Source organism: Salvelinus alpinus, chromosome 25 (genome assembly GCF_045679555.1).
Source record: "Salvelinus alpinus chromosome 25, SLU_Salpinus.1, whole genome shotgun sequence".
Lineage (NCBI taxonomy): Eukaryota > Metazoa > Chordata > Actinopteri > Salmoniformes > Salmonidae > Salvelinus > Salvelinus alpinus.
This window is the reverse complement of record NC_092110.1, coordinates 23,778,495-23,922,673: the sequence shown is the minus strand read 5'-3', so window position 1 is coordinate 23,922,673 and position 144,179 is coordinate 23,778,495. Positions and strand designations below refer to the sequence as shown.

General features: G+C 44.2%; 2 protein-coding genes across 8 annotated transcripts in view; one reads left to right on the top strand and one right to left on the bottom strand.

The window, feature by feature from the left end:
- Positions 1-49,570, top strand: part of LOC139553673 (low density lipoprotein receptor adapter protein 1-B-like) — a 91,827-nt gene extending 42,257 nt beyond the window's left edge. For 2 of the 4 annotated variants that reach the window (XM_071366245.1, XM_071366248.1), the window contains exons 2-9: positions 14,730-14,872; positions 16,385-16,497; positions 17,953-18,067; positions 18,421-18,493; positions 38,168-38,263; positions 42,799-42,932; positions 43,484-43,518; positions 48,143-49,570. In XM_071366245.1, the coding sequence (XP_071222346.1) occupies positions 14,730-14,872; positions 16,385-16,497; positions 17,953-18,067; positions 18,421-18,493; positions 38,168-38,263; positions 42,799-42,932; positions 43,484-43,518; positions 48,143-48,287 (854 nt within the window). In that variant the 3' untranslated portion in view covers positions 48,288-49,570. Of the gene's footprint in view, positions 1-14,729; positions 14,873-16,384; positions 16,498-17,952; positions 18,068-18,420; positions 18,494-38,167; positions 38,264-42,798; positions 43,079-43,483; positions 43,519-47,199; positions 47,232-48,142 lie in introns of all 4 variants that reach the window. The other 2 variants (XR_011670700.1, XM_071366247.1) reach the window with 2 other exon arrangements.
- Positions 49,571-63,283: 13,713 nt separating this feature from the next.
- LOC139553674 (fibronectin type III domain-containing protein 5b-like) lies at positions 63,284-118,615 on the bottom strand. 4 transcript variants are annotated; one of them, XM_071366252.1, is made up of 6 exons: positions 118,472-118,615; positions 82,290-82,405; positions 80,512-80,713; positions 69,868-69,951; positions 69,328-69,461; positions 63,284-68,752 (listed from the first exon to the last, which is right to left on the bottom strand). In XM_071366252.1, the coding sequence occupies exons 3-6, from the start codon at positions 80,696-80,698 to the stop codon at positions 68,693-68,695; spliced, it is 465 nt and encodes a 154-aa protein (XP_071222353.1). In that variant the 5' UTR covers positions 80,699-80,713; positions 82,290-82,405; positions 118,472-118,615; the 3' UTR covers positions 63,284-68,692. The 4 variants fall into 4 exon arrangements, with proteins under 4 accessions (XP_071222353.1, XP_071222351.1, XP_071222350.1 ...); XM_071366250.1 differs by lacking the exon at positions 118,472-118,615 and adding an exon at positions 116,757-117,254 and having other exon boundaries at positions 69,278-69,461; XM_071366249.1 differs by lacking the exon at positions 118,472-118,615 and adding an exon at positions 116,757-117,252.
- Between the last annotated feature and the right edge of the window lie 25,564 nt (positions 118,616-144,179).

Sequence of the window (144,179 nt, the reverse complement as noted above, 5' to 3'; positions counted from 1 at the left end):
AGGCCTCTGATGGCAGGTTGTTGTGTAACTGACTGACTTAGTAACTGATTTCTTAATAGTTTTCGTTTCTCATGTCCATGTGGCTTTACAGTGACTTGATTTGGGCTGCCGTTGCGATGATACTAGAGAGGGAGTACTTGAGAGACAGTAAGTGCCTTGTATCTGCCCATGTGTAAGGTGAGTGGGTTAGCCTACGTCAGCTAGCACTTTGCTCCACTCACTGAAGACCTGGCAACCTGATCTGCCTTGTCACCACATAGCCTACATGGTGTTGTGTAAAATAGATGGATCTCTGAGAGGGACGGGTTTGTTTGTGTCTTTCCTTTTGTTGATGCTATTAAGGGACCATCAGCATTCCCTTGTCAACTAGTGAATAGCCTGTCTTGAGATTCTTAACGCCATGGCTAGAAACCATAAACCATAAACACCCTAGGCTGTCACATTGTGGAAATGCACAGCCATGATTTGTGTTTTCTTAGGCAATCATTGAATGCCTATCTCCTTCAGTCGCTCTGAGCCTCACTATCGCTGTCTGCTCGGGCTGCATTCTCTGAGAGTTGCTGCCTGTTTCCACAGTGATTAAAGACTGTTGCATGTCCCACATATCTGAATAACGTGTAATGGCCTGTCAGACTGGCTGTGTGATGTCTCCTTCTGGTTGAGAGTGTGTGTGCACCTCTTTTTTTCGTCTTGCTCTGTTTGACTGTCTCATTTGTTCTCTCTCTCCTTGTCTGTCTTTCCCTCACTCTCTTTCACCCTCCCACTCCCCCTCTTGTCTTTAGTTCCAGGGCAGAGGGTATCCTATACTTAGATGAGAGGGCTGGATTCCTGTCCTCATTATCTGCGGTAACTGCGGTTGTTAATGGTGGAGACATCAGTGATCTGATGTGACCCTTTGTCTCCCCACCTCTTAATCTCCAGCCTCATTTCCTCTTTGCACAGCACCCTGCAGTATCTGCTTACCCTCTGCCTCCTCTGTCTCTCCTCTCCATGGTGTCAGGCCTGCAGTTCCTTTGATTCGAATCCCCCTGATCAGAAATGTTGGCATCTCCACTGCTCGTTGCATCAGGAGAGGTTGATAGTCTGTCCCATACTAAATAAAATATTTTTTTAAATTTTTCATGAGTTAATATAATTGAGGCTTTATGTTCTTAACCTTTCTGAACCACCCATCCCGGTACCGGGATAATTGTCATCAGCAACGCTGAATAGCATAGCGCCACAGTCAAATAATATTACAAACAATATTTATAATCATGCAATTACAAGTGAATTATACCAAAACACAGCTTAGCTTGTTGTTAATCCACCTATGGTGTCAGATTTTGAAAATATATTTTACAGTGAAAGAAATCCAAGCTTTTGTGAGTGTAGTTTTCAATGCTACATCAGCTAACCCCAAATTAGCATAGTCACGAAAGTGTGAAAAACAATAAAATTCATCGCTTACCTTAGATAATCTTCAGACGTTTCCACTCAGGAGACTCCCAGTTACACAACAAATCTTCTTTTTGTTCGATAAATATTACTTTTATCACAAAAAAACGCCATTTGGGTTGTGCGTCATGATGAAAAAAACGACAGCCTCATTCCGGTCCTGAAAGGAAGACGGAAATTTCCAAACCTATCAGATTAAAATATATTACAAAAAATATTTATAATCATGCAATCACAAGTGAAATATACCAAAACACAGCTTAGCTTGTTGTTAATCCACCTATCGTGTCAGATTTTGAAAATATATTTTACAGCGAAAGAAATCCAAGCTTTTGTGAGTGTAGCTTTCTATGCTATAACAGTTCAATATAACAGTGATAGGTTTAGGCTACTACATGATACAACATTTCCCCTATACCCATCATGAGTTGCTACAACCTAGCCTATGAATGTAAGTTTACAACATAGGTACACACAGGTCGAGAGCCAGACGGTGACATTCAATACCGCCTTGCGGCAAGAGTGTGCCTGCATCTGGGTGTTATCATTAGTCCAACAGTTGCAAACAAGAGTTTCTATTGGACAAATTCAGGTATGTTTGTTCCGTTGCTTCCGTTTTAAGAAACATTTTTTTTCAACAGAATCGGCAGAATAAATACATCCCTGATCATGCGTAAACAGAGTTCACTCTCATAACAGCCGCGTTGTATTCCTTCTCTTCCCTTCACTTGTGGACTTCAATGCACAACACATCAGCTGTATGTGACCAGGCGAAAAAATCTTTCCAAGCCAAACCTCAACAAACAGCCTACATCGTTGTCACCATATTAACTAAAGTAACGTCATAGTCAACATAGCTAATAGAACTAACGCGTTAGTAAACCTGTTATAATCATGCAGTAACCTTAGTGTACCGTCAGTAAGCAGTTACACCGGCGGGCCACGGTGGCAATAAATGAGTAATACCAAAAACTTACCTTGACTTGAAAGAGTTCCAGTGTTGTGTTGGAAAGTCATAGCCAGCTAGCTAACACAGCATCCCTCTGTTTTGAGCATGGCATTTCAGTAGGCTACACTAGCTAGCTGTATTTGCTAGCTAAGTAAATGAAACTGAAAGTGAAAAATAACCTCTCTCTTGCTTGTCCTTCATTTTGGAAGAAATTAATTTATAAACTGTTCAACTATTGTCTTTCTGAGTCAACTACTCACCACATGCTAAGCACTGCAGTGCTAGCTAGCTGTAGCTTATGCTTTCAGTAATAGATTCATTCTCTGATCCTTTGATTGGGTGGACAACATGTCAGTTAATGCTGCAAGAGCTCTGATAGGATGGAGGACATCCTCCGGAAGTTGTCATAATTACTGTGTAAGCTTATGGAAGGGGGTGAGAACCATGAGCATCCTAGGCTTTGTATTGACGTCAATGTAACCATAGGAGGACGGAAACTAGCTGTCCTCCGGCTACACCATGGTGCTACCTTAAATAGTGCTGTTGAGGCTACTGTATACCTTCTTTGCAAAATAGTGTGTTTTAATTAGTTATTTGGTGACGTGATTATATTTAGTATAGTTTTATCAAAAAATTCACTGAGGAGGATTATCCTCCTCTGAGGAGCCTCCACTGATTCAGACCCCTTGACTTCTTCCACGTTTTGTTACGTTACAGCCTTATTCTAAAACGGATTGATGAGGGAATAAAACAAATACATCTACACACAATACCCCGTAAAGAGAAAGCAAAAACAGGTTTTTATAAATGTTTGCAAATGTATATATTTTTTACTGAAATGTCACATTTTGTTTAGTATTCAGACCCTTTACTGTGCGGGGCTGCCTTAATCGACAACCACATCATCGGCGCACGGGAACAGTGCCTTGCTCAGGGGCAGAACGATAGATTTTTAACTTGTCAGCTCGGGGATTCGATCCAGCAACCTTTCGGTTACAGGCCCAACGCTACTGCCCGCCAGGCTACCTGCCGCCCTTGGGGACCTTTAATGCTGCAGAAATGTTAATGCTCCAGATCTGTGCCTCAACACAATCCTGTCTCAGAGCTCTTCCTTTGACCTCTTGGCTTGGTTTTTGCTATGACATGCACTGTCTACTGTGGGACCTTCGATAGACAGGTGTGTGCCTTTCCAAATCATGTCCAATCAATTGAATTTATCACAGGTGGACTCCAGTGAAGTTGTAGAAACATCTCAATGGAAACAGGATGCACCTGAGCTCAATTTTGAGTCTCATAGCAAAGGGTCTGAATATGTATGTAAATAAGGTATTTTTTATTGATTTTTGTATATAAATTTGCACCCCCCGCTTTGTCATTATGGGGTGTTGTGTTTAAATGTAGGATTTATTTAATTTATTCAATTTTAGAATAAGGCTGTAACATAACAATGTGGAAAAAGTCAAGGGGTCTGAATACTTCCCGAATGCACTGTATGAGTAAGGTTATGGTCCTCTCAACTCCTCTCTCATTGGTCTGTTCAACAACAGAGGGAACGGCCAACGTGTGTTCAGAAGCACTGCATTTGAGGTCTCTGGGTAGCAGCTGACATTAGTAGCGATGTGTGGACATCTGAATGACCCACAGTTTCACCAGCTCTCCGGGTGGCTGGTCTCAGACAATCCCAAGAAAACGGATGTGGAGGTCCTGGACTGGTGTGGTTATACGTGGTCTGCGGTTGTGAGGCCCGGTTGGATGTACTGCCACATTTTCTAAAATGACATTGGAAGCAGCTTATGGTAGAGAAATGACCATTCAATTCTCTGGCAACAGCTCTGGTGGACATTCCTGCAGTCAGCATGCCAATTGCACACTCCCTGAACTTGAGACATCTGTGGTGTTGTGTGATTAAAAATGTACATTTTAGAATGGCCTTTTATTGTCACCAGCACAAGGTGCACCTGTGTAATGATCATGCTGTTTAATCAGCTTCTTGATATGCCACACCTGTCAGGTGGATAGATTATCTTGGAAATGCTCACTAACAGGGATGTAAACAAATTTGTGCACAAAATTTGAGAGAAGTAAGCTTTTGTGTGTATGGAACATTTCTGGGATCTTTTATTTAATCTCATGAAACGCGTTGAATTTTTTTGTTCAGTATATTTTAAGTTTAGTTTTAGTCTTAAAATATCTTTCAGTCTTAGTCACATTTTAGTCATTTTCTCCTTCGTCGGTTTGTTATTATCAGTCGACTAAAAAACCTTTAGTTTTAGTCACAGCCATTTTAGTCACATAGTTAATGCATTTTTTCTAATAAATAATGAATATTTAGGTTACCTCCTCACCATCATGTGCACATTCAGATTGTCCTTGTCCAGTATAGGCCTACTATCCCCTTGTATACATTAGCTGGCAACATTGATATTGAGGCAGATTGTAACAAATGCCAGCCATAATTAACCATATAGACTATAACGCCATGGCTACTGTTTAAACATTTTACAGCTCAAATTTTCTCCCCATCATAACTGTCAAGGGGTTCAATAATATCAGTGGCTTCCTTGAAAAGGGGAGGATTTGAGCTTTACAAAAATGCCAGAAGTATTACTGTACTCCTAATATTCAACAAATAGCATTTATTTTTCCCATATAAAAAGCAGCCACAACTCGCATTTGCGGACCACGTTGCCAGAGCAGCAACACAGCTGAATGAATAACAGTGTACATGGGAAAATAGAGATTCTGACGTGATCAAAGAAAAAATTGCCTAGATGAAATAAGAGAAATTTAACATTGTTTCTAGTTGAGGTTAGGTACAAGTCAAGTATCCTGGCTTCGCATCAGTTCAAAAGATTGATGAGTGATGGAAGTGACCGCCTGGGAGCTGTGTGGGAGAGCTGGGCAGATCAGCTCTATCAACCACAGAACTGAACATTTTCAATTCTGACAAAAAGAGGATTGTATGGATTGATTGGACAAAACCTATGAAAAGGAGCTTCATGTCAAATGTTCTTGCTTTGTAAAAATTTCATAGACTAAAATTGAAAGTAATTTGTAATAGTTATCATTTTTTCAAGGGTGTCTCGTCATAGTTTTAGTCAGGGAAAATAGGTTGACTAGAGTATTTTTTTTTTGCCATAGTTATTTTTGACGAAATGAACCCTGCTTTCCACTAGTACTGAGAGACCTCAGATGGGCAGAATGTCCATGCACTATCACTGTCAATCAATTATTGGCTAACACTCTTGCCTACCGGTAGTCTAGGAGACAGTTTGTAGCCGCTGGCACATCTGTTTGATATTCAGAGCCGTTCACTGGTTTTATCTCACTGCTGCCATCTTCCCATGATCCAGCTACCAGACAAGCTCCACTTCACCATAAGACACCAAGACAGTGGGGGCCAGATAAGGTCATTTTCACTAGGCACAGTCCCCTGAAACTATTCTGGGTTCAGATGAGGTAGAACACTGACGGATGGAGAGAAAGAAGGGAGGAGGAAGGTAGTAGGGTTTATTTGTTCCCCTCCTCCCTCCCTTCTTCGTGATTGATGTGTTAAGACTGGTCTGATCCAGGAGGAGAGGAGAAGCAGAGGACTGGAGGTGGCGTGGTGGTGTGTCAGAGTGGGCTCCTCACAGCTTGTTTGATTAGAGGGCTGTGGAGCAGACTGCTCTCTCTGTCTCTCCGCAGGATTAGTCTGACACCTCTCACTGCCACAGCTCTGAGGGAAGCACCATTCTATCTGCTGTGACAGAAGACACTGGAATTGGATCACACTTCTCACAGCGATGACATAGACTGAGTGTGGTGTATAGACCCTGCTGTTTGAAGAATGTCTATACATTCAATGGGATTCTGTATTCCTGTAACTGTCTCATTGTTAATTCATGATGGTGGTGCCTGATAATGGGATTTTTCAAAAGGGCCTTGTCTTTTATTCATAAAGGGGCATATAGTGTATCACCTCAAAGAGAAATGTGCCTACAGGAATGTATGTGGGCCACTTTAGGGGAATCTCTTATTTCTCTTTCCCTACTTTGGCCATGATTAAATTTCAGTCCACACGTGTGTGTGTGTGTTTTTCCCTGTTCACTGGGTTTTCCTCCATTCTGCCCATTTCCCCATGCGGAGTGAACATGCTTTGGTCAATTAATTTGTGTGCACTGTGCAGAAGCTGGCTTTGGTGTGAGATGGTCTGTTCTTAATGTCGTCCCATGGCAGCAGAAGTAGACACCTGTCCCTCCAGTGCCTCAGTCAGTCGCCTCCACACACCTCTACTGTTTCATTATCCAGGCTTGGCTTTGAAGATCACGGGCCGAGTCGACCATACTCACGCCCCCTGTTCTGGGAGCAGCTGTGGTCCTCTGTGTCGCTGCCAAGCGGCCTGGGCCGTGTGTGCAGCAGTGTTCCAGCGTCCAGCAGTTACAGGCAGCGCTGTGGTCCAGCCAGCATTGGCAGCCTTTGAAGTGTGCGCTAATAACCTCTCCTGGGCAGCAGGAGGAGAAGAATGAGAATGTGGCGCTCTGTTCCAATATGGAAATGGGATATTATCCATACGAAGCAGCACTCTTAGAATAGGCTACCCCTCTCTCATAGACATTGAGTTTGGCTTCAAAGGGTGAATGTACTTTAATGTAGCTATTTCAGGAGTAATTGGCATGTGGAGAATTGGCCCTCCCTCCATCACTAAATTGCTTTTGGGCATGAAAATAGCATGGAAATGTTTTCACTTTGTGGTATATAATTTTGCTAGAGTATATTATCTCTTGCCCTGCTTATCTCAGCCACTCCTATGGTTTTCTTTAAGAAGTAAGGAGAGAGTGTGAGGCAAGAGCGAGGGGAGGGACGGAAGAAGTATACGGTATATTTATGGTTCTGAGAGAGCGGGAGGGGACAAGGAGAAAAGGATTACAGTGAGTCTCTGTATGTAGAGTGAACTGTTGTCAACCCCACAGCCTCTAGTAGGGATTGGTCTCAGTGATCCACGCAGTACACATGTGTTGAGATAAAAGAATGGAGGAAATGCCCCTGGAGGGAAAAGTAGAGTGTCTAATGTATGCAGATGCTTGTAATTTCAGACGGCTTGATGCCCTTTCGGGTACTATAGCTTTTAAGACCTTTGTGGTCCGATCAAGGTACAATGCTATTTTAATGTAAACAAATTGACAAGACTTTCAGCATGCTTCTAGGGAAGGACATTCAACAAGCACGGCACTTACACAAATGACTGATTGGCTGAGAGAAATTGGGGATGAAAAGATTGTGGGATCTGTTTTTGTTCGACTTCAGTGTGGCTTTTGACATAGTCTGCTGCTGGAAAACCTATGTGTTATGGCTTTACACCCCCTGCTGTATTGTGGATAAAGAGTTACCTGTCTAACAGAATACAGAGGGCATTATTTTAATGGCCCTAGTTTTGTCGCACCTGGGCTACTGTTCAGTCATGTGGTCCGGTGCCACAAAGAGGGACCTCGGAAAATACAATTGGCAAATGTACACGTAGAGCTAACATTAATAATATGCATGTAAATCTCTCATTGCTCAAAGTGGAGGAGAGATTGACTTAATCACTACTTGTTATTGTAAGAAGTGTTGACAAGCTGAATGCACTGAGGTGTCTGTTTTTCAGCTACTAGCACACAGCTTGGACACCCATGCATACGCCACCAGATGGTGGGAGGTGCACTATGGGAGGTGCACGTACTACTTAGTATAAAATGGAGAAGGATGGATTGAGAAGGCTGGAATGGACAAAGCCTGTGTTTACTGAAGGCTGGTTGCCAAGGCTGGGGAGAGAGATGAAAATGATAGATTCCCTATTTGAAAATGTTTTTTCTAGTTTCAACTCCTTAGGTTTTAAAGGGAAGTCACGTTGTTGCACTTTTCAAACCAGTGACCTTGAGTGTGGCCTTCGATGGGTAGATTTTGGTTCTGAAACGCAAGCAAAGTAGCAAGCTAGACCTCAGGCATTTTACATTGGTAGAATATGACTGTGGCTCCATAGGGTGAAAGCATAAGAATCTTAACCTTTTGCAGTGAAGAGTAGCCTATAGCCTACATGGAATCCAATCCATGGGTTTACCTTTGATTTTAACCTACAGTAGTAACCTTTGCAGTTGGCTGAATGTCTCTGTAAGACCACGGCTGCTGTGAAGACAGGATCTTCCATCTAGATGACCCTGAGGTCAACATATATCACTGACCACCAGAGGCCTCCCAAGAAGTGAGCAGTGACAAGGGTCCAGGTGGCCATGTCTCATGGTGGTCTAACAGAATTGAGCACCCTGATGCTTGTGAATGCTCCTCTTAAGAGCGACGAGTCAATAAAAGGTTTGAGGTGTTGGAGGGTGTGTGTGGGGGATCATCCCAGTCCTTGGAGATCCTAGCTGTTGTAATCCTAGCTGTGTGCATGTCATCTCTTCCCTTCCAAATTCCTGTGTCACTATCGAGTGTAAGTTTCTTCCATTTCTCTTTTGATACAGATCTTTTTGATGTTTCCTGATTTCAGGAAGGAAGTGCAGTATGAAGATAATGAAAGCAGTCCAAAACAACCGTTGTCATTCGTCTTTCGTCTCAGAAACATGAATTAGGCTATTTCAGTGTACTGGCCAGCTTTTCAGATCTAAGCCTGTAACACTAATCATTAAGTCAGTGTATTTAAACATGGTGCTTAAGAAGAAGCCTGTTATGTCAATCACAGCTATTTAGAGGATTGTGTGCATGTCTGTGCATGTTCGTTTGTGCTCCTCTATTGCAGTGATCCCTGAAAAATTAAAGGAGAGCCGCACACTCTAGGAGCTCAGATACAATAACTTAATATATGCAGTGATCCCTCGTGGCCTTGGCTGAGACTGAGGTCTCATGGGAGAGACGGAGTTGGCTATAGGTAATAGTAGTCCTCTGCTTTGCTCAGCTCTAACTGTTGTTCTGTCCTGAGGCATTTAGTCAATCTGGCCTTATACAGAGACCGAGGGAGAGCGTCCTTGAGCTGCTCACAGTGTATTCTGGAGTTAAAAGGCTAAAGAAATGAAATGGCATGGCTCCTATTCGTCTCATAATATTACAATATTAGATTAATTGAATGTCATTGTTTCATAGACAGGAGGGGGACCTACAATTTAAAGGAACACTAATAGAATTTCAAATGAACTTTTTGAAGGAACGGTTTTTGTAGGGAGAGCAGCCTTTTGACTAAATGTATCTGATTCTTACTGTTTTGATAACGTTTTTAATAGAGCAGACACAAAAGCTCTTGATGTGCCAATCCCTTCCCTGCATGTACCAAAGTTTGTCCTGCTGTAATTGCCCAATGTCTGGATAGATGCCTGGTTTGGCAGATTTTCACATTTTAAGGTGACTGTCCAAAGGCTGAAGCTAGGTTTCCATCGAATTGGAGACAGATTTTCATGCAAATATTCAAGAATCTGCATAAAGAAAATATGCGCATTTTCCCACCATTGGTGATTCCACCAAACTGACTTGTTGCGGATACAGATCAGTGCATGATGACTAGTGCACACAAAATTTACTTTTTCGATTAAGTTTTCATGTACAGAATAAAACTCTAAAGTTCATTAAGTGTTTCCATCTCATTTTCAACTCTACCAATAGTTTTATCACAAAATCTGTTGCGTTAAATAGCAAATGTGCTAGGTCTGTTAGTATCGTGGCAAGGGAAAAAAACACAAAGCAGATTTAACTTCTTTATAAAAACAGCCTTAATGTTGAAAATCAACATAATGTTGTCATCCAGAGTCACATTTATTTATTTCCAATCTATAGCACATAATATTTAACATACAGCAGGTTTTTAAAGGACCAAAGAGTCTGGTCTGCTTCATGTTTTCATATTTGCCATCAAAAAAATATTGCGATACTGGTATTGTCCCGGCCCTAAAATGTGCCTACTCTAGTCTTGGCATGTGCGCTGTAGCCAACAGCTCGCAGATAGTGTGGGGAGTGTCACGATCGTGTGGAGGATTGACGGACCAAAACGCAGCAGTAGGAAAATAAGCCATCCTCTTTTTTATTTAGAAGAAGGAGAACCGAAAACAAAACACTCTTACAAAACTAACAAAACAAACAAACGACTGACCGTGAAGCTAATAAACGTAGTGCACATACAGGCTACAAACGTTCAGACATAGACAATTACCCACATCAAACGAAAGCCTATGGCTACCTTAAATAGGGCTCCCAATCAGAGACAACAGAAATCAGCTGTCTCTAATTGGGAACCCATTCAGGCAACCATAGACTCTCCTAGACAACTTACACCCAACAGACACAGCTAGACACATACACTCAACACAAACCCATACACAAACCCATACACTACACCCAACACCCCCTTTACCATATAACCACCCAAAACCGATAAAACACAAACATTCCCCATGTCACACCCTGACCTAACTAAAATAATAAAGAAAACAAAGAATACTAAGGCCAGGGCGTGACATAACCCCCCCCCTTAAGGTGCGAACTCCGGGCGCACCAGCACACAGTCTAGGGGAGGGTCTGGGTGGGCTTCCTTCCACGGTGGCGGCTCCGGCACTGGTCGTGGTCCCCACCCCACCACAGTCACTAACCGCCTCCTTAGCTTCCTCCAAATGACCCCCCTCCACATTAACCCCACTGAATTAAGGGGCAGCTCCGGACTAAGAGGCAGTACCAGGATAAGGTGCAGCACCAGGATAAGGGAGAGCACCAGGATAAGGGAGAGCACCAGGATAAGGGAGAGCACCAGGATAAGGGAGAGCACCAGGATAAGGGAGAGCACCAGGATAAGGGAGAGCACCAGGATAAGGGAGAGCACCAGGATAAGGGAGAGCACCAGGATAAGGGAGAGCACCAGGATAAGGGGCATCTCCGGACTGAGGGACGGCAGCTCCGGACTGAGGGACGGCAGCTCCGGACTGAGGGACGGCAGCTCCGGACTGAGGGACGGCAGCTCCGGACTGAGGGACGGCAGCTCCGGACTGAGGGACGGCAGCTCCGGACTGAGGGACGGCCCATGGCTGGCTGACGGATCTGGCTGCTCATGGCTGGCTGACGGATCTGGCTGCTCATGGCTGGCTGACGGATCTGGCTGCTCATGGCTGGCTGACGGATCTGGCTGCTCATGGCTGGCTGACGGATCTGGCTGCTCATGGCTGGCTGACGGATCTGGCTGCTCATGGCTGGCTGACGGATCTGGCTGCTCATGGCTGGCTGACGGATCTGGCTGCTCATGGCTGGCTGACGGATCTGGCTGCTCATGGCTGGCTGACGGATCTGGCTGCACATGGCTGGCTGACGGCTCTGGCTGCACATGGCTGGTTGGCGGCTCTGGCAGATCCTGGCTGGTTGGCGGCTCTGGCAGATCCTGTCTGGTTGGCGGCTCTGGCAGATCCTGTCTGGTTGGCGGCTCTGGCAGATCCTGTCTGGTTGGCGGCTCTGGCAGATCCTGTCTGGTTGGCGGCTCTGGCAGATCCTGTCTGGTTGGCGGCTCTGGCAGATCCTGTCTGGTTGGCGGCTCTGGCAGATCCTGTCTGACGAACGGCTCTAGCGGCTCCTGACTGACGAACGGCTCTGACGGCTCGTGACAGACGGGCGGCTCTAATGGCTCGGGGCAGACGGATGGCTCAGATGGCGCTGGGTAGACGGATGGCTCAGATGGCGCTGGGTAGACGGATGGCTCAGATGGCGCTGGGTAGACGGATGGCTCAGATGGCGCTTGGCAGACGGGCAGTTCAGGCATCGCTGTGCAGACGGCAGACTCTTGCCGGCTGAGGCGCACTGTAGGCCTGGTGCGTGGTGCCGGAACTGGTGGTACCGGGCTGGGGACACGCATCTCAGGGCTAGTGCGGGGAGAAGGAACAGGGCATACTAGACCCTGGGAGCGCACATTAGGCCTAGTGCGTGGTGCCGGAACTGGTGGTACCGGACTGTGGACACGCATCTCAGGGCTAGTGCGGGGAGCAGCAACAGGACGCACAGGACTCTGGGGACACACAGGAGGCTTGTTGCATGGTTTAGGCACTGGTGGTAAAGGGCTGGAGACACGCACCATAGGGCTAGTGCGTGGAGGAGGTACTGGGTAGGGGCGGGGAGGTGGCGCTGGAAATACCGGACCGTGCATGCGTACTGGCTCCCTTGAGCGCCGAGCCTGCCCAACCTTACCTGGTTGTATGCTCCCCGTCGCCTGACCAGTGCGGGGAGGTGGAATAACCCGCACCGGCCTATGTAGGCGAACCGGGGACACCATGCGTAAGGCTGGTGCCATGTACGCCGGCCCGAGGAGACGCACTGGTGACCAGATGCGTTGGGCCGGCTTCATGACATAAGGCTCAACGCTCAGTCTAGCCCGGCCGATACGTGGAGCTGGAATGTACCGAACCGGGCTATGCACGCGTACAGGAGACACCGTGCGCTCTACTGCGTAACACGGTGTCTGCCCGTACTCTCGCTCTCCACGGTAAGTACAGGGAGTAGGCGCAGGTTTCCTACCTGACTTCGCCACACTCCCTTTAAGGCCCCCCCCAAGAAATTTTTGGGTTGTACTCACGGGCTTCCAGCCTTGTCTCCGTGCTGCCTCCTCATATCGCCTCCTCTCGGCTTTAGCTGCCTCCAGCTCTTCACGAGGAAGGCGATATTCTCCCGGTTGTGCCCACGGCCCCTTACCATCCAGTATCTCCTCCCATGTCCAAGAATCCTGTGTAGGTGGGTCCTGTTGCTGCTTTACATGCCGCTTGGTCCTGTATTGGTGGGTAATTCTGTCACGATCGTGTGGAGGATTGACGGACCAAAACGCAGCAGTAGGAAAATAAGCCATCTTCTTTTTTATTTAGAAGAAGGAGAACCGAAAACAAAACACTCTTACAAAACTAACAAAACAAACAAACGACCGACAAGCTAATAAACGTAGTGCACATACAGGCTACAAACGTTCAGACATAGACAATTACCCACATCAAACGAAAGCCTATGGCTACCTTAAATAGGGCTCCCAATCAGAGACAACAGAAATCAGCTGTCTCTAATTGGGAACCCATTCAGGCAACCATAGACTCTCCTAGACAACTTACACCCAACATAGACACAGCTAGACACATACACTCAACACAAACCCATACACAAACCCATACACTACACCCAACACCCCCTTTACCATATAACCACCCAAAACCGATAAAACACAAACATTCCCCATGTCACACCCTGACCTAACTAAAATAATAAAGAAAACAAAGAATACTAAGGCCAGGGCGTGACAGGGAGGCTAGTCTACATGATAAGATTATTATGGATGAGAGCGAGAATATTTTTATTCGATTATCATGTCAACAGAATAAGACCCTCTATTTATTGGAAAGGAGCATCAAGCTCATCACTGTGCACTTTCACCACCCTGTGAAGTTCATTTAAGCAATAATGCATGAGAGTCCATGTGTTTTATTGCCTTTATACAACGGGTTACCAGTTAATCCCCTTTTCCGACAGATTCCAGAAGGCACTTCACTGCACAGTGTATTTGTCTTGATGTAGCTGTTTCATTTCTCCTTTTCTATGTCGGCTATAACGGCGCTACTGATTTCTGCATGTCTCATGTTAATGTGAGGTTCAGGTTGCTGGTCCACTTGCTCTTCTTCTTGTTTCATTTCTTTCTTCTTGTTGGCACCATTCTTCAAATGTTGGTGGATAAAACAAATCAAAAGTAACTTTAAAATCATCCATGACGAGTTACAGGTGCTAAGGCTAGTAGTGGTAGTGCATTGCTAGGTAAGGATAGGCTCTAAAAATGGGAATTCCAAACCACCCGTTGTATAACAACATAACTTATTTATTCTGTAGCCTAATAAACTGCATGGTTTCCCGAGTGGGAGGGCCGCACACCATATCATTGCGATATGATGGTTATTATATCAATATTTGCGCATAAAGGTGTTTCCACTAACATCTATCTCATAATTCATTTTACCGACACAAAAAGATCCCACCATGTCGAACGAACAAATTCTGTCTGCATTTATAAAATTGGTATGACTTTACTCGCATATAAACTGAGGATGGAAACGTGGTTAGTATGATAAACCTTGGTCTGAGACAGTCTGCTTCTCTACCGTCCCCCCCAATCTAAGGAATGGTCACACACAACCATAGTACAGTTCAATGGCCTTTGGAGGATTTTACACAGAAACTGGTGAAGCAAATTAAATTACCTAAAACTTTAATCAGAAACTAATATCAGAAATATGCCTACCGTCTGTTTCTAGATGGAAGAACGTTGGGCCATCAGTCTGACCTGTCACCTGTATGTCCTCTACCTGTCTCTTCTAACCTGTGTCCTCTTTCCTCGCCATAGAGCTGCCAGAGAACTGGACAGACACGCGAGAAACCCTGCTGGAGGGCATGGTGTTCCAACTCAAGTACCTGGGCGTCACGCTGGTGGAGCAGCCCAAAGGAGAGGAGCTCTCTGCAGCCGCCGTCAAGAGGATTGTTGCCACGGTCAGCAACACACACACACACACACACACACACACACACACACACACACACACACACACACACACACACACACACACACACACACACACACACACACACACACACACACACACTTGACCTTCTATACTCACACTCATCCTCTCCCAAGGAGTTCTACACCCTATCCCCCCAAAATGTAAACTCCATTCTATATAGATTCCCTGACCTTTAAAGGCCCTTTTGACAATTTTCCCAAACATACAGTGGATGGTGATCTATTCCTTATATTTTAATACCCGTATCACCACAGTATAAAACAGTCCCATTTATTTTCCCATTAAGTTGTTGCCTTCATTTGAACAAGATGCAATTAGTACTGATGCATCTGTGTGTTGCTTTGGCCAGGGTTATTTTACAGTAACAGAAAGGCTTATTGTTAATAAATCTGTCAGCTCCACACTAATTAAATTAGGGAACGCTGATCAGCCCCAGGGCACACAGGACAGTCTCATAGGTGACTCACTCTGCTCTCTGTCGCCACCCTGACCAGACTAACAAGGTCCTGACAGTTAATACACTAGGTAGTGTTGTTTTGGACCCAATACTTATTGTATTGACTGGTTGAAAGCAGGATTTTAGAGAATGGCTTAAATAACTGCCTTGAGTCTTTCTACTGCTGTCCTTCTCCTTTCCGGGTGTAAACAAACTCTGTTGTTGATTGCTCTGCCCAAGGCTCTCTGTCGACATTGTTAAGCACCGGAGTGGTGTTTGTGTGTTATAGAACTCTAACAAGCTGCTTGTCTTGACTCTGTGTGTTATAGAACTCTAACAAGCTGATTGTCTTGACTCTGTGTGTTATAGAACTCTAACAAGCTGCTTGTCTTGACTCTGTGTGTTATAGAACTCTAACAAGCTGATTGTCTTGACTCTGTGTGTTATAGAACTCTAACAAGCTGCTTGTCTTGACTCTGTGTGTTATAGAACTCTAACAAGCTGCTTGTCTTGACTCTGTGTGTTATAGAACTCTAACAAGCTGATTGTCTTGACTCTGTGTGTTATAGAACTCTAACAAGCTGCTTGTCTTGACTCTGTGTGTTAGGGATATCATTAGCAGCTGAGGGGTCTGGATGCATCCCTTCAGACTATAGTATGAAGTTGTCTAATAGATCTGTTTCTCCAGTATAATGATGCATTGTAGCTAGAAAGCTGTTATCGGCCCCCAGGGTTTTCTGAATCATGTGTTTTGCTTCTCTGAGGGAAGTGTGTTTAGGCTAGGGCGTGTAGGTTTGATTAATACCTGCTGGTGTCAAGGCTGTGTTTTGGGCAGTGTCAGCACTGGCAGTGTCAGCACTGGAGGAGGTAGCAGAAGTGTAAATGGACAATCTAGATGTGTACTTTTAGCAAAGATTTGCACACTGGCAAGTGTCACAGATGTTTGTGATTGCATGAGTTGATTTTAAATATTTAATATTGTCTGTCTGTGATTGCATGAGTTGATTTTAAATATTTAATATTGTCTGTCTGTCTTTCTAGGCCAAAGCCAGTGGCAAGAAACTCCAGAAAGTGACATTAAAAGTGTCCCCTCGAGGAATCATCCTCTACGACTATGCCTCTAACCAGCTGATTGAGAACATCTCCATATACAGGTTAGTGCTCATGTCTCCCTCTTTGTTTCTCTCTCTCTCTCTCTGCCTTTCACTGACGGAGAAGAAGATATACTCATGCTCTGGTTGTGAGCAGCTGAAATGTGAAATTCTATCAGGCCAAGTTCATAATTTCTTTACTTGCAAAAATTTTTTTTTTTAAATTCCCACCAGAATCTCCCTTCCCTTCTAAGACCCTCTCATCTATCACGTTGAGCCTAAAAGTGTTGGGATTTGCGGTGATCTCCTCTCCCTCAAGAGGCCTCTACAACATCTGTGTGTCTGAGCCCTCACCTGGGGTGGGAATACTGACAAACGGGCACGCACGATAGCACACGTGCACAAGCACAACACACACCCTCAATTTCACCTTTCAAAAACAGAGTGTGACTTGTAACTGCTTAGGTCAAACTTCAATCACTTGTCTAACATTCCACATTTATGAGAAGTGGAGTTTTAACTGGGTCTCAAGGCCAGAACTTGGATCACTCTCAGTGACAGAGGGGTTGGCAGAATCACAACCACGTCGCTCAACTCTCCATCATACTGAAGCACTAACTATCCAGCTGTGACCCAATGTAATGGTGTTGGTTAAATTTAAAGCAAATATTATTCACTGGGGTCCTCCTCTCCAGGCATCCGCTAGAGAAGATGAACGAGCAGGAAATGAAATGGATTTACCTAGACACCCAATTTTACAATGCTCTCACTCGAACATCTGTCGGGAATCTCACAGCGTCACGTTGTGCAGCTGTGGGCTTTTATAGCAGAATCCTTTTACACGTTGCATTTTTATATCACTGAGTCATTAGTAAACTAGACATTTGATCTCTGCAGTGATGTTGACAGTTTGAGCAGCAGTGTACTGGTGTGGAAAGGAACAGGGAGGGCAGATGGTCATTCATTATGCCCGTCATTCCACTGCTCTGGGTCCCCATACGACTGGCCAAACCACCTGTCAATCAGGTCTTGAGGTGATGATATCACCAATGATGTCATTTCTCTGAACATCTGCAGAACAGAGCATGTTCCAGGGGAAAATGTTAGAGAAAGAGCAGAACTGTTGTTAAGAGTCCAGGTCCAATCCAATAATGCTAAAACACAACAGGCCCAGGTGGGCTAGGCGGACACAGCAGGCATCAGTCTTTATGGCTGACACGAAAAAAGCCGAGGTACGCTGTGGATCAACTACAGATAATGTCCTCAAGTTAAAACTCTCCGCCTGGATCTTTTGAGTGGCTCTCCACCCGCACGCTATAGTGTGTGGGCAGAATCTATGTGGAATTTTTTTGTTTTTTTTATGTGGAAATGAAAGATTTAAGGGTCTAAATCTGATTGTAGTGTGCTTAAAGGCTTAGTGAAGATGAAGTTGTGTGATAGCCTTGTCTGATCCGCAGGGACTCTTAGATTTTTAGGTTTTATTCAAACTAGTTTGTCTCTCTGTGATCCCCCCCTCAGGATATCCTACTGCACAGCAGACAAGATGCACGACAAAGTGTTTGCCTACATCGCCCAGAGCCAACAGAACGAAACCCTGGAGTGCCACGCATACCTCTGCACCAAGAGGAAGGTGGTGAGTCCGTGTGTGCCTGTGGGCCCTCTTTCAAATAGTCTCCCTCCAAGGGGGGTTTGTGAATGATTGTGCCACTCCTTCTTTCCTTCCCCTTGTTAATTTAGCTCTGGTCCAAAGGCCACACTTCCTCCCAGCTGCATGAAACAACTTGTAATGAAAAGGAGAAGTTGGACTGCGCAGTAGGGAACGACACCTAGGTTAATGTTCCCTCGTCAAGTAGGCCCTAGTTCTGCTCTCATCCGTTATCAATGGATTTTCTTCTCCCCTCTTGAAACACTTAGCCAACATATTTTTGTCATACTTATTGTGTTTATCTCCCCCTGCCTCACTTTCTCTCTCTCTCTCTCCCCCAGGCCCAGGCAGTGACGTTAACAGTGGCCCAGGCCTTCAGAGTGGCGTTTGAGTTCTGGCAGGCCGCCAAAGAAGGTAGGCATGGTCACCCCGGACGACTAGAGAAGTGGGATTGCTGACTGATATTCTTTGAGCGTAACCGTTCTTATCCTCCTCTCTCCCTTTCCTTCCCCCCTACTCTTTCATTCTTTCACCGTGTTGCCTCTTCTCTTTCAGTACACACTTCATTCTCTCCTGTTCACATGCAATGCATGTAGCTATTCTCTGCAACAGCTGCATGAGGGACAATCACGTGGAGTTTCTCAATCCCACCATAGTTCCTGTACTATGTGGCAACATCAATTCCCCTCTCTTCCCTCAACTTGGCCCTGACCACTCAGAGGCATGTGAAATAGTTAGCTCCCCAACAGGAAGGTCCACATTTGATTTAAACAGTGCCTCTGTTGGCACAACCAGGCCAGAAAGGAGAACCTGGCTTAGTTCAGTAAACCCACTTTATTAAGGGCAGATTACTCTGGTTAAAGGCTGTTAAATGTGCAACCAGAGGGGGAAAAACGCTCGACCACCTTTACTCCACACACATAGACGCATACAAAGCTCTCCCTTGCCCTCCATTTGGTAATTCTGACCATAATTCTATCCTCATGATTCCGGCTTGAAATCAAAAATTAAAGCAGGAAGCACCAGTGACTCGGTCAATAAAAAGTGGTCAGATGAAGTAGATGCTAAATAACAGGACTGTTTTGCTAGCACAGACTGGAATATGTTCCGGGATTCTTCCGATGGCATTGAGGAGTACACCACATCAGTCACTGGCTTCATCAATAAGTGCATCGATGATGTCCTCCCTACAGTGACTGTACGTACATACCCCAACCAGAAGCCATGGATTACAGGCAAAATCCGCACTGCACTAAAGAGTAGAGATTCCGCTTTCAAGGAGCAAGACTCTAACCCGGAAGCTTGTAGGAAATCCTGCTATGCCCTCCGACGAACCATCAAACAGGCAAAATGACGATACAGGACTAGGATTGAATCATACTACACCGGCTCCGACGCTCATCAGATGTGGCAGGGCTTGCAAACTATTAGACTACAGAGGGAAGCACAGCCGAGAGCTGCCCAGTGACACGAGCCTACCAGACGAGCTAAATTACTTATATGCTCGCTTCGAGGCAAGTAACACTGAAACATGCATGAGAGCATCCTCTGTTCCGGACGACTGTGTTATCACGCTCTCCGCAGCCGATGTAAGACCTTTAAACGGGTCAACATTCAAAAGGCAGCAGGGCCAGATGGATTACCAGGACGTGTACTCCTAGCATGTGCTGACCAACTGGAAAGGGTCTTCACTGACATTTTCAACCTCTCTCTGTCTGAGTCTGTAAAACCAACATGGTTCAAGCAGACCACAGTAGTCCCTGTGCCCAAGAACACTAAGGTAACCTGCCTAAATGACTACCGACCCGTAGCACTCACGTCTGTAGCCATTAAATGCTTTGAAAGGCTGGTCATGGCTCACATCAACACCATTATCCCAGAAACCCTAGACCCACTCCGATTTGCATACCTGGACAAAAGGAACACCTATGTGAGAATGCTATTCATAGACTACAGCTCAGTGTTCAACACCATAGTGCCCTCAAAGCTCATCACTAAGCTAAGGACTTTGGGACTAAACACCTCCCTCTGCAACTGGATCCTGGACTTCCTGACGGGCCGCCCCCAGGTGGTAAAGGTAGGTAACAACACATCGGCCACGCTGATCCTCAACACTGGGGCCTCTCGGGTGCATGCTCAGTCCCCTCTTGTACTCCCAGTTCACTCATGACGGCACGGCCAGGCACAACTCCAACACCATCATTAAGTTTGCAGATGACACAACAGTGGTAGGCCTGATCACCGACAACGACGGGACAGCCTATAGAGAGGAGGTCAGAGACCTGACCATGTGGTGGAATAACAACAACCTCTCCCTCAACGTGATCAAGACAAATTATATGATTGTGGACTACAGGAAAAGGAGGACCGAGCACGCCCCCATTCTCATCGACGGTGCTGTAGTGGAGCAGGTTGAGAGCTCCTTGGCGTCCACATCACCAACAAACTAACATGGTCCAAGCACACAAACAGTGGTGAAGTGGGCACGACAAAGCCTATTGCCCTTCAGGAGACTGAAAATATTTGTCATGGGTCCTCAGATCCTCAAACCGTTCTACAGCTGCACCATCGAGAGCATCCTGACTGGTTGCATCACTGTCTGGTATGGCAACTGCTCAGCCTCCAACCGCAAGGCACTACAGAGGGTAGTGCGTACGGCCCAGTACATCACTGGGGCCAAGCTTCCTGCCATCCAGGACCTCTATACCAGGGGGTGTCAGAGGAAGGCCCCCAAAAAATGTCAAAGACTCCAGCCACCCTAGTCATAGACTGTTCTCTCTGCTACCGCACTGCAAGCGGTACCGGATTGCCAAGTCTAGATCCAAGAGGCTTCTTAACAGCTTCTACCCCCAAGCCATAAGACTCCTGAACATCTAGTCAAATGGCTACCCGAACTATTTGCATTGCTCCCCCCCCCTCTTTTACGCTGCTGCTGCTCTCTGTTACTGCTGCTACTCTCTGTTTACGCTGCTGCTACTCTCTGTCTATGCATAGTCACTTTAATAACTACCTACATGTACATATTACCTCAACTAACCGGTGCTCCTGGACATTGACTCTGTACCGGTACCCCCTGTATATAGCCTCGCTATTGTTATTTTCTGCTGCTCTTGAATTATTTGTTACTTTTATTTCTTATTTTCTTTAGTTATTTTTCTTAACTGCGTTGTTGGGTAAGGGCTTGTAAGTAAGCATTTCACTGTAGTGCCACGCATATTGTATTCTGCGTATGTGACAAATAAGATTTGATTTGTTATGTTTATTGACAGGAGTTCAGCGAGTCATAGCCTAGGTGGGTTTGAGTCAATCTGCCCTGTTTCCTGTGTTTTCACTGTGGGCTGAGAGAACACGAGGCAGAAGTGGGAGAGATGGAAGTCACCAATGAGATAGTGAGGTCTACTCCTTCAAACGGAGTGGAAATATTTGATTCTAGTACATAAATTATTTACCATGTATATTGTTTAATTTAAGTATTTTTTACTTTGAGCATGTACCAGGCTAAACCGATGAAGATGTGTGTGTGTGTGCACATTGAAAGTGCTGTTTTAGGAAGGTGTCAAACACCCATGCATGGTTTTCACAGATCAGCAGAACATGTATGTAATTTACTGCATGTATGACTTCTATGTAAATGAGAACTCCTGGGGGTATTCTCTACGTGTGTGTCAGTATTTCTCCCTCTTCACCACTGTATTACCGCCACACCGGTGTGACTTTACTTTCATTCATCTGATGACTGTTATTTATCTAATCAACTAACTACAGTGGCAAGAAAAAGTATGTGAACCTTTTGGAATTACCTGGATTTCTGCATAAATTTGTAATAAAATTTGATCTGATCTTCATCTTAGTCACCACAATAGACAAACACTAGTTTAAGCACACTGTAACACAAAATGTTTGTATTTTTCTTGTCTATATTGAATACATAATTTAAACATTCACAGTGTAGGTTGGAATAAGTATGTGAACCCCGAGGCTAATTACTTTTCCAAAAGCTAATTGGAGTCAGGAGTCAGCTAACCTGGAGTCTAATCAATGAGACGACACTGGAGATGTTGGTTAGAGCTGCCCTGCCCTCCAGAAAACACTCACAAAATTTGAGTTTGCTATTCACAATGTGTAACATGCCTCGAACAAAAGAGATCTCAGAAGACCTAAGATTAAGAATTGTTGACTTGCATAAAGCTGGAAAGGGTTACAAATGTATCTCTAAAAGCCAGGATGTTCATCAGTCCAAGGTAAGATCAATTGTCTGTAAATGGAGAAAGTTCAGCACTGTTGCTACTCTCCCTAGGAGTGGCCGTCCTGCAAAGATGACTGCAAGAGCACAGTGCGGCGTGCTTTATGAGGTTATGAAGAATTCTAGAGTGTCAGCTAAAGGCTATCAGAAATATCTGGAACATGCTAACATCTCTGTTGACGGGTCTACAATACGTAAAACACTAAACAAGAATGGTGTTCATGGGAGGACACCACGGAAGAAGCCACTGCTGTCCAAAAAAAGTTAGCAAAAGAGCACCTGGATGTTCCACAGCGCTTCTGGCAAAATATTCTGTGGACTGATGAAGCTACAGTTGAGTTGTTTGGAAGGAACACACAACACTATGTATGGAGAAAAAAGGCACAGCAAACCAACATCAAAACCTCATCCCAACTGTAAAGTATGGTATGGTAGTAACGTCATGGTTTGGGGCTGCCTCAGGGCCTGGACAGCTTGCTATCATCGATGGAAAAATGAATTCCCAAGTTTATCAATACATTTTGCAGGAGAATGTTAGGCTATTTGTCCGCGAATTGAAGCTCAACAGAAGTTGGGTGATGAAACAGGACAACGACCCAAAACACAGAAGTAAATCAACAACAGAATGGCTTCAACAGAAGGAAATACACCTTCTGGAGTGGCCCAGTCAGAGTCCTGACCTCAACCCGATTTTTAAAATGCTATGGCATGACCTCGAGAGCAGTTAACCCCAGACATCCTAAGAATATTGCTAAACTGAAACAGTTTTGTAAAGATGAATGGTCCATCATTCCTCCTGACGGTTGTGCAGGTCTGATCCGCAACTACAGAAAATGTTTGGTTGAGGTTATTGCTGCCAAAGGATAACCAAGCAGTTCTTAAATCCAAGGGTTCACATACTTTTTCCACATTACACTGTGAATGTTTACACGGTGTGTTCAATAGACATGAAAACGTATAATTGTTTGTGTGTTATTAGTTTAAGCAGACTGTGTTTGTCTATTGTTGTGACTTAGATGAAGATCAGATCAAATTTTATGACCAATTTATACAGAAATCCAGGTAATTCCAAAGGGTTCACAAACTTTTTCTTGCCACTGTATGTTTAATTGGTACCCGATTTGTATTTTTTTATTTGTTTTTTTATAGTTAATTGGGTAACAATTAACTCATTAGGAATTGGTGCAACACGAGAGCAGTTCTTTAAAGAGTTAATATCTCCCGAATTAAACTCTAAAGGTCTTAACCTATCACATCTATAAACAGTCATCTTATTAATCATAACCTTTATCATATAATTCTTAACAGTTGTAACCTCCTGCCTCTGCAAAAACCCCAGCCTTACTTATGATTCAGTACTACACAAATTGGTTTAATTATTTATTTACTGGCTAGATAAATGGTAACACAGGATAAACATACTTAATACATTAAAAACAGGTCTCTAGTGGACTGACCATATGGTGGCTTGTTACAAAAGACATGGAGAGAGAGGGGAGGGGGGGGGGGGGGGAAGAGAGGGACAGAGACATAATACTAAAAAAATACTTTAGAAACTACTCTCACAGTAATCATATACTTTTCACACAAACTGACACACATTTGGAGTAAGAACTCATGAATGTATTTACATGTAAATGTCTTGGTTTTTCATGTATTTCTGTCAGAACCAGGCCTTCTTGGAAGAATGGTTGTTGGGCCTTTTTGCGGCACGCTTGTAAGGCTCTGATTGTTCAAAAGGGGTCCCCATCCGTCTCTTACTGTTCAGTCACTCCAGGATTTTGCTACATTTTCTTTGGTGATTTCTGGTGCCAAAAATGCTTGATTTTGCGGCAGCTTTTTTCTGAAATTCTGTGATACATTATGCAGTGTTTTTTCATGTTCATTTCATATAAAGCAATAAAAAGTAATATGTGCTCAGTTTTAGGACAATTTTAAGCATAATACATAACACAAAAACAATTAAACATTTAAAGTGTTTATTTTCCTGAACAAACAGCTCTTTTTTTGAACAAAAAAGGTGTAGAAGCTAGCTCAGTGTTCCAACATAAAAAAAATGCATGCCCCCATAATCTGTAGGTACTAAAAAAGGTTTACCTAAGACAAAAGAAACACCTGGGGTCCAATCTGCAATTAAGACATATTATATCTCAAGTTCATCTTTCATGAAAACAATTAGAGACAAAGTGCTCTTTTGGGCTGTTTCTTTTTTTGAATAAACACAGCTCTTTCTGAACAAAACGAGAGGTGGGGGGTGACCAAGGGCCTAGCTCATCTAGGCCTATATCTTAATGTAATCGTCCATTTCATCCTCCTCCATATCAGTTGCTCCACTGCGGAGTCATTGGTTGTGGTACCATAAGTTTTAGAGTTTAAAACGGCGAAGCTGACAAATTACACTCAGTGCTTTGAGCAGCGCTCTCCATAGACAGACTGGGGAGCACAGAGTACCGACCACCCTACTAAAGCCAAGGTTAGCGGATTACAAGTTTGAGTAAAACGCTACTCACCTTGATTGGTCAAAATTGCGAGCTCTAGGATAATATGCGCTGATTGGTTTTGCATTGAATTATGCAATCGCAGAATCACGGAATCCTGGAGGGACTGACTGTTGCTCTCCTTTGCCGTCGCCCGCCATCCGGCGACCTGTCGCGTAGTCCTGAACAGAACTACAGAGCTCACTCTACTTCCACTCGCTATGGAAGATTATTCTTTGAAGATATGCTAGCCAGCCGTGTTGATGGTTCTCAGTGGGGTGATGAGAGTAGCGTACTACAGTGATTTGAGAAGAGTAGTAGAATGGTCCCAGTTTATTTCACTTTTCTTGATACTTTACTTAGGACAGCTAATCAGCCGTACCAGTGATTGTCCGGGAGGTGACTATCGTCTCTACCTCGTGTTGAGATTAAGAGTTCCAACCACTAAATGTGAGCTGTAGCTCAATGTCTTTTTGGTCTGATGTTAATTCTTATCCCATCATTTTATACAGTTCATTCAAAAGGAGCGGTTCCACCAGGCTGACATGCTCTTTGACCTCTCAGGGGGCTACATACAATTTCCTCTTATAGTTTCTAAAATCACATTCCTCTCTTAACAAAAACACTTTAATAATTTTTCATATTTCATGCACAATGTAGAGGATGGACACTTCACACATATAGTGTGTGTACTTTTCAAGTTACAATATTTCCTTTACCATTTTTAATGACATCTCAAATTAATAACCAAAATGACATTCTTTAGATCGCCTCTGACCATTCCCCACGTTCTATGTTAGAAATGTTGTTGCCGTATTCACTTTAGAATGTGTTAGAGTTTCGGTGGGAACATTTCTGTGAAACAAAGGTACATTCCTGTGTGAATTTGGAGAGGGAGATGGCTGAATTTTCTTGTCCTTGATTTACTACAGGGTGTGATGTCAACCCCCCACCAGCTCCTTTCTCCCACCTCTGCAGGTGAAAGGGGGTCTGGCCAAAGTAATTTATTGCGAAGCTGATCTGACCTATTTGGATCTTTACAGGACAGTCATGACAGTCCCCCTCTGGTGGGTTCAATCTTGGAAGGATTCGGCAAGTTGCAACCCACCTCAAGAATGACCATGGGGTGTCCTGGTTTGGGGATCATCATGACAGTCCCCCTCTGGTGGTTTAACCTGGTAGGATTTCTGCAAGCTGCAGACCACCACAAGAATGGCCATGGTTGTGTATCTTCTTTCCAGACCCCTCGTCTGGTTGTCCAGGCTGGATCTAGGCAGTAACTTAGACATGCGTTAATAACACACAACACTCACAAAATACATCATTACATTTCTTCCCCAAATGAGCGTCGTTGTGGCACTAACTGGTGGTCGTATGGGGAACTTGTTTGTAAAATAAAATAAAATGAAATAAATGTATAAAAACACAAACAATTAAAATATACAAAATATAGTTACCACACCTTAATCATCAAGTTGGACTCTATTCTATATACCTCCACGGTTTTGGGTAAATGACTCTATCATGGCATTTTTGTCTAATGTCATGTCTAGGGCGATCCTACTTGCCCTAAGCAACACACCACTATCCTAAGTTGATAACTACATGAAGTATACAGGTGTAAGGCACTAGCTTCGAACGCTCTACAGGGGTGACCTACGGACCTCTGGGGAGTTACTGGTTATTAATGTAGCTGTAGAGTCAAAAGGGGCTTCAGGGTCTATTGTCAACTTTACCAAGACTGGTATTTTGCTCGGACCCTTAAGTGATCCTAGTTTAAATCCTCATTAAATGTGTGTTTGTTTGCACAAGCGCACATGCCAAGGGCAAGAACACCAAGTATCCTGGTAGGCTGCAACCTGGGCAGAATGAGTCTGACGTCATCAGATCATTTCCATGTCAATAATCGTGTGTCAGTAAGAATCTGTGCCGACCTCAAGCCATATGCCAAGGGGGCCTGCAGATGTTTTGCTACAAGTCAATGTGTCTTACACCATTGTAGTGGCGATGGGTATGAAGGAGTCTATTTCATAGCGACATTATCCACAGAGGAGCTAACCTCACGACGGAAGTACTCTATAACAACTGAACCAGTCTTACTTGGTGTGATCATGGTTCAGGAATTCTAATAACTTTCCTCCTGAATGGAGGGTTCTATTTATTAGCGGCATGTGTGTTAATGATCAGAAGAGAGTTTTGGAGATTCCCTTCCATGTGTTGCAATCTGAGTGACTACTACCTCATCTGCTATCAAGGGCAATTCGAATTGTTAGGTCTCTAACCTTCTTACTGATTGTGGCTGGACTGACTGTTGCTGGCATTTGTACTGGTACCCAAGGGGACCAGCTACTCTACCAATTGCTTGCGTAATGTTATCCTACCGGAACACTTTACCATTTTTTTGTGGGTGGTGGAAAGCCAGTGTGGGACACCTCAGTGATATCTCAAGGTGTATTCTAAGGTTATCCCCGTCGAGGGGCTTGTCCGCTCCTCTTTGTTCTCATGGGGAAGTTTACAACTTGATTTGTTTCCTGATCGGGCGGCCTCGTACAGTGTTGCACGTAGAGGCTCATAATGGGTCTGGGCCTGTATTTCCCCCCCTTTGTGTCTCGGGACCCCCCCACCAGCGGTTGGTTGGTGTCCCAGACACAAGTCTGCTGATGGGTGATCGAGCGATAGGTTTTGGAAGTGTAGTTTCAGCATAAGTCGCATTGTGAGAGATGACATGGATTTTCTCCCCCCTGCACCTGTTTCGAGACAGGTGCATGCTAATGGTCCATTCTAAATCAAGTCTGATGGGTGACAATATTAGCCTATCACTTGTGATGATTCCCAGCTTGTGCAGTAAGCCGCGAAGAAGCGCATGCCTTTTTTTGTGCAACTTTTTCATGTACACTAGCCTAGCCCATAGGCCTATATGTTTTGATAAGTTTTGTATCACAACTAAAGTGGCAAAATAAATTCTTAAAATTAAGAGTATTAATCCGCTTTACAACAGGTGTAGAGCCTAACTGCCACACAAAGGGGATGCTGCTGGGAAATTCGAGGCCATTATCAAGTGCTTGTCAAATTGTGAATGAGAGACTGATGAAATGTGTGCAGCCTACGCAAATAACATGCAGCGCTCATGCCTTTCCTGCAACTTTTTTCAAATCGTCATTAGTGTCGCATGATGCAGACATAGAATGTATTAAACATGCAAACGTGGGGCTATATGTTTTGATCATAGCTAAAGTTGCATAAATAACTCTAAATTAAGCATATAGGAAGACCTGTTTCTTTGTTAACCGCTCAACACAGAATAGCCGCAGGTGCGCAATAGCTCAAATCCTTTGGAGAAAATATCCTTCATATTTTATTCAGCTATTTTCAATTGTATTCTTCATACTATATACAATACGGAATTCTAAGCAAATCTTGTCTGCTAAATGTGACCAACCTGCTCGATTTGGTCTTTGGCAAAATTTGAAATTGTTTTTACATTGGATAAAAGTAGCGACTCAGAGCTAGAAAATGTTATATCATATACTACAGTTGAAGAACAATGGGAAAGTAATTCTGCTTTGAAAGTTGATAAACTTGTTAGCTCACTTTTGAGAAAATGGCCATTGAATGTTTTGGTACACCTACTGGAGGGCTCTTTGTCTACACCCATTCAGCATCGTTCCCTCCCTCTAAAGCCTTAGCCTCACCCATCTCTTTAAGGATTCACATGAGGCCATGTACTAAACAACCAAAGATTTCAAGACTAAAGGCTGGTTTATACTACGGGTGTGTACGTAAATTTAATCTGGAGTGCCAGAGTGTGCTCTGGGCATTCATAAACTTGTCAGATTGTCCGTTGGTAAATTCAGAGCGTTTTGTTTTCGAAGCGTTCAGAGCGCACACTGGACGCTCTGGCCGAGGAGTAGGGTTGATCCCAAGTGTTCTGACCTAACAGCAGTCAAGCACCCAAGCTAACTGGCTAATGTTGGCTAGCTACTTACAGAGAACACCTCACTCTGACCATTTTACTTGCCCTAGCAGAGCTGGTTAGGCTATTTTTATGTTATCCAGAGTGTTGGTGACTGCAACTATGCTGCTGGCAACAATTTAATTACGCTTTTTTGCCAACGTTTACTGACAACCCGGCCATATTCAAGGCGTGTTGAGTGTTAGTAAACTCATCAGTTATTCTGCGCTCTGGCACACTCAGACGAGAGTGCTCTGAAATCGGAGTAGATAGCCAGAGTGAATTTACCAGCTATGTCTGTCGACAGTTGTCGCAGTGACATCTGGAACGTACTATTGAAATGGTTACTTGCATAGTGGAGTCTTTTGTTTAGACATGTAGCTAGCTAGCTAAACAGTGATCCATAATCCCAACTCATAATGTTACTACCCTACATGAATCTGCAAGAAGCTAACCAACCAGGTTCAATGTTAGCTAGCTAACATTAGGCTATAACTAGCAATGCAAATGGCTCTGATATACCTACACAGATCATACAGGTAATGTTAGCTAGTGAGCCAGCCAGCTGACGTTAGCTATTTAACTGTACACTTGAAATGAAAATGACTTTCTCACAAAATCAGACACGTGTAATGTCTGAAAATGTAGCTAGCTAGACTATCTTACCCGTATACATGGATGGACACTTCTCCCTCTGTCACGGATGCCATGGTTGCCCGTAGTTTGAAGATGTAATCCGGAGACATGTGTTTTATCCTCTTTGGGAAAGGTGGGGCGCTAGCGCCCCATCTCGACAACATCCGGTGAAATTGCAGAGCGTGAAATTCAAAATACAAAAATCGTAATATTAAACATGCATGAAAATACAAGTGTTTTACATTGTTTTAAAGCTTAATCTCTTGTTAATCCAGCCGCTTTGTCAGATTTCAAAAAGGCTTTACAGCAAAAGCATACCATGCGATTATCTGAGGACAGCGCCCCGCGTACAAAAGCATTAAAAACATTTTCCAAACAAGGAGAGGCATCACGAAAGTCAGAAATAGCGATAAAATAAATCACTTACCTTTGAAGATCTTCCTCTGTTTGCAATCCCAAGGGTCCCAGCTACATAACAAATGGTCGTTTTGTTCGATAAAGTCCTTCTTTATATCCCCAAAAAAGTCAGTTTAGTTGGCGTGCTTGATTCAGTAATCCACCTGTTCCCCTCGTTCAAAATGCATACAAAGAATCCCAAAAGTTACCAATAAACTTCGTCCAAACAAGTCAAACAACATTTCTAATCAATCCTCAGGTACCCTAATATGTAAATAAACGATACAATTTAAGATGGAGAACAGTATGTTCATTACCGTGCGCGCCCTCATCCATGCACGCCACAAGACGACAGTCAAAATGAGAACCACCTAGAAAAACTACAAATTCTAGCTCATTTTTTAAAAAACAAGCCTGAAACGCTTTCTAAAGACCGTTGACATCTAGTGGAAGCCCTAGGAACTGCAATCTGGGAGGTATTCCTTTGATTTTCCCATAAACAAGCATTTGAATGGGCAGACACCTCAAAAACAAAAAATCCGTATGGATTCTCCTCGGGTTTTCGCCTGCCATATCAGTTCTGTTATACTCACAGACATAATTCTAACAGTTTTAGACACTTCCGAGTGGTTTCTAGTCAATACTACCAATGATATGCATATCCTAGCTTCTGGGCCTGAGTAACAGGCAGTTTACTTTGGGCACCTCAGTCATCCGAACTTCCGAATACTGCCCCCTATCCCGAAGAAGTTATACAACAGCCTTCTGTGTGTTCTCTTTTTGACTCCGTCTGCATATTTGCAATCAAACGCCAGACTTTTCTCCATCTCCTTAGCTATCATACTCTAATTCCACTGATTTCAAAACTCGGTCCTCCAGAAAGTGGAGAGCAACACTTACGCAGTTCTACTACATGATATCTTTCAAAAAAGCCGTGTTAGAAAGGATTATCTACACATACTGACCAGCTCATGTTATAGACAGAAGCATGCTACATGGCAGACCAATCTGAACTCATCTCTTGGCATGTCCAGCACACTCATTATCTCAGCTAATCATGGCTAGCGTGAAGGTTGCCTAGTTTCCTGAAACAAGTCACAAATGAACTAGTGTAGAGGTCGACCGATTAATCGGAGTGGCCAATTTAATTAGGGCCGTTTTCATAACAGCATTTTTGGACACCGATTATGGCCGATTACATTGCACTCCACGAGGAGACTGCGTGGCAGGCTGACTACCTGTTATGCGAGTGCAGCAAGGAGCCACGGTAAGGTGCTAGCCAGCATTAAACTTATCTTATAAAAAACAATCAATCTTCACATAATCACTAGTTAACTACACACGGTTGATGATATTACTAGTTTATCTAGCTTGTCCTGCGTTGCATATAATCGATGCGGTGCCTGTTCATTTGTCATTGAATCACAGCCTACTTCGCCAAACGGGTGATTTAACAAGCGCATTCACAAAAAAAGCACTGTCGTTGCACCAATGTGTACCTAACCATAAACATCAATGCCTTTCTTAAAAATCAATACACAAGTATATATTTTTAAACCTGCATATTTAGTTAATATTGCCTGCTAACATGAATTTATTTTAACTAGGGAAATTGTCACTTTTCTTGCGTTCTGTGCAAGCAGAGTCAGGGTATATGCAGCAGTTTGGGCCGCCTGGCTCGTAGCGAAATGTGTGAAGACCATTTCTTCCTAACAAAGACCGTAATTAATTTGCCAGAATTTTACATAATTATGACATAACATTGAAGGTTGTGCAATGTAACAGCAATATTTAGACTTATGGATGCCACCCGTTAGATAAAATACGGAACGTTTCCATATTTCACTGAAAGAATAAATGTTTTGTTTTCGAAATGATAGTTTCCGGATTTGACCATATTAATGACCTATGGCTCGTATTTCTGTGTGTTATTATAATTAAGTCTATGATTTGATAGAGCAGTCTGACTGAGCGGTGGTAGGCAGCAGCAGCAGGCTCGTAAGCATTCATTCAAACAGCACTTTTGTGCATTTGCCAGCAGCTCTTCGCTGTGCTTCAAGCATTGCGCTGTTTATGACTTCAAGCCTATCAACTCCCGAGATTAGCCTGGCAATACTAAAGTACCTACTAGAAAATCCAATAGTCAAAGGTATATGAAATACAAATGGTATAGAGAGAAATAGTCCTATAACTCCTATAATGACCTCAACCTAAAACTTCTTACCTGGGAATATTGAAGACTCATGTTAAAAGGAACCACCAGCTTTCATATGTTCTCATGTTCTGAGCAAGGAACTTAAACGTTAGCTTTTTTACATGGCACATATTGCACTTTTACTTTCTTCTCCAACACTTTTGTTTTTGCATTATTTAAACCAAATTGAACAGGTTTCATTATTTATTTGAGACTAAATTGATTTTATTGATGTATTATATTAAGTTAAGGTAAAAGTGTTCATTCAGTATTGTTGAAATTGTCATTATTACAAATATATAAATAAAAATTGGCCGATTAATCGGTATCGGCTTTTTTTGGTCCTCCAATAATCTGTATGGTATCGACGTTGAAAATCATAGTCGGTCGACCTCTAAACTAGTGTAGCCCGCAGCCATATGGCATAGCCAGATCAGGGCCTAACATAAGGACACAGAGTATGCTATTCTATTCTTCTGAAATAGACTACATTTTCTTCATATCTTGTTTCTTTAGACCCGTCTAAAATACATAATGAATATATTGTGATGGTGTAGGCTATGGATTTATTTTTAAAATGTAGATGTTCCAAAGGTCTGCATCAGTGGCTTGTAGGCTATGCGTGGAAGCCAGGCGATGCTAAATGTATTTATGTTAATTAACGGTCAATTACCGTGAGACTGGCAGATATTTGCTTGACAATCACCAGCTGACAATTTCTTGACCGCCACAGCCCTATTCACACCTCCATATAGCACGCCCTGTCTTACTATGTTGTCTTCTGAACATAGTGCCTTAGAATCAGAGGTCCATTCTTTTTGTTTGATATAAAATGTCAAATCTTATCAAGATTCAGTTGCAACAAGCATACAGTTATCTTTTGTTTCTAGATGTTTCCAAATGTATTTTGTGACTGTGCATCTAGTCTGGCAACTGGATCTAGAGGGCTGCATAGACCTGCGGGTCCCGACAGAGATCATTGCGGGCGCGCTCTGCCACTTTCATTCTTCAGGTGGTCAGACAACTTTGGGATGAAATGTTATTTTTGTCCCGCATATTATTTGGAAACGGTCGTCTTAATGCTTTGTATGCGTTAGTAGCCTTTGACGCATTATTCACACACTCAGAATTTGCTTCTTCAATTTCAGTAGCCTACCTCTCCTACAGTAGTTTGGCATGCGAGATCAAGTGCATCCTACATTAGGCTATATGTGTGGTCTCAATGAAATAGAGTAGGCTACCTATGCATGGACTGACAATCATGTGGCAGTTATCTTTCCAAGGAAATTAACTTAAATACGATTAGGCTGTAGTTTACTACAGTGTCTGTAAAATAAATATTGATAATGCAGAGAAGTAGAGGGCACTCAACCAACGTGAGTTGAGGTGCGATCAAAAGATTGCAACGTGCAGACCATGATGAGTGAGCGTTGCACCTTTTTCCTTTTCAATAAATATTTATTACCCATTTAATTGTCTTTGCCTACAAATTTTCCCACTCCTAAAAGGTAGGCTACGCATTTGCAAAACTCAGTTCAAGAGAAAGTGCAAGCGTCCGCTCTCTCTCCAACTCTGCTCTCTTCAAAGTACATCTATCCTAAAAACTGAAAACCAGCGGGAGCGGGCAGGTGTGGTATGAAAAGCTGCAGGTTTTAGTGGGAGCGGATGTAGAACTCCATCCCGCTCAAACATCTACCTAGATCCTTGTGAAGTTCCTGTTTTTCTTGTCTAAACCCCTCATTCTGTTTCACTGTCCGAGATGAGGGAGGAGGGGGAGTATGTGACAATGGCAGTTCAGTCCTGTCTGTGACAGCTGGGTGCCTGTGCAGTTGATCCTGTCTCACTGAGAGAGTGAAGGAGAGGTTATTTATTCATCCCTTTACACCCCCTAGCCTTTAATTTACTCCCCCCTTTTTAGTGGTTTTGGACAGGAGAAGGTTGTGTTTACCACAGAGCCTTTTGATAGTGTTTTAATTTGGATGCATTTCCATTTTATTTCATTATTTTTCAGAGATCAAGGCAGCAGAGGGCTGTTTAGTTTCCCCACTTCTGTGTTCCACTCTGCATTTCAAAAATGAATATTAAAGCTGCAAATTAGGAGTGCAGACTTTTCTCCCCTTGCGCTCTCTCCTCGTCCTCTCAATCTCTCCCCCCTTGTACCTCATCAGAGTTTGCTCAGACTCCAAGCCATCAGGAGTGCTAACCCCTCTGATGTGCTGGGCTGCGTCTTGTCTTGTTCTACACCATGTGGCTGATGAGGGAGAGGAGTAGAAAGGAGTGGGGCTTTGGGGAGATATCAAAGGAAGTAGTTGTGTTCTCTTGTGGCAGACGGAGAGAGAACTAAAAAGCTTTGAGACTGCTCCGTGAGTTACATGGCCCTAGAGGATTGTGGGTAGGAACATCAGGGTGGTTGTCTCTTTGCTGTACATCATTGCACCCCCACCCCACCATATTTGTGTAAACCGCATCCCTGACCCAAATCTTTATAAGCTCTCATCTCTCTGCATGAGAAATAGTGATTTGAAGTGTACTTTACAGTAAACACATAGCTTTGATTTTGCCTCTCAATATTATTTGGAATTGTTTCAATGCTTGATGACACTCTCTCACACCCTATCTGGGGTCTATCCAGTTCAGTGGAAATAAGGGTGCAGTCGCCCAGGGAATGGTTTAGAACCCAGTCACCACTCAGCCACCTGGCTCTCCTGGAGAATGGGACTCACAGGAGGGGGGCTATGTTTTTTTTTATGCTTCAGCTGGACGATGGCTAAGGAATCCTAAAAAGGCTTTAATGTAACCAATGCCCTTGAGGGACAGGCTGAGATGTGCTTTTAATCTCCATTGACGGTAATGGAAGCATTAGGTACAGTAGGTCAGCAGCCAGGCCTTTTAAGAATGACCAAGCCTGCTCAGATACTGTGTTTTCGTTTGCTCGAGTGCATCACAAGTATGTGTTTGTGGGAATGGGGGAATGGAGACATGCATGCAATGCATACCCATAGTGGATATGTTCGGTGCGTTCAGAAAGTATTCAGACCCCTTCCCTTTTTACACATTTGTTATGTTACAGCCTTATTCTAAAATGGATTAGATTAATTAATTTAATTTTTCCCCCTCATCAATCTACACACAATACACCATAATGACAAAGCGAAAATAGGATTTAGACAATTTTGCACATTTTATTACAAATAAAAAACAGAAGTACCATACTCTGGGAGAACCTTCCAGAAGGACAACCATCTCTGCAGCACTCTACCAATCAGGACTCTCTGGTCTGATGAAACCAAGATTGAACTTTTTGGCCTGAATGCCAAGCGTCATGTCTGGAGGAAACCTAGCACCATCCCTACAGTGAAGCATGGTGATGGCAGCATCATGCTGTGGGGATGTTTTTCAGCGGCAGGGACTGGGAGACTAATCAGGATCAAGGGAAAGATGAACGGAGCAAAGTACAGAGAGATCCTTGATGAAAACATGCTCCAGAGTGCTCAGGATCTCAGACTGGGGTGAAGGGTCACCTTCCAACAGGACAATGAGCCTGAGCACACAGCCAAGACAATCCAGGAGTGGCTTCGACACAAGTCTCTGAATGTCCTTGAGTGGCCCAGTAGGAGCCCAGACTTGAACCCATCTAACATCTCTGGAGAGACTTGAAAATAGCTGTGCAGCGATGCTCCCCATCCAACCTGACAGAGCTTGAGAGGATCTGCAGAGTAGAATGGGAGAAACTCACCAAATACAGGTGTACCAAGCTTGTAGTGTCATATCCAAGAAGACTTGTAATCGCTGTAAATGGTCTGAAATACTTATGTAAATGTGATACAGTGCCTTGCAAAAGTATTCATGCCCCTTGGCATTTTTCCTATTTTGTTGCCTTACAACCCGGAATTCAAATCTATTTTTGGGGGGTTTGTATCATTTGATTTACTTAACATGCCTACCACTTTGAAGATGCAAAATATTTTTTCTTGTGAAAGAAATGAGACAAAAAACAACTTGAGCGTGCATAACTATTCACCCCCCACCCCAAAGTCAATACTTTGTAGAGCCACCTTTTGCAGCAATTACAGCTGCAAGTCTCTTGGGATATGTCTCTATAAGCTTGGCACATCTATCCGCTGGGATTTTTGCCCATTCTTCAAGGCAAAACTGCTCCAGCTCCTTCAAGTTGGATGGGTTCCTGCTGGTGTACAGCAATCATTAAGTCATACCACAGATTCTCAGTTGGATTGAGGTCTGGGCTTTGACTAGGCCATTCCAAGACATTTAAATGTTTACCCTTAAACCACTTGAGTGTTGCTTTAGCAGTATGCTTAGGGTCATTGTCCTGCTGGAAGGTGAACCTCCATCCCAGTCTCAAATCTCTGGAAGACTGAAACAGGTTTCCCTCAAGAATTTCCCTGTATTTAGCGCCATCCATCATTCCCTCAATTCTGACCAGTTTCCCAGTCCCTGCCGATGGAAAAACATCCCCACAGCATGATGCTGCCACCACCATGCTTCACTGTGGGGATGATGTTCTCGGGGTGATGGAGGTGTTGGGTTTGCACCAGACAGCATTTTCCTTGATGGCCAAAAAGCTCAATTTTAGTCTCATCTGACCAGAGTACCCTCTTCCATATGTTTGGGAGATCTCCCACATGCCTTTTGGCAAACACCAAACGTGTTTGCTTATTTTTTTTCTTTTAAGCAATGGCTTTTTTTCTGGCTACTCTTCCATAAATCCCAGCTCTGTGGAGTGTACGGCTTAAAGTGGTCCTATGGACAGATACTCCAATCTCCGCTGTGGAGCGTTGCAGCTCCTTCAGGGTTATCTTTGGTCTCTTAGTTGCCTCTCTGGTTAATTCCCTCCTTGCCTGGTCCGTGAGTTTTGGTGGGCGGCCCTCTCTTGGCAGGTTTGTTGTGGTGCCATATTCTTTCCATTTTTTAATAATGGATTTAATGGTGCTCCGTGGAATGTTCAAAGTTTCAGATTTTTTTTTATAACCCGACCCTAATCTGTACTTGTCCTTGAACTGTTTGGAGAACTCCTTGGTCTTCATGGTGCCACTTGCTTGGTGGTGCCCCTTGCTAAGTGGTGTTGCAGACTCTACTGCCTTTCAGAACAGGTGTGTATATATACTGAGATCATGTGACACTTAGATTGCACACAGGTGGACTTTATTTAACTAATTATGTGACTTCTGAAAGTAATTGGTTGCACCAGATCTTATTTAGGGGCTTCATAGCAAAGGGGGTGAATACATATGCACGCACCACTTTTTATTTTTATTTTTTATTTTATTTTTGAAACAAGTTATTTTTTTCCATTTCACTTTACCAATTTGGACAATTTTGTGTATGTCCATTACATGAAATCCAAATAAAAATAAATTTTAATTACAGGTTGTAATGCAACAAAATAGGAAAAACACCAAGGGGGGTGAATATGTTTGCAAGGCACTATATTTCAGTTTTTAACTTTTAATACATTTGCAAACATTTCTAAAAACCTGTTTTTGCTTTGTTGTTATGGGATATTGTGTGTAGATTAATGAGAAAAACAACAATTTAATCAATTTTAGAATGAGGCTGTAATGTATCAAAATTTGGAAAAATTCAAGGGGTCTGAATACTTTCCAAATGCACTGTGTCTATACATGTGTATGTTTGTGTGTACATTTTATAGGACTATACTTCCTGTAGAGATGCTTCTCTTGGTATATAAACCATAATGTGTAGACTGAGACTGAAATTCAGAGAAAAGCATGCAGATTATCCAGGAAATCCCAGGAAAGCTCTTTGGGTCTGTGCTCAACATAAGCCCTGCTCCCAGCAGGTGAGAATGTTAGGAGAGGAGACAGGCCTTATCCATGTGACCCAGATGCTCTTTATTAAGGCAAAGGAGGAACTGCCTGCCTGACTGACTGGGTTCTCAAGCTACAGACATGACCAGTGTTTGGTTCTGCCCTATTTAAAACTCCTAACCAGTGGTTACTGACTGACATGTGTAAGTGTAGCTACTACAGAGCTTGTGGTCTTTGTGGCATCTTGTCTAAATATGTTTGGTCAAGTGCCCGATATCTGCTGAGAATGATCAACTATGATTTACAGACATCACACACATGATCAGCTAGATGTAAATATTCTCCTGTATTTCGCTGACGGTCTCTCTTCCCCCCCCCCCCCCCCTCTCTCTCTCCCACAGAGAAGGAGAAACACGTGAAGTCTGGGTCAGATGTGGAAGGAGCAAGTAGTAGCCAGTCAGAGAGCTTGTCCAGACTGGGCAGTCAGAAGGGAGGAGGTGAGTCACCAGCCTGAAGTTTCAGCCTGAGGGCCTCAGGAATGGGATGATATTTAATGGGTAGACTATTCATATAGCCCAGGGCAGGTGACTATGTCAATCTGGTGCTTGTTAAGTCTCCTCCGTCTACATCTCTATCCACCATCCTTGCCTCACGCTGGTTACAGTCTTTATTCTCCTGAAGATACTCACGTAGACATGATCAATACTTCAGTAGGAAGTAAAGGTGATCTGTTTTTCTCAGGATCTTGTCTCTCTTATTTGAGCTATTTGTTTTTCAAATATATATTTGCACTGTGGAATGGTAAGGAGAACAGTGACTTCTGCCATGGACACTTGAGAAGTCCAACAGCAGGAAACACTGTTTGTTTGAAAAGCGTGAGGGATCTACATTCTTTGTGGCTATTAGCTTCCTCTTCTGTAGAATTCTGTAAGCAGAGAGATTCTAGTCCCTGTGTCCGTTTCCTCAAATACTGTTGGTGAGGCCTGTGCAGTTTTAGGCCCTGAAGTGCTGCATTCCTGATCCAGAGCCTGAGAGAGGATGACGCTCACCCTTCACTCTACAGTACCTCTGACACACCATGTTCTCCCTCTTCTCCCCTCTCCTCCTCTGTGAGGGGATCACAGGGTTCAGTCACTGTGTGATGCAGAGAGAGCAGACTTAAAACATCAGCTTTGGCCATGCGTCCCCCTAGTCTGGCCAGGTGGACCCCAGCCTGCCAGAGTGGGATCCCTCTAAATCTCATCTGATACTGTTAACATGGGATGGGACTGGATCAGCTCACGATTACAATAGGATTAGGCCCGTTTGGGTTCAGTGGTTTATAGATCATCTCTAGAGAGGAGAGCAAAACCCTTGACCTAGAAATTGTATTTTTGTAACAGAGAGGCTTGGTGTAAGGGGATTGCAGCCCTGTCCCTTTTATCTTTTGGCTGTCCTTGAGCTATGATTCATAGTCCCATAGAGGGATGTGTGGGTTAGACCCATAAGGAAGTGGTATTGACCGAGACGCAAAGTGCTTACAGTAAGTATTCACCTCCTGGGAGCCTCAGGAAGGAGTGTTGCTGGAGACTATTCAGCTTTATTCAGGAGACATGATACCCACCTCACATCTTCCCTCTGCCAGTTTTCTGCTTGCTGGTGTGTGTGCGCGGGTGTGGGCACATGCTTCTGTGTCCTCTACTTGGAGATGTAGTCCTGTGTCCTCTACTTGGAGATGTAGTTCCTGAGAGGCCTGTAAAATTATATTCCTGACTCAATCTGCCACTCACTCCCTGGGGCCAGACTGCCAGACGGTGCCCAGACCCATTCCAAGCCCCCACACCCATCTCACTCTCAACCTAAGCTCTCCGCACACAGCCCCAGACCCAATGTGGTGATGAACAAGGGGGCGGTGCCCCCCTGCATCCTTCACCATCCCAGACAGACCGATACAATGAATAATCACCTGCTAATAATGGCTTTCTTAGTGATAGGGAAGATGCAGTTAATGTCAGAGGTCGTGTTGATGGAGGGAACCAGTGGAGGGGAACTGCTGCAATGGCTGATTTGATCATTTATGAGCCTTCCTCTTTTGGGGGCCTCCTGTTATGCAGAGAAAAGAGGAGGAAGTATATGAGGTTATTAATAAACCCAAGTACAACTTTGAGACAGATTTAGAGAACCTACTGAGATTTGACCTTCTCTTCTCAGGGGACTGACACCCGTCTGTCTGACCAGGGAATCAATAAGCACACATGGCACACACACACACACACACACACACACACACACACACACACACACACACACACACACACACACACACACACACACACACACACACACACACACACACACACACACACACACACACACACACACACACACACACACACACACGATTCCCAACCCTATAAAACAGCTGCGTCCACAGCAGCCATTGGAGACGATCCCATTACAGCACAGTCATCATGGTGAGGTGTGTGTCGGGGGATTATTCCATGCCCACTTATCAATAAGTGACAAACAACAGATGGGCATGTTTTTCTATATTTTTTTATTTAACCTTTATTTAACTAGGCAAGTCAGTTGAGAACAAATTCTTATTAGAGGTCAACCGATTATGATTTTTCAAAGCCGATACCGATTATTGGAGGACCAAAAAAAGCCGATACCGATTAATCGGCCGATTTAAAAAATAAAAAAATAAATTTAAAAAAATAAATAAAAAGATTTTCAAAATGTAATTTAAAAATGTAAAAAAATGTATTTAAAAATATATTGATTTTTTTTTTTACATTTATTTGTAATAATGACAATTACAACAATACTGAATGAACACTTTTATTTTAACTTAATATAATACATCAATCAAATCAATTTATCCTCAAATAAATAATGAAACATGTTCAATTTGGTTTAAATAATGCAAAACCAAAGTGTTGGAGAAGAAAGTAAAAGTGCAATATGTGCCATGTAAAAAAGCTAACGTTGAAGTTCCTTGCTCAGAACATGAGAACATATGAAAGCTGGGTGTTCCTTTTAACATGAGTCTTCAATATTCCCAGGTAAGAAGTTTTAGGTTGTAGTTATTATAGGAATTATAGGAATATTTCTCTCTATACCATTTGTATTTCATATACCTTTGACTATTGGATGTTCTTATAGGCACTTTATTATTGCCAGTGTAACAGTATAGCTTCCGTCCCTCTCCTCGCCCCTACCTGGGCTCGAACCAGGAACACAACGACAACAGCCACCCTCGAAGCATCGTTACCCATCGCTACACAAAAGCCGCGGCCCTTGCAGAGCAAGGGGAACAACTACTCCAAGTCTCAGAGCAAGTGAAGTTTGAAGCGCTATTAGAGCGCACCCCGCTAACTAGCTAGCCATTTCACATTGGTTACACCAGCCTAATCTCGGGAGTTGATAGGCTTGAAGTCATAAACAGCACACGAAAGTGCTGTTTGAATGAATGTTTACGAGCCTGCTACTGCCTACCACCGCTCAGTCAGACTGCTCTATCAAATATCAAATCATAGACTTAATTATAACATAATAACATACAGAAATACGAGCCTTAGGTCATTAATATGGTCAAATCCGGAAACTATAATTTAGAAAATAAAACGTTTATTCTTTCAGTGAAATACGGAACCGTTCCGTATTTTATCTAACGGGTGGCATCCATAAGTCTAAATATTCCTGTTACATTGCACAACCTTCAATGTTATGTCATAATTACATAAAATTCTGGCAAATTAGTTTGCAACAAGCCAGGCGGCCCAAACTGTTGCATATACCCTGACTCTGCGTGCAATGAACGCAAGACAAGTTACACAATTTCCTTGGTTTAATATTGCCTGCTAACATGAATTTCTTTTAACTAAATATGCAGGTTTAAAAATATATACTTCTGTGTATTGATTTTAAGAAAGGCATTGATGTTTATGGTTAGGTACATTCGTGCAACGATTATGCTTTTTTCGCAAATGCTCTTTTGTTAAATCATCCCCCGTTTATTGAAGTTGGCTGTCTTTGTTAGGAAGAAATAGTCTTCACACAGTTCGCAACGAGCCAGGCGGCCCAAACTGCTGCATATACCCTGACTCTGTTGCACAGAACGCAAGAGAAGTGACACAATTTTCCTAGTTAAAAGAAATTCATGTTAGTATGCAATATTAACTAAATAGGCAGGTTTAAAAATATATACTTGTGTATTGATTTTAAGAAAGGTGTTGATGTTTATGGTTAGGTACACATTGGTGCAACGACAGTGCTTTTTTCGCGAATGCGCTTGTTAAATCACCAGTTTGGCGAAGTAGGCTATGATTCAATGATAAATTAACAGGCACTGCATCGATTATATGCAACGCAGGACAAGCTAGATAAACTAGTAATATCATCAACCGTGTGTAGTTAACTAGTGAGTATGTGAAGATTGATTGTTTTTTATAAGATAAGTTTAATGCTGGCTAGCACCTTACCTTGGCTCCTTTCTGCACTCGCATAACAGGTAATCAGCCTGCCACGCAGTCTCCTCGTGGAGTGCAATGTAATCGGCCATGATCGGTGTTCAAAAATGCCGATTACCGATTGTTATGAAAACTTGAAATCTGCCCTAATTAATCGGCCATTCCGATTAATCGGTCGACCTCTAATTCTTATTTACAATGACGGCCTAGGCAGAACGACAGATTTTTACCTTGTCAGCTCAGGGATTCGAGTTAGCAGCCTTTCGGTTACTGGCCCAACGCTCTAACCACTAGGCTACCTGCCGCCCCAAACCTTCCATGTTGTTGACACACATTTTGAGGGGTAATAAGGAAGTTTTGGTCCTAATGATTCCCATAATGGCCTTTGTCTGCATGATTCATGTTACTGTTATGTTTGCACATGATGTTCATAAGTGTGCGTGGGGTTTTGGTGCCAGTATGTGACAATAAGATATGTAATAGATGTCTGTACAGAAGTCCTGCAATGTTGTTGATATTGAAAGTACTGTTCTTCCCTCTGAGATTAATGTAGTGTGTTTGTTTTCTCTGTGTTACAGAAGTGGCCACAGGGAACCTTCTGGACTTGGCAGAGGGGGCAAACATGGCGCTGCTGCACTCAGGGACAAAGGAGAGCGAACCAGACCCATTCATGACGCACAACCACGCCACAGAGAACAACAATACTGTATGGGTAAGAGAATGGGGGCTAGAATAGAACTACTGTAGCTACACATGCTTAATAAGAGGGGCAATGCTTTATGGATGAGAGAATGAAGGCTTGGAGAGCTGTATGGTTACATCAAATGGACATAGAATGGCTACCAGTATACTGTAAAGGTAAGATTGAAATAATACAGTATTGACAGTAGCTCCTAGCATACATACTTGATTCAAAGGCAGTGTCTTTATAGTAGAGTATGATTATGGGTTGAGTTTAGCTCAGGACAATGGTGCATTGAACAGAACAAGACTTATCAGATGGTCCCCATAGCAGGGGAGGGTGTGGAGCTGTTACTCTGCAATCATATACTTCTATTACAGGGAACATTTGGATAGAGGTGTGTGTTTCCTTTAGCTGCTCAGAACCCAAACCTTCCATTTATAGTCATAATGCCATCACTTCCTGTAGTTTAGCTACTGTTAACCTTTCTGAAACAAATGTCGTTTTTTAAACAGTATTTCAATTATTTTGACATGGTCTTCTTTCCCTGAACTTGTCTATATGTGTGTTTTGTCTGGTAGGAGCTTGAGGATGGTCTGGATGAAGCTTTCTCAAGGTGTGTGATTTTACTGTGCCCTGTCCAGTCCCTCTGCATTACCACACACACAATTTTAAGGCTTGTCTTATAAACACTGCCATTCCCACCTGCTGGCTCGCCGCTGGGCACTCGCTGCACTTATATCCAAGAAACTGTCTGTGTTTAGTTTACTGGCCTCAACGCCCAACTTAGTAATCTTCTGCTTTCTCAGCCTGCCTTTCTACTGGCCAGGCCCCACAAGCAGTGATTTAACAATAGGTTTTTAAGTGAGGACTTTGGATAGATTGTATTCTGCAAGCTTCAATGGCAGTGGTTGCGGGATAAATACACAGAGCATTGGTTTTCGGTCATACAACTAGCAGGTTCAAGGTTAACTGGACACGTCCTTCAGTGTATTCTCTGTGCTCTTGTACAGACTGGAATTCCTCAAGTGCAGGGTTCGGTAGGTTACTTTTTAAATGTAATCCGTTAGTTACCTGTCCAAAATTGTAATCAGTAACGTAACTTCTGGATTACCCAAACTCAGTAATGTAATCTGATTAGTTACAGTTGGAGTACTTTCCCCTTAAAAGAAAATTTCACCCCAAAATTATCTTTTGGTATTTGTTTCATTAGTCTATTGTTGATATAGTCCCAAAATGTTTTGCATGTCAGCAATCAAGTTATCAAGATATATTACTTTCAAAATACAGAAATACAGCCAGTATGATGCATTTTGCATCATATGACTGAAAATGCATCATACCGGTTGTATTTCTGTATTTTGAAGGTAATATATCTTAACTTGATTGCTGACATGCAAAACATTTACCAAAATATTGTTTTGGGGTGGAATTTTCCTTTTTAAGAGGCATTAGAAGAACACAAAAAGGATCTATCAAATGCATTTGGTGTGTCATCATAGTGGTCCCTGACGTGGTCAGACTCTCTGAGGTGGAACAAACTAAAACTTGCACCTTTTTTCAATGATTCATTTCATTGAGATAACAGAAAGATGTCATCATGTATTTTGTCACAAACATAATTTCTAAATGTAAATGTTATCCAAGAAGTAATCTAGTTTTTCAAAAGTATCTTTAATCCGATTACAATATTGTGGCTGGTAACGTAACTGATTACAATTACAGATTTTTTGTAATCAGTTACTGCCCAACCCTGCTCAAGGGCTCATTTTAAACTAACCCAACTCATGCAGAGCTCAAAGAAGTCCATCTTGTTTCAATGACATGTCCTGATGAGGTCTTTAGGGATGCTGAATCACAATTCCCAAGATGTTTTTTTTATTTAAATGTTTTATGTAGCCACTAAGTTATAGTCTAATTCCAGTCTTATCAGTGCTTTCATTTCCCCCAGGGCTCTTTTCATTTTGTTTCATTTGAAACTGACGGTGGCCTCTCCTCTGTTTATCAGTCTTTGTCTGGCGGTAGGGACAGTGTGCTTCAGAGGGGCGGTAATCAAGCATTGAGACCATTCTAGTCCTGTTATCAGATAATTATTTGTCTGCACACACAGTAATTACTCACTAGGCCGTTAATCTATGCTGCTGTGATTAACGAGGGGACTCTGTGGAGAAGTGATGGGCAGTCCGACCACAGATTGGTTTAATTGAGGGAAATTTAGTAGGCAGAGGACCTGGGGCCTTATTTATCAACCATGTGTACATTTCTTACTAAATTCTGTCGTAAGTGGAGATTCTAGTGTTCGCGTGCGCAACAAATTATTGGGATTAATCGAACTGTTGCACGCAACATATACACATTTTCATTGATAAATCAGAGCCATATATTTGTGTGCTTGTGAACGAGCGATACAACCCTGTCTGGAAAACGCCTTCCGTTAATCTTTTATAGTAACAAAAACACCCTCATTTGCTGTATTATTTGGACATTTTGGAACTGGGACATGTCTGTTTCTAAAAGAAAGTGCAAAGGCAAATTTCATCACATTTCTGTAGAGGTGTGTGTAGAATGTTTTAATATTTGGCAGTGACTTTTTCAAACAAAAAATGCATGCCGACTATAGCAAGTGCCAAGCGCATTCTGCAAGATTGATTGTCTATTCAAACAATTTAAATGTAAATGCTACAGCCCACACACTATGCAAAAGTTGAATTGTTGTTCAATATTTTGGTAATCAATAGATGATTGGGTTTCTATCACCTGCCTTGGTATAGACTCTAATATTAAATGGGCTATGACGTCACACTCCTATCTTACAGCAATACTGTAGCCTACCCGTACTATCAATATTTTAAATAGGCTACTGGTCTATATACTTCCAAGCTTTCTTGGCTATTGAATTATTAATGGATAAATGGTAGCCTAATATTTGTTGTCTAGCGGGAATAAACTAGTCATGTCAGAAAATACGAGTATGATTTAGGCCTTAAGTCAAAAACATTATGCTGTAAACTACTATGTGATCTCCTTACCAATGGCAAAGGTATCTGTTTTATTATTACGTTATTTGCTTGCAATACAATTGATCAACCACTAGAAGTTGTGTGTATGCATGGTCTGAGCTGTAGTTTGATACACACACTTTCCCATGTTCAAAATGGATAAATACCAACCTTTGCAGGAAAACTGGCACACGCAAGGTGTAGAGTATTTTTGTTACGCACGCACCATTGATAAATGAGTCCCCCGGTTCAAGCCTTTAGTCTATCAGAGAGAGCTGATTGCAGAGCTGCACTCTTATTATTGAAGTAGTGGGTGTTGAGCTGTGGTGAAGAGTGAGAGGAAGTTCTGTCACTATATCTCCATATATGAGTGCTGCTGAACTGATTCACTGTCACTTGGCCTGATCAAACATAACTGATGTCAGTACTTGCTTTCCTTGTATGTCTGTAGCCGATATATGATAGGAGTATGGATCGTTTTTAGTTACTTGAGGAGACTTGGAAGTGGCAACTGGAGATTTTCAACAAGCTCCTAAGAGCACTTTGAGTATAGATTTTCTAAAAAGACCAAAACCAGCGATGACAGAAAATAAGCTTCTGTCTGAGACTTTAGTTATTCTCTTGACTGGGTTGTTTATAAACTCCGGCATATTGACAGTCAGGGATATGTTGTTGTTGCTAATGCTTGTTCTTTCCTTTATTTTACCTCTGGGAATGGGGTGAAATGAGGTCAGACTTTTCCTCTGAGTTTCAGGAAATAACTCAGTAAAAGGCAGTTTATTGGCAGATGGGCTTTTGTCCCTCCAAACTTGCTGTGGGTGGTATAATGGTGTAGCAGAACTCTAGAAGTCCAGGGATGTCATTTTAGACTGAATGGTTTTCCTCCTTCAGGACTTCTTCTGAAGCAAAGAACAGTTTTAGTGACAATCCTCCATCCCTGTTATTTAGTTTTTTACTAGTGAGTTATAAAATAAGAGACAGAGTTGACATTTCTTGCCTTCATTCTCTGTGTGAGTGATTTAGTTTAGCTGTGTGGGCACCTACACTTTCTCTCCTTGTACATTCCTTTAAACATCAATATGAAGGAAGTTTGTGCCCAGGAGTCGGAACTCTCAACACTGACACTGACCTCACTAAGATCGCTGTAACGCAAGAAGGATTTACAGTGCCATCTTCTGGCTGCAGGAAGTTAATGCAGCTTTTAAGTTCATTGGGAATGCTCTGGTGTTCATCATAATAAAAATATAGGGGAATAGTAACAGTTGTCTGACTATTGACATTTCCTTTGCACCCCTCAGCCGCAGTCTGGATAGCTTTGAATCATACTCAGGTAATGACGTCATCCATTGGACGTGCAGTGTCCCACCCTCACTTCCCCCAGTCACCCGCACTCCATTCACCACCCACACCACAACTGTGACCCCTTTGTCACTCTCCATCCTCACCGTACCCAGCCCATCTGTCTGAGCATGGATGTGGATCTGTAGCATTCTGCCATTACAAATGCCTGTAGTTGCATATGTCCCTATAGGAGCATCCCATTACCATGGCTCAGAACCCTGTCCTATTGACTTCCCTTATGTTGAGACCACGCTGAGCAAACGTATGGCTCAAACCAAGACAGAGAAGTTACCCGTCTGATGTAAATTTGGACTACAGGTTCCAACATTACACCAGCAAAGTGCACAGAGGTTGGGAAGGCTGTGCAGTGTATGAACGGCAGGGTTCTCCGCTAACATGTTGATTGTCATTTATTCTCATTTTGTCCATGCCCACATGGTCTTGGATTTGTGTGTTATTCTGCTTCACATCTACAGCCATTTCGCCATTATTGCAACATCACTGAATGAGTAATGACATGGTGAGCCAAGTGGTGTTGCTGTCGTAGCAGTGAAGTGGTGTTGAGAGTCAGGCCTGAGAGTTGTAGCTGTGTGAAGTACTTAGATAACCATACCTCACTGTTTGATCATTTAAAAAGACATGCCTCTACAGTTTAGTTCTGGATACTGTAACTCGAGACCAACACACTGTCTTTTTAGTTGCTTACTCAAGTTTGACACATTTTTGTATAGTATCTTTCCTATCATGTCAATACACACGTTTGTCATTTTAAATGCTTTTGAATGTTAAAGTTTCCACATGTCTGTTAATTTCAATGTATTGAGTTTTCACATCCCATCTGATATTTGGTATCTTTTGCCTTATGAATGTGATAAGTGAAATGTCTCCTCCCCCCTCCAGACTCGCTGAGTCTCGCAATAACCCCCAGGTCCTGGACATTGGGGTAAACCCTCAGGACTTCAACACTGAAGAGTGCCTGTCCCCAGCTAACTGGGACAAAACGGATGCAGACAACGGCGAAAAAGACTATATGTTTGGGTTCTAAGGGTGGAGCCACTGCGGAAGCAAGGCATCGAGGGGGAGAGCGAAAGATGGAGAAGGAAAGCGATAGGTATGTGGGTGAAAGCAGTAGAGAGGCAGTGACTGTGGGATGTCTGTGAAAGAATAGCAGGCCTAGTGGAGTTTGTACATGATTCGATCTGAAAGTCCACTCAGTGTTGCCATCTTGAGGGATGTGACTGTTAGCGTGTCTAACTGACCAACCAGGAGGGACCTACTGGAGTCGAGAGCCTCCAGAACTAAGACCAAAGCAATACAACCATTTGTTTTCAACCATTGTTTTAAACATCCAGTCATCTGGTGTTTGCTACATTCAATACCCCATTATTCAATGTGCCTCTGTCTCTACTGACTGGTATGTATGTGTGTATATACAGTATACATAATCTGATACAAACGGAGCTATAATTTATCACTTGTTGAGCATTTGGTGAAGGCACATTTAAGCGTTAGAGGCAGAAAGTAATGAGTATATTTAAGGTCAACACATCCATGGTCAGTGTTTGAGTCTGGGTGAATGCCACAGTTATGTTCCTTTTGTTAATATAAGTGGATGGAGGAGTAACTCACTCAGAGGGGAAACTTACTGGTGATGTAGTCAAAGCCACCAGCTGGAGTGAACTTCAGCCATGATGCCAAATATAAGAATAAAGTGAGGGTGACCATCACCTCCTCTGAGCTCAATGGCTCTAATAATTGGGCAAACGGGCTTTAACAAAATGTACTTGCCACAGGAGGCTGCTGAGGGGAGGATGGCGCATAATGGCTGGAATGGAGTGAATGGAATGATATCAAACACATGGAAACCGTGTGTTTGATGTGTTTTCGATTCCATTTATTCCCTTCTAGCCATTAGTATGAGCATGTCCTCCCCAATTAAGGTTTCACCGGCCTCCTGTGTTACTTGCATACATAATATGTGGGTTGTGTGTGTGTATAAAGAAACTTATTTTTATTCTATTGCAAAATCTATTTTTGCACTCTCCACTCATCCCTCTACAAAGCACATACTTTCATGTCATTGATTGTTATTATAATAACCATCTAGCTCTTACATGTACCACCGTAATATTGTCTAATCTGGTTTGTGCTCATTTTGATAGTTTACTTGACAGTTTGGAGATTTAATTTTGAAGATATCATATGAGGGTTTGAGTTAAGTTCAAGTCTCCGTGTTAATATCGCTGACATTTTTGATACAGTTTGAAATACATTTTTATAATTTCTGGTATTATGTTACCTCTGAATTCAATAAAATGTATGCATCAGTGTGAGGCTATTGTATTTTATTTATATACAGTTGAAGTCGGAAGTTTACATACACTTAGGTTGGAGTCATTAAAACCATTCCACAAATGTCTTTTTAATTAACTATAGTTTTGGCAAGTTGGTTAGGACATCTACTTTGTGCATGACACAAGTAATTTTTCCAACAATTGTTTACAGACAGATTATTTCACTTATAATTCACTGTATCACAATTCCAGTGGGTCAGAAGTTTACATACACAAAGCTGACTGTGCCTTTAAACAGCTTGGAAAATTCCAGAATATTATGTCATGGCTTTAGAAGCTTCTGATAGGCTAATTGACATAATTTGAGTCAATTGGTGGAGTCAAAACCTGTGGATGTATTTCAAGGCCTACCTTCAAACTCTGTGCCTCTGCTTGACATCATGGGGAAAATCAAAAGAAATCAGCCAAGACCTCAGAAAAAACATTGTAGACCTCCACAAGTCTGGTTCATTCTTGAGAGCAATTTCCAAACGCCTGAAGGTACCACGTTCATCTGTACGAACAATAGTACGCAAATATAAAAACCATGGGACCACACAGCCATCATACCGCTCTGGAAGGAGGCGTGTTCGGTCTCCTAGAGATTAACGTAATTTGGTGCGAAAAGTGCAAATCAATCCCAGAACAACAGCAAAGGACCTTGTGAAGATGCTGGAGGAAACAAAAGTACAAAAGTATCTAGATCCACATGAGTCCTATATCGACATAACCTGAAAGGCCGCTCAGCAAGGAAGAAGCCACTGTTCCAAAACCGCCATAAAAAAGCCGGTTTGCAACTGCACATGGGGACAAAGATTGTACTTTTTGGAGAAATGTCCTCTGGTCTAATGAAACAAAAATAGAACTGTTTGGCCGTAATGACCATCATTATGTTTGGAGGAAAAAGGGGGATGCTTGCAAGCCGAAGAACACCATCCCAACCGTGAAGCACGGGGGTGGCAGCATCATGTTTTGTGGGTGCTTTGCTGCAGGAGGGACTGGTGCACTTCACAAAATAGATGGCATCATGAGGTAGGAAAATTATGTGGATATTTAAATATATTTGTACCTTTATTTAATTAGGCAAGTCAGTTAAGAAAATTCTTATTTTCAATGATGGCCTAAGAGCAGTGGGTTAACTGCCAGATTTTTACCTTGTCAGCTTACGGATTTGATCTTGCAACCTTTTGGTTCAAGTCCAACACTCTAACCACTAGGTTACCTGCAACATCTCAAGACATCAGTCAGGACAATGACCCCAAGCATACTTCTAAAGTTGTGGCAAAATGGCTTAAGGTCAACAAAGTCAAGGTATTGGAGTGGCCATCACAAAGCCCTGACCTCAATCCCATAGAAATATTGTGGGCAGAAAAGAAAAAGCATGTGCGAGCAAGGAGGCCTACAAACCTGACTCAGTTACACCAGCTCTGTCAGGAGGAATGGGCCAAAATTCACCCAACTTATTGTGGGAAGCTTGTGGAAGGCTACACGAAACGTTTGACCAAAGTTAAATAATTTAAAGGCAACGCTACCAAATACTAATTTAGTGTATGTAAACTTCTGACCCACTGGGAATGTGATGAAAGAAATAAAAGCTGAAATAAATCATTCTCTCTACTATTATTCTGACATTTCACATTCTTAAAATAAAGTGGTGATCCTAATTGACCTAAGACTGGGAATTTTTACTAGGATTAAATGTCAGGAATTGTGAAAAACTGAGTTTAAATGTATTTGGCTAATGTGTATGTAAACTTCCGACTTCAATTATTTATATATATATACTGTATATACACACACACACACACACACACACACACACACACACACACACACACACACACACAGTACCAGTCAAAAGTTTGGACACCTACTCATTCCAGGGTTTTTCTTTATTTGTACTATTTTCTACATTAGAAGAATAGTAATAGTGAAGACATCAAAACTATGAAATAACACATACAGAATCATGTAGTAACCAAAAAAGTGTTAAACAAATCAAATACATTTTATATTTGAGATTCTTCAAAGTATCCACTCTTTGCCTTGAAGACAGCTTTGCACACTCTTGGCATTCTCTCAACCAGCTTCACCTGGAATGCTTTTCCAACAGTCTTGAAGGAGTACCCACATATGCTGAGCACATGTTTGCTGCTTGTTCTTCACTCGGCGGTCCAACTCATCCCAAACCATCTCAATTGGGTTGAGGTCGGGTGATTGTGGAGTCCAGGTCATTTGATGCAGCACTCCATAGGCAAAATAAAGAAAAACCCTTGAATGAGTAGGTGTGTCCAAACTTTTGACTGGTCCTGTATATAATACACACTGCTCAGCTCCGTCATCAAATAATAGCTATCTCTGTGGTTATATTCAAGTAATCAATGCCATTGACATTAAACATGAACATAAATTCATGTTATATGAGGATAATAATGTTAGGTCTTGTTTGTTTAGGTCATTGTAGGACCTGTTACCTGTTACATGTATTTAAAATGTGTATTTCAATTACTTTTGAGGATTTACATTAGTCATTTGTATTTCAAAGGCCTGGGAAAATCCCAATGTAATTTGTAACAAGATACTTCAGAGAATGGTATTTTGTATTTTCAAAATACTTTTTTTTAATAGTGGTTCACAATTTTGTGGCCCTCTATCACTCCAATGTTGCTGCACTGGTATCAGAAGTCTGATGGTACTGTAGTGTGAGGCCTTGAGAGGTGTTGGTAGTTGAAGCACATAGAATGCAGTGAATTTGCTCCAAAAGGTGGGACTGAACTCAACTTTGAAAGCGAACACACTGTTATTGCCACACTATCATTATACTTACTCTCATTCGGGAAGCGAGTCCCCTGCCTCAACTTCAAACCCTTTTGTGCCTCCACATGCACCTCTGATTATGTCACTCTCATGGAAACTCATTACTGACACCAACACATTGAATTTTGAGTAATATGTATTCGCTAAATAGGGGCCACAAAGCTCTGAAGAATTACTCTATGAACTGTGCCAATTATCTGGGATATTGGTCATAGATGGTAGCTATTAGTATTGTTCATGGCATTGTTGGTCGTAGGGTCACATTGTTTGGCAGCAGTATTTTATATTTGATTGGTCTTTATGATATTTTGGATTTTGTAACAAGATATATTTTAATGTATCTTTGCCTATTTCTGATTGTAGATCTTCGGGGAGATCTGGCTAAATCCATAATGTGAAGACGTCATATGCACTCACTGACCTCTAGTTTCATGCGTGCACCTGTTAAATGAAGGTGCCAAGCTTTTGCCCGTGCCATTGGTGGTTTATCCAAAATAGAATTGGTTTATGAACATTAGCTAAATTTGACACTTCACTGGCACAGTCCAACAAGTTGTACAAACCCATACAGGTTAGTGCTTCAATTTTTTCTTTGTAATGGTAAATGCTATAAATATGATATGGGGGAGGGAAGCAAATAATTGCAAATGTGTTTGCTAGCTAACTAACAGTAGCTAGTAACATCAGATGAGCCGCTTTATGCTAGCCCACAAACATTAGCATTTCGCTCATTTTCCCATCAACTTTGTAAAAAACTAAAACCCTGTTAGTTAAGACCTCTTAGATGTAAGGGTACCTGTGTGGTTCTGGTACCGGTTCCTGACCGACATTTCATTTATAAATTGATCTGTGGATACCGTAGATCGAAATGGCTTGCATTGGGCGATAGCCCTGGTTACCACGGACACAATAGTATTTTTTCTGATGTGAAATCTGAAACCACTTGAAGCTGGGATGTCCGTCCTACCATTTCATTCGCTCTTCTGACTGTCCATCAACTCCTGGCTGAACCCAACATCACAGCCACTGACAAAGCACATGCCTGCAATCATTACATAATAGCGCAGCAGGAGAAAGTGGCTTAATCATGGTTCAGAGATCGATTCATAGCCATTAATCTTAAATAATTCATAGATTTTAAACAAAAAATACTTTGTTTGTCAAAGATGGACAATATTAATATGAGATGAACAGTGAGTTCCTAAAGAGTCCAGGAATCCAAGCTAGAGCTCTGTGACATACACATCAAAGGGGGCAGACAATTTGATCAAGAGAGACCTTTAGAAAATATGCAAATGTTCTCTAACATTAAACATACAAAGATGTATACAGTTATAAGGAAGGTGAAATCTTATAGTTAGAACAGTCTATGACTAGGGTGGATGGTCTTCAATTTTTAGGGCCTTCCTCTGACACCGCCTGGTATAGAGGTCCTGGATGGCAGGAAGCTTGGCCCCGGTGATGTGCTGGGCCGTACGCACTACCCACTGTAGTGCCTTGTGGTCGAGCAGTTGCCATACCAGGCAGTGATGCAACCCATCAGGATGCTCTCGATGGTGCAGCTGTAAAACCGTTTAAGGATCTGAAGACCCATGCCAAATCTTTTCAGTCTCCTGAGGGGGAATAGGTTTTGTCCTGCCCTCTTCACGACTGTCTTGGTATGCTTGGACCATGTTAGTTTGTTGGGGATGTGGACACCAAGGAACTTTAAGATCTCAACCTGCTCCACTACAGCCTCGTCGATGAGAATGGGGGCGTGCTCGGTCCTCCTTTTCCTGTAGTTCACAATCATCTCATTTGTCTTGATCACGTTGAGGGAGAGGTTCTTGTCCTTGCACCACACGGTCAGGTCTTTGACCTCCTCCCTATAGGCTGTCTCATCATTGTTGGTGATCAGGCCTACCACTGTTGTGTCATCAGCAAACTTAATGATGGTGTTGGAGTCGTGCCTGGCCGAGGTCCTGGAACCACCAAGCTCTAGGAAGAGTCTTGGTGGTTCCAAACTAATTCCATTTAAAAATGATAAAGGTCACTGTGTTCTTGGGGACCTTCAATGCTGTAGACATTTTTTGGTACCCATACCTAGATCTGTGCATTTGACACAATCCTGTCTCGGAGCTCTACAGACAATTCCTTCGACCTTATGGCTTGGTTTTTTTCTCTGACATGTACTGTCAACTGTGGGACCTTATATAGACATGTGTGTGCCTTTCCAAATCATGTCCAATCAATTGAGGAAACAGGATGCAGCTGAGCCCAATTTCAAGTCTCATAGCAAAGGGTCTGAATACTTATGTTTTTTATTTTTGATGAATTTGCAAAACATTCAAAAAACCTGTTTTCAATTTGTCATCTTGGTGTATTGTGTGTAGATTGATGAGGAAAAAATGAATTTAATCCATTTTAGAATAAGGCTGTAAAGTAATAAAATGTGGAAAAAGGGAAGGAGTCGGTCTGAATACTTTCCGAATGCGTTGTATATACAGCCTGAGACATTTGTGTGCGAACTCGAGTAAATGTTCCTTACAAGTCAGAGTGTTGAATAAAATTACATGCAAACTCTACCGGTTGGTGTACTGTTTGTCCTTCTGCTGCTCTAAATTTGAGACAAAAATATCCGCAGGAAAGTATTGTTTACCCAACTTTTTAAAGAGCTGGTAGGTGTATGGCTTGGTTCGGCACAGAGGTAAAGCTAGTTTCATGTTAGATTTTCTTATTTCAATCTTTAGAAAAATAAAATAAAAATGTGGATTGTTCACCATTCTCACGGGATTCTGGATCATTTTCATTGTCATGGCATGCTTGGTTTCATATGCTTAGTAGTGAGAAACCATGCATAAAGTAGATGATAATTGTACTTTTGGCCACTTGAGACCACTCTGTGTATTCCAGAATGATAACTTGCAAAAGTGGTAGATTAGTCCTAGCAGCAGTAACCAGTCACACAATTCAGACATTCTGCAACTTGAAAATAGAGATTGTGAACAACAATGCCCCTAGAAGTCACAAGAGGCAATTGGATGGCTCCTGAATTGATGACAGGAACAAGACTCCTTTCAAAAAGCCCTGTAGTCCAAAGACAGTCTCCCCAGACCTGTCTTGTGTTGTAGATTCATGCAACCCCTTCCAGATATAGTCACTGTCTCCCCTGCTACTGACACCCAAGAAGTTCCATCTAGTGTGGAAAATACAGTGAAAGTTAAAGGTACACCAGAATCTGTATGTGTGTCAAACTTCGATAATGTCCAGAGTGGGCAAGAAGGAGAAGCAGGCACTAGACAGGGTGGTGTTGCGGCTCCAAGCAGCCCAGCATCTAACGACACTGAGGCCTGTTTTTGACTTTGACGTGGATGACATGTGCCTGAGCCCCATTGACAGCGACAGGGGGAGGGATGAGGGCATTGAAGCCTTCGTCGAAAGCTGTAACAGCTTTTACGACACGGACAGTGTCCGTAACCCTAGTGACGGAGACAACCAGCAACTAAGCCTCTCTTGGCTCAGTCCAACACAGGGTAGGGAAATGATGAGGTGGGAGAGGGGGAGGATGGAAAATGAGACAAGATGGTGGGAGAAGGAGAAGGAGAAAGAGGGAAAGGAAAAGAAAAACCAACAGGAGGAAGAGGAGAGCGTAAGCGATGAGGGTTATTTCTCCAGGTCCTACCTATAAGCACTGAGGGCAGGGAAGGACGTGTCAAGCTGTGACGCCCCTGCAGCCCCACATCTCGTACAGCCCTTTGGTCAGGGGAAGGGAAGGATTGCAGAGGCCACAGGTGGCTGTGTCAGAGGAGGGGGAGCCACCGTGTCACCCAGATTTCCCTGAGACCAATGAGTGCCAGGCTGTGGTTTGCCAGCCGATCAACTCATTCACTCTGGAGGTTGTTTCTTATGGGTTATATGGGGAACCTCTAGTCCCAGTGGAGGGTGCAGATGAGGGCTTGGAGGTGGAGGAGGAAGGGGGGCTTCATTCATTCCATAGCCTCTCCAAGTCCATGTAAGAGGTCCTTAAGCTGACCAGAGATGTGACAAATGGACAATTATGCTTAACGTTAAAACAGCCATTTTTTAAATTTGTTTTCTGTTAAAACGATAGAAAATCATAAAATTCCACTTCAATTCACAATGCAGAACAATGATCCTATTACATATATATGACCGCTAGGGCCGGGCAATAAAGTTATATCTACCGCAGTCATATACCCTTGAAAGTGTCTCGGAATGCCGCTTCTGAAGCGGGACTAACGTCCATTACTAGGCTACCAGAACTGTCAATCAAACAGGACGCAGACCACTCTCTCTTAAAAGAAAGTTCTTGAAAGTTTGTTAGTAGAAAGAAAATACATCTTCTGCTAGGAATCGACTCCTAAGATGCAGTACTTTGGAACGGAGGAGACTGATTAGTTGCCATACTTCCAAGAACACTTGCATCTTTCATAGAGAGCTAGCGAGGGACTGAGAGAAGAGGAGGGGCACAGTATAGGCAGTTGGCAACCAGGCCGAATCGTGCACTAGGCCTATCTATCCGCATTGGAATCCTGTATAGTTTTTCCTTTAGGGATTTTTCTTAATGTTAAGGATCCCAATTTGGTTTAAATGTTCACACCCCTAAAGCTGACACATTGTAATATGCAAATATATTGTTTCTCTTAATGTAGCTGTGAGATGTAACTAATAATATTTCATCATTAACAAACAGGTTTCCTGTATTTTGTGTCCATATGCATATTTATTTATTTGTTTTGCCTCTATCAACTGTTAAGATTTGGTTGTGACTGTATAGCTGTTGTGTGGATATCTCTGTTCATATTGCTCTAAGACCTTCTGCCGTGTCCAGGGGAGGTCAGTAGTGGTGCTTCCCAGCGTGCAACAGAGCAACAGCAGCAAACCCTCAACGCCGCCTGAGCAGAAAGGATCCGAGACCAGGTCTGTGCAGAAATCTTCTCCAGAGAAGAATCTTCAAGAGGGTACATTTTAGAGAGTCCTTGTGAAGTTCTCTATTTCCTCTAGAGGGAGCAATTTGATCATTTCTTACCTGACAAGTATTATTTCCAGAGACTGGTTTATTTCTCTGAAATTCTACTCTGAATGTAGACAGCCAGTCTGTTTTTTTCTCCCACTCAAACACTTCACAAATGCATCATTATTTAATCAATGCTTTCACATGACTAGAAGGGTGAAAGCATCAATATAGCATAACTTATTCAACTCTGTCAGGTCATATCTGAGGTCTTGTAAGGAAGCAGGATATACTCTATTTCTTGAGTGTTGCCTTGCCTCTCGTTGTCCTCTTGAAGTCTGTATTTATCCCCCCAAAACCCTTCCCTGTCCACACACACACAGTCCATGTAGCGTTTATCCGTTTACCAAGTCCTTATCTTATGTTGTCGTGAATCCTCCGTGGTTGGCTGTAATGATCTGCAAGGCTGTGTGTGAAATCCCAGTCTGGTGTGAGACTTAAAGATGCGTTATAAAGGTTTTGTATAATTTCAGGCAGTAATTTTGAATATATCGCTCATAAGCCAAAAAGTGTGCACAATTGTGTACAGCATCATCCATTTCATATGTTATGTCCTGCAAAAAAAGAAATCTCTTGCAGTTTTTATATGTCACGAATTCCAATTCATACAATATGTAAAACATGTGTAAGTGCTTAAGATCCTGTTCAATCTCTTTAATTCATACCAGTATTAATAAACTTGAATCCTAACCTACCTATGGATCTTAAAGCTGCTTTCAAACCTGTGCAGTGCTTAAGCCACATGGAATCCATGTGTTTGATGTATTCGATACCATTCCGCTCCAGCCATTACCACAAGCCCTTCCTCCTCAGGTGGTGCACATGTAACAATAGGAAGCTCTCTTGGATTTCCATTTCTCAGCGCGCTATGACATCACATGGTTTTTGGCGAGTTTCCCACATGTTAGAGCAGACTTGTTTCAGATGTGATTTTTCTAGATTGATAATTTCCTTTTTTATCTCGAATACAATTATTGCATGCCTTTTTGATAATGGACACGAGCTTAATATAATATATAATCATAATAATAATACTTTGATAAGTATTAGTATTATTAAGTAATGGTATATAAGCCACTTAGCATACGGTTTTATCCAAAGACACTTATTCAAGCTTTCTGAATGACACTCATAATGACCCTCAAATGGAATGATAATTCCCAGGTTTTTCATGCCATTGATATTGTATATTCTTTCTGTCCTGCATCTTATTCTTATGATTTTTCTTTGAACTTGTTCTGCCTGTAATGTGTGTGTAACTTGTATGGGTTTGTCTCCAGGGGTGATGACCGAGCTGCTGAACCTGATGAACCATGTGGCTGACCAGGCACCAAGCCTCAACGGCAGCCCCCCTCAGATCTCCACTGCAGGTACAGGCATCTCCGTGTGTGTGTGTTTGTATCTACTGCTGCCCTCTGTAGAGGACATTTTGGTCTTAATTTGATAATTGATTGCATGTTTTCTTCTAATGCAATGAAGTACTCATTTCTGAGTATTGATTTCACTTTACCCCTTTTTTTTGGTGAAATTTAATTGTAATACTTTTTTCCCCATTTAGTTTTTTCAGCAATTACCAAAGAACCTTTAGAACTAACTTAACTATTTATACTCTGGACGAATAGCAGAACCAGAACTACAGGAACCCCCGGTGCTTTGCCAAGGTCCCACAGATCTTCGAGAGAAGTCCGGTTCTGTCAATCCAAGCAACAAAGGATATTTTATCTGAAATGTATTAATTTGCATCAAGATGTAATATGTTAATTGCTAAAGTGGCTTGAAGCCCAGTGATTCCAGTCATTGTTTGTTTTTATTTTGTTTTCAGTAATATTAGTGTGATGATTCTCTTTTTATGTTATGATTTAATTTGTTAAAATTGTTCCTTTCAGCTTACCCTCCAGTGTAGGATAACATTGACAAAAAAGGAAGAAAATGATATAACGTAAAAGCAGACTAATAGCCTAGTCATTTTACCTGAACCTTAGTATGTTGCATATGTGGAGGGCTCTGGTCATCATTCCCTCATTTCATGGGTTCATTGCTGCACTTGTACCTTGTTTATAACTTCATTCCTAGTCTTGATTAGCTTTTTGAATGCTGTGCGTATTTCCCTGTCTAAGTACTTATTTGTGCAGTTTTAATTTCTTACCCAATATATTTTGTATTCATACTGTTGAAGTTTTTTTAGTACTTCTGATTAACCCTGGTTCAGCTAGAACAGTTTGAAGGGACAATCACTTTTTTGATCCATCACATTCCTGGTGTGATATGATATGTACATGTCCAGACATGCTCTTCACTTGCTGCCTCAGATGGTCTGTCATTTGTTTATTAGCATTAGTCAGAAAGGTAATTTTAAGGTAATTTTGTCTGTGGCCATGTTATGCTTAATTTGCATGAGTCTCTAGCCTTTCTAGGCTTTACATGACAGTTTTCATATCATGCTTTTTTCTACTGGTCCAGTGACCTTTGATACCTCTTATCTGACTCCTTCCCAGGCATTTTAATGACACTCCTCCCTCTGGTTCCCAGCACCATTCACAGGAGGTGAGCAGTTCTCCTTGATCTACTTATTGAGAGTGTTTTCAGGGAAAGGGTAGACATTTCATCTGAATTATGTATGCCAACCTTGCCTAAAGATGATTGAATCAGTGACTTATGAGCACCTGCCTTCGACCTTACAGGTGAATTAAACGCCTTTTTAAAACAGTGTTGTAGCTACAGTTAATGTGGTTCAGATGCCTTTGCTGCAGATATCACACTTGGTCTGTGAAATGGTCTAAAATGCCAAGTGTGAGTTCAATGTGGAGGAAAGGAAGAGGATCATTTATTATGTAAATGTATGTTATAGAAGCCCAGAGTCCTTTAACTTGTATAACATTTATAGTCCTGTACAGCCCACAAACATCTAGAGGTCTCTCTGTGAACAAGCCTGTTGATGCTTATTATTGTAGAGTAGCATTGAACAGTAGGCGCTGATGTAACATTTGAGTTTATTTGTTTGCTTTGAACTGGTGACAATATTTGGTATTGTAATGGATCTCTATAGAATCCGGTAAAATGTCTCAGTCCCAAAAGTTGGATTATAATTATGTTTGTGGGTGGATGCCTATGGCATACCATCAGCTTGTTTCGCCTTGTGTCTGTGTACATGTGTACATTTTTGGTGTTTCTTCTAACGTTTATTGTATACTATAATGTTGTATGTGTAGGCCCTGTCACTATGTCCTCCATCCATTAAATAATGCAGGCAGTTAAAGTAAGCCCGTCTCCACAGATATTCTGACAGTCTGTCTCTAGCCAGCCATCCAGAAGCTGTGTGTGTGGCCTGAGCCAGACGGATTACCAGGACGTGTACTCAGAGCATGCGTGGACCAACTGACCGAGTCTGTAATACCAACATGTTTCAAGCAGACCACCAAAGTCCCTGTGCCCAGGAAAGCGAAGGTAACCTGCCTAAATGAATACCACCCCGTAGCACTCAGGTCGGTAGCCATGAAGTGCTTTGAAAGGCTGGTCATGGCTCACATCAACACCATCATCCTGGAAACCCTAGATCCACTCCAATTCGCATACCGCCCCAACAGATCCACAGATGACGCAATCTCAATCGCACTCCACACTGCGCTTTCCCACCTGGACAACACATCTGCCACACTGATCCTCAACACGGGGGCCCCCCAGGGGTGCTTGCTTAGTCCCCTCTTGTACTCCCTGTTCACCTACGACAGCGTGGCCAAGCACAACTCCAACACCATCATTAAGTTTGCTGATGACACAACAGTGGCAAGCCTGATCACCGACAATGATGAGACAGCCTATAGGGAGGAGGTTAGAGACCTGGAAGGGTGGTGCCAGGACATCAACCTCTCCCTCAACGTAAGCAAGACAAAGGAGCTAATCATGGACTACAGGAAAAGGAGGGACAAACATGCCTCCATTCACATCGACGGGGCTGTAGTGTAGCGGGCCGAAAGTTTCAAGTTCCTTGATGTCCACATCACCAAGAAAAGATTTGGCATGGGTCCCCAGATCCTCAAAAACGTACACAGATGCACCATCGAGAGCATCCTTACCGCTTGCATCACCGCCTGGTATGGCCACTGCTCGGCATCGGACCGTAAGGCGCTACAGAGGGTAATGCGTATGGCCCAGTACATCACTGGGGCCAAGCTTCCTGCCACCCAGGACCTGCAGTATATACTAGGCGGTGTCAGAGTAAGGCCCAAAACATTGTCAAAGACTCCAGTCACCCAATTCCACTGCATTTTTTCATTGTTCCCCTCTAATCAGGGACTGATTTAGACCTGGAACACCAGGTGGGTGAAATTATTTATCAGGTAGCCTGATCTAGCCTATTCTATGCTGCGATGCGATGCAGATAGGGATTGGCCCTGTATTGATGCTCGTGGTGGAGAGACTGATGTAAACACAATCTAGTGTGGGAATTGAGTGAGATAAAAACCTATTTGTAGGGTTCTGTTATGTGCGGGTATTGATTTCTGTGACATTGTGAATCTCTGCACGTTTCTAGCACAGGTTGCTAACTCTACAATAACAGCAGTTGCCTGAAACCCTGTTGTTGATTTTTTTTACAAAGATAAATGTCTAGCCCAGTCAGAATACCATATGTAAGTGCAGTCAGTGACTGAGGAGATGTGGCTCACTGGTGCTAATGTCTAGGAAGGGGGGGCTCTCTAACTTCTTTACTTGTTATTTTTTTGTTCTTATAATCATAACATTGTTATTCTAAACCTCTGATTTACATGTATTGCCTATGATTGTTGAAGTACCTATATGTGGATATGAATACTAAACTTGAGTTCATCCCTCTCAATTACCATGGTTGGAATCGTGGAAGAAAATCATTTGATGTACAGTATTATTTGACCTCAAAAACTAATGTGAGAAAAGGAGAAAACGAATATACTTTATTTGAAAATGTTAAATAATTTTTATTTGATTAACCATCATCCAGAAGTAACCTAAGCATTAACCATATTCCTCATTATAGAAATTGTGTAATCGTGTGCATAATAGTTTAACCATGCTAGCCCTCACTAAGCAATTACTTGTTTATTTTATACATGGAATATAAACATGATGACATTGATAAAGCTTTTAACATTTTCTTAACCAGGCTTCTTTGCAAGTACCAAAGTAAAAGTAAAGAGACCCACACCCTAAAATCATTGCTTTTCATTTTAAGTTTCTTTTGGCTCTGCAAAATGTACAACTTAGAATAACATCTCTTTGTATTTGCCTGATATTATCAGTGGACTAAACCTCACGAAACAAGTCCCATCCCCTGGTTTTTGTCCTACGAGGAGAGCAAATCAACAATCCCAAACAAATCTGTTTAGCAAACATCATTTTTCAGCATTATAAAATGTGTGGGTTACCACCACAAGATCGAAGTGGAACGTTAAGTTCTTACAGTCTTAAAAACAGCTACCTATCCCCTCAGAAGCTCCAGCTGGGCCCTAAGCTTGATCAGGCCCATCTGAATACTGGATGAAAATATCACCAAGTCATATCAGAAACTTCTGACAGCTGAGTTATTTTAAAGAGTCTGTATCTCCCAAGGGACTTTGATCCAAAGAAACCAGTTCATATATGGCAAGGTTGCAGAGAACTGTTGGCCATATAAATAATATAATATTTTTATGCTGTTGGCCTCCTTGCATGGATGATTGATCAATCCCACTGTATATCTACTATGACATCAGGATGTGTTGGCTCCCAGAGCAAGTCAAGCAGATAATCCATCAACGCAGAACTGAAACTGCATGGTTGGACCACAACTTGGCAACATAACAAAAATGTAATATGCTTTACAGTACATTAGCCCTAAATGTATGAATATTATTGAAACAGGAATGACATTATGATTTTATTTACATTGGCAACATAGAGCAAACGGTGTGCCATAGTGAAAAGTTCATACTTCATTCAATAACTTTTTATGAGAATGAACTTTAAGCAACTTTTAATAAAATATTTGAGCACTGTATTGGTTATGTTTGGCCCTGACTATGAATCTCAACGTAACTGAAAGTTTAGAGTTTTCCAAATCCAATGCGGACAGTAAAATACTCAACTCTGCAAGTAAGTAGGTGAATGAGAAAGAAGCTATTCCTGTGTGCCATTGTGGGATGTAGTGCGGGTACACTGCAAACAGACATGGACCCAGTTCAAAGGAAATCATCCAGGGAGAGGATCATCATCCGTTACTAAGTCAACGGATGCCTATCGACTCCAATGAGCTACCAGTACCAGCAGTCCTAAGGACACATGGTTTCAACCTTCAGCACAGAAACTTTTGTGAGAAGTGCTTGGGGTAATGCAGCAAAACACCAAGTTTGTCCTCCGAACATCCATATGTCTGTGTTAACCAATCAAATGGGCCCTCTCCTTCTCATTCCTTCCGTTCTCTCTTTCTCCCTCCCTCATTTTCTTTTCTCTCTCCTCCCTCTCTGCCTAAAGCCTGCTCTTGTCCCTGACATGAATCACAGTTTATTGGAGAAATGGAAGCCGAGTTCTGCTCCCGTCTTTCTCATTAACGGTGGAAGTGAGGAGAGAGAGAAAGACAAAACCCTGCCATTGTATTAGTTATCAGTCAGCTCCCTCCTTCTATAACATGTATACATCGCTGGGCTATGCCTGTCATTACAGTCTGCCTCTCTCCCACAGCCAAGGTTAATCACCTGCAGGGAGGACTGTCTGCACCGCAACGGGTACCGCTGGAATTACTGTGTGCTTCCTTAGTCTGTGTGTGCAATTTATGTGTGTGCTACCTCAGGGTGTGTGTGTGCATGAGTACGTGCGTGTGTGTGCGTGCGCCGTGCATAAGTGTGTGCTACCTCAGTGTTTTTGTGTGTGTGTGTGTGTAGGTCTCCCGGGTGGCGCAGTGGTCTAGGGCACTGCATCGCAGTGCTAGCTGCGCCACCAAAGTCTCTGGGTTCACGCCCAGGCTCTGTCGCAGCCGGCCGCAACCGGGAGGTCCGTGGGGCGACGCACAATTGGCATAGCGTCGTCCGGGTTAGGGAGGGTTTGGCCGGTAGGGATATCCTTGTCTCAGTATGTAAAATGTAAAATGTAATAAAATGTATGCACTCTACTGTAAGTCGCTCTGGATAAGAGCGTCTGCTAAATGACTAAAATGTAAATGTAAAATGTAGGTCTGTGTGTGTGTGTGCGCGCGTGCGTGCGATAGGAAGGTGGAGAGTAGCGGAAGGCTGTTTGATGTGTCAACAGTCACAGTTCAGTAATGGCTAGTCTGACACAGAAGGTGATGAGTCGTAACAGAGCTGGAGTAATTCATGCAATACTGTACAAACCAGTGGAGGCTGGTGGGAGGAGCTATAGGAGGACAGGCTCATTGTAATGACTGGAATCCACATGTGTGATTCCATTCCATTTTTATTCCATTCCAGCAATTTCAATGAGCCCATCCTCCTATAGCTCCTCCCACAAGCCTCCACTGCTGTGTTTATGGCTATTGTGAGAATTGTTTTATTTTATTTGGTCATGTCTGGTTGATGAATACATATTAAGTAGGTCGCTTTTTTAGAGTGTCCACAGGAATGTTCTGTGGCAAATATTAAGATTTCTCTATTCCTCTATATTCACAATTAACAAGATTGTTTTATAATGGATATAGGTTAAATAAGACAACCATAGAATGTGATAGAAATACATTGAAAGCAAAGAAGTATCATGAACACATTTTCTACAATGAAATTATATTTAAATTGCCCTTGAGACTCCCAAACCATTTCCTGAAAACACAATAATATATTCTCAAATAATATTTATATGTAGCATTTCTAGAAACCACATAATAATAACGGAGAAAATGTATGTACACATTTATTTGTCATGCTCTTCATTGAGCATTACGTTCACCCATCCCTTAGCAATGTTCTCTGAAATCTAATTATAGTTGTTCTCTTAGCATGTTTCCCCTAAACCAACTCCAAACAGTTGTAGACAGACCACCATACTGCAGCCTTCCCATGGGACAAGAGGCAGGAAAAGGCGAAATGGAAAAACATGTGGAACAAATTGGGCCTTTATCATTCCATCCTATCAAAGAAAATGGAAGATTTAGGTATTTAAGGCAGTGCTTTTTTAATCAGCCCTAAAACACATAACCTCATTCACCACAGCGATGTCCCCTTCATGGGGATGTGGAGGAGGTTGTTTGGCCCATTGAGAATCTCCACATTATAGTCTCTTCATACAGCATGTCAACAACATCTCTGTCTGTGTCTGTGATACACAGTACATGGGGTGGGGAGGGTGGACTCACACACGCTGAAGAAGATGAGTCCGTAGAAGCAGAGATACTGTATATAAAGACGAGATGGACTTGTCTCCTCCCACCCTTAGCAGATGCATCCGGTTTTCAGGGATACGGCCCACTGGGCACAGACGTTAATTCAACGTCTATTCCACGTTGGTTCAACTTAGTTTCATTGAAATGACCTGGAAACAACATTAATTCAACCATTGCGCTATCGTCAACCGTAGCTTCATTTTCCACAGAAAATCGGATGTGGGAACTCCGGGCAAGCGTTTCCTTTACGCCTGCTACGTTAGGTTAGTCTCCGCCCTAACAATGGGAGTTGTTGTCCCAAAGGCGGGAGGGCAGGCGGTCTGCTTATCGGTATGCTTATCAGTCTGCTTATCGTAGACAGATTTTGATGGAGTAAACCCTCTCGCTTCGCCTCTTCCTCTTTGGTAGAAGCCCTTCTGTCAAGCTGGCAACTAGTGATGGTGTCAGATGGGACTGAATTAAAGGGGTCAAAGTTTAGAACCAACATATGGAGCTCGTGATCAAATCTTTGATTAGGCCTGGGCACCCTAGTGGCAACTTTCAGGGCAAGTTGGAGGTGGCAGGCATTTCATAGAAAGGTCTTTCATAAACAAGGATACTCATAAAATAAAACGTATCTAAACCCCTCAAAAACTCCTAACAATGTTCATCACCTTTTAAAGTCACCCTGCATCAAGTTTGTTGAGTATTGTTGCCCCCGAGCTCAGAATGCTGGGAAGTACGTGGACAGGTGTGGCCCTCCCAGGTGCTTCATGGCCTGCTGGTGTGTGAGACGCTCCACTGCTCCACTCAGTGATGTTATTGCTGACATGGGAGAGGCCTGTTTAGCCCTTCTTCAGAGATACATCCAGTCTATACACATGAGTCAAGTCCCTCTTAAAGGTGAGTCCATAAACTTAACAAGACTTGCCTAAATCGTATTTGCTTTCTCCTCTCTAGAAGGCTCACTAGTAAAAGTAGGTGATAAGAGAAAGGATACACTTCAAAAATATAAATTTACTAATCAGTAAAAAAAAATACTTTCAAGGAAAATGCAATATTTAAGATGACCAATGATAAATAAGAAGTTTCTTGGTGTGTGTATGCACAGACCAACTTTGTTTATCAATTACATTGTTATTTCTGCTGTCAGAGCTAACAAGTTTTAATACTCCAGATATATTGAGAATTCTGCCGCACAAGTGTCTTGAGTAATCTTTTGATCCTGCTCTGACGTCATTGCCGTCACCTTGCATCAGATAGGCCTCCCAAATTATCCTTGTGTTGTCTGGATTCCTTGATCGAATGAAAACATCTCTCAGAGGATGTTTCAGGGAGTTTAACCAGAGTGAGATCTAGATAACCATAGGGAGATCTAGATAACCATAAGTAGATCTAGATAACCATAGGGAGATCTAGATAACCATAAGTAGATCTAGATAACCATAGGGAGATGTATATAACCATAGGGAGATCTAGATAACCATAGGGAGATCTAGATAACCATAGGGAGATCTAGATAACCATAGGGAGATCTAGATAACCATAGGGAGATCTAGATAAACATAAGTAGATCTAGATAACCATAGGGAGATCTAGATAATCATATGGAGATCTAGATAGCCATAGGGAGATGTATATAACCATAGGGAGATCTAGATAACCATAGGGAGATCTAGATAACCATAGGGAGATCTAGATAACTATAGGGAGATCTATATAACTAGAGTAAGATCTAGATAACCATAGGGAGATCTATATAACTAGAGTGAGATCTATATAACTAAAGTGAGATCTATATAACCATAGGGAGGTCTATATAACCATAGGGAGATCTAGATTATCATAGGGAGATCTAGATTATCATAGGGAGATCTATAACTAGAGTAAGATCTAGATAACCATAGGGAGATCTATATAACCATAGGGAGGTCTATATAACCATAGGGATATCTATATAACTAGAGTGAGATCTATATAACCATAGGGAGATCTATATAACTAGAGTGAGATCTAGATAACCATAGGGAGGTCTATATAACCATAGGGAGATCTATATAACTAGAGTGAGATCTAGATAACCATAGGGAGGTCTATATAACCATAGGGAGATCTAGATAACCATAGGGAGATCAGATAACCATAGGGAGGTCTATATAACCATAGGGAGATGTATATAACAGGAGTGAGATCTAGATAACCATAAGGAGATCTATATAACTAACCTTGGTTGGTATCCTGCAAATACGTTTTTGTGAGTAGATTGACAAAAAAAGAAGACAGACTTTGATACAGAGATGTAGTTTGAGTTTGAATAACAGGTATAATATGTCAAACAAGATAAACGATAGCAAAGACAGTATGTGCCTTACAGCAAGAGCTTGATAGGAGGCAAATAAAGAAAGAAACAAGGTTACTGTTTAAGAGAGAAGATACAACAGGTGGAATTCATTTTCACACGGTTCTCAGTGCTCCAGCCTCGGTTGCAGCATGGTGAACAGGGGGGAAACAGTGTGTTTCAGTTCATTGATAACAAGCTGAGCAGTGGAGACTATGTTCTAGCCATTATTATGAGCTGTCCTCCCCTCAGCAGCCTGCACTGAAGCTAATAGAGAGATGGCCTCTGGCCCTGGTTACCTGCAGTCCCCTGGCCATGTTCATATCTCCCGTCTGTTTCTCAGCTTACAGCGGAATCCATTTGGCCCTTATCTCCTTGGCCCTGTGGCAGTGATTAGATCAGTGACAGCCACAGTCCTGCCATCACACCTAGAGCCTCTCCTTTGAGGCCTGACCCCTGGAGTCCTGGGGGCCCAGTTCACACCCAAGCCCCGTGCCAAAGGGCTGGGCATGGTCAAGGGGGCGTGCCCACAGTCCCAGCCTCACCCTAACAAGCAGATGGGCATAACGGGCATTTTGGTTGCTCTGTTCAGAAGACACTCAGTCCTTTGGATTAGAGAGGGTCCTAGCCATCACAGCTCGATGATGTTCACAGATGGCGTGCGGTTGTTGTTGTTATTGTTCTTGGGGAACTGTAGAGGGGAAGAAGGGGAACAGCAGTGATGAGAAAGATGAAGGCCACTCTCTAAACCTTGAATAAAGGGTCATTCTGCTATGAGCACGGAGCACCTGGACAAAATGGGAGGATGCCTTGGTCTTATGATGCTTTCTCTCTGGAAGGGAGATAGAGAGTATTTGATCATTTTAGTGTCAGAATTGGTCTAGTTGGCTTGATCGGAGATGACCAGAGGGCATCAGCCAGTTGTTGAGGGAGATGGAGAGGAGCGAATGGACATGGGACAATCATGCCAGCAGCAAATGGGCTGTTTGTGCATTGATTGAAAGGCTTTGGATTTATAGCACTGTTGTGGCTTATGTCCTGAGAGAGATGCATGTTTGCATTTTAACTGTGTTTTTTAGGACGAAGTGCTGCCAAAAATGCTGGTAAATCAATGCATATTCTGTTATAGGGTGGGCGTAGCCCTGATGGTACTATGTGTGTTACTGTGCTAGGTGCTGGTGTAAGTGGAAGGTTTTAAGTCGCCGGGACGATTCACCTGTCCGGTGTCGGTTGGGACTCAGTGTGGAGGGGGTGGGGGGGTTATACCTTACTGCGCAACAGCCCCCCCGTTGGGTGCTCCGGAGTACTGCACTCTGATGAGGTCTTGGCTTTGTCCTTGTTGTTGTTGGGCTCGTTGTCTTTGATGATGTCATACTGACGGCAGAAGAGAGCGATCACACCTGACAGAGAGAGGAGAAGAGGGCACACACAGACAGATCGTAAATAACAACCACATTACCGAAGTGAAGAGTAGACGGAAATCATTTTACAAGGACAAATTACTACAAATTGTGAACCATATTTGTTTAAAATATAACCTTCCTTTGTTCTACACTCTTGAGGGTGTATGTGTGATGGTCTGTGGTGTGTGTGTGTGTGTGTGTGGTAGGGTTGTGAAATTCTGGTAAATTTCACAAAATTTCCAGGATTTCCAATAATCCTGGTTGGAAGATTCACAGAATTAGCAGGAAATCCAGAATCCTCCAAATATTTCTGGAACACCTGAGAATTTGGGGAAACTTACTGGAATGTTGTATCCCTAGTGTGTAGGTAGCACTCTGACCTTTGGAACATTCCACCCCTCACCTGCCCACATGATCAGCACCACCACGATAATGATGAACTCCCCCGCCCTCAGCTGAGCTCCCACTTCCTCCATGGTCACCTCGTCTGGAGGGTCAAATACAGCAGCACAATCATTTGGTCACCATGGCAACACCATCATCAGAGTTATTATTGGTAACTGGCATCTTATTAAATATTCGGACTCCACTGGTGCTCACAACAGGCCAGTTTAATGATGGGGGAGTGTTGGGGTAAAAGTCGTCATTTGAATAGGAAGGGCATAACCTCAGTGAGCCCCGTATACCCTCTCCCCTCTACTGTAACTATACATACACTGTAGTTGGTCTGCTCCTTGTCAGCTGGATAGAACTGTCTGCTGACAGTGTATTGTGTAGACTGATCTTGCTATTCCTCTCCAGTCCCCGAATGGCACCACTCATCACTGTCTCTCTGTCAATTAGCACTGCTTCAAACAGACCACATTTTTCATGATTCCAGGTGATTCTGACACAACCCTAAAAACTTGTGTACAGCCTCCACAATTATACTGAACAAAAATATAAACGCAACATGCAATTTCATTGATTTTACTGAGTTACAGTTCATATGAGGAAATCAGTCAATTGAAATAAATTGATAGGGCCCTAATCTACGGATTTCACATGACTGGGACTACAGATATGCATCTGTTGGTAACAGATAACAAATACATAAAATGGGCCTCACAATGGGCCTCAGGATCTCGTCAAAGTATTTTTGTGCTTTCAAATTGCCATCAATAAAATGCAATTGGGTTCGGTGTCCGTAGCTTATGCCTGCCTGCCTGCCCATACCATAACCCCACCTCCACCATGTGGCACACTATTCACAATGTTTACATCAACAAACCTGCTCACCCACACAACGCCATACACGTGGCATCATTCTCTGGCAACAGCTCTGGTGGACATTCCTGCAGTCAGCATGCCAATTGCACGCTCACTCAAAACTTGAGACATCTGTAGCATTGTGTTGTGTGACAAAACTGCACATTGTAGAGTGGCCTTTTATTGTCCCCAGCACGAGGTGCACCTGTGTAATGATCATGCTATTTAATCATCTTCTTGATATGCCACACCTGTCAGGTAGAGAAATGCTCACTAACAGGGATGTAAACAAATTTGTGCACAACATTTTAGAGAAATAAGCTTTTTGTGCGTATGGAACATTTCTGGGATCTTTTATTTCAGCTCATGAAACATGGGCCCAACACTTTACATGTTGCGTTTATATTTTTGTTCAGTGTAGCTCCCCAATGAAGAGCGCTGCTATGTGGGAACCTCACAGCAGACGCCCCAATTAGATCACTCTGTCTGAGAGAGGCTAATAGTGTCAAATGATTCATTAGAAGCTGAGCATGAAGAGAATACATAAGGTTGAGGCAGGGCCAGTGGGGATCCCCACTCTGAAGGGGTTGGAGAGAGACAGTTAATCACAGCAGCCAGGATTGATTGTGCTGGGCCTAGACAGAACTCAATAATCATTATTATTACAAATAAAGCGCCAAAAAGAATCAGAGTTGTTTGTGTGTGTGTGTGTGTGTGCGTGTGTGCGTGTGTGTGTGCGTGCGTGCGTGCGTGCGTGCGTGCGTGCGTGTGTGCGTGCGTGCGTGTGTGTGTGTGGCCTATGTTTGTGTGTGTTCATGGTCCACTCATACAAAGCAACTGAAAGCAACATCACATATTGGACTGTTTGCGAATTCAGGAGATTGCTGGCAAAAGTTTACCACACAACAGCATACTGAGTGCACCCCATTTAAAGACCAAACAGAAGAAGGCAGTGACTCATTCTGAGGGCCCTGGGTAGCTCCACTACCCTCCTGCATGTTCTCCCAATGAGTGATTCAGTCAATCGATGGGCCTATGTACCTTGGCATTAACAAATCAAAGCTGGACAGCCAAACGCTCCTGACACCACTGCCAGATGGCCTCCACGTGGCTAATATTGGCCAGCTCTAATGTCATGGACACACAGTCTCCAGTCCCAGAGACAGATTGAGTCCCCTGCAGACAGTAAGAGGTGGGGCGTACTGTATGTAGAGTAGGGAGTTTGCAGGTGGGTGCATTCAGGGACATGGTCAACTGTATGCCATATAGCTGCAGGATTATGTATTGGAGTGTTATACACCTGTTTTACTGCAGTAATGTTTTGCAGACATCCCACTGGTCACTCTAGAAAACCTCCCTCATCAGAGTCTTAGGCACAGACCACATGTTTGTTCTATATCTATGGTCTTGGGAAACAAACACATACAGTGCCTTCCGGAAGTATTCATACCCCACATTTTGTTGTCTTACAGCCTTAATACAACTTAATTGGAGTCCACCTGTGGCCAATTCACTTGTTTGGACATGATTTATTTAGAAAGAAACACACCTGTCTATATAAGGTCCCACAGTTGACAGTGCATATCAGAGCAGAAACTATACCATGAAGTCCAAGGAACTGTCTGTAGATCTCTGAGATAGAATTGTGATGAGGCATACAGTACCAGTCAAAAGTTTGGACACACCTTCTCATCGTTTTTCTTAATTTGTTCTATTTTCTACATTGTAAAATAATAGTGAAGACATCAAAACTATGAAGTAACACATGTAAAAATATTGTAGTAACCACAAAAGGGTTAAACAAATCAGAATATATTTTATATTCTTCAAAGTAGCCACCCTTGCCTTGATGAGGAATGCTTTTCCAACAGTCTTGAAGGAGTTCCAACATATGCTGAGCACTTGTTGGTGGCTTTTCCTTCACTCTGCAGTCCAACTCATCCCAAACCATCTCAATGGGGTTGAGGTCAGGTGATTGTGGAGGCCAGGTCATCTGATGTAGCACTCCATCACTCTCCTTCTTGGTCAAATGGCCCTTACACAGCCTGGAGGTGTGTTTTGGGTCATTGTTCTGTTGAAAAACAAATGATAGTCCCACTGAGCGCAAACCAGATGGGATGGCGTATCGCTGCAGAATGTTGTGGTAGCCATGCTAGTTAAGTGTGCCTTGAATTCTAAATAAATCACTGATAGTGTCACCAGCAAAGCACCCCCACATCATCACGCCTCCTCCTCCATGCTTCACGTTGGGAACCACACATGCGGAGATAATCCGTTCACCTACTCTGTGTCTCACAAAGACCTGGCGGTTGGAAACAAAAATCTCAAATTTGGACTCATCAGCCAAAGGACAGATTTCCACCAGTCTAATGTTCATTGCTTGTGTTTTTTGGCCCAAGCAAGTCTCTTCTTCTTATTGGTGTCCTTTAGTAGTGGCTTCTTTGCAGCAATTTGACCATGAAGGCCTGATTCATGCAGTCTCCTCTGAACAGTTGATGTTGAGATGTGTCTGTTACTTGAACTCTGTGAAGCATTTATTTGGGCTGCAATTTCTGAGGCTGGTAACTCTAATGAACTTATCCTCTGCAGCAGAGGTAACTCTGGGTCTTCCTTTCCTGTGGCGGTCCTCATGAGAGCCAGTTTCATCATAGTGCTTGATGGTTTTTGTGACTGCACTTGAAGAAACTTTCAAAGTTATTCAAATTTTCCAGATTGACCGACCTTCATGTCTTAAAGTAATGATGGACTGTCATTTCTCTTTGCTTATTTGAGCTGTTCTTTCCATAATATGAGCTTGGTCTTTTAGCAAATAGGGCTATCTTCTCTATACCACCCCTACCTTGTCACAACACAACTGATTGGCTCAAACGCATTAAGAAGGAAAAAAACTCCACAAATTAACTTTTAACAAGGCACACTTGTTACTTGAAATGCATTCCAGGTGACTAGTTCATGAAGCTGGTTGAGAGAATGCCAAGAGTGTGCAAAGCTGTCATCAAGGCAAAGGGTGGCTACTTTGAAGAATCTCAAATATAAAATATATTTTGATTTGGTAAACACTTTTTTGGTTACTACAAGATTCCATATGTGTTATTTCATAGTTTTGATGTCTTCAACATTATTCTACAATGTAGAAAATAGTAAAAATAAAGAGAAACCCTTGAATGAGTAGGTGTGTCTAAACTTTTGACTGGTACTGTATATCTGGGAAAGGGTATAAAACAATGTCCAGAGTGTTGAAAGTTTCCAAAAGCACAGTGGTCTCCATCATTGAGAAATTGAACTAATATGGAACTACCCAGACTCTGCTTAGAGCTGGCCGTCCGACCAAACTTAGCAACCGGCCAAGAAAGACCTTGGTCAGGGAGGTGACCAAGAACCCAATGACCACTCTGATAGAACTACAAAGTTCCTTGGCTGAAATGGGAGATCCTGCCAGAAGGAAAACAGTCTCTACAGCACTTCATCAATCTGAGCTTTATGGGGGAGGGGCTAGACGGAAGCCACTCCTGAGAAAAAGGCACGACAGCACGCCTGGAGTTTGAAATAAGGCACATGAAAGAGAGCACAAGGCAAACTATGATGTGTTCTGATGAGACAAATTTGAACACTTTAGCCTGAATGCAAAGCGCTATGTCTGGAGAAAACCTGGCACAGCTCATCACCCGTATAACACCATCCTTACCGTGAAGCGTGGTGGTGGCAGCTTCATGCTATGGGGATGCTTTTCAGAGACAGGGACTGGTAAGGATAGAGGGGACAATGAATGGAGCCAATTACAGGCAAATCCTTGACGAGAACCTGCTTCAGAGTGCAACCGACCTTAGACTGTGGGGAAGATTTACGTTCCAACAGGACAATGATCCCAAGCACACAGCAAAGCAACGCTGGAATTGCTTCAGAACTGTTCAAAAGTTTAGGGTCGCTTAGACATTTCCTTGTTTTTGAAAGAAAAACACCTTTTTTGTATATTGAAAAACCATTAAATTGATCAGAATACAGTGTATGTCACGGCCGTTGAATGAAGAGGACCAAGGTGCAGCGTGGTGAGCGTACATATTACTTTATTTATATGACGCCAACAATAAACAATCCAAAACAACCGTGAAGCTAAAGGCTATAGTGCCAACAAACAAAGACAACTTCCCACAAAGACAGGTGGGAAAATGGGCTACCTAAGTATGGTTCTCAATCAGAGACAACGATAGACAGCTGTCGCTGATTGAGAACCCTACCCGGCCTAAACATAGAAATACAAATAATAGAATGAAAGAACATAGAATACCCACCCCAAATCACACCCTGACCAAACCAAAATAGAGACATAAAAAAGGCTTTCTAAGGTCAGGGCGTGACAGTGTAGACATTGTTAATGTTGTAAATTACTATTGTAGCTGGAAACGGTAGATTTGTTTATGGAATATCTACATAGGCATACAGAGGCCCATTATCAGCAACCATCACTCCTACGTTCCAATGGCACGTTGTGTTAGCTAATCCAAGTTTATCATTTTAAAAGGCTAATTGATCATTGGAAAACTCTTTTGCAATTATGTTAGCACAGTTGAAAATTGTTGTGCGGATTAAAGAAGCAATAAAACTGGCCTTCTTTAGACTAGTTGAGTATCTGGAGCATCAGCATTTCTAGGTTCAATTACAGGCTCAAAATGGCTAGAAACAAAGCATTTTCTTCTGAAACTCGTAAGTCTATTCTTGTTCTGAGAAATTAAGGCTATTCCATGCGAGAAATTATCAAGAAACTGAAGATCTCGTACAACGCTGTGTGCTACTCCCTTCACAGAACAGCGCAAACCGTCTCTAACCAGAATAGAAAGAAGAGTGGGAGACCCCAGTGCCCAACTGAGCAAGAGGACAAGTACATTAGAGTGTCTAGTTTGAGAAACAGACGCCTCACAAGTCCTCAACTGGCAGCTTCATTAAACAGTACCCGCAAAACACCAGTCTCAATGTCAACAGTGAAGAGGCGACTCCGGGATGCTGGCCTTCCAGGCAGAGTTCCTCTGTCCAGTGTCTGTGTTCTTTTGCTCAACTTAATCTTTTATTTTTATTAGCCAATCTGAGATATTGAGAGTGGATTCTTGACTGTGTGTGGAAAATTATTTAAGACTGAGACTCTTTCCAATACAACCCAACATTGCAGAGTTATGTCCATCCTTTCAAGCACACCCTTCTCATTAACCTGTGATGAGTTATTCCCAATTGTCGATGAACAAATAAGGTTTTATATGTAAGATGGTTAAGTAAAGAGCAAAATTATTGATTATTATTATATAATTTTTTGTGCCCTGGTCCTATAAGAGCTCTTTGTCACGTCCCACGAGCCGGGTTGTGACAAAAACTCACACTCATTCTTATGTTTAATAAATGTATCGTATAGTGTCTGTGTGGCAGGCTTACAATGACGGCAGAAAACAACATTTGAGAGTGCGCTGACCCTGGTGCTAGAGGGGGTATGCAGCTGGAGGTTGAATGTTTGAAGGGGTACGGGACTATAAAAAGTTTGGGAACCACTGTCCTAGGCTACCTGGCTAAAATGCTTGCTCGCTAGCCTAACTTCCTTTCATGGGCAACGTTATCTGTCAGGTTTTGGCCAAGACTGTTCGGGTTTTGGTCACTAGATGTCCCCATTGCACCTTTTTTGTACCTTTTGTTTTTCTTGCTCTAATTATTGTTTGCACCTGTAGGTCATTCCCTTGTTAGTATTTAAACCCTGTGTGTTCCTCAGTTCCTTGCTCAGTGTTTGTAAGTTAGCACCCAGCCCCAGCCCAAGCCTTGTTTTATACAGATATTTCTCTTGTTGGATTTTCCAGAGGTTCTCTGGTTTAGTTCTTGTGTATTATTTGAGTAGTCTTTTGAGGTTTGTTTTTCCCTGCTGTTTTTTACCACTTTGTGGAGTTTCTTTTGTATTTTGGACGATTTCCATTTTGTGCCTTTTGGCTTTATTTTTGGACATTGTGGATTTAGTTTCTTTGCCTGAAGATTTTGTTCTTTAATTAAACCACCATCTCTAGTACTGCTGTGTCTGCCTCATCTTCTGGGTTCTGACGATTATTAGTGACTGTTTCTCGCACCGGGTCCTGACAGTTATCTAGTTAACATTAGCCTTCTACATCAAGCTACATACTGAACTTCCATCCTCTCAGGCCAGGGGAACAATGTATGAATTTATGGTTTGATCAGAATCGCAGTTATAATTATTGGCCACTATGGAGAATTAAGTAAAACCACAAGCTCAAATCCCTATCTCCATCCATGGCTAATTTAGGAAAGGACAAATTTTAGCTAGCTAGCCACCGGACAACCACACAACGAGATGCAACTATTAAAGTTTTTCTGTCAATTGCTCTCAATGTGAAATGATTGGAGGAAAGCCAAATCCAAACTGGCTTCCCTTGACACTTTTTTTTGGTGGCTTCCCTTGGGATCCATAAATACACGTCACTGTGTATATGAGACTGCCAGAGAGGTTATGCAATACAAACAAACTGAGAGAGTCATTTGATAAGAGAGGAGGGTACATTTAGCACAGGTCATCTCTCCCTTAGTATGATGACTGTGTGCTTTTGGGATGCAATGTGTGGGGGAACTTGATTGGTATATGTGATGGTGTAGGGCTTGGGGAAATGGATGGATGTGTGTGGTGTTCATTGCCGTGTTTACTGCAGTGTTAAATGGTGCAGTCAGTGTTTACCGGTATGTATAAAAAAGTGTGTGTATGTATTTGTGTGGGATGGTAAAGTGTGATTGTTTGTACATAGATCTCTGTGTGTTTGAGTGATATGGTGCAGTGTTCTGGGAAATGGATGTCTGAGCTGAACCAGAAGGCTGTTGAGTCCCAGAGTGGTGCCCTTGAGTGGGATGTTGTGCCCTTGAGTGGGATGTCTATTCTAAATGGCCTCATTGGATTTCACAACACATAAATATACACTACATGACCAAAAGTTTATGGACACCTGCTCATCGAACATCTCATTCCAAAATCATGGGCATTAATATGGAGTAGGTCCCTCCTTTGCTGGTATAACAGCCTCCAGTCTTCTGGGAAGACTTTCCACCAGATGTTAGAACGTTGCTTCCATTCAGTCACAAGATCATTAGTGAAGTCAGCACTGATGTTGGGCTTTTAGGCCTGGCTCACAGTCGGCGTTCCAAATGATTTCAAAGGTGTTCATTGGGGTTGAGGTCAGGGCTCTGTACAGACCAGTCAAGTTCTTCCACACCGATCTCGACAAACCACCTCACTTTGTGAACAGCATTGTCATGCATTGTCAACATTGTCTTGCTGAAACAGGAAAGAACCTTCCTCAAACTGTTGCCACAAAGTTGGAAGTACAGAATCGTCTAGAATGGCATGTATGCTGTAGCATTAAGATTTCCCTTCACTGGAACTAAGTGGCCTAGACCGAACCATTAAAAATAGCCCCAGGCCTTTATTCCTACTCCACCAAACTTTACATTTGGCACTATGCATTAGGGCATGTAGCGTTCCCTTGACATCCGCCAAACCCAGATTCGTCCGTCGGACTACCAGATGGTGAAGCGTGATTCATCACTCCAGAGTACGCGTTTCCACTGCTTGAGAGTCCAATGGGTACGAGATTTACACCACTCCAGCCGACGCTTGGCATTGCGCATGGTGATCTTAGGCTTGTGTGCGGCTGTTCGGCCATGGAAACCCATTTCATGAAGCTCCTGACGAACAGTTCTTGTGCTGATGTTGCTTCCAGAGGCAGTTTGGAACTCGGTAGTGAGTGTTGCAACAGAGGACAGCACTTGGCGGTCCTGTTCTATGTGGTTGTGTGGCCTACCACTTTGCAGCTGAGCCGTTGTTGCTCCTAGAAGTTTCCACTTCATAGTAACAGGACTCACAGTTGACCGGGGCAGCGCTAGCAGGGCAGCAATTTGACTAACGGACTTGTTGGAAAGGTGGCATCCTATGACGTTGCCACGTTGAAAGTCGCTGAGCTCTTCAGAAAGGCCATTCTACTGCTAATGTTTGTCTATGGAGATTGCATGGCTGTGTGCTCGATTTTACCTGTCAGCAACGGGTGTGGCTGAAATAGCCGAATCCAATCATTTGAAAGGGTGTCCATATACTTTTGTATATATAGTGTATAAATACACAAATCATCATAAACTTTGACTCCTGCTTCTACTAATGGTAATAGTACCATTGCGCTGCCAACACTACTGAACATTGCTATTGCAATTACGGCAACAAACTATTACAACAAAGCAACTGTGCGTGTGTGTGTGTGTGTGTGTGTGTGTGTGTGTGTGTGTGTGTGTGTGTGTGTGTGTGTGTGTGTGTGTGTGTGTGTGTGTGTGTGTGTGTGTGTGTGTGTGTGTGTGTGTGTTGCCCCTTCCTGGCATAGTGTTGTAGGTAGTACTCTGAGCCAGGTTGACAGTGTGGTATGATGTGAAGAGAGGGATGGAAAGAGAGGGATGTAGAGGTAGAGAGAGAGAGGGATAGAAAGAGAGGGATGGAAAGAGAGGGAGAGAGAGGGATGTAGAGGGAGAGAGAGGAATGGAAAGAAAGGGCTGGAAAAAGAAGGAGAAAGGGATAGAAAGGGAGGGGTGTAGAGGGAGATAGAGAGATGTGGAGGGAGACAGAGGGGAGTGGAGCCCTATCATTATGCGACTGGCTCTGAGGCACTCCTCAACACTAGAGTCATTTGTCAAGGTGTCTGCCTGGCTTTACACAGGGAAACAAACACTTCTCAGAAGCATGCACAAATCAGCCTCAGCCATATCCATCTCATCTCAGCCCAGCCATCGCTCACACACGACCACCACTTTCACTGCACAGGGTCTCGTCTCATCTCATCCACCTATATGGATGTAGCTCTGTGGAAGGTTGGGGCCCCTGGGGACTGGACGTCAATGTGATGGAGCTGTTTGTAGAATTTTCTGCTAGTTTCTCCTAGCTGAGAATCATGAGAATGTCTCTACTAAGTGTGTGCGTGTTAGTGTGTGCGTGTGTGTGCATGTGTGCGTGCCTACGGCCGTGTGTGCAAACAGCCTATGCCTGTGACTGAGAAGTGTTCTCAGAATCACAAGCCCCTTGCTGTCCTTGCGTCTGCTTCCTGTGAGTGTGAGTGAGAAGTGAGTGAAGGAGCGAGGCTGTGAGTGGGGTGAGGAGTGAGTGAAGGAGCGAGGCGGCGAGGGGGTGAGTAGTGAGTGAAGGAGCGAGGCGGCGAGGGGGGTGAGGAGTGAGTGAAGGAGCGAGGCGGCGAGGTGGGTGAGTAGTGAGTGAAGGAGCGAGGCGGCGAGGGGGGTGTGTAGTGAGTGAAGGAGCGAGGCGGCGAGGGGGTGAGTAGTGAGTGAAGGAGCGAGGCGGCGAGGGGGGTGAGGAGTGAGTGAAGGAGCGAGGCGGCGAGGTGGGTGAGGTAAGGGGTACAGGCCCAGCACAGGGCAGGGCCTGTGGGCAGTTGGGGTAGACACATCAATACATCATGAAGAGCACCCTGAAGGTGTTGTATTTAGGAATTGTGGTAAGAGTGCTTGAGCATTCTGTTGTGGAACTTAATTTCACGCTTTGCGTCCCTATTGATTTTAATTGGCTTTTACGGAATCTGTCAAGAGTTGTAAAGAGTCCAACTGCAAGCTGTACTCTAGACATGGTATGTGGAGGCACTGCTGTGCACAGTTTCCTCATTATTCTTTGGCACTGTGCGTGTATTACAATAAGGTACAGGAACACGGAGAAGTACTTTAGACTTCGTTTTTACCTTAGTTACTGTGTGTATTTGCTTGTTGAGTTGGTTGAGATGTTTACCTTTACTCTTGGAGGCCTGTGTCTCGGCCTCCTTGGGCGTGCGGAAGCGCAGGGGTTCGCTGTGCGGACTCATGGGCCCACTCATGCTGATGGACTGCACGTGCACAATGTAGTCGGTCTCCTCCGCCAAGTCCCATAATGCACAGGAGCGGGTGGTGGTGTTCACTTCCTGGATGAAGCGTAGCATGCGCACATCCTTTTTCTGTTGGCACATCATCACAGAGGGGCGTTTAGCGAGCAGTGTAACACAAACATATCCACTGATGTTGAAGAGAAGTCTCACACACAACATTGCACCGTAGTGAACTTCTCACAGATATCACCCACTCACTCCCAATAAGTTTAGTTTAGTTTAGTTTATTAGGATCCCTATTAGCTACTGCACATGCAGCAGCTGCTCTTCCTGGAGTCCACATAAAACATACAAATACATGACAAAGAACAGAACAGTTATAGACAAGGACATTAAATAAATAAATAATAATACTTTTTTTTAAAGTATATAAAAAAAATAAGAGTTATGTTTTGAAAAGATGGCAAGAAACAAACAAAAAAGTCTTAGTAGTAGAAGTATGCAGGTACTGTACAGTAATAGTAGACAGAAATAGACTGTGTGGAGAGGAGCTGTATGTGGAGGAGTGGAGAGAGGGAGCAGCAGTCAGGAGATGGGCGGGACCAGGGCTCTCATCTGGGCTTCTGGGACCAGGAAATCATCTGCCTAATGGGCTAGAATGGAACCGAACCATTTACTCAATTTCAAAGGTTAAGCCCTGATCTTTGCCTGCAACAAATACCATTACTTCTTAGTAAAGTGTGTGTCCAATATGGATTTGTCATGTTTGTTTAAAATAACCCATGGGAACAGCTTTACTCAGGCCTACTGCTCAATGATTGGATCAACTACTCTCTTTTGTACTATTTCACTTCTGTCACATTTTGGTTGTCAAATATAAAGGTCAAAACATCATTAAGTGTCTCCTAGTCTTTATCCTCTAACCCTGGGGTGTCAATCAAATTTTGCCCCAGGGGCTGCATTTAGTCTTCAACGAGGTCCGGAGGGCCAAACTCAAAATTGGTTACATTTCCTCGCCATCAAAATTTGCAAGCTATATTTATCTCTATCCATCGTTTCTGGAATTTTCAATGCTCCCTGATTGTCTAGCTTTAATTTCGGTGATAATTAGCTAGCTGAACACACTCAAGAAACGTTTAATATCATTTCTAAACAGTTTAGAAATGGATTCTTTAACCAATTTGGTTTTAGTCATTTTAAAGGATATTGAGTTTGTTCCCTCGTGGGTCGGATCTGGCTCACGGAGGCGTATGTTTGACCTCCCCTGCTCTAATCCTAACCTACACTTTGCTGTCTCATTGGCCAAGTTATCACACTGACTGTCATATTGACCACACACCTGTCCATCTGCATTACTATGCTGAACTACAGAGTGCGTGTTCAGAGATGTGCAAAGCAAAGATGTGTGCTGTGCAGGGACTGTGTGTACCAGGATAAATAATATTGTTTTTCCCTCTTTACATAGCTGTCATCATCCGCTGCTGTTGTCGAGGAGACAGGCGATCTGGCAGGATCGTCCCGACAACATAACGATCTGTGACAACAGTTCTGCAAAACAAGCGGCTGGCCGGGGACGCCGCGGAGAGATGGTGGGTAACGATTGGTGACAGGTACTAATTAATCTCCTGTTGGCGAGTGTGTGTGTGTGTGTGTGTGTGGTGTGTGTGAGTGTATCCTCCTCCACGTTGCGCTCTGTCTCTCTCACCTGCTGTGTGATGGCGAAGCCGATGACGGGGTCCCCCTCGGGGATGTCCCATGTCACCACGGCAGAGTTGGCCTTCAGAGCCTTGATGGTCACATTGACAGGAGCCGCCAAGCTGTCTGCAAACACACAGAGAAAGAGAGAGAGGAGATACACATGAAGCAAATTAAGTAGACTTTCTTACTGTCTAGTGGGTACTGGGTAGAGTGGGTACAGTCATGGGTACATGTATTATTTACACCGCCTCAATAGAGTACTTCAAACAACTCAGAAAATCGCAGAGCTTGGCTAGTCTAGACAGTATGGCTACAGATTGGCCATCAGCCTTCCTGAGGTGGTTTAATTGTTCACTACTACTTACCGTGGGAGAGCTGTGGCCTGATTTATTACTCACATCCCTTCAGCATAATTATGATTCATAAGAAATACAACTGCAATCAAATCTAGAGTGGAGCTAGTATTAAGGGGTTGTATTTTGAATAGCCTTGCATTTAAGGGCAGAATTTTGAATAAGTTCACATTTAGCATCAGTTGAATATTCAGTGAAATTACACTCAACTCAAAATGGGGTACTGTATAGAGTTGGATCACTTTTGTTATTCAGTGTAATGATACGTTGTACGTGCTGCTTACTGTGGCAGTTTAATTAGGGCTTATATGATACATGACTTCAAAGTAATGATTTGTTGCTGTGTAATTCATTTTTGTTGTGGGTGTGTGTGTCCTCAGCTATTACCTGAGGAGAGACATGGTAAAATCTATTCTGCGCCGCCCCTACAGATTATATCTACACCTGGTTTTCTGAGCAATCTTTAGAATGATTAGAACATGTAAAGAGGTTAATCAACATTCCAGGGTGTATTTGTGCCAGCACCGGTAACACAAGCCTCCCTCTTATAGGCGAGTGGTGAGTTCGAAAAAACTGAAAGTATGCACTTTAGAAACAGTTTTCACATACAAACTGTCCGAACACAGAATCAAACAGGCTTCTCAAAAATGACATTGTCACAGTGGTAGAACGTTTGTTTTGATTGCTGAGTTTATTTAAGTCCCATCAGGTAGCCTGACTTCAGATGTGTAAACAGGATTATTAGGGAAATCGTTCTTCTTGCAAAGCATGTAAAAGTTTTTAATTAATTATTATATTAATCTGACTATCAACAAAAATCGTGTTACTGTGTGCATGTAACCGTGCTCTCTGTCTATCTTTCTCTCTCTCTTTCTGTCTCAATTCAATTTCAATGTAATTAAAAAATTTATTTAAGGGGCTTTATTGGCATGGCAAACATATGTTTACATTGCCAAAGCAAGTGAAATAGATAATAAACAAAAGAGAAATAAACAATAAAAATGTACAGTAAACATTACACTCACAAAGGTTCCAAAAGAATAAAGACATTTCAAATGTCATATTATGTATATATGCAGTGTTGTAATGATGTATCTCTCTGCCTTGTATGTGAATCCATTCATTTTACAATGATATTAAATCTATTTGTATTTAGAATTCCATACTCAGACCATTCTTGATGGCCTATTACCCAAACTCAACTATAGTCTCTTGCATATTTCTTAATCATCTTTATGGAGTCAGATAATTCATGTAGCCCTTTCCTGCAGTCAAATTACCTAGTGGCATCATGGTTGGAATGTTATTCATATTTTTTATAATTTAATTATTAATAAACATTGAAAAAAATTAAAAGCCGAAAATGTGGTGTTTCTATGTCAAACTTAAAAAAAAATATATATATATTCTGTGGTTTAAATAAAGTATTGGGATGCAAACTAAACAATTGAATACATTTCAAATCTGTATCTGACATACTACAGGTGTCTTTAAAAAAAAACATAACCATGTGTGTGAGGTGTTTACTTTTGTTTCAAAGTAGATTTGTTTAAGACTACCAAGAAACACTGTGTGACCCTGATTTAGCCTGCTGCAGTAGACTTTGTTAACATATTAATTGCATAGTCTTATCACGAGTCGCATAGGAGGTAGATATAATATGTATAGATATCAAATATTACCAAAAGTAGTGCACTATAAAGGGAATGGGGTGCCATTTGGGACGTACTCCTCTTGGGTTGTTTGGCCTGCTGTTGACACAAAGAATAACAACAGCTGAGAGGTGGATGCAGTGTGAAGCGCCTTGTTCTAGTGCAGAGCACCAAACGCCAACCACCAAAGCTCAGGTGGATGTTTTTACATGTTGGTTTTGGGTCGTTGTTTCTTTTGACTCTAGAGTTTGTGTTTGTTTGTTTGGGATTCCTAAAAAAGCTGCAGGGAAGGGCAACTGGGCAGGCTGGTAGGCTGGCATGCAGGCGGCATCGTAAACTGAGTGACAAATCACACTCATTATCTCTTTATTAATCATCATGTGGGTTGGTCCCCCTGCTCTCCAGGGAATGGCAGTGAAGACACACAGCAGCCACCCCTAAACCAAATCCCCGGTCTAAATGTGCTGTGTCAGACAGTGTTTAGTTCCCAATGCCACCAGCAGGGGGATACATTCATTTCTGTGACTGTGACACAAATCAGTTGTTTGTGCATTCACACGAATGGATGTATGCATATACGCACACACACACATGCACACACACACACACACACACACACATTTGCTTTGTGTATTGTCAGTTCTGTGCATGATAACCCAACTAGTGAATGAGTGCTTATGACAGAGCAGGAGAGAGAGAGAGAAAGACAGAAAGACAGGCAGAGAGAGAGAGAGAAACAGAGAGACAGAAAGACAGACAGAGAGAGAGAGATATAGAGAAACATAGAGACAGAAAGACATGCAGAGAGAGAGAGAAACAGAGAGACAGAAAGACAGGCAGAGAGAGAGAGATATAGAGAAATAAACAAAGACAGAGAGACAGAAAGACAGGCAAATAGATAGAGAGAAACATAGAGACAGAAAGACAGGCAGAGAGAGAGAGATATAGAGAAATAAACAAAGACAGAGAGCCAGAAAGACAGGCAGATAGAGAGAAACATAGAGAAAGAGAGAGACAGAAAGACAGGCAGATAGAAAGAGAGAGACAGAGACAGAACGACAGGCAGAGAGAGAGAGAGAGAGAGAGAGACAGACAGATAAAAAGACAGAGAGAGGCCCATGCTGTGAGAAGAAATGTCCTCTGAATGTTTCTCCAGTTTGACATATACTATTTAACCTCTATGCAAAGAGTCCTCCTCACGTTCAGTACTTCCAGTCACTGAGTCAGTGACTCTTTGATCTGATTGTTCTCCATTTGGCTCTAATACCCGCCACAAAAAATGATATGTGGTGACATTGAATCAACGTGGAAAACAGATAGGATTTGCAAAAATTCATCAATGTAAGGGAATTTCGGCTTTTTTCCACCCAACTTATTTTTTTGTTGACTTCACATTGAATGTACATTAGTTGTCAACTAAACCAAATTCACATGAAAATTAGATGTTGAACTGATGTCTGTGCCCAGTGGGTGGGCATGTTAGTGCAGTATATTGAGATGTGTGATTTACAACAGTCAGAATGACACCCTGATTTAAAATGACAATTGAACAGGTAAAGAGCAGTGCTGTTTTTTTTATGACGTCAATCAAAGTTTGTACCGACAGATGTAACCAATTGAATAGCATATCATTATAGAATGTGCATAAAATGCATTCTCCAATTGTAACGTCTGCCTAGGCCCACACATATTGTCTCAAGAAAATGTTATAATTTTAATACCCTCAAACACCACGTTAGGCATAGGCTACCTAATTTAAAAATAGGCCAAATAGGCCATCATCACTGTCAATTGTGAATGACAATTATTCATGTTTTACCAGTGAAACGTCCAAACTGCTTCTCCATGACAATCATTTGATTGATCTCAATCCCTTTAATGGGCATTTAGATCCTCTTGAATGACTGTTGTGTGAGCCAATTAGAACAGATGGTGTTAACAAACTATTAGCCTTTCTTGTATTTTGTTTCAATCAGAGAGTACTTCCTGCATAGAGGCGCTCTCTGTTGAGTTTTGGCGCATGTGATTTTTTCTTTTTTACTATTCAGCTTCAGCTAACCATCCTTAAAGGTGTTTGTGATGTCACAGTAACAGTAGGCCTACTATGCTATGGTAATGTATTCCGTTCTGTTATGTAACGTTCAAATGAATTGATCTTGCCAGACATTGATTCAGCTTTGATCTAACTTTACTAAACAAACAACATGGTGAGAAGTGACAATCTTTTATTTGAAATAATAAGTTATGAGTAGGAAGGACTAGGTAACAGATCTTGATGAGATTTTCAGCAATTGGAGAGTAGTTTGTGGTAATGAAGGGACAACGCCAGGATCGCGCAATGATGTTAAAGTTGAACCAGCTTGTGGTGCTGAAGGATAGCTCTGCCCATTCGGCCAGTTCAGAAACAAACAACAATAATTTGCAGTAGGCCAATAGCCTACGACAACATGGTATAGCTATTTGTAGGCTATAGCCTAATGTAAATACCTATAGCTCAATATCATTGTACTGTTTGCGACAAGAGCTTTATTGCTAGTAGGCATTTGATTGTATTGGGAAAGCAGATACCTAGTCAGTAGCACAATTGAACGCATTCAACCGAAATGTGTGTTCCACATTTAACCCTTCTGAATCAGAGATGTGCTGGTGGCTGCCTTAAACAAGGTCCACGTCATCAGTGCCCATAGAGCAGTTTTTGTTGCTTAACTGCCTTGCTCAAGGGCAGAACAGCAGATATTTCCACCATGCCAGCTCGGAGATTCAAACCAGCGACCTTTCGGTTACTGGCCCAACGCGCTTAACCGCTAGACTACCTGCTGCCCACAGGGAACAGGAAAGGACTTACATGCCGTATCATAAATAAACTTTGATTTGATTAGCTTGAACACATGGTTATAAAATACCCTATTATAGAATGAAACAAAACTGAGAGGTGAACTATCAATGAATTGAATTTGCGGGACGTAGACCCCACTCTACCATAGTCATTGCCCTCTTCAAAGGCTTCTTCAGAGGGACGACCCTCGCCTCCGACCTAGGGTCTAAGATCCTAATTAAAGGCCCCACTGGACTGAGGGGCAGCTCCGGACTGAGGGGCAGCTCCGGACTGAGGGGCAGCTCCGGACTGAGGAGCAATTCCGGCATCGCCGGCGTGACAGGCAGCTCTGGCAGCTCCTGGCTGACTGACGACTCTGGCAGGTCCTGGCTGACTGACGACTCTGGCAGGTCCTGGCTGACTGACGACTCTGGCAGGTCATGGCTGACTGACGACTCTGGCAGCTCCTGGCTGGCTGACGGCTCTGGCAGCTCCTGGCTGGCTGACGGCTCTGGCAGCTCCTGGCTGACTGACGGCTCTGGCAGCTCCTGGCTGACTGACGGCTCTGGCAGCTCCTGGCTGGCTGACGGCTCTGGCAGCTCCTGGCTGACTGACGGCTCTGGCAGGTCCTGGCTGACTGACGACTCTGGCAGGTCCTGGCTGACTGACGACTCTGGCAGGTCCTGGCTGACTGACGACTCTGGCAGGTCCTGGCTGACTGACGACTCTGGCAGGTCATGGCTGACTGACGACTCTGGCAGCTCCTGGCTGGCTGACGGCTCTGGCAGCTCCTGGCTGGCTGACGGCTCTGGCAGCTCCTGGCTGACTGACGGCTCTGGCAGCTCCTGGCTGACTGACGGCTCTGGCAGCTCCTGGCTGGCTGACGGCTCTGGCAGCTCCTGGCTGGCTGACGGCTCTGGCAGCTCCTGGCTGACTGACGGCTCTGGCAGCTCCTGGCTGACTGACGGCTCTGGCAGCTCCTGGCTGGCTGACGGCTCTGGCAGCTCCTGGCTGACTGACGGCTCTGGCAGCCCCTGGCTGACTGACGGCTCTGGCAGCTCCTGGCTGACTGACGGCTCTGGCAGCCCCTGGCTGACTGACGGCTCTGGCAGGTCCTGGCTGGCGGGCGGCTCTGGCGGCTCCTGACTGATGGACGGCTCTGGCGGCTCCTGACTGACGGACGGCTCTAGCGGCTCCTGACTGACGGACGGCTCTGAAGGCTCAGGACAGACGGGCGGCTCAGATGGCGCTGGGCAGACGGGCGGCTCAGATGGCGCTGGGCAGACGGGCAGCTCAGACGGCGCTGGGCAGATGGGCAGCGCAGGCGGCGCTGGGCAGACGGGCAGCGCAGGCGGCAGCTCAGACGGCGCTGGGCAGATGGGCAGCGCAGGCGGCAGCTCAGACGGCGCTGGGCAGACGGGCAGCGCAGGCAGCGCTGGGCAGACGGCAGACTCTGGCCTGCTGAGGCGCACAGTATGCCTGGTGCGTGGTGCCGGAACTGGTGGTACCGGGTTAGGGACACGCACCTCAAGGCTAGTGCGGGGAGCAGCAACAGGGCGTACAGGGCTCTGGAGACGCACAGGAGGCTTAGTGCGTGGTGCCGGAACTGGTGGTACCGGGCTAAGGACACGCACCTCAAGGCTAGTGCGGGGAGGAGGAACAGGGCTCTGGAGACGCACTGGAAACCTGATGCGTGGTGTTGGCACTGGTGGTACTGGGCTGGGGCGAGGTGGCACCGGATATACCGGACCGTGAAGGAGTACAGGAGCTCTTGAGCACCGAGCCTGCCCAACCTTACCTGGTTGAATGCTCCCCGTAACCCTGCCAGTGCGGCGAGGTGGAATAGCCCGCACTGGGCTGTGCTGGCGAACCGGGGACACCATGCGTAAGGCTGGTGCCATGTATGCCGGCCCGAGGAGACGCACTGGAGACCAGATGCGTTGAGCCGGCTTCATGGCACCTGGCTCGATGCCCAACCTAGCCCGGCCGACACGAGGAGCTGGAATGTATCGCACCGGGCTAAGCGCGCGTACTGGGGACACCGTGCGCTCCACCGCATAACACGGTGCCTGACCAGTACGACGCCCCCTAACTCCACGGTAAGCACGGGGAGTTGGCTCAGGTCTCCTACCTGGCTTAGCCATACTCCCCGTGTGCCTCGCCCCAGGAAATTTTTGGGGCTGACTCTCGGGCTTCGATCCGCGTCGCCGTGCTGCCTCCTCATACCAGCGTCTCTCTGCCTTCGCTGCCTCCAACTCTGCCCTGGCACGGCGATATTCCCCTGGCTGAGTCCAGGGTCCCTTGCCGTCCAGAATCTCCTCCCAAGTCCATGAATCCTGTGTTCGCTGCTGCTGCTGCTGCCGCTGCTGCCCGTTACCACGCTGCTTGGTCCGGGTTTGGTGGGTGATTCTGTCACGGCTGTCTTCCTCTTCTTCGTCTGAAGAGGTGTAACAAGGATCGGACCAATACGCAGCGTGGTAGGTGTCCATGTTTTAATATAGAAAACTGAACAATGAACACCAATACAAAAACAATAAACGCGAACAAACCATAACAGTCCCGTGTGGCACAAACACTGACACAGGAAACAATCACCCACAAAATACCCAAAGAACATGGCTGCCTAAATATGGTTCCCAATCAGAGACAACGATGAACACCTGCCTCTAATTGAGAACCAATCTAGGCAACCATAGACTTACATAAACACCTACAATGAACACAACCCCATAACTCTACAAAAAAAACCTAGACAGTACAAACACCCTAGACGAGACAAGAACACACAAACCACCCTCGTCACACCCTGACCTAACCAAAGTAATAAAGAGAACAAAGATAACTAAGGCCAGGGCGTGACAACTACGTAGAATTGCAGGAAAGTCATTTTAAAATAGCTTTAAAATCAAGCTTTTGGTTTGGTGTATTCATGCATCTCAATAAACTATAAGCTAAATGCATTATTATCTCCCAATTCAATTGCCCATCCTGACACACCAAGTTTGAACAGGCCCTGCGCCTCAACCATTAGCCAATGTAGGCTAAATATCCCAAGCAGGGCTACAGCAACTTCCAGAGAGGGTCAGGCTCCTTGGGCTTTGCATATAAACACAACATGTAAAGTGTTGGTCCCATGTTTCATGAGCTGAAATAAAAGATCCCAGAAATTTTCCACAAACACAAAAACGACATTTTTCTGAAATGTGTTTACATCCCTGTTAGTAAGCATTTGTCCCTTGCCAAAATAATCCATCCACCTGATAGGTTTTGCATATTAATAAGCTGATTAAACAGCATGATTATTACACAGGTGCACATTGTGCTGCAGACAATAAAAGTCCACTCTAAAATGTGCAGTTTTGTCACACAACACAATGCCACAGATGTCTCAAGTTTTGAGGGAGGGTGCAATTGGCATGCTGAATGCAGGAATATCCACCAGAGCTGTTGCCAGAGAATTGAATGTAAATTGTTCTACCCTAAGCAACCCCCAACGTTGTTTTAGAGAATTTGGCAGTACATTCCGTGCTCCTACTTTTTCTTATTTCTCTTTTGCTAGTCCTCTCGGTTTTGACCCTTGCCTGCCTTGACTCTGAAGCCGCCTGCCTGACCATACTGCCTGCCCTGACCTTGAGCCTGCCTGCCACTCTGTACCTCCTGGACTCTGACGTTGGTTATGACCTTTTGCCTGTCCACGACCATTCTCTTGCCTGCCCCTTGGATTATATTTATATATCAGAGACTCGAACCATCTGCCTCCCGTGTCTGCATCTGGGTCTCGCCCTGTGCCCTTATACTTACCTACCTCTAGGCTGCTATACATATTTATTTGGTTTGTCATTCTATCGTTTATCATGGAGTTTTTGTGGCAATTAAATAACATTATTTAGAATTTATTTGAATACATTTTCCAGAAATAGTTTTACCAGCTCCGTGCAATAGTGTATTCTGAAATACACCCCTGGTAGAGAAAAATGTACATATTATTAAAAAGGAATTAGGCATAATGATTATTATTATAAAAATTAAAAAAAACATTAACCTTTATTTAACCAGGTAGGCTAGTTGAGAACAAGTTCTCATTTACAACTGCGACCTGGCCAAGATAAAGCAAAGCAGTGCGACAAGAACAACAACACAGAGTTACACATGGAATAACATGGAATAAACAATGAACAAGCCAATAACACAATAAACAAGTCAATAACACAGTAGAAAAAAAGAAAGTCTATATACAGTGTGTGCAAAAGGCATGAGGTAGGCAATAAATAGGCCATAGTAGCGAAGTAATGACAATTTAGCAGATTAACACTGGAGTGATAAATGAGCAGATGATGATGTCCAAGTAGAAATACTGGTGTGCAAAAGAGCAGAAAAGTAAATAAAAACAGTATGGGGATGAGGTAGGTAGATTGGGTGGGCTATTTACAGATGGACTACGTACAGCTGCAGCGATCGGTTAGCTGCTCAGATAGCTGAGGTTTAAAGTTGGTGAGGAAAATATAAGTCTCCAGCTTCAGCGATTTTTGCAATTCGTTCCCGTCACTGGCAGCAGAGAACTGGAAGGAAAGGCGGCCAAATGAGGTGTTGGCTTTTGGGAGTACCAGTGAGATATACCTGCTGGAACGCGTGCTACGGATGGGTGTTGTTATCGTGACCAGTGAGCTAGCATAGACTTATAGATGACCTGGAGCCAGTGGGTCTGGCGACGAATATGTAGCGAGGGCCAGCCGACTAGAGTATAAAGGTCGCAGTGGTGGGTGGTATAAGGTGCTTTGGTAACAAAGCTAGATTGCAGGAAAAATCTGTATGAACCCCCCCTCCATTCTCACGTACTTCTTGCCTCCTCTAAAGTAATGGGTGCATGACGCTTCTGTATGTGTGTGCGTGTGTGTGCATGCTTGTGAGGAAGCAGTCACTAGCAAGTCTTTGTTACATTCATCAGAGTGACAGGCAGTAGTGTGTGGAGCGCTGGGCTGTGTCATGAGGGTGACAGTGTTCAGGGGTGACAGCTTACTAACATCTCCCTTCATTACAGAGCACTGCTCGAGGGTGGCTGAAGTCTTTCAAACACAAGTACTGCAGACTTCTAAGGAGAGGGGGATGTAGAAGAGCAAGGCTGTATGTTTGAGCATATGCATCTGCCTCTGATTACAAAGTTCCAATCCAGCGATAGAAAGTTGCTTTGAGATTTTTGTTTTAAGCCTATCCCAAACCTTAACCCAAATCTTAAACCAAACCTTAACCCAAATCTTAAACCAAACCTTAACCCAAATCTTAAACCAAACCTTAACCCAAATCTTAACCCAAGCCTTAACCCAAACCTTATCCCAAACCTTAACCCAAATCTTAAACCAAACCTTAACACAAATCTTAACCCAAACCTTAACCCAAATCTTAAACCAAACCTTAACACAAATCTTAACCCAAACCTTAACCCAAATCTTAAACCAAACCTTAACACAAATCTTAACCCAAATCTTAAACCAAACCTTAACCCAAATCTTAAACCAAACCTTAACACAAATCTTAACCCAAACCTTAACCCAAATCTTAACCCAAACCTTAACCCAAATCTTAACCCAAACCTTAACACAAATCTTAAACCAAACCTTAACACAAATCTTAAACCAAACCTTAACCCAAATCTTAAACCAAACCTTAACCCAAATCTTAACCCAAGCCTTAACCCAAACCTTATCCCAAACCTTAACCCAAATCTTAAACCAAACCTTAACACAAATCTTAACCCAAACCTTAACCCAAATCTTAAACCAAACCTTAACACAAATCTTAACCCAAACCTTAACCCAAATCTTAAACCAAACCTTAACACAAATCTTAACCCAAATCTTAAACCAAACCTTAACCCAAATCTTAAACCAAACCTTAACACAAATCTTAACCCAAACCTTAACCCAAATCTTAACCCAAACCTTAACCCAAATCTTAACCCAAACCTTAACACAAATCTTAAACCAAACCTTAACACAAATCTTAAACCAAACCTTAACACAAATCTTAACCCAAACCTTAACCCAAATCTTAACCCAAACCTTAACCCAAATCTTAACCCAAACCTTAACCCAAACCTTAACCCAAGCCTTAACCCAAACCTTAACCCAAAACTTAACCCAAAACTTAACCCAAATCTTAACCCTTACCTTAACCATTCAGAGTTAATGCCTAAACGTAACACTATCCTTAAAAATGTGGACGTAATGCCTAAACTTAACCTTAAACACTTTTACATTTGGCATTTAAAACAACTTTGAAATTTGACGTTTGAGAAACACAGATGAACTTCTGATTCTGACGTGATACTGTGAGAGCTAGTTGTAATTGTTAGCCAGAAATTATGTGATATACTGTATAAATAAAATGGCTGCATTAGTCCTTTAAGTACTTGCACACACACACACACACGCACACACACACACACACACACACACACACACACACACACACACACACACACACACACACACACACACACACACACACACACACACACACACACACACACACACACACACACACACACACACACACACACACACACACACACACACACACACGTAAGCACACACACACGTAAGCACGCACACACGTAAGCACACACACACACAAACCCTGGCTGTCTCCCACCTAGTCTCATTCTCATTAATGAATGTACTTCTCTGACCTCCCTAGGCCCTTCTCTCTCAGCTCCGACCAGCCGTTCTCTCGCTCTGTCTGTCTGTCTGTCTGTCTGTCTGTCTGTCTGTCTGTCTGTCTGTCTGTCTGTCTGTCTGTCTGTCTGTCTGTCTGTCTGTCTGTCTGTCTGTCTGTCTGTCTGTCTGTCTTTCTCTCTGCACTGCTGTGACACAAGCCACACATTAATACAGTCAGTGATGTGGGCACACCTGCCCCTGTGACCTTCCTTCCCTCTGTACTGTCCATCTGTCCCAGAGAGTTGCACTCTCTGAGTGTTGAACCAAGGCTGAATCTTTCTGAGTGTTGAACCAAGGCTGAATCTTTCTGAGTGTTGAACCAAGGCTGAATCTTTCTGAGTGTTGAACCAAGGCTGAATCTTTCTGAATGTTGAACCAAGGCTGAATCTTTCTGAGTGTTGAACCAAGGATGAATCTTTCTGAGTGTTGAACCAAGGATGAATCTTTCTGAGTGTTGAACCAAGGCTGAATCTTTCTGAGTGTGTCACGCCCTGGCCTTAGTATTCTTTGTTTTCTTGATTATTTTAGTTAGGTCAGGGGGTGACATGGGGAATGTATGTGTTTTTGTATTGTCTAGGGGTTTTGTATGGTATATGGGTCAGTGTCTTGTCTAGGTGTTTGTATGTCTATGGCTGCCTAGATTGGTTCTCAATTAGAGGCAGCTGTGGTTCATTGTCTCTGATTGAGAGCCATATTTAAGGCAGTCATAGGCATTGGGGTTTTGTGGGTAATTGTCTATGTTGAACGTTTGTTGCTTGTGTATGCACCTACGTCGTTAGCTTCACGGTCGTTTGTTGTTTTTGTTTAGTTTGTTATCAGTGTTCGTTTCGTGTTTTTTCCTTTCTCTAAATAAAGGAGAATGTATTTTGCACACGCTGCGCCTTGGTCCTCTCTCTCACCCATAGACGATCGTGACAGAGTGTGTCACGCCCTGACATTAGAGAGCTTTTTTATGTCTCTATTTGGTTTGGTCAGGGTGTGATTTGGGGTGGGCATTCTATGTTTTGTTTTCTATGTTTCTTTATTTCTATGTTTTGGCCGGGTATGGTTCTCAATCAGGGACAGCTGTCTATCGTTGTCTCTGATTGGGAACCATACTTAGGTAGCCCTTTTTCCCTCCTTTCAGTGTGGGTAGTTAACTTTGTTTGTGGCACTAATCCCCTGTAAGCTTCACGGTTGTTTCTTTCATTTGTTGTTTTGTTGGCGACATAAAAAATAAAAAAGGAAAATGTACGCTCACCACCCTGCACCTTGGTCTTCTTCCAGCATCGGCCGTGACAGAGTGTTGAACCAAGGCTGAATCTTTCTGAGTGTTGAACCAAGGCTGAATCTTTCTGAGTGTTGAACCAAGGCTGATTCTGACTGAGTGTTGAACCAAGGCTGATTCTGACTGAGTGTTGAACCAAGGCTGATTCTGACTGAGTGTTGAACCAAGGCTGATTCTGACTGAGTGTTGAACCAAGGCTGATTCTGACTGAGTTGCTTTGCTGATCTTAGACCCTGGTCTGGTCCTGCAGCATTTCATCCTTTCATGCCTCTGTGCTCATACAGCTCTTACTGCTCAGCAACCAATGACACCCTTCTTGTCATGTTTTGTCATTGATTATCATGTCTTGTCCCTGTGCTTCCCTCTGCTGGTCTTATTAGGTTCTTTCCCTCTTTCTATCCCTCTCTCTCCCCCTCCCTCTCTCCCTCTCTCGCTCTCTCTCTCTATCGTTCCGTTCCTGCTCCCAGCTGTTCCTTACTCTCCTAACTACCTCATTTACTCTTTCACACCTGTCCCCTATTTTGCCCTCTGATTAGAGTCCCTATTTCTCCCTCTGTTTTCCGCTTCTGTCCTTGTCGGATCCTTGTTTGATGTTTGCTGTTCTGTGTCCTTGTTCCGCCCTGTCGTGTTTTTGCCTTCTTCAGATGCTGCGTGTGAGCAGGTGTCAATGTCAGCTACGGCCTGTGCCTTCCCGAAGCGACCTGTAGTCTGTGGTCGCGTCTCCAGTCGTTCCTCTCTACTGACGAGAGGATTTCAGTTTCCTGTTGTGGATTTACCTATGATAATATCCAGGAGTATCATTGTTTGTTTAAGACTGGAATAAAGACTCTGTTTCTATTAAGTCGCTTTTGGGTCCTCATTCACCAGCATAAGAGAAGGATCCGACCAAGAATGGACCCAGCGACTACGGATTCTCTCAACACTGCCGTCAAGTTCCAGGGAGCAATGCTCGGCAGACACGAGCAGGAATTGTCTGCTGCTCGTCATGCCGTTGAGACCCTGGCCGCTCAGGTCTCCGATCTCTCAGGACAGTTTCAGAGTCTTCGTCTCGTGCCACCAGCTACTTCCTGGTCTTCCGAGTCTCCGGAACCTAGGGTTAATAACCCACCATGTTACTCTGGGCAGCCCACTGAGTGTCGCTCCTTTCTCACCCAGTGTGATATTGTGTTCTCTCTCCAGCCCAACACGTACTCAAGAGAGAGAGCTCGGATCGCTTACGTCATATCACTCCTTACTGGTCGGGCTCGGGAGTGGGGCACAGCTATCTGGGAGGCAAGGGCTGAGTGTTCTAACGATTATCAGAACTTTAAAGAGGAGATGATACGGGTTTTTGATCGTTCAGTTTTTGGGAAGGAGGCTTCCAGGGCCCTGGCTTCCCTATGTCAAGGTGATCGATCCATAACGGATTACTCTATAGAGTTTCGCACTCTTGCTGCCTCCAGTGACTGGAACGAGCCGGCGTTGCTCGCTCGTTTTCTGGAGGGACTCCACGCTGAGGTTAAGGATGAGATTCTCTCCCGGGAGGTTCCTTCCAGCGTGGACTCTTTGATTGCACTCGCCATCCGCATAGAACGACGGGTAGATCTTCGTCACCGAGCTCGTGGAAGAGAGCTCGCGTTAACGGTGTTTCCCCTCTCCGCATCTCAACCATCTCCTCCCACCGGCTCAGAGACTGAGCCCATGCAGCTGGGAGGTATTCGCATCTCGACTAAGGAGAGGGAACGGAGAATCACCAACCGCCTTTGCCTCTATTGCGGTTCTGCTGGACATTTTGTCATGTCATGTCCAGTAAAAGCCAGAGCTCATCAGTAAGCGGAGGGCTACTGGTGAGCGCTACTACTCAAGTCTCTCCATCAAGATCTTGTACTACCTTGTCGGTCCATCTACGCTGGACCGGTTCGGCTGCTTCCTGCAGTGCCTTGATAGACTCTGGGGCTGAGGGTTGTTTTATGGACGAAGCATGGGCTCGGAAACATGACATTCCTCTCAGACAGTTAGGGAAGCCCACGCCCATGTTCGCCTTAGATGGTAGTCTTCTCCCCAGTATCAGATGTGAGACACTACCTTTAACCCTCACAGTATCTGGTAACCACAGTGAGACCATTTCCTTTTTGATTTTTCGTTCACCTTTTACACCTGTTGTTTTGGGTCATCCCTGGCTAGTATGTCATAATCCTTCTATTAATTGGTCTAGTAATTCTATCCTATCCTGGAACGTTTCTTGTCATGTGAAGTGTTTAATGTCTGCTATCCCTCCTGTTTCTTCTGTCCCCTCTTCTCAGGAGGAACCTGGTGATTTGACAGGAGTGCCGGAGGAATATCATGATCTGCGCACGGTCTTCAGTCGGTCCAGAGCCAACTCTCTTCCTCCTCACCGGTCGTATGATTGTTGTATTGATCTCCTTCCGGGGACCACTCCCCCTCGGGGTAGACTATACTCTCTGTCGGCTCCCGAACGTAAGGCTCTCGAGGATTATCTGTCTGTTTCTCTCGACGCCGGTACCGTGGTGCCTTCTTCCTCTCCCGCCGGAGCGGGGTTTCTTTTTGTTAAGAAGAAGGACGGTACTCTGCGCCCCTGCGTGGATTATCGAGGGCTGAATGACATAACGGTTAAGAATCGTTATCCGCTTCCCCTTATGTCGTCAGCCTTCGAGATTCTGCAGGGAGCCAGGTTCTTTACTAAGTTGGACCTTCGTAACGCTTACCATCTCGTGCGCATCAGAGAGGGGGACGAGTGGAAAACGGCGTTTAACACTCCGTTAGGGCATTTCGAATACCGGGTTCTGCCGTTCGGTCTCGCTAATGCTCCAGCTGTCTTTCAGGCATTAGTTAATGATGTACTGAGAGACATGCTGAACATCTTTGTTTTCGTTTACCTTGACGATATCCTGATTTTTTCACCGTCACTCGAGATTCATGTTCAGCACGTTCGACGTGTACTCCAGCGCCTTTTAGAGAATTGTCTCTACGTGAAGGCTGAGAAGTGCGCCTTTCATGTCTCCTCTGTCACATTTCTCGGTTCTGTTATTTCCGCTGAAGGCATTCAGATGGATCCCGCTAAGGTCCAGGCTGTCAGCGATTGGCCCGTTCCTAAGTCACGTGTCGAGTTGCAGCGCTTTCTCGGTTTCGCTAATTTCTATCGGCGTTTCATTCGTAATTTCGGTCAAGTGGCTGCCCCTCTCACAGCTCTGACTTCTGTCAAGACGTGCTTTAAGTGGTCCGGTTCCGCCCAGGGAGCTTTTGATCTCCTCAAGAAGCGTTTTACATCCGCTCCTATCCTTGTTACTCCTGACGTCACTAAACAATTCATTGTCGAGGTTGACGCTTCAGAGGTGGGCGTGGGAGCCATTCTGTCCCAGCGCTTCCATTCTGACGATAAGGTCCATCCTTGCGCTTATTTTTCTCATCGCCTGTCGCCATCGGAACGCAACTATGATGTGGGTAATCGCGAACTGCTCGCCATCCGCTTAGCCATAGGCGAATGGCGACAGTGGTTGGAGGGGGCGACCGTCCCTTTTGTCGTTTGGACTGACCATAAGAACCTTGAGTACATCCGTTCTGCCAAACGACTTAATGCACGTCAAGCTCGTTGGGCGTTGTTTTTCGCTCGTTTCGAGTTCGTGATTTCTTATCGCCCGGGAAATAAGAACACCAAGCCTGATGCGTTATCCCGTCTCTTTAGTTCTTCTGTGGCTTCTACCGACCCCGAGGGGATTCTCCCTGAAGGGCGTGTTGTCGGGTTGACTGTCTGGGGAATTGAGAGACAGGTAAAGCAAGCACTCACTCACACTGCGTCGCCGCGCGCTTGTCCTAGTAACCTTCTGTTCGTTCCTGTCTCTACTCGTCTGGCTGTTCTTCAGTGGGCTCACTCTGCCAAGTTAGCTGGCCACCCCGGCGTTCGGGGTACGCTTGCTTCTATTCGCCAGCGGTTTTGGTGGCCTACTCAGGAGCGTGACACGCGCCGTTTCGTGGCTGCTTGTTCGGACTGCGCGCAGACTAAGTCAGGTAACTCTCCTCCTGCCGGTCGTCTCAGACCGCTTCCCATTCCTTCTCGACCATGGTCTCACATCGCCTTAGACTTTATTACCGGTCTGCCTTCGTCTGCGGGGAAGACTGTGAGAGCCGCCAATAAACGTAGGATTAAGAGTCCTAGGTATTGTCGCGGTCAGAGAGTGTGGCTTTCCACTCGTAACCTTCCCCTTACGACAGCTTCTCGCAAGTTGACTCCGCGGTTCATTGGTCCGTTCCGTGTCTCTCAGGTCGTCAATCCTGTCGCTGTGCGACTGCTTCTTCCGCGACATCTTCGTCGCGTCCACCCTGTCTTCCATGTCTCCTGTGTCAAGCCTTTTCTTCGCGCCCCCGTTCGTCTTCCCTCCCCCCCCCCCCGTCCTTGTCGAGGGCGCACCTATTTACAAGGTACGGAGGATCATGGACATGCGTTCTCGGGGACGTGGTCACCAGTACTTAGTGGATTGGGAGGGTTACGGTCCTGAGGAGAGGAGTTGGGTTCCATCTCGGGACGTGCTGGACCGTGCGTTGATTGATGATTTCCTTCGTTGCCGCCAGGGTTCCTCCTCGAGTGCGCCAGGAGGCGCTCGGTGAGTGGGGGGGTACTGTCATGTTTTGTCATTGATTATCATGTCTTGTCCCTGTGCTTCCCTCTGCTGGTCTTATTAGGTTCTTTCCCTCTTTCTATCCCTCTCTCTCCCCCTCCCTCTCTCCCTCTCTCGCTCTCTCTCTCTATCGTTCCGTTCCTGCTCCCAGCTGTTCCTTACTCTCCTAACTACCTCATTTACTCTTTCACACCTGTCCCCTATTTTGCCCTCTGATTAGAGTCCCTATTTCTCCCTCTGTTTTCCGCTTCTGTCCTTGTCGGATCCTTGTTTGATGTTTGCTGTTCTGTGTCCTTGTTCCGCCCTGTCGTGTTTTTGCCTTCTTCAGATGCTGCGTGTGAGCAGGTGTCAATGTCAGCTACGGCCTGTGCCTTCCCGAAGCGACCTGTAGTCTGTGGTCGCGTCTCCAGTCGTTCCTCTCTACTGACGAGAGGATTTCAGTTTCCTGTTGTGGATTTACCTATGATAATATCCAGGAGTATCATTGTTTGTTTAAGACTGGAATAAAGACTCTGTTTCTATTAAGTCGCTTTTGGGTCCTCATTCACCAGCATAACACTTCTCATTTCATTGGTAAATATCACACAGACAGACAGACATGCTGGCAGTAATAGCTGAGGGGATTAGAATATCAAAGTGGACCCATACGGTGGTGTTTCTCACCGATGTGTGTGTGCAATGACCCAATGGGCACATCCTAGTTGAATCAATGTTGTTTCCACGTCATTTCAATGAAATTAATAGACGTTGAATTGGCATCTGTGCCCAGTGGGGAGAGACCATAAACAGACAAATGAACTGAACCTTGGGTTGCTGTCTCAGCCATAGTCTACCCTCCTGGGGATATGAGCGGCGATAAATTAGCACATGTTCATTAACACGTCCTCGCCTGCTGCTAACGATCACGCTGGGGGAATCACAAGTGGCTTTTCAATATCCTTCAAACGTGTCATTGAGATTGCAAGAGGAAACACTTCTCCTTTTGTGCTTCCCAGTCATTCCTACTCTTCTCCAGGCTGACTGTACTGTGCAGTACGTCCCTGCATTATCAAAAACAGTTGGCAGGTGTGTTCTTTGTTCATTCATAGTTAGTGTGCCATGATAGAGAAATCAGTGGTTTGTGCTGATCTGTAGTTTTCCAGAAAGGACCTTGGCGCCCACTCCTGCCTGCACGCACGCACGCAGTCACATACTCACTTTCAAACCCACAGCAGTTAAAGAAACAGCAGGAAAGGCTGAGGCAGAGTTGGAACAATATAGTTAATGTGTCTCATTTGGCATCTAAAGCAGCTGTTGAATAATTAAGGTCTGCGATAGGCGCGCAGGGAGAGACTGGGAGCCATAACACGATGGCATGTTCAATTATGAATGCACTATCACCGGTTTTATTAAATCTAGCTCTTCAATCTCACTCTATCTCCACTGCTTATTGCCACTGCTTATTGCCGCTGCATGGGCCCGGGGAACAAAACATTTTCCTGTTCTCTTGGTCACTCTTTCTCTTCATCTCCATCTTTCTCATACATACTCTCTTTCCCTCCTCTTTCGTTCAGCCATTCTCTCTTTCCTTGTCTATCTGACTCAACAAAGCTATCTTTACAATACTCTCCCTCTTTCTCTTTCTCTCTCTTCATCTGTACCTGTCTCCCTCTAGGTTGCTAGTGTGTTTGTGCTCCAGTAGGGCCTAGTCTGACAGGTGGACTGCAGACAGTATCCTAGTCCTTTTGAATGTAAAGAGTGCTCAGGAGGACTGACACTTCAGTGGGAGCTGCTCAGTGCCTCCTCCACTTCAGACAATAGAAAGTCAAAGTTAAGGCTTGGCATAGAACAACCAACCCCTACCACTACCCCATCCCCTCATAATCTCTGCATCCTTCCAACACCCCCATATCGATCCACAGCCTCTAAAATACAGCACGCTATGACTCACTTGCATACTGTTAACATGGTTTTTACTATGCATCCCTCTGGTTGTGATTGGCAGAAGAAGTACGGATAAATAGACATACTCCAGGTTTACAGTAAATACAGAGTTACAGAGGCACAGACAGCTCCGAACCAAGAGGTCATTAAGACCTGGTTTAACATAGAAAATGGTATGGTCTAGTTTACTGTGGAAATGTACAACCCAGAATGCGAACCACTGGAGTGTGGCTTCAAACCCCTTGCCCAAAGCCACAGAGACCAGTGTGTGTATGCATAAGTGTGTCATTTCCCTGTCTTTTCCCTTTCCATGCAGTAGCTCCACTCCACAAATGAGTGTTGTGATAAGCATACCTCCAAGGCTTTCCTCTTTTGAGGAGAAATTAGTTATTTACTTTTACCAAATGAATTCTCCAACCCGCCGGCCAAGAGAGCGGCAAAGAGGCGAGCTCCGAAATATCGTCGCACTCTATCACTCTCTCACCCACTCACACTCCCCCTCACTCGTGCAATTAACAGATGTGCCACGAAGACAAGAATACTGGTCTCGGCACCAGTGTGACAGATTTGTATTTGTATTTATTATGGATCCCCATTAGCTGCTGCCTAACCCTAACCCTAACCCTACTCTTCCTGGGGTCCAGCAAAATGAAGGCAGTTATACAATTTTAAAAACATTACAATACATTCACAACAGATTTCACAACACATTACGTGTATGCCCTCAGGCCCCTACTCTACTACCACATACAGTGGGGCAAAAAAGTATTTAGTCAGCCACCAATTGTGCAAGTTCTCCCACTTAAAAAGATGAGAGAGGCCTGTAATTTTCATCATAGGTACACTTCAACTATGACAGACAAAATTAGATTTTTTTTCTTCAGAAAATCACATTGTAGGATTTTTAATGAATTTATTTGCAAATTATGGTGGAAAATAAGTATTTGGTCAATAACAAAGGTTTATCTCAATACTTTGTTATATACCCTTTGTTGGCAATGACAGAGGTCAAATGTTTTCTGTAAGTCTTCACAAGGTTTTCACACACTGTTGCTGTTATTCCAGCTCCCCGCATCGCCCGGGCTAGAGTGGGCATCCAGCCAGGACGGATGGTGCCATCACAGCGCATCTGGCCTCCAGTGCGTCTCTACAGCCCAGGATATCCTGCGCCGGCTCTGCGCACTGTGTCTCCGGTGCGCCTGCACAGCCCAGTGCGTCCTGTGCTAGCGCCCCGCATTTGCCGGGTGAAAGTAACCATCCAGCGAGGACGGGTTGTGCCAGCTCTACGCTTGAGACCTCCAGTGCGCCTCCCCAGTCCGGTGAGACCTGTTCCGATTCCACGCACCAGGCTTCATGTACGCCTCCACAGTCCAGTACGTCCTGTGCCTCCTCTCCGGACTCGCCCTGAGATGCGTGTCATCAGCCCGGTGCCACCGGTGCCGGTCCCATGCATCAAGCCTCCAGTGCGCCTACACACACCAGAGCTTCCGGCGACAGTTCCCAGTCCAGAGCTTCCGGCGACAGTTCCCAGTCCAGAGCTTCCGGCGACAGTTCCCAGTCCAGAGCTTCCGGCGACAGTTCCCAGTCCAGAGCTTCCGGCGACAGTTCCCAGTCCAGAGCTTCCGGCGACAGTTCCCAGTCCAGAGCTTCCGGCGACAGTTCCCAGTCCAGAGCTTCCGGCGACAGTTCCCAGACCAGAGCTTCCGGCGACGTTTCACAGTCCGGAACCTCCAACGACGGGCCATAGTCCGGAGCCTGCAGTGACGGTCCCCAGTCCGAAGCCTCCAGTGATGATCCATGGCACGAAGCCTCCAGTGATGATCCATGGCACGAAGCATCCAGTGATGATCCATGGCACGGAGCCTCCAGTGATGATCCATGGCACGAAGCCTCCAGTGATGATCCATGGCCCGAAGTCCAGTGATGATCTATGGCCCGAAGCCTCCAGTGATGATCCATGGCACGAAGCCTCCAGTGATGATCCATGGCACGAAGCCTCGAGTGATGATCCATGGCACGAAGCCTCGAGTGATGATCCATGGCACGAAGCCTCCAGTGATGATCCATGGCACAGAGCCTCCAGCGACGGTCTCCAGTCCGAAGCCTCCAGTGACGATCCCCAGTCCGGAGCCTCCAGCGACGATCCCCAGTCCGGAGCCACCAGCGACGATCCCCAGTCCGGAGCCTCCAGCGACGATCCCCAGTCCGGGGCCTGATACGAGGGTCCCCAGTCCGGGGCCTCCAGAGAGGGTCCCCAGTCCGGGGCCTGCAGCGAGGGTCCCCAGTCCGGGGCCTGCAGCGAGAGTTCCCAGTCCGGGGCCTGCAGCGAGGGTCCCCAGTCCGGGGCCTGCAGAGAGGGTCCCCAGTCCGGGGCCTGCAGCGAGGGTTCCGAGTCCGGGGCCTGCGGCGAGGGTTCCCAGTCCGGGGCCTGCAACGAGGGTCCCCAGTCCGGGGCCTGCAGCGAGGGTCCCCGCACCAGAGGCACCACCAAAGTGGGGGGAGCCAGAGGTGGAGCGGGGTCTACGTCCCGCACCGGAGCAGCCGCCGTGAATAGATGCCCACCCGGTGTGGGCATCTAATCAGAGGCAGCTGTCTATCGTTGTTTCTGATTAGGAATCATACTTAGGCAGCCTTTTCCCACCTGTGTTTTGTGGGTAGTTATTTTCTGTTTAGTGCCTGCACCTTACAGAACTGTATAGTTCCTCACTTTGTTATTTTGCTTGAGTGGTTTTGGTGAATAAATTATCATGAACACGTACGACGCTGCGCTTTGGTCCACTTCTTCAGACGAGCGTGACAGCTGCCCTGTTCTGAGCCAGTTACAATTTTACTGTCCCTCTTGGTGGATAGACTTCTCCCCATCTTAGCTGGGAAAAACGCCCTAGAAAAACTCCCTAGAAAAACTCCCTAGAAAGGCGAACCCTAGGAAGAAACATAGAGAGGAACCAGGCTCTGAGGGGTGGAGTCCTCTTCTGGCTGTGCCGGGTGGAGAATATAACAATACATGGCCAAGAAGTTCAATCATTCATAGATGACCAGCAGGGTCAAATAATAATAATCACAGTGGTTGTAGAGGGTGCAACAGGTCAGCACTTCAGGAGTAAATGTCGGTTGGCTTTTCATTGCCGATCATTCAGATGTGGGGGACATGGCTGAAGATTTGTGATTTGTCTGTTAGCATGGAAATAACTGTGAATTAGCAGGGAGCTAATGCGGCCATTACAACTAGAGTACACTAGCTAACTCCTGCTAGCTAACTGGGGCGGCAGGTAGCCTAGTGGTTAGAGCGTTGGGCCAGTAACCAAAATATTGCTAGATCAAATCCCCGAGGTGACAAGGTAAAAATCTGATGTTCTGCCCCTGAACAAGGCAGCTAACCCACTGTTCCTAGGCCATCATTGTAAATAAGAATTTGTTCTTAACTGACTTGCCTAATTAAATAAAGGATAAATAAAAAATATATAAAAAAATAACTTGCTCCTACATCAATAACATGCAAAAGCATATCCCAGGATGCCCCCAATATCTAACAGGTACCGTACACACATATATACATCAGCACATGTACATAGTGAACTCATACACACTGTAAATATGAAATTAGAATACTGTATTTCAGAATGTGATCTATCGCTTGCATGTCAATATCAGACTTACATTTGCGATCTCTTCCTATCTGCAAGCGTAACCAATGGCATAACACCTTATTGATATGTAAATTCAACCAACCAATAAAAATACATAAACATTGAATACATATTTCTACAGTGGCAAGTGGAAACATAACCAACCCAGTTAATGGAGCGTGGGTGGCGGTGCTGATTATTTGACAAGCCCGTGCATCTGCTCGTCTGTTAACTGCAAATTAAATCTAATCCCCATCAAGGCTCCTGCACAATCAATGTCCCAGTAGAGCTAGGCACATAATACACACAGCACGTAAACATGATAGGATTTTTTCACTATTCTGCCTTTCTCCTTCTTTCACTCGCTCCTATTCATCACTCTTCTTCCCTGTAACCTACTCTTCTCCTGTCCACTCTCTCATCATCTATCTCCCTGTCCCTGTTTCACTCTTTCTCCTCATCCCTCACTTCCTGTCTAATTCTCTTTATTTCTCTCCTCCTTATCCCTCTCTCTCTCTCTCTCTCTCTCTCTCTCTCTCTCTCTCTCTCTCTCTCTCTGTAGAGTGTAAGCTACTCTGTTGAGGCAGCTGGTGTGGTAATGTCTAGCTGCCTGCCTAAAAGGATGGCACTGGGATGGAGATGGTGGTGAGAGAGAGAAAGAGATGTCGTCATTGACTTTCTCCGTGGCTTTCTCTCTTTGCCTTGCTTTTTTCTATCTGTATCTCTCTCGCTTTCTTTCTCTGTCTGGCTGTATTTCCCTCTCACTTTTTCTCTCTCACACTCTTGGTCTCCCTCTCTCTCCCTCTCTTGTTTTCTCTTTCTCTGTGCCTCTCTCTTCCTTTTCTCTCTCTCACTTTCTCTCTCTCTCCTGGTGAGCATGACTGTTCTGCTCTGAGAGCCGCCTGTGGTGGTGAGAGGTATGCTTCTCTCCCTCTTCCCTGTCTGAACGGCCTGAATGTCCCCAGGCCTGTAGCTCTTAAACTGGATTTAGGCAGCAGGAGAAAGAGTGTATATCATGCACAGACGTGCAATTTCAAAAAGACGAGGGAAAATTTGAGTTTTAGACTGTGCAGCAGCAGCAGAGAGGATTAGCACTGGGACTAGCGCAGCAGAGATCTGGCAGCAGAGTTAGATAGCATGTTATTACAGAAGAGAGAGAGGGGGAAACTGATACAGGTAAACTCCTGGAAGCATACTAATGTAACTCACACCATCTGGGCTATCCCCCAGGACATTAACAGAGAGGAGAAAATAAAAACCGTATTTTTACTCTCTGGTGAGCTGCCGAGGGGGCTGTGTGTGTGTGTGAGTGAGTGTATGTTTGTGCGTGCGTGTGTGTGTGTGTGTGCGTTGGTGTGTGTGTGTGCATGCACGTGTGTGTGTGTATAACAGGAACTTATAACAGCACTATAGCAGCACTGGTGCAAACCACCCCTCCATTATCATATTGCATTCATGGGCTCTAAATGGCAAATTTGAACCCCCACCCCCAAAAGCTCAGCCCCCCCACCAATACCCCCTGCCATTCCCCTCCTCACCACCCACTCTTGGTAACAGAGCAAACTCCAGACTGCGTCAGAGACATGGCAAGGACACGTCAGTCTGTCCTGGCCATCGCAGGCCTGATGGCCAGGAGCTAGTGTCTGTCTGCCTGTCTGTCTAAGTCTGTCTACTGTGTGTTCTCAATGTCAGCAACAATGCCCCTCAGTCTCAGACAAGCACAAGTACATCCATTCATTTCCATCTAGCTCAGCTCTCTGAGATCAGAAATTTAGAAAATATGCACTCCGACAAAAAGTGAGCAATTGAGTACACTACATGGTGCCCTGGAGTACACTACATGGTTTGCTGGAGTACACTACATGGTGCGCTGGAGTACACTACATGGTGCGCTGGAGTACACTACATGGTGCGCTGGAGTACACTACATGGTGCGCTGGAGTACACTACATGGTGCGCTGGAGTACACTACATGGTGTGCTGGAGTACACTACATGGTGCGCTGGAGTACACTACATGGTGCGCTGGAGTACACTACATGGTGCGCTGGAGTACACTACATGGTGCCCTGGACTACACTACATGGTGCGCTGGAGTACACTACATGGTGCCCTGGAGTACACTACATGGTGCCCTGGACTACACTACATGGTGCCCTGGAGTACACTACATGGTGCGCTGGAGTACACTACATGGTGCCCTGGAGTACACTACATGGTGCCCTGGACTACACTACATGGTGCCCTGGACTACACTACATGGTGCGCTGGAGTACACTACATGGTGCGCTGAAAAATAAGCTGCTGAAATGAGTTCCACTGTAAAAAGATGCTGAACAGATTCTGTTTTGTTGAGATGTATTTCAGTTAACCATACTCAACAGTTCCTAAATACATACCCTCACAGAATAAAATAAAATACAATTTTATTAGTCAAATGCGCTGAATACAACCTTACAGTGAAATGCTTACTTATGAGCCCCTAACCAACAGTGCAGTTTCAAAAAAATATGGATAAGAATAAGAGATAAAAATAACAAGTAATTAAAGAGCAGCAGTAATGTAAGGGGTGCGTAATCGGTGGCAGGGAAGTCAGACGCAGGAGAGCAGAACTTGGTAATAGTCGGAGCAGTTTATTAGCAAAACCCACGGCATAAAAATAACAAGAATAATTGGGTACAAAACCCGTCGCGCACAAACAACACGTGCACAAGCACTTACAAAAAACAATCCCACCCAAAGACATGGGGGGAACAGAGGGTTAAATACACAACAAGTGATTGAGGGAATTGAAACAAGGTGTGAGGAAAAACAAGACAAAACACATGGAAAATGAAAAGTGGATCGATGATGGCTAGAAGACCGGCGACGCCGACCGCCGAGTGCCGCCCGAACAAGGAGAGGACCCGACGACAAGTAAAAAATTGTCAATGTGCGGGGGCACCAGTTAGTTGAGGTAGTATGCACATGTAGGTAAAGTTAATTAAAGTGATTATGCATAGATGACAACAGAAAGTGGCAGTGGTGTGGAGGGGGGGCAATGCAAAGAGTCTGGGTAGCCATTTGACTAGATATTCAGGAGACTTATGGTTTGGTGGTAGAAGCTGTTTAGAAGCCTCTTGGACCTAGACTTGGCGCTCCGGTACTGCTTGCCGTGCGGTAGCAGAGAGAACAGTCTATGACTAGGGTGGCTGGAGTCTTTGACAATTTTTAGGGCCTTACTCTGACACCGCCTGGTATAGAGGTCCTGGATGGCAGGAAGCTTGGCCCCAGTGTTGTACTGGGCCATTCGCACTACCCTCTGTAGTGCCTTGAGGCCGGAGGCAGAGCAGTTGCCATACCAGGCAGTGATGAAACCAGTCAGAATGCTCTCGATGGTGTAGCTGTAGAATGTTTTGAGGATCTGTGGACCCATGACAAATCTTTTCAGTCTCCTGAGGGGGAATAGGTTTTGTCGTGCCCGATTCACGACGGTCTTGGTGTGTTTGTACCATGTTAGTTTGTTGGTGATGTGGACACCAAGGAACTTGAAGCTCTCAACCTGCTCCACTGCAGCCCCATCGATGAGAATGGGGGCGTGCTCGGTCCTCTTTTTCCTGTAGTCCACAATCATCTCCTTTGTCTTGATCACGTTGAGGTAGAGGTTGTTGTCCTGGCACCACACGGCCAGGTCTTTGACCTCCTCCCTATAGGCTGTCTCGTTGTTGTCGGTGATCAGGTCTACCTCTGTTGTGTCATTGGCAAGTTTAATGATGGTGTTGGAGTTGTGCCTGGCCGTGCAGTCATGAGTGAACAGGGAGTACAGTAGGGGGCTGAGCACGCACCACTGAGGGGCCCCTGTGTTGAGGATCAGCATGGCGGATGTGTTGTTACCTATCCTTACGGGGGCGGCCCGTCAGGAAGTTCAGTATCCAGTTGCAGAGGGAGTTTAGTCCCAGGGTTCTTAGCTTATTGATGAGCTGTGAGGGCACTATGGTGTTGAACGCTGAGCTGTAGTCAACTAATAATATTCTCACATAGGTGTTCCTTTTGTCCAGGTGGGAAAGGGCAGTGTGGAGTGCGTTTGAGATTGCATCATCTGTGGATCTGTTGGGGCGGTATGCAAATTGGAGTGAGTCTAGGGTTTCTGGGATGATGGTGTTGATGTGAGCCATGACCAGCCTTTCAAAGAACTTCATGACTACAGCCGTGAGTGCTACGGGTCGGTAGTCATTTAGGCAGGTTACCTTAGTGTTCTTGGGCACAGGCACTACGGTGGTCTGCTTAAAACATGTTGGTATAACAGACTCAGACAGGGAGTAGTTGAAAATGTCAGTGAAGACACTTGCTAGTTGATCACCGCATGCTCGCAGTACACGTCCTGGTAATCCGTCTGGCCCGGCGGCCTTGTGAATGTTGACCTGTCTAAAGGTCTTACTCACATCGGCTGCGGAGAGCTGTGGCGGATGAATCAGAATTAGTTGGGTAACATAGATGAATAAGATGTTTTATTTACATAATATGCTTATGTGAGAGACTTTTGAGAGACTATCCCTTTGGACTATACTGTTGGCAGTTGTACTTTTCCCTTCTCAGCTAGGGCTCAGTCACTTGGGGCCCAGAGAGGGGAGAGGTCAGGCTTGTCTTTTACATGTTTCTGGTAATATGCAGAATGTCAGAAAGGGAGGAGTACAGAATGGAACATTGTCTTCATATGTGAATGTATCTGCTAAACCATGTGAAGGGATGGCGTGATTGTCTGTGCGCAAGTCACTCCCCTCAGTGAGCTTGTCCAGGAGTGGGGAGAAGAGGGGGTTAACTTGAGACGGGAGTATATAGAGTTGACAATTGAGTTATGCCTTGGATGAGGTAATGTTTTGGTACTATGAAGTACCAGGAACGAGATTAGAACCTCGTTTTATAGACCAAACTGAGCGATAATTTATAGTGAATGCAATCTGGCTAAGGGATACTCCTTTCTCAAGTAAAAGGCCCTTTGTGAAGAGTTCCTAAGATCTGTGGTTCGTCATGTAAGTTGAGAGGGGTGTATCTTTGCTATAAAAGATCTCAGTTGCCATTATGTTGAGACTCTCAACAATTCATTATAGATAGTGAATTGTTGAAAGTCACAGGGCTATGGTAAAGATCATATTATTAAAGATGAAGTTTAAGTATAACTCTGACTGGTGTGTGGTTTGTAACTCTCCTCATTTGGTAATACAGGAAATTGCCACGACAGAGCGTGATCACCCAGTCTTCCGGTACAGATGGTGCTCTCATGCATGTTTCAGTGTTATTTGCCTCGAAGCGAGCATAGAAGTAGTTTAGCTTGTCTGGTAGGCTCGTGTCACTGGGCAACTCTCGGCTGTGCTTCCCTTTGTAGTCTGTAGTGGTTTGCAAGCCCTGCCACATCTGACGAGCGTCAGAGCCGGTGTAGTACGACTCGATTTTAGTCCTGTACTGATGCTTTGCCTGTTTGATGGTTCGTCTGAGGGCATAGCGGGATTTCTTATAAGTTTCCGGGTTAGAGTCCCGCTCCTTGAAAGCGGCAGCTCTGGCCTTTAGCTCAGTGCGGATGTTGCCTGTAATCCATGGCTTCTGGTTGGGGTATGTATGTACGGTCACAGTGGGGACGACGTCATTGATGCACTTATTGATGAAGCCAATGACAGATGTGGTGTACTCCTCAATGCCATTGGATGAATCCCGGAACATATTCCAGTCTGTGCAAGCAAAACAGTCCTGTAGCTTAGCATCTGCTTCATCTGACCAATTTTTTATCAATCAAGTCCCTGGTGCTTCCTGCTTTAATTTTCGCTTGTAAGCAGGAATCAGGAGGATGGAATTATGGTCAGATTTAGCAAATGGAGGGCGAGGGAGAGCTTTGTACTGTATGCGTCTCTGTATGTGGAGTATAGGTGGTCCAGAGTTCTTTTCCCTCTGGTTGCACATTTAACATGGATTTAAGTCAAATCAAATTGTATTTGTCACATACACATGGTTAGCAAATGTTAATGCGAGTGTAGCGAAATGCTTGTGAAAAACAAAATACTGCATAGTTTCCTAGGAACGCGAAGCGAGGCGGTCTTCTCTGTCGGCGCCGGAAGTTTAACGTTTCCCTGCATTAAAGTCCCCGGCTACTAGGAGCGTCGCCTCTGGGTGTGCGTTTTCTTGTTTGATTATGGCGGAATACAGCTCATTCAATGCTATCTTAGTTCCAGTCTCTGACTGAGGTGGTATATAAACTGCTACGAAGAATACAAATGAGAACTCTCTCAGTAGGTAGTGTGGTCTAATCTTTTCAGTCTCCTGAAGGGGAAAAGGTGTTGTCGTGCCCTCTTCACGACTGTCTTGGTGTGTTTGGACTATGATAGTTTGTTGGTGATGTGGACACCAAGGAACTTGAAACTCTCGACCCGCTCCACTACTGCCCTGTCGATGTTAATGGAGGCCTTTCGGCTCTCCTTTTCCTGTAGTCCACGATCATCTCTTTTGTCTTGCTCACATTGAGGGAAAGGTTGTTGTCCTGGCACCACACTGCCAGGTCTCTGACCTCCACCATATAGGCTGTCTCATCGTTGTCGGTGATCAGGCCTACCACTGTTGTGTGGTGATTGTGTTGGAGTTGCGCTTGGCCACGCAGTCGTGGGTGAACAGGGAGTGCAGGAGGGGACTAAGCATGCACCCCCGAGGGTTCCCAGTGTTGAGGATCAGTGTGGCAGATGTGTTGTTGCCTACCATTACCACCTGGGGGCAGCCTGTCAGGAAGTCCAGGATCCAGTTGCAGAGGGAGGGGTTTAGTCCCAGGGTTCTTAGCTTAGTGATGAGCTTTGTGGGTACTATGGTGTTGAACGCTGAGCTGTAGTCAATGAACAGCATTCTCACATAAGTGTTCCTTTTGTCCAGGTGGGAAAGGGCATTGTGTAGTGTGATTGAGATTGCGTCATCTGTGAATCTGTTGGGACGGTATGCAAATTGAAGTGGGTCTAGGGTTTCCGGGACAATGGTGTAGATGTGAGCCATGACCATTCTTTCAAAGCACTTCATGGCTTCTGATGTGAGTGCTACAGGGCGGTAGTCATTTAGGTAGGTTACCTTCATATTCTTGGGCACAGGGACTTTGGCGGTCTGCTTGAAACATGTAGGTATTACGGACTCGGTCAGGGAGAGGTTGAAAATGTCAGTGAAGACACTTGCCAGTTGGTCCGCGCATGCTCTGAGTACATGCCCTGGTAATCCGTCTGGCCCCGCGGCCTTGTGAATGTTGACCTGTTTAAAGGTCTTGCTCACATCGGCTACGGAAAGCGTGATCCCACAGTCGTCCGGAACAGCTGGTGCTCTCATGCATGCTTCAGTGTTGCTTGCCTCGAAGCGAACATAAAAGGCATTTAGCTCGTCTGGTAGGCTCGTGTCACTAGGCAGCTCGCAGCTGGGTTTCCTTTTGTAGTCAACAATAGTTTGCAAGCCCTGCCACATCCGACAAACGTCGGAGTCGGTGTAGTAGGATTCAATCTTACTCCTGTATTGATGCTTTGCCTGTTTGATGGTTCATCTGAGGGCATAGTGGGATTTCTTAAAAGCGTCCGGATTAGTGTCCCACTCCTTGAAAGCAGTAGCTCTAGCCTTTAGCTCGGTGCGGATGTTGCCTGTAATCCATGGCTTCTGGTTGGGATATGTACATATGGTCACTGTGGGGACGACATCATCGATACACTTATTGATGAAGCCAGTGACTGAGGTGGTATACTCCTCAATGCCGTTGGATGAATCACAGAACATATTCCAGTCTGTGCTTGCAAGACAGTCCTGTAGCGTAGCTTCCGCATCATTGAGCAAGTCACTTGTACTTCCTGCTTTAGTTTTTGCTTGCAAGCAGGAATCAGGAGGATAGAATCATGATCAGATTTGCCAAATGGAGGGCAAGGGAGCTTTGTATGGGTCTCTGTGTGTGGAGTAAAGGTTGTCTATAGTTTTTTACCTCTGGTTGCACATACGACATGCTGGTAGAAATGAGGTAAAACTGATTTCAGTTTGCCTTCATTAAAGTCCCCGGCCACTAGGAGTGCCACTTCTGGTAGAGCATTTTCTTGTTTGCTTTGGCCTTATACAGCTCGTTGAGTGTGGTCTTAGTGCCAGCATTGGTTTGTGGTGGTAAATAGACGGCTACGAATAATATAGATGAGAACTCTCTTGGTAGATAGTGTGGTCTACAGCTTACCATGAGGTTCTCAAATAGACCCCCCCCCCCCCTCTCTCTCTTACCAGGCGTAGCTGCTCTGTCCTGCCGATGCACGGAAAACCCAGCCAGCTCTGTGTTATCTGTGTTGTCGTTTAGCCACGACTCATGAAACATAAGATATTACAGTTTTTAATGTCCCGTTGGTAGGATAGTCTCAACCGTAGATCATCCAGTTTGTTTTCTAATGATTGCACATTGGCCTATAGAACCGATGGTAGTGGCAATTTACTCACTCGCCTACGAATCCTCACAAGGCACCCCGACCTTCACCCCTGTATCTCTGTCTTTACTTCATGCAAATGACGGGGATTTGGACCTGGTCTCCGGGAAGCAGTGTATCCTTCATGTCGGACTCATTAAAGAATAAATCTTCATCCAGTTTGAGGTGAGTAATCGCTGTTCTGATGTCCAGAAGGTCTTTTCGGTAATAAGAGACGGTAGCAGCAACTTTATGTACAAAATAAGTTACAAGCAATGCGAAAAAACAAACAAAATAGTACAGTTGGTTAGGAGCCCGTAAAACGGCAGCCATCCCCTCCGGCACCATTATCACTTCCACAGCAAATGATTTGGCAGTAGAGTGGCGATGATGAGTGTTTAACTACCTTTGACTCCTCTGTCTGGGTGCTGTAACTCCTCCAGGTGGATGGTGTGATGACTTGACACTTGACAGTTAATATACTACCGCTACTGAAAATCTGTGGCAGGGTTAGGGAGTGCCAAGACTCCTCTGGTTCCCTAGCATTAGAGTCCTCATTGGGGGAGTTTAATAGTCATATTACATTATATAGTAAAAAACATGTTTCTTTAGAACAGCTACTCGGTTCATCAGAACATGAAAGGGTCCCTAAAGGAGGACTTGCTGGGCATTTCTACTAATTGGTTACTGTTTAATTATTTGATTGATTGATTGGTTGATTTAATTTGTTGATTGACTGATTTATTGTGTCATGGTGAGCCTGTTTCAGAGCAGGAAATGTCTGGTGGAATTTACACCCACGTTAAGAGTGTGAGGTTCATTTTAAATGGAAACGTTAGCTTTGCATTCGTAGTACAGGGTAACTGACACTTTATGACTCACAATAAACAGAAACACATTAAAGGATGTCACAACTGTAAAGTTTACAGTGTGTTGACGCCCACCCACACGCTTGTTTCAATCTATCCGTCCTACTCACACTAATTGTTTCATACATTCTGATTGTGCTGGACGATTGAATAAAGCACTGACTCATGAGCCAGTCCTGCAGGCAGTGCAGAGAGAATTTGCTCCATCTACATCAAACTACTTATAGCCACAGTAAATGTCACCTATTGTATATCATTTCACAAGACAGTACTGTACTAGAGAGTAAATACACATAGCAATGCAGCTAGCCCCTAATTCATAGATCTAATGGTGTTCTTCAATGCAGTGGACCTAGGGATACACCGAGTGTGCAGGCTTTTTTCCAGTCCAGTTCTAACACCCTGTGGGTCTCCAGGACCAGGATTGAAGAACACTCAGACAATCAGAGAGACCATTAATCCTCTTCCATCTCCTTAGTAGAAGTGTTAAGTGGAGAGAGTCAAGGGCACTTCTGGATGGAGATTGGATTGGAGTGGATTGGAGGGAACATTACACTTGTCTAAAATACTCTTCAGAATGTGTTTCTTCTGAAAAGTCTTCAGAAAGTCAATGTAGAGGAGAAAGGAAAGCATGACAGGTAGCCAGAGAAGAGGGTATGAGAAGCTAGATTGAGGAGCCATGCCGCCCATATGTGCACTCCACTTTCTGCAAAACATGATGTGCTTACACAGTAAGGATGTGTGTGTGTATGTGCGTGCATGCATGAAATTGTCTGTGTCTAGGCTATGTCTAAGTATCTGTGTGTATGTATGAGTGTGTGTGCGAAAGAGAGAGAGGGTGATAGGTGGTATAAAGAGGAGGCCGATGGGAGCAATGCAATCCAGCTGAAATGTAAATGCTGGAGAGGGCAAGGTTGCGTGGACCAGAGGTGAATTCTGATTGCAGTAGTGTGTCAGTTTGATTAGCAGCACTCCGTCAAGATGAGCTGTGAAAGCCATAGCACTCATGTGTTTCGGGCATGCACAATATGGATTCTGCTGGGGTTCTTCTCACCAGTCTATTCCCAGGGTTCACTCCCACGCATAGATCTGCCAGCACGCCTTCCAAGGAACAATGTGAAATTGTTATTTTCTTCCACCGATTGTATAGCAACGTGTGCCAGTGGTCCATTAACTGTTATTTTGGTCCCTGCTGTATAGATATGACATATTACTGTGATGTGTTTAGAATAAGATATGTATAGATGTGTTATCCTACTCCATCATTATGTAATAACAGTACATGTGAATCACAGCCAAAAAACTAGATTTTGCATAGTAAAAAATATATAATTTTATTAAAGCTATTTCATTACCTGGGACATTAGGCTTGAACCTGTACATTGTGCTACTTAATCAAATTCAAAGATCAGCTTTACTTGAACACGCGCACACACACACACACACACACACACACACACACACACACACACACACACACACACACACACACACACACACACACACACACACACACACACACACACACACACACACACACACATACACACACGCATACACACATGCAAACACACATGCACACATGCAAACACACACACACACACACACAGTTGGTTATCTATGAACCTGTTTGGGTTAAGTCAGTGTAACATCATATGAGTCTAAATCTTATGAAAGTAACCACTTGGCAACTGCTTGGCTCAACGTCTAGTACTATTCTTGCTTATTGGTACTAAATACGAAATAGGCTACATTAATTAAAACATCCTGGAAACATGAAGTAGGCAATAAAAACGATTGGTGCTGAGATGTTACAAATCAATTTGTCTAGCCTTTAAATCCAGAAACGTAACTGCTCTTGTTCCATAGCATATAGAATGTTTTTGCCAAAGATATCCTATTCTCTTACCAAATTCTTAGGTTTCTTCACCAGTATAGACCAGTCCCAGTATAAAATGTCTGGAGCATTGTATCAATACAGGATCTTACACACACAGGCTTCATCACTCATTGCACAGAATAGGCTAGCCTAAATGCCAATTAGAAACAAATTAGGACAAACATTCACTTATTCCCATGGTTTATTTGCACGAACACCAATGCAATCCTCCTAACGCTCGCACATTAACCTTATCGTTCTCACTGCATGGCGAATACGTGAATGCCTGGGTGAATAATTGCTGAAAAAATATATTTTTTTAAGTAGCCTACATAAATATTAACTTACCCGCTAAAACGCGAGAGACACCTAGACAGCCGAGAATTAGCAGTGGCATGGTTGACAGGAAAAATCTCTCCATCCTTCAAACAATAGAGGACTTGAGAACCAATTTACTCTGCACAGCGCTATGTTAACCGCTTGGTTGTTGTTCAGCATTCACGTCAGTCCATGCGTATTTTCTCGACCAAAAAACGTTTACTGTCTCGCAACGCTTGCCGCAGATCGACTGGCAAGCGCATTCAGCACCAGGGACAGCGACCGCGCTCTTCCACCTGCATTCAACAGTGGCTAAACATGCTTAAACATGCTGCGGACCTTGTTCGTGTGTGTCGCCCACGACCGCTCTTCCTCGCGCCACCTCAACTACGAGAGATAATTACAGACATTGAATTACAGACGAGAGACGACCAGACACATCTGTGCCACTGAAGTGGTGGTGCTCAGGGGCATTCAACTAGGCTACCTCAGACAGAACGTGCTCGCGCTGCTCTCACTGCCTGTGCCACTGGCTCGAGATGCCTGTCCATTGACTCTCGCGTGCGTAATCATGGGCTAAAGAGGAGAGATGCATCATGCACAAACACACAGGCATACACTCGAAGCTCCTGTTATTATTAATATGCGCAGCAATTATACCTCTATGCACACATAATCTCTGCACACACATGTCCACTTGTAAACTTTATTAATTATGATTAAATTAGGTATGAAAGCATCTCACAGATTGCTATTGGTTACACTAAACAGCAATAACTTAGAATTCTGCTTAAAGTGTCAGTATATTTTTCTCAGGTATAGACAAAGGCTGTGAGAGCCTTGAGTTCAGTGGTTGAAGCTTGAATATTCAGACATTTCAGACTTGCATTTTGGTGGGCTATACAGCAGTGGGGTAGAATATGTGGCATATTTCAAGTTTGCATAGTTTGTATAGCTTACCCACTGGGCACAGACGTCAATGCAACGTATATTATACGTTGGTTCAACGTAATTTCATTGAAATGACGTGGAAACAACGTTGATTTAACCAGTGTGTGCCCAGTGGGTACTTAGTGCTCTATAGGCAATTATTATGGTGTATTATGGCTATGACAAAATGTTATGCCTGCAGAATAGAAATAATGCAATAAAGAAACACGTGCACTCTGTTTCTTCATAGATCTGGTAATTTATTGACGGGACATACAAACATGGTTCCCTATTTCATCCGTTGAAGTGCCCTGGGGTAAGGAATGTTTTTTTACAATAAAAAATGCATTCCAATTAAGTCTAAACTTTTAATTTAATAATTTCAGTTTTCATACAATTACACATGGGGTGATGCTATCTATCACTGTGATTGATATCAATAAGACCAAGTCAATCTAGCGGACATCCCATTTGTCATTGACCAGTTAAATATTCTGAGCCTGTCATGTCAGTGATGTGATCGAGTGCACTCTGTCACCGACACCCCGTCGCATCCGTTTGCGTCTAAGAATTATTTTCAGTCTACACCACTATCAAATAATGCATGTACAAGCCCACGCTAAAAACAGCCGCCTCAGCATATATTCATAATTTATGTAGTTCTTTGACACGCTGTTGAACGGCACAAATTCGTCCATTCGCTATAGTTAAAGCAGCCACACCACCACACCCATGACCTCCTCTGACTATTTCAATATATATATAACTGCCGATAATTATTTTACAGATAAAAGTTACATGAAAGCCGATCTTACCTGAGCTGTAGCCTATATCAGTCGCCGCTCAAAGATGTGTGCGCATGCTTCACTTTGAGAAAGCTTCGTCACGAGTTTAGAGCGCACCCGTCCGGAGTCGGGCTGCCCAACTGAGAAGCGACGTTAGCGAATGTCCTCTGTGTCCCCAAGACAGGCACCACACCACACTTCCTCTCACACTACACACAGCTTTACAGCATCTGGCTGGGTGATGGCGTGTGTGCGTGTTGTAGAGAATAAGTGAATGAAGGTGTGCTTGCGAGTGTGTGCGCGCGCGTGCGTGTGTGTGTGTGTGTGTAATTGTTCTTTGCAGCTTTGCAGTAGTCATAAAAGCAAGTGTTTCCAAGTCAATTCCGTGGAGGTTGATTATTTTTACCTCACACATTTAAGGTAAAGAGGAAGACACTCCTTAGAAATTAGCTACATGTTTATGAGTTGCAACAGTAAAACGTGAAACTCTGTCCCTGTGTACAAACGTTGTTCTGGTGCAAAAGCCTCAGTGTGTCACTTGTGCATGGTTAATGGGACATCAGGTGAAATATACTGCTGCTACTCAGTCCAGCCTGGTCTCATAGACTAGCATAGTAACATAGTAAATGTAAATTCAGGACTTTGTTAAATAAGACAGAAGACTACTTATTTAAGGCAACAATTAAAGAAGGGTGGTTGGTTGGGGTGGATGGGTAGGAGTATATTCTTCATGAATCTCATCATGGACAACTTGATCATTTTTGCTAATTAGCAACTTTGCAACTACTTATTACTTTTTAGTTATTTTGCTATTACTCAGCATGTTAACTAACCCTTCCCCTAACCTAAACCATAACCCTTTAACCTAACTCCTAACCCTAACCTTAACTCTTTAACCTTTTAACCTAACACCTAACTCTAACCTTAACCCTAACCTTAACCCTTTAACCGTTTAACCTAACATCTAACATCTAACTCTAACCTTAACCCCAAACCCTAACCCTAACCCCTAGTCTATCTGACGTTAGCCACCTAGCCACATTAGCCACAACAAATTGGAATTCATAACATATTATGGACATCCACAAATTAAAACATACTGTACGAAACGTAACATATCATGCTAAATGGAGTGTGTCGGATTTACATACAGAATATTACGAAATGCTCTGAGACCAAGTTGTAGCGTTCAGCTTTGTTCAGGTGTGTTCTATTCAAACAATACCAATACTTGTGTAATTGTGTAAGTGATTTTCACTCTGCTCCAGAGTCATAGAGCCGACTGAGAATTTGAGCCCAAAGGCCGGCAGATGGCGATATTGAGTCGTTTCATCTTACCCTCCGAAGTGAATCTATGCACACGGTTATACACTCCTATCCCTGTGGACCGTGTTCAAAAATAAAGTATTCTCCATTCAGTATGCAAAGGCATCAATTTCCTCAACTCAATTTAAGGGTGAGGTGGAAAAAACAGAAATAATATGGTTACTTTCTTTATGAATCACCATTTCCCACCAGTGGCTAATGCTAGTCCCGGATGTTGTAGCGCTTCCCTTCCTTGTTTTTCTTCTACAGCACAGTGAATTGTTGACCGGACCCAAATGGAGGAATTGCAAGAGATCTCTTAAGTCTAGTGCCAATAGAATATGAATGGGCTTTAAATTCACCACTCAGCAAACACATAAAGGACTGAGTCCAAGCGTGTAATTTGCTTTTGGAAAGGGCTTCACTGATACCTTACAGTTCACAATATTAAACACAGATCAAGCAGAAAATCACTAATAAATCAGAGGCTGTTTTTTAATGGACATTGTGGTATATCCATTCTCCCGGAGGTCCTCACTCTGATGGAAGATGCTGAACGTTTACACTCTGTCTGGGTTTGTTTTGGTGTGTGTGTGTGTGTGTGTGTGTGTGTAAATTTCTATGGTTGCTATAATCATCTCAAAGTAAAAGGGGAGCCATAAAGAGAAACATTAGACTGGAGTTAGTGAGAATATGAAAAATAGTTGTTTCCCGACCCTTTGAAGTTTCCCAATCTGCCTGGGACCCATCTGCCACATCCACGTGGAGACTGTTGAAGCCAATTGCTCTGTGTTTGCATAGAGAATGAATTGGTCCAGTCATTCGTGGTGGATTAGCAATATGGTAGAGAGATTGAAAACAAGAGCTGAGGGACTATTGATTTGGCGTTTCTCTGGGTTGATCAGAGAGCTTGATTTTGATTGTCATTAGTAGGTGGATGTAGATCAGGCTGTGTAGGCCCTACAGTGGTCACACTGACAAGTTTTAATGCATTCCATTGGTGTTTGAGGCAGACATGGTTGGCCTTGGTTTTGAATAGATGGGTTCATTTGTAATGTATTTTGTGTGCATTCGCCGTGGTAAAAACCTGCAGCCATTTCCAGTTGCTGAGGCAGAACTCATATTCTGTGACTTTCAAGGAGGACAGAAAGTTATTATCTGTTCTGAATGAACATGATGACCATTTGCAAGCCTAAGGGATGGATTATAACCCACCCAACAAAATGTAATCCCAAACTTTGTTGGAATTCATAGCCTGAATCAGCATTTGAGGGAGGGGAAAGCAAACAATTTACCTGAGCATGAATATTTCACACAAATATTTCCTGATATGACATTTTGATTTACCTGGGACTAACCCTCAATTCAAAATTAGTTTTGGATTATGAGCTGTGAAATCTCAACTCCTGGAGGTTGTGGGGAGGTGAGGGTTTGTCAAGGAGTCCTGGGGGGGATTGGAGGACTGGTGGTGGAGGGGATGCAGGGTGGCAGGGCTCCTCTGGTTGAAGGGCAGGGCTATTCTGGTTGGAGGTCCAGTGGAGGTAGCAGCAGGACAGGACTCCTTTGTTCTCTGTCTCAGGCTGACCTGATTGGAATGCTGGCCCAGAATATGTTATGTGAGGCTAGCTGGCCAGAGCATCAGGAGGGAAGGGACTGGAAGATAAGGCCATGACAGGAGAGGCTCCGTTGGTAGAGCATGGCACTTGCAATGCCAGGGTTGTGGGTTAGATTCCCACAGTGGACCAGTATGAAAAAGTACGAAAATGTATATGCTCACTACTGTAAGTTGCTCTGGATAAAAGTGTCTGCTAAAATGTAAAAAGGAAAGGGAAGAGAAGAGGGAGGGGAAATAAATAAGGGAAGGAGATTGCCAGTTTAGTTTTGATGTTGGTTTTAATCTATGATTTCTGAACAATTTCCAAACACCTACAACTGTATGATATGAGCTAAAATGTCCATGTGGCTTGGATTCTTGGCCCTGACACTGTTTTTGCACAAGAGGATGAGCACTCTGCTCATGTGGAGTTCGCCATTGAACGATTGACTTCCCGGTCCTAATCTCATTACGGCTCCATTGAATTCAGAGTTAATTTCTTCACTTTGTGCCGAGACACACTCCCGTCGGAAAAGTGGAAAATCTGAACAGGCAGTAGCACACCGCCACAAAGCCTCTTATGTTTAACACGAGAAATATGCCATTTCAGAAATAAATTAAACAAAACAAATTTTAACGGTCACGGAAGGACTAGCAACGAAACTCATGATCCACGGTGGCTATTTTTATCCCCAAAGTGTTAAGCGGAGCGACACAGGGGAACCCAAGAGCAGACTCAGATGGGGAAACAGGGATGAATTAATCAAAATATTTGTTGTTACACAGAGAGATATGGAGTGTAGACCCGGGGAAGCTCAGATGAGTTGCAGAAAAGCCAGATGTGGAGACTGATTTGATTTGATTTGGATCTCCTTTAGTCCCCATTTGGACTAATCTTCCAAGAGTCCTTAAACATTAAAATACAATTTATAACACGAACACATTTCCACATATAACACACTATTACAAACATACATAATATACTAACATAATGACCCAATAAATACTCAATCTAAAAAAAGATTGATTCTTCATCTACTATAGTCCCACAACATTTCTATGTATTATATTTAAATTGTTTTAAAATTATGTTTAAATTTATATATTGAAAGGTTTCTGGTTTGCTCAGTTAATTTATTCCATTTCTTTATTGCTCTAAATCGAAATGTTCTTTTGCCTATTTCTCTTTTCTGTTTGGACAACGCATAGATGGTGGACAATCTATTCCTAGTATTTACGGAATGTCTGTCTCTTACCAACTGAATACCGTTGTGAATAGAATTTGGCCGTTTTAAATGATGTATATTATGAAATAAAATAAGCATGTTTTTTTCAATTATCTTATCGATTGATGACCAACCAAGAACACTGCGCATGACTGCAACAGAAGAACCATATCTCCACCTTAAAACAATCCTTGCTGCTTTGTTCTGTGCATTCTGCAGCCTCCTAACTTCACTTGATGATGCATTTCCCCAGACCACAGAACAGTAGTTCACCTGACTCTCAATTAATGCTTGTGTTATTTGCTGAAGAATTTTTCCTGGTAAATATTTAGCCATCTAGCATGCTGTTTTAATATTTTTTTTTACATAGATTAGTTATTTGAGACGACCATGATAAGCAGTTGTCTAGCTGCACTCCCAATAGTTTGGTTTCTGCCACTTCTTCAATTTGTACTCCTCCCATACTTAATTGTATCCCATGCTGTTTTGGCCTTTTCCTAGTGGAACAGACCAACATAACTTTGGTTTTCTTGGTGTTTAAACCAAGTTTGTTTTGGCAAACCCACTCCCTAATATTCTCCAAATATCCTTGTAAAGCTTGCTGTACCTGTTGAACCGATTGTCTTGCTGCATAAATTGTAGTATCATCTGCAAAATATAGTAGCTTGAGTTTCAGCTAAGGCATAGGGAAGGTCGTTGGTATATATTAAATAAAGAAGTGGCCCAAGGCAGCTGCCCTGCGGTATTCCACAGTTTAATACATGAGGGGAAGAAAATTAACCATTGATATAGGTGGACTGTTTCCTGTCAGTTAGATTTGACTGTACCCAATTCAATGCTACCTCCTTAAAACCATAATGCATTAATTTTGTCAAAATTATTTCATGATCCACTAAATCAAATGCTGCACTGAAATCTAAAAATAGTACACCCACAAACCTGACATTATCCATAGCATTGAGCCACTGGTCAGTCATGTCAACCAATGCAGTGGTAGTGGGATGGTTTTTGCGATAAGCATGCTGATTGGCTGTAATCAGATCATTATTTTCCATGTACTCCCATATTTGTCTACTCACAATACCCTCCAATATCTTACTGAGTGTAGGGAGTAGACTAATTGGTCGACTATTGGCAGGAGTAATGGGTTCTTTGCAGTCTTTCGGAATAGGACACAGTTTCGCATGCTTCCATACATTTGCAAACATCCCCTTTTCCAGTGACCAATTAAATATGTATCTCAGTGGAACTGCAATCTGGGGGGCAGCACAGCGAAGCAAAGAATTGTCCATAAGACCATAACCTGTAGATTTACCATCAGGTAATGACTTCAATAGGTTTAACACCTCCTCCACTGACACTGTTTGCAGACTAAAAGAGCAGATCTTGTTGCTCATAATATGATCATCAATCCATTGGACAATAGCTTGTTTGGAAGAATGTATGTTTACATTGTTGCTCAGTAAATTAATTTTCTTTGTAAATAAATCTGCAAAATGATTGGCAATATCAACTGGTTTTGTTATTATTCTCCCGTCAACCTCCACACTAGATGGGCATGATGAGATAGATGTACCAAGTAAGCCCTTAACTGTGTTCCATACCTTTTTAGAATCATTTTTACAATCAATAAAAGCATTGTTGTAAAATAACTTCTTTTTTTTCTCGATTCAATTTAACTGCATAATTACACAATGTCTATAATTCTGTTCATCAATTTCTAATTTTGACTTGGCTGCTAAGACTTTTGCCATATTTCTTTGAGAAAAAGCCTCACCCAGTTCATCATCAATCCATGGAGATGGACGAGCACCAACTGTACTCTTTCTTATATGATGGTCCATTACCTCAGTGAGCAAATCAATAAAACATTCTGTAGCGTGATTTAAATCATCCTCTAGATAAATCAGCTCCCAGGGTACAGCAGCCAAATCATTTAGAAATAGCTCATGATTAAATGTTTTAAAATTTCTCTTAACCACAATCCTAGGGGGTTTCTTTGGAACCTTGGTGTTCATGGTTATGGTCACAATATTATGGTCTGTCCAGCCCACTGACATTGATCTGGCTTTTAAGCATTGCAATGGTATATTACAGAAAATCAGATAAATTCTTTGCATCAATTTGACCACGAAGGGAGGAGAGTTTGATAACAGTGTTAGACTAATCTCACAAAGTACAGCGACTCATATTTTCAGCGTCAGCGTTGAGTCTGTTAGCCTCAGGTTGGAGTCTGTTAGCCTGAGGTTGGAGTTAGGACCTGTTAACCCTGTTCTACTCGGCTGAGGGGAATCCAAGGTAGTGATGGTGAATAAAATCCAGAGCAAGATAGTTGTGTGGTGAGATGTGGCACAGGAGACAGCGGTAACTGCAATGAGAGGATAAACGGTGTCAGGCATGGAAACAGGCACAGCAGAGTAACAGGTTCTTGCGTAATCACAAATGGCTAGAATCATGAACTGACTGAGCAGAGATTACAATCTGGCGGAGTGGAAGTGGCAGGACTGAGTATTTGTAGAGGTCTTGATTATGGAACGAGTTGCAGCTGGTAGCAATCTGCTCTGACTCCAGCACACCTGTCTCCAACCACACAATCACACAGAGAGGGAGAGGGAGAGAGCGAGTGTACAGGGGGAGTAACTGCAGGTCAAGAAGACACCGGATGAACACCAGAGGGCGTAGCAGGAACAGATGTGCCAAAAAGTCCCCATTTATCAAAATGTCTATCTTCTTATGGTGATCACTGCTTTAGATAAATAGTTTCTTGAGGGACACTTAATTGAATCAATTATTATGTCTATTGTCGTGGATCTACTCCACTACTGTGTGTGTGTGTGTGTGTGCGTGTGTGTGTGCGTGTGCGTGTGTCTTTGTGTGCGTGTGCGTGTGTGTGTGTCTGTGTGTGTACAGGGGCGGACTGGGACCAGAAATTGACCATGGTATTTTAATACACCGGACCATTTTTTCCCCCTTGAGGCCCCCAGTATTAGCTTGATAATGATCAAAGTTAGACAAGCCCACTGGGCAAAGAATGGACCAGCCCATCTGGCATTTGCCGAAATGGCCAGTGGCCAGGTTTTTATGTACACCCATCTAGTACCGGGTCGTACCCCTTTTGCCTCCAGAACAGCCTGAATTCTTCAAGGCATGGAAATGTTGCTCAATTGGTATAAAGGGACCCAACGTGTGCCAGAAAAACATTCCCCACACCATTACACCACCACCACCAACTTGTACCATTGACACCAGGCAGGATGGGGCCATGGACTCATGCTGCTTACGCCAAATCCTGAATCTGCTATCAGCATGGCGCAACAAGAACCCCGGATTTGTCGGAGCAGGCAATGTTTTTCCACTCCTCAATTGTCTAGTGTTGGTGATCGTGTGCCGAAAAGAGCTGCTTTTTCTTGTTTTTAGCTGATAGCAGTGGAACCCGGTGTGGTCATCTGCCGCAATACCGTCGGTGACAAGGACCGACAAGTTGTGTGTTCCAAGATTCCATTCTGCACATTGTTCTACTGCCATGTTATTTTCCTGTTTGTGGCCCGCCTGTTAGCTTGCACGATTCTTGCCATTCTCCTTCGACCTCTCATCAAAGAGCTGTTTCCACCAACAGGACTGCCGCTGACTGTATGTTTTTGTTTGTTACACCATTCTTAGTAAACTCTAGACACTGTCGTGCGTGAAAAGCCCGGAGGCCAGCCATTTCTGAGATACTGACACCGGCGCGCCTGGCACCGACAATCATACAATGATCAAAGTTGCTTAGCTCACTCGTTTTGCCCACTCTAACGTTCAGTCGAAACGGAACTGAATGCCTTGACGCCTGTCTACCTGCTTTATATAGCAAGCCATGACTACGTGACTCACTCTGTAGGAGCGAACCATTTTCGTGAATGAGGTGGTGTACCTAATAAACTGGCCACTGTGTGTATATATACTGTACCTATTAGACAGTATCAGGCGCAGTCTTAACAGTTAAGTATGGATGTCCATGCCTAGTGCTACAATAGGATATGTCTCATTGCCTTAAGATTTAGGGCTTTACCTCAGTCAGAGCTAATTCAGCCAGGCAAGTCTACCCGAATAATTACACCCATGAATAAGGTAATGAATGAACCAAGGAAGGAAGGGATTCTGGACCATGGACAGCACTCAAGGTTGTAGTCTACATTCAGGACCATGGACACTGCTTCTAGTTGTAGTCTATACAGTTCTATTCAATGTCAATAACAGTGTGGGCCCTGTGTCTTCTAATGTATGATCAAATAGGTGATTTTCAAGGGGTAACGGAGAGAACATTTTCAATCCATATTTAAAATACCTTATTTTTTACATTCGGTTCCATGGTTACAGTGGGGACATTTGCTACTTGAGTGGAAAACCCAATTTAATCTGAATGGTTCTGCATAGCAGAGAGTTATTTTACTATATATTTTATGAGAGCGTTTTGCAGCCCTAGTTGGAAAATGGTCTCCCTCTACAATGGTCCCATAATTCATCTACGGTTTAAAATCCATCGCAATTGTGAAGAAGTACTGTTAATTTTATGAAACAAGTATGAAATGATGCAGGAGGTAAAATTATCATTAGATGAAGCATCAGAGAGTATAGGCAACATTACAAGTAAATCTGACTTAAATCTGACAAGAAAGTGAATGCATTGCTTCAAATTATGCACTTTGCACACCAAAAGAAAGGCAGTTCTTTGTACCTGATACTCAGGTAAATCAGTAAAGCACAGTGCTGCTTGGCATGAAATGCCCAGATAATCTTGATCAATTACAGTATGTGCGTGCTATTTTAGTTTTGTTTAAACATATTTTCTTTGGATTTCAAGCATAATAACCTCCTTTTAGATCCACAATGTAGCAATTCGAATGGGAAGCTGGCACTGGAATGCATTGTGTTAAAATAAAATACCTCACTGAAATTCTTGAAATTACACAAATCCATAAACAAAGGAATCTGCTGTAGGCGACCGAATGTGTGGAATGGTGTGATTCATACAGTATTTGTCAAACTAGCTCAGTCAGTTCAAGCCAGTTTCTTGTTTTGCCCAGGTTTGGTGGATCTCATTCACTATCACACATCAACGCCTTATTTCTACTAGTTGCCTATTTCTCTGCACCAGTCATCAAAGCAGAAAGCTCTAAATCCACCTCCTATGAATCAGTTCATGTGAATGAGAGCGATTGAGTTAGGAAAAATCCCAAAGCAGCATCTGTAGGATGCTGAGATGCTGACAGTTTAGGGCTGCAATGTCATTGAAGTTCCATGCATCGCTCCAAAATGAAGTAGCTGGGAATTGTCAAAAACGCGATACACATTTGAAATCAGATAGAACATCAGAATAATATTTCACTCCTCATGAGATGGAAGCAAGAGCATCAGACTTCCTTTGTATGGCTGTTTGTTCCTCTTTCGCATAACGTCTGTTCCTGCAGTGACAGGCCAGTAAATGCAGTGCAGGAATCTCACATATCCACTGTAGCTTGGCAGAAGCCTCCCCACCCTCCTCTTTACCTGCCACTCACTGCCTCTCTCAATGAAATGGACCACTAACCACAACTATTACTATCCAATGAGAGATTCCCTGCCAGCGGCCATGGGGCTAATGGCTGGGGCTGACAAACCTTTCCTCCCACTATAATAAACTCTATTTCAGGGGGACATGGACAAGGACGATGGGGCTATGTGTAAGGGGTGCGTGACTGGCTGCAGGGAAGTCAGGCTCAGGAGAACAGAACTGGGTAATAACCGGAGCAGTTTAATATGCAAAACCAACGGCACCCAGAACCACAAAATATGGGTACAAAATAACCCGTCGCACAAGCACTTTACAACAAACAATTTCACACACAGACATGGGGGGAACAGAGGGTTAAATACATGACAAGTAATGAGGGAATGTAAACCAGGTGTGTGGGAAAACAAGACAAAAACAAGACAAAACAAATGGAAAATGAAAGGTGGATCGGCGATGGCTAGAAGACCGGTGACATTGACCGCCGAACGCCGCCGGAACAAGGAGAGGAACCGACTTCGATGGAAGTCGTGACAGTACCCCCCCCCCTTGACCCGCGTGCCGACACCGGCCTCGGGGACGACCCGGAGGGCGAGGTGCAGGGCGATCCGGACGGAGACGGTGGAATGCCCGCAGCATTGAAGGGTCCAACACGTCCTCCACCGGAACCCAGCATCTCTCCTCCAGACCGTACCCCTCCCACTCCACGAGGTACTGAAGGCCCCTCGCCCGACGCCTCGAATCCAGTATGGAGCGCACAGAATACGCCGGGGCCCCCTCGATGTCCAGAGGGGGCGGAGGAACTTCCCGCACCTCAGACTCCTGGAGCGGGCCAGCCACCACCAGCCTGATGAGAGACATATGGAACGAGGGGTTAATACGGTAATCGGGGGGAAGCTGTAACCTGTAACTAACCTCGTTCAGTCTCCTCAGGACTTTAAATGGCCCCTCAAACCGCGGCCCCAGCTTCCGGCAGGGCAGGCGGAGGGGCAGGTTTCGGGTCGAGAGCCAGACCTCACTGCGGTGAGACCTCACCCGGCCGGGGGAGTGGGCGGCGTTCGTGCCCTGGGCAGAGATGGCCCAGAACTCGCTCCGCCACTCCTCCACTAACCTCTCCCCCTTCCAGTGCGTACTGGGGTACCAGCCTGTTCTGGCGCCTTGGCATCAGAGTCAGATCGAAGCTCCTGCGGTGACGGTCTGCGCTGGCTTTCTGGCGCAGCACGGCCCGCTGAAGGTGAACATGAGTGGCGTCCCATGTCTCCTCCGCGTGCCTGAACCAGTCGTCCACCGGAGGAGCTTCGATCTGACTCTGGTCCTGGCAATAAGACCTCAGAAACCTACCCACATCCTGGTTAACTCTCTCCACCTGCCCGTTACTCTCGGGGTGAAAACCCGAGGTAAGGCTGATCGAGACCCCCAGACGTTCCATGAACGCCCTCCAGACCCTCGAAGTGAACTGGGGTCCCCGATCAGACACTATATCCTCAGGCACCCCGTAGTGCCAGAAGACGTGTGTAAACAAGGCCTCCGCAGTCTGTAGAGCCGTAGGGAGACCGGGCAGAGGGAGGAGACGACAGGACTTGGAAAAATGGTCCACAACGACCAGGATCATGGTGTTACCCTGTGAGGGAGGAAAATCGGTAAGGAAATCGACCGACAGGTGCGACCAAGGCCGTTGTGGAATGGGTAAGGGGTGTAGCTTACCTCTGGGCAGGTGCCTAGGAGCCTTACACTGGGCGCACACCGAGCAGGAGGAAACATAAACCCTCACGTCTTTAGCCAAAGTGGGCCACCAGTACTTCCCACTCAGACAGCGCACTGTCCGACCGATGCCTGGATGACCAGAGGAGGGTGACGTGTGGACCCAATAGATCATCCGGTCACGGACAGCAGACGGAACGTACAGACGCCCAGCGGGACACTGGAGGGGAGTAGGCTCTGCACATAACGCCTGCTCAATGTGGCGCCACCAGGCAGGAGGCCGGGAGTATGGGGGTGGGATCCATGGGCCGCTCCTCTGTGTCATACAGCCGGGACTGTGCGTCTGCCTTCACGTTCTGGGAACCTGGTCTGTAAGAAAGGGTGAAAACAAAACGGGTGAAAAACATGGCCCACCTTGCCTGGCGAGGGTTCAGTCTCCTCGCTGCCCGGATGTACTCCAGATTGCGGTGGTCAGTCCAGAAGAGAAAAGGGTGTTTAGCCCCCTCAAGCCAATGTCTCCACGCCTTCAAAGCCTTGACGACAGCCAACTTCTCCCGGTCCCCCACGTCATAGTTTCGCTCCGCTGGGCTGAGCTTCTTCGAGAAGAAGGCACAGGGACGGAGCTTCGGTGGCGTACCCGAGCGCTGAGAGAGCACGGCTCCTATCCCAGCCTCGGACGCATCCACCTCCACTATGAAGGCCAAAGAGGGATCCGGATGGGCCAGCACGGGAGCCGAGGTAAACAGAGCCCTCAGGTGACCAAAAGCCCTGTCCGCCTCAGCTGACCACTGCAAACGTAATGGGAGCCGCTACCTGACCAAAACCCCGGATAAACCTCCGGTAGTAATTGGCAAACCCTAGAAACCTCTGCACCTCCTTTACCGTGGTGGGAGTCGGCCAATTACGCACAGCTGAATTCTCCAACCCTGAGGTGGAAATGCGGTACCCTAGGAAGGAGACGGACTGCTGGAAGAACAGGCATTTCTCAGCCTTAACATACAGGTCATGCTCCAACAGTCGACCAAGCACCTTGCGCACCAGGGACACTTGCTCGGCGTGTGCAGCGGAGTATATCAGAATGTCATCAATATACACCACTAGACCCTGCGCAGGTCCCTGAAAATCTCGTCTACAAAGGCTTGGAAGACTGATGAAGCATTCATCAACCCGTACAGCATGACGAGGTACTCATAGTGCCCTGAGGTCGTACTGAACGCCGTCTTCCACTCGTCTCCCTCCCGGACACGCACCAGGTTGTAAGCGCTCCTGAGATCTAGTTTGGTGAAGAAGCGTGCCCCGTGCATTGACTCAATGTGGCTATGAGCGGTAGCGGGTAACTGTACCTCACAGTGATCTGGTTTAGGCCTCGATAGTCAATACACGGGCGCAGACCTCCCTCCTTCTTCTTCACAAAAAAGAAACTTGAGGCGGGAGAAGTAGAGGACCGAGGGATTCGGCTACATATGTTTCCATAGCCACCATCTCCGCCTGTGACAGGGGATACACGTCACTCCTGGGAAGTGCGTCGTCTACCAGGAGATTTATCGCACAATCCCCCCGACAATGAGGTGGTAATTGAGTCGCCCTCTTTTTGGAGAAGGCGAGAGCCAAGTCGGAATATTCGGGGGGAATGTGCACGGTGGAGACCTGGTCTGGACTTTCCACCGTAGTAGCACCAACGGAAACCCCTAAACACCTCCCCGAGCACACTCGCGACTACCCCGTGAGAGCCCTCCGCTGCCATGAAACAGTGGGGTCATGACAAGCTAACCAGGGTAGGCCTAGCACCACGTGAAACGCAGGAGAGTCAATGAGGAAGAGACTGATTCTCTCCTTGTGACCCCCATGCATCACCATGCCCAGAGGAGCGGTGGCCTCCCTAATCAACCCTGACCCTAATGGTCGACTGTCTAAGGCGTGAACTGGGAAGGGCATAGCCACTGGAACAATGGGGATCCCTAAACTATGGGCGAATGATCTGTCTGTAACGGGCGTCTAAGTCGTTCGCCTCCTCGGACGAGGAGGAGCAAGGATCGGACCAAAATGCAGCGGGTGATGAATACATGATGAATTTATTAGACAAGACGAAACACGAAGTACACTTGAATAAATTACAAAATAACAAAAACGACGTAGACCGACCTGAACATGAGAACTTACATAAAACGAAGAACGCACGAACAGGAACAGACTAGACAAACGAAACAGTCCCGTGTGGTACAAACACTGACACGGAAGACAATCACCCACAAACAAACAGTGAGAACAGCCTACCTTAATATGGTTCTCAATCAGAGGAAACGTCAAACACCTGCCCCTGATTGAGAACCATATAAGGCTAATTAACCATGAACCTAAACAAGAAACAAATAACATAGACTGCCCACCCCAACTCACGTCCTGACCATACTAAACAAATACAAAAACAACGGAAAACAGGTCAGGAACGTGACACTGTCTATAAAATTCCCAGACGCGCCTGAATTGACGAGCGCCTTATGCTGGGAATGCGGGGAAAACTCAGGAAAGTAACATACAAAAACATGTGTGCAACAGAGGGCTGAAAAAAACAAATGGAAAATGAAAGGTGGATTGGCGATCGCTAGAAGACCGGTGACGTCGACCACCGAAGGCCGCCCGAACAAGGAGAGGAACCGACTTCGGCGGAAGTCGTGAAACTATGACAACTTTGTGTTTCTGTTACCGGTGACTGTCGTCTTTTGAGAAGTCCCGTATGTGCATCTCTGGCTGGCTGGCACAGGGGAAACAGTGTGTTTGTCTTCAACATAACAGAGAAATAGATATTTTGAAATTCATATTGGTTCCAGTTCATGACAGCTCTTGTCATGAATGTTCTTTTAGAATTGGCTGTTTATTTGATGGAGAAATAACATTCACTCACACACTATAAGTTCTCTATGTGCACTTGTGCAACAGGCTTTGCACTGCTTCAAGTAATGTTTTGGTAATGCATGATCTGAGTGTAAGAGGAAAGCAGACTAATATTCCAGGAACTAATCCACCAGGGAGGACAACGCACCAATGCATATTTAAAAGTGTGAGTTTTGCTCTGCCCTCTGATTATGAGGCTGTCTTTCTACCTGCCCACGTGTCCTTCCTTCACATGGATGTACTGGTGTACTTTGACACATACATCTTACTGATGTAATGTATACAGACAGTATGTACGCTCTCTTTGTCTTCTACACACCAGTCAAATTTTAAGCATAACATATGATGTCCTATCAAATCAAAGTTTATTTGTCACGTGCTCCGAATACAACAGGTGTAGTAGACCTTACAGTGAAATGTTCCTACTGATGTGGTTGACATGAGAAGGGTGTGTCCATTTGGTCAGGTAACCATGGTAGCAACATGTTGCTTCAATGTGGAGACTAGCAGATTCTACATTCCAGGCAGACTAGTTAAAAAATATGGAAATGTATTCATTGTAAAGTTGAGTTCAAATTCATCATAGTTAGAGTATAGGGAAAAACTGCTTTTACAGTATGTTTGGATTGCAAATGTTTTCCCGTTAAATTTGGTTTACTCCATCAAATCATGGAAAGTGATATCAACATTAATGCAATGTAAAATAAAATGACACCTATGTCCATGATAATGTGTCAGGAAGTTTTATGGCTACCCATACAGGAAGTGGGGTCATTAATCACTGTGATTGAATAGACCCTGCTATTCTTTAAAACACTTGTATTATTGGACTTTGTTATCTATGTATGTTCATTAATAGGTCACATTTGCAGGCGATCTGTATTATCTGTAATCTGTGAATAAATCGCTGAGGTCTGTCCTCATAGTCTCTTTCTCAGGCTGTTCTGATAGAATGCTTTAGATTAAAGGAGGAACAGAGGAGGGACAGAAGAGGGACAGAGGAGGGACAGAGTTGCAGTGAACTGAAGAACAGACAGACAGATTGAGGATGAGTAAAAAAAGATTGCATGTATTCAGGGGAAGAGGAAGAGGAGCTGACAGTGATGGATGTACAGGAGGGAGAGATGACGTTGAAGAATGAGAGGAAGGGAATTGTTCTTGGGGTGATATACTGATGGGGATGGCTCCAGAGCGGGGGATGAAGGGAGAAATAGGAAAGCAGCGGAGGTGAACCTGACTTTAGAAGGGGTCAGCTGCAGTGTGTTGTGTACACCTCACACAGCCTGCCAGTCTATTATATACTCTGTGTTGTGGCCAGTGTGTCTGTCTCTCTGTTGGAGCTCTCAGGGCTTGACGCTCCTGGCTCACAGGGGTTTCTGTGTCTCCCTTAGCACTAAAGGACCAGACAGCAAGAGTGGAGGGTCACTACACAATGGGATCCAGCTATCCCCCAGGGGAGAGGAAGAGGATGCAGCATTGAATTGTTACTGTATAGATGTTGAATAGCAGGACAGGAGAGAGAATAAGAAATAGATGATGAAGAGAGAAAGATGAAGAGAACAGATATGGAGAGATAAGGGGAGAGAGAGAGAGAGAGAGAGAGAGAGAGAGAGAGAGAGAGAGAGAGAGAGAGAGAGAGAGAGAGAGAGAGAGAGAGAGAGAGAGAGAGAGAGAGAGAGAGAGAGAGAGAGAGAGAGAGAGATGGTTTGAGCAGCAAACCAGTAGCACATGGTTGTTGATGAGAAGATGCATGACACAGGGTGTGATATTTACAACAGCGCCTGCTGGATGGCCCTTGCGGCTGTGAATTTACATGTCTGTTCTGTGGCCTTTCCACTGTTTGAGAGTCACGCATCATGGAAGTCTGTAGAGAGAACCTGGTACACTAGGTGGAACTCTCTCTTCTCATCCATTTGAGATTTGACTCAGTCATTGGCTTTCACATTTAAGGCTGATTTAGTCTCTTAGCTAAATACTTATTTATAATTATCAAGCGAGAGAGAGAGAGAAATAGATTGAATATGCAAATTATCTGTAATTCAAACACGCCTTAACCATTTACGAGGTAGAACATCAATACTCTTCACCATAAATATGCAAATAAATAAAGGAGGCAATTAAGGAAGTGAGAAGAGTGGTGCTGTCTAAAGCTTTCAGGTATTGAAGATCGATTGAAGCAGGGTGGAAGTACAGTATATTAAAAGTATAAAGTGTTCATTACCCATTGATAAAAGCAGCTCACTTTAATATCACTCATAAACAGCCTAACCGCATTATAAAGGCAACATTCATCACCTACCCACTTAACTATCATCATTTACCCACATAGGAGGCCTAAAACATTTAGGGAGGAACTAAGAGCATTTCAAGTTGACCATGTTGGGGACTCCTTTCATAGATGCACTGGTTTTCTCAACTGTGCTGGTTGTTGGCTGAGAGAACAGGTTGTTGACCCTGGCTACTCTACAGCACAGCCACTGGAATAGGAATACTGCCTCATTGCAGAAGCACTTACTAACTTTATTGTGATTGGATGAGCCAGGATAGCTGGTCGTAAAAAGGAAATGATCCTGTCATCAGATGTTTACCACTCAGATTCATTGATGTGTTTCTTTGATACTTGGGAGTATTTATAAAGTTGGTCTTGATCGTTAACTGGTGACATTATGGCCAGATGGTTGCTGAGTCATCTAGCTTCATGACTGACATTCATGAGTTTCCTTGGATGTTCGATGGAAATCTTCTCTGATATAATTATATGTAAGAGCTGCCTCACTGTTTGTATTTGGTTTGCAGGTTTGAACTATTCCCCCTATTGAGCACAGTAGTAGGTATAGGACGACAAGAAAAACTCCACTTGACTTAACTATATCAGAATAGGAGTCAACAACAAGTTACACCTCCATCTCTATGGAGAACTAGTTTGAGGTAAAGCGTTGTGTTTCTGTGCAGGCCACGCAGCAGACAGTCACCTCTAAGCACCTGACCTGTCCACCACCGGAATTAACCACTCCAGTCTCCACCATCTGGTCCAATCTTGTTAATGAAGCACATCATACCACAGGCACCGCAAGGCGAGGCAGCACCTCTACGATGGCTTAATCAGCCTGGCCACGCCATCGCCCCGCCTGGGACCCCTCCCTCCCTTCCTCACTACCAGATAGACCATTTCATCAGCAACAAGCTTAATGAACTAGAGGAGAGCAGAGCTGAGGAGGGAGCAGGGGAACAAGGGAAAACACAGAGCCAGGGTCCTTTGTGATAATGAAGAGACTCTCTCCCTAATGAAAAACACCCTTTTGTGTACACTCTGCTCTCTCTGAGGAGCAGAGTAGCGGACTTAGCGGACAAGCGGAACGCTAACATTCAGCGGTTTGATGAATGTTCAAGCACTGTATTATTTTCCCTTTTTGGGGTGTTTCATTCTGACAGCTCTTCATTGCTCTCTCCTTTTAATGAATTGAATTATTTGAGATTTGTGACCTCCCACCCCACCTCCCACTTATTCTGAACTGAGCTGCCATTTCTCTGTCTTTCTAGAGGCACTTCCCTCAGAATCCAATATTTCAACACCAACTGAGTATAATCAGCATCATCAGCCCCAGTCAGTCAGGAATAGTGGAAATACACGTTTTAGAGCACAGTACTGGTTACCTGACTGGGGAGGCTGAGGCCTCTTTGTAGAATAAAAATGTTTTATATTATTTTTTGTTCCTAACCAGATTTACGTAATTAAACAGACAAATCACTAAACAGACAAATCACTACTATTAAACAGACAAATCACTAAATCACAAATATGTTAAGAAGTACCACCATTTACTGGAGGGAAAAAGACAACGGTTACTGAGGAATGGTTTTAGAGAGCATTACTTATAACACAATTTCAGCGTTATACTAGATGGTGGTAATCATTCAAGATCTCTTCTGCCCCCGCTCTTACTCACAGAGTCTGATTCTATATTTGGCATCTCTCTCTCTCTCTCTCTCTCTCTCTCTCTCTCTCTCTCTCTCTCTCTCTCTCTCTCTCTCTCTCTCTCTCTCTCTCTCTCTCTCTCTCTCTCTCTCTTTCCCTCTCTCTTTCCCTCTCTCTAGCTATGCTGATTGTGGCATTGCTGTAGCTAGTGGTTGTGAAAACGTTATGATCCAACATTTCTCATTCCTCTTAGTTGAAAGACATTCCCCAGCCTGTGTTTGTTTGTGTGCCTGATAGAAGCTACTTGATAATTGTGTGTTTTTATGGATATGTGCCAGAGGAAAGCCAGGCAGGTTATGGGGACACGCTGGTGTGTTTGATCATCACAATAGTGAGAAAGCTGTTTACGCGGCGTCCCTTAAACAAACTTGGTTATTCTTTTAAATTCAGCCTGCAAAGGCAGCCACGCGTGAGTCCATTTACATTTAGAGGAGTTTTATTGAGTCTGCAGGAATGATAAAGCATATGATTTATGCCCAGTAACAGCATGCTATGCCAAACGTCATCTTATGGAAGGAGAGTGGAAGAGTTCAGTTTGGGAAATTGCAGATTGCATCTGAGATGGACATTGTAGATTACAGTATGTTCAGATATTTTTTTCTCTGAATAGAAAAAAGTTAAACATGTGATAAATCAAAACTTAAGCATTTAATTTATTAAGTATTATGAGCAGATACAATGTTCCACTTTGTTCAAGAAATACATCTAACTGACCAGTTCAGCACAGACAGCCTGTATAGATAAGCACCTGTGTTGGCATTTGTTCTCATTTAACCTCCAGCACCTCAACCCACATCAGCCATCCCTCTTCCACAGTATCCATGTGCTGGGGTTAAAATGTAGCAATCCAAAAAGGGGTTTTATGAGGTATCCCAGGGGCTCAGCATCTACCAGTGGCTCTGGCTGTTCTCTGGCTGCTCTCTGGCTGTTCTCTGGCTGTTCTCTGGCTGCTCTCTGGCTGCTCTCTGGCTGTTCTCTGGCTGCTCTCTGGCTGCTCTCTGGCTGTTCTCTGGCTGTTCTCTGGCTGTTCTCTGGCTGTTCTCTGGCTGCTCTCTGGCTGTTCTCTGGCTGCTCTCTGGCTGCTCTCTGGCTGTTCTCTGGCTGCCCTCTAGCTTCTCTCTGGCTGCTCTCTGGCTGCTCTCTGGCTGTTCTCTGGCTGTTCTCTGGCTGCTCTCTAGCTGCTCTCTGGCTGTTCTCTGGCTGCTCTCTGGCTGCTCTCTGGCTGTTCTCTGGCTCTTCTCCGGCTGCTCTCTGGCTGCTCTCTGGCTGCTCTCTGGCTGTTCTCTGGCTGCTCTCTGGCTGCTCTCTGGCTGCTCTCTGGCTGTTCTCTGGCTGCTCTTCACTCATTAGCCAGCAGACTGGTCACACATTCCACCTATTAGCCATCTGCTTCTGCTGCTACTGCTACTGCTCACCACAACTTTCAGCACACTGACACTGGCCCAATACTAAATAGGTCTGCCATCTCTCTCAAGTATAGCAACTAAATACCATCCCTGTCTGTAACACAGCACACACTGGCCCAATACTAAATACCATCCCTGTCTGTAACACAGCACACACTGGCCCAATACTAAATACCATCCCTGTCTGTAACACAGCACACACTGGCCCAATACTACATACCATCCCTGTCTGTAACACAGCACAAACTGTCCCAATACTAAATACCATCCCTGTCTGTAACACAGCACACACTGGCCCAATACTAAATACCATCCCTGTCTGTAACACAGCACACACTGGTCCAATACTAAATACCATCCCTCTCTGTAACACAGCATAAACTGTCCCAATACTAAATACCATCCATATCTTTAACACAGCATAAATGGTCCCAATACTAAATACCATCCCTGTCTGTAACACAGCACACACTGGCCCAATACTAAATACAATCTCTGTCTGTAACACAGCACACACTGGCCCAATACTAAATACCATCCCTGTCTGTAACACAGCACACACTGGCCCAATACTAAATACCATCCCTGTCTGTAACACAGCACACACTGGCCCAATACTAAATACCATACCTGTCTGTAACACAGCACACACTGGCCCAATACTAAATACCATACCTGTCTGTAACACAGCAGACACTGGCCCAATACTAAATACCATCCCTGTCTGTAACACAGCATAAACTGTCCCAATACTAAATACCATCTCTATCTGTAACACAGCACACACTGGCCCAATACTAAATACCATCCCTGTCTGTAACACAGCATAAACTGTCCCAATGCTAAATGCCATCTCTGTCTGTAACACAGCACACACTGGCCCAATACTAAATACCATCCCTGTCTGTAACACAGCACACACTGGCACAATACTACATACCATCCCTGTCTGTAACACAGCACAAACTGTCCCAATACTAAATACCATCCCTGTCTGTAACACAGCACACACTGGCCCAATACTAAATACCATCCCTGTCTGTAACACAGCACACACTGTCCCAATACTAAATACCATCCCTGTCTGTAACACAGCACACACTGGCCCAATACTAAATACCATCTCTGTCTGTAACACAGCACACACTGGCCCAATACTAAATACCATACCTGTCTGTAACACAGCATAAACTGTCCCAATGCTAAATGCCATCTCTGTCTGTAACACAGCACACACTGGCCCAATACTAAATACCATCTCTGTCTGTAACACAGCACACACTGGCCCAATACTAAATGCCATCTCTGTCTGTAACACAGCATAAACTGTCCCAATACTAAATACCATCCCTGTCTGTAACACAGCACACACTGGCCCAATACTAAATACCATCCCTGTCTGTAACACAGCACACACTGGCCCAATACTAAATACCATCTCTGTCTGTAACACAGCACAAACTGTCCCAATACTAAATACCACCCCTGTCTGTAACACAGCACACACTGGCCCAATACTAAATACCATCTCTGTCTGTAACACAGCACACACTGGCCCAATACTAAATACTATCCCTGTCTGTAACACAGCACACACTGGCCCAATACTAAATACCACCCCTGTCTGTAACACAGCACACACTGGCCCAATACTAAATACCATCCCTGTCTGTAACACAGCATAAACTGTCCCAATGCTAAATACCATCTCTGTCTGTAACACAGCACACACTGGCCCAATACCAAATACCATCCCTGTCTGTAACACAGCACACACTGGCCCAATACTACATTCCATCCCTGTCTGTAACACAGCAGACACTGGCCCAATACTAAATACCATCCCTGTCTGTAACACAGCATAAACTGTCCCAATACTAAATACCATCTCTATCTGTAACACAGCACACACTGGCCCAATACTAAATACCATCCCTGTCTGTAACACAGCATAAACTGTCCCAATGCTAAATGCCATCTCTGTCTGTAACACAGCACACACTGGCCCAATACTAAATACCATCCCTGTCTGTAACACAGCATAAACTGTCCCAATACTAAATACCATCCCTGTCTGTAACACAGCACACACTGGCCCAATACTAAATACCATCCCTGTCTGTAACACAGCACACACTGGCCCAATACTAAATACCATCCCTGTCTGTAACACAGCACACACTGGCCCAATACTAAATACCATCCCTGTCTGTAACACAGCACACACTGGCCCAATACTAAATACCATCTCTGTCTGTAACACAGCACACACTGGCCCAATACCAAATACCACCCCTGTCTGTAACACAGCACACACTGGCCCAATACTAAATACCATCTCTGTCTGTAACACAGCACACACTGGCCCAATACTAAATACCATCCCTGTCTGTAACACAGCACAAACTGTCCCAATACTAAATACCATCCCTGTCTGTAACTTGGAGCCTATACAATACAGCAGCCCAAATACTCAACACCCTCATACACTGGGAACATACATACAACACATACATCCCAAATATAAAAGACCTCCCCCACACAGTTACCTGCACAAAGTCCTTACCTCTGTCTCAAATAATATATATTACATATTATATATGGGCCATTTGATCCCAGATCTGAAGCAGTCTCTTTCATAGTTAGCCATGGCAGCGTAGCAGGCAGGTAGCCTAGTGGTTAGAGCGTTGGGCCATTAACCAAAAGGTTGCTGGATTAAATCCCTGAGCTGACAAGGTAAAAAATCTGTCGTTCTGCCCCCGAAAAGGCAGTTAACCCACTGTTCCCTGGTAGGTCGTCATGATAAATAAGGATTTGTTCTTAACTGACTTGCCTAGTTAAATAAAACAAAACAAAATGTAAATCCCTCACTCACTAGCTAACAGTCTTCAGCACATACCACTAGTCTTCAGTACTTGATAGATTATGGGAGATGTGTTTACAGATGAGCTCTGTAATTCTTCATAATGACCTGCAAACCTGTTAAAGGTCTTATATCTCATCTCTGTGTCTAATAGCTTAATGTAAAGTAATATACATCACACAGTCCCTCCCATGCTGATCCTGACTGAGACACTGTAACGCACTGCTCAACATGTAACAGCGTGGACCATTCCTTATGCAAATCTGACATGGGCCACAATAGTAGGCTTAACACAGTTACATTTGCTGCAGGGATTACATGGTGGGGGTGGAGCAGTCTATCTCTGTCTGTGGCGCGGATGAGACATTCTCTCACATTTAAAATGATTAATGGAATGGGAGCAGAGAACAGGAGAATGGGGATGTGGGAGTGTGCCTCGGGAATGGCATGGCAGAGATCGGGACAGTTGAATTGGAGAAAATATAGAGGACAGGCCACGACAGCCGAAGAACACAACAATCTGTCAGGTGAAATTCAACTGGCTGCAACATTCATGTGGTATAGCCACATCCATTTATTTCTGTTAAATATCTACACAAAAGACTTGATTGCATACATGACACATATCTCGAATCAGGACTAAGCCCTATGCGCAGATAAACCCTATGCGCATATAAGCCATATGAGCAGATAAGCCCTATGTACAGATAAGCCCTATGCGCAGATAAGCACTATGCGCAGATAAGCCCAATGCGCAGATAAGCCATATGCGCAGATAAGCCCTATGCGCAGATAAGCCATATGCGCATATAAGCCATATGAGCAGATAAGCCCTATGCGCAGATAAGCCCTATGCGCAGATAAGCCCTATGCGCAGATAAGCCCTATGCGCAGATAAGCCATATGCGCAGATAAGCCCTATGCGCAGATAAGCCCTATGCGCAGATAAGCCCTATGCGCAGATAAGCCCTATGTGCAGATAAGCCCTATGCGCAGATAAGCCTTATGCGCATATAACCCATATGAGCAGATGTCTCATTTTGTCTTTAATTTGTGAAAGTGCCCCTCCTCCATATTGTCTCAAATCAGGACTAAGCCCTATGCGCAGATAAGCCCTATGCGCAGATAAGCCCTATGCGCAGATAAGCCATATGCGCATATAAGCCCTATGCGCAGATAAGCCCTATGCGCAGATAAGCCCTATGCGCAGATAAGCCCTATGTGCAGATAAGCCCTATGCGCAGATAAGCCCTATGCGCAGATAAGCCATATGCGCATATAAGCCATATGAGCAGATAAACCCTATGTGCAGATAAGCCCTATGCGCAGATAAGCCCTATGCGCAGATAAGCCCTATGCGCAGATAAGCCCATACGCAGATGTCTCATTTTGTCTTTAATTAGTGAAAGTGCCGCTCCTCCATATTGTCCCCTCCACACCCACACCCATACTCCCACCTGTGTTGCCGGAGTGGCAGGTGTCACAGAGAGGGGTGACACTGAGTGACGAGTCACCTCCCTCCTCACATCAAAAGGCCATTGAGCCAGATGGAGAGCTGATGGGTGGCTTATTATTGATGTGCTCCACACACCAGGGGAATGGATCGATAAAGAAGAAAAATGACCCGTCAGAGATTCTCAAAAAGTGGGCTTGGCAAGCGCTCATAATCGAATGGCAGCCACTTGTAAACGATGTGAAAAGGATCAGCTTTTAACCTCATGATTTATCAGAATAAATGTCAGCTAGGTGGACGATCCGAATGAAGATTATATTGCATTATATAAATTATATCACACACACACTGCCCCTGCCCTTGTCCGTCCACACACTGGTTAATACTAATGCCGCCCCAGCATTAAGTTGGCAGAGCCAAATGACATATTGGCAATTAGAGGAGAGCATGTTTGATGATTTAATCAGTGCTGCGGTATGGTCCTGCTTTGTTTAATTGCCTTCCAGAGAAAAGTTCTGGAGTGGTGACACAATGCCAATACATTGCTGGGAGGACAAAAATGTTGCTGATGATATGAGTTGAACCAGGCCTGTTTTTAACCAGGATTAAAATAGCTTTGCTTGTTGTTTAGTTCAACGCCAGATGAATGAATGGACAAGTGGGAGGCCTCTCACATGCCTTCTAATTAAATAGATGTATCTGCATCATGATTTTTGCTGTTTTCTCAAATTGATGGACCTTTTTGGACAGCCTCTTTGGCTCAAACTTGATATTCTGAAGCTGTATTGGCAAATAATGGGCACACTACAATGTGGCTGTTCCAGACACTACTAATAGGGATGAGGGAAAAATCGATACAGTAGAGTATGGCAGTAATATTTTAGCAAATTTTATATCAATACTGTAAAAAAAAATGACTTGGTTGTTTACGTTAGCTAGCGTTAGTTGTTATACCTGCTTCAAAACTCAGGTATTTATCATCCTATAACTCATCCTCCACCTTGTTTTTAAATGTTTTAAATGGTGAGCAAACATGTTTTGAGCGATTTTACCTCCAAAATGATCGAATTGCAATACATATAGAATCGCCACCTAAGTATCGTGATAATATTGTATTGTGAAGTCTCTGGCAATTTCCAGCCCTGCCTACTGAGCCATGCCTGAGATGATATGAACGATCATGTATGCGATTTACTCATATCTGTGAGCAAAGGGATGGGGGGGGGGGGTTCTCAGCACCAATGTACTTTCTTTAATAAATGATAATGCATTCTTGGTGTGACAAAGAGGGTATGACATCATTACCCATCATTTTGACAGACTTTGTATGCCCTGCATGTGTAACAGACAAGGTGAGTGTGTGCGTGTGTGTACTGTATGAGTTTGTGAGTTTGTGTGTGTGTGCATACCTACGAGCCGCGCTGCAGATCAGTCTGGCTGCAGGCCCAGATCTCCTGTCACCTGATGCCATCACCCCCTCATCATTGTCAGCAACCCCGCTCCTCCCAGGATGCCAACAGAATGCTAATGGTGCCCTCGGACAAGTTGGAAAGGACTCTGTTCTACTGACGGACCACAGAGCCTGAAGACCAATACACAAGCTTACTGTAGAACGAGGGTGTGTGTGAAGGGGCTACTCACATCATACTAGTCAACTCCAGTCATAAGAGTGTCAGTAATGGCAGTGATGTGGGTAGCAGTAGAGCAGTGTAATGGTAGTTGGGGGAATCGATAGAGTCATTTATATTGCCGTGTGGAGATGGAGAATGGTATTGTTGGTCATTACGGGTGCTGT

Excerpts from the sequence above, each read along its gene's own strand:
- LOC139553674 (XM_071366249.1), bottom strand. The coding sequence starts at position 116,829 with ATGGAGAGATTTTTCCTGTCAACCATGCCACTGCTAATTCTCGGCTGT. Across the intron at positions 80,714-82,289 it reads GCTTCGCCATCACACAGCAG|AAAAAGGATGTGCGCATGCT; the intron begins GTGAGAGAGACA and ends ATGTGCCAACAG. Across the intron at positions 68,753-69,327 it reads GGGGGCTGTTGCGCAGTAAG|TTCCCCAAGAACAATAACAA; the intron begins GTATAACCCCCC and ends TCCCCTCTACAG.